General features: G+C 40.2%; 2 protein-coding genes and 1 long non-coding RNA gene across 4 annotated transcripts; 1 reads left to right on the plus strand and 2 right to left on the minus strand.

Moving 5' to 3' along the window:
* Positions 1-53,116: 53,116 nt before the first annotated feature.
* SERBP1 (SERPINE1 mRNA binding protein 1) lies at positions 53,117-73,276 on the plus strand. 2 transcript variants are annotated; one of them, XM_032218971.1, is made up of 10 exons: positions 53,117-53,635; positions 58,363-58,516; positions 58,770-58,913; positions 59,035-59,130; positions 59,541-59,615; positions 63,961-64,138; positions 66,453-66,500; positions 67,763-67,936; positions 68,759-68,797; positions 69,400-73,276. In XM_032218971.1, exons 1-10 carry the CDS (start codon positions 53,245-53,247, stop codon positions 69,454-69,456), a joined length of 1,356 nt encoding a protein of 451 aa, XP_032074862.1. In that variant the 5' UTR covers positions 53,117-53,244; the 3' UTR covers positions 69,457-73,276. The 2 variants fall into 2 exon arrangements, with proteins under 2 accessions (XP_032074862.1, XP_032074863.1); XM_032218972.1 differs by having other exon boundaries at positions 53,118-53,635; positions 59,059-59,130.
* Positions 73,277-81,275: 7,999 nt separating this feature from the next.
* Positions 81,276-101,044, minus strand: IL12RB2 (interleukin 12 receptor subunit beta 2). Its single transcript, XM_032217357.1, has 14 exons — positions 100,218-101,044; positions 98,819-98,933; positions 97,634-97,812; positions 95,688-95,830; positions 93,690-93,828; positions 91,046-91,122; positions 90,101-90,320; positions 89,477-89,677; positions 88,224-88,325; positions 87,744-87,902; positions 86,298-86,432; positions 85,346-85,448; positions 82,297-82,384; positions 81,276-81,916 (listed from the first exon to the last, which is right to left on the minus strand). Exons 1-14 carry the CDS (start codon positions 100,468-100,470, stop codon positions 81,398-81,400), a joined length of 2,433 nt encoding a protein of 810 aa, XP_032073248.1. The 5' UTR covers positions 100,471-101,044; the 3' UTR covers positions 81,276-81,397.
* Positions 101,045-102,657: 1,613 nt separating this feature from the next.
* On the minus strand, positions 102,658-109,023 carry LOC116508711. The gene is made up of 3 exons (XR_004255402.1): positions 108,969-109,023; positions 103,792-104,272; positions 102,658-102,848 (listed from the first exon to the last, which is right to left on the minus strand). It is a non-coding gene; the product is annotated as an uncharacterized LOC116508711 (long non-coding RNA).
* Between the last annotated feature and the right edge of the window lie 5,008 nt (positions 109,024-114,031).

The raw sequence follows: 114,031 nt of genomic DNA on the forward strand, positions 1-114,031 counted from the left end.
AGAAACGTGGCTATCCTATGTGATGGGCAAGGCAGAGTAGACCTTTTGGCTTTTGAAATTTGAAAACCACCAGGTGGCATCAAAACTTTTTCTACATCTTTTTCCTGAAATCTAATAATTGTGCAGATTTGGCATCTGCACCATAAATAAGATACTTGGCATCTCTGACACCAAGTAACTTGGGAAGCCACATGAATGCAATGCAAACCTCAAGCCACATTCACATTTTATCCAAGTATTGTGATGCCTGACTTGTTTTCATAATACACAAGAAAGTCTCCAACTTATGATCCCAGGCACCCTTTTCCATTACAGTCCACATTTATTTATTTCATTTATATGCTGCCCCTGTCATGGAATAAGACAACTCTGGGTGGCTTATAGTTTCCAAACTATTTGTTTGTTTATTCGGTTTTTTTCTTTTAAAATAAATGAATATCAGTTCTTCAGTACTACCTGAGATTATATCGACAGCAAGCAAAAGTCATCAAGGAGGCATTTTTAATTAAGGCTTCCTGCGGCTTGGTGTATAAGATTTATTTATAGTTACATCTGGTCCATGAAAACGAACCCGGAGAGATAATATCATATAACGTCACACACACTATACAGAGCAAGGACTTTAACCCTGCTTTCAGGTGATTCAGAAGATTGATCATAACATTAAGAGTGGTTGATTGGGAAGGAAACAAAAATATCCCCCAATCTACTTGTAATACAATCTAAGCTGCAATCAGTAAGTGATTGTCATGGTACAGAATCAAGCCTGATCATCTCTTCTTCTCCGATGCAAAAATTTCCGCGTTCAAGGGGCTTTAGAGGAGTTGGTTGAGAAACTGGAACCTCTACACGAGAACTGTAACCACTAGAGTGAGAGGCCGAGGAAGCCGCAAAAGGAAAGAGGACAGAAATAATTATAAATCTGCAAACTGTATACATTACACACAGTGTGCATCTATATGGATGTAAGCATTGCCCAGCCTTGTTTTGAAAGCAAACATGTTTTCAAAGCAAACATGTGTATCTCACAGCTGGCCTGGCAGTTTGAGCTCAGGCACTTGTTAATCAGTGCAGCTGCAGGAGGTTCAACCAAGTGTTGCAAAGAACAAGGTGAAGGAATGGCATTCGTGCAAACCAAGCCATTTGAACAATACCCGGTGGAGCAAATGTATTTGCATTGGTTTTGTTTTGAATATAATAGCCTGCTTGATGGTACAGTCTGATAAACAGAGGCAGAGCCTGAAGTGAGCTGAACCTTTTCAAGGTCTGCCTGTATTCCTATTGCAGGGAAAGAATAAAATCGTAATAATTTGGGGGGGGGGGGGGAACCACAGAGATCCCAACTGAAGCATCTGCAATAATGCAACAATTTATCTTCTCCTTGAAAAGTATCCATTGGAGAGGAGGGCTTGAACTTTTCCTAACCTTTAACTGAAATAAGGAAGAAACAGTCTTGGGTGACTTCTGTATGATCCCTTTGGGGCAATTTAAAGCATGCTGTCGTGGATAATCTCTCAATTACTTCAATCACAGAATTTTGTTTCAAGTCCCTTCTTCTCACTGAATCCTTTTTCTTAGGGTAGTGCCCAGAACTGGACAGAGTACAGAGGTGGAGTCAGCAAAGAAAAGAACTTTTACAGGACTAAATCCTGCAGCTGGATTTAAATGCAACCCATCCAGAAAGTTAATACTGGCATGCATACTGGTGCAGAATATTTTTGGACACCATATGGAGGGATTCTTAGGAAAAGCAGATGGCAGACACTGCAGCTCAATGTTTTCTTTGGCAGTGTTCCCATTGGATAAATGAACATTTATTAGGTATTTCTTGGGAACTTTCTCCACTGGCTGAGCACACATAATATGGTCGTAAAAGTCCATGTAAGCCAGGGGTGAAATCCAGCAGGTTCTGACAAGTTCTGGAGAACCGGTAGCGGAAATTTTGAGTAGTACAGAGAACCAGCAAATGCCACGTCTGGCTGGACCCAGAGTGGGAATGGAGATTTTGCAGTATCCTTCCCCTGCCATGGCCACCAAGCCACACCAAAAAAAACAAACGGTAGTAAAAAAAAGTTGAATTTCACCACTGATGTAGGAACGTGTGACCTCCAAGCTTGGGAACTGCTGTATTAATAAAATTGGTATAATTGATTGAGGCAAGACCTTGAAACATCCCACTCAATAATACCTGACTTCATTTTGATGAAGAGCTAATGATAAGACTCTGGCTATAATTTCCAAGCAGGCTAATTGCAATGTCATCCAGCCCACAACTGGCTAATTAGAATGATACAGAACCAGCTGTTGATTTACAGCTGTTAACCTTGAATATTGAGAGATAGACAAGAGAGTTCCTGATAGATATAACACCTCTTTGTGCTAGTTACCGCATGAAGTTTCACTTGCCTTGCCTGTCTTGTGGTTGCAGGAATGAAATGGTGGCTGCAATTGCTTTTAACTCTCACAGTACCCAACTGCAAGGTCTTTGGCTGAGGTTTAAAGCAATGAAGTTCAATGCATCTTGAAAACACCAGGCTAGGAGGGCTGCTGAAGGCACTCATACTTCAGAGGAAACTCAATTAAGCTTACTAGCACAGGGTTGGGCTGTAAAACTGAAATTAACATTGCAATCGCAATAGCACTTAGACTTGTATACTGCTTCATAGTGCTTACAGCCCTCTCTAAGCGGTTTACAAAGTCGGCATGTTGCCCCCAACAATCTGGGTCTTCATTTTACTGATCTCGTAAGGATGGAAGGCTGAGTCAATCTTGAGCCAGTCAGGATCGAACTACTGGCAGTTGGCAGAATTAGCCTGCAATATTGCATTCTAAGCTTTGCGCCATCACGGCTCTTTGCAAAGGATATGTACGCCCCAAGAGGTGGCGTTTATCCCTCTTACAAAGCAGCAGAACTTCAATGCATTGAGCAAGCTGCTTCTTTGGTTCAGGAAAAATGGACGCATCTATGCCATTCAGCTAGTCCTCCTCTTGCAATCACAACAGAGGCCAAAATTTCTATTGCTAAGTTAGACAGTTGTTAATTGAGTTTTGCCCCTTTGATGACCTTTGTTGCCACGGTTGGTAAGGGAATCACTGCAGTTAGGTTAGGAACCTGGTTGTTTAGTGAATCTGGCCTCCCTTGCTTATCAGAAGACTGCAAAAGGTGATCACACGGGACACTGCAACCATCGTAAATAGATGGGAGTTGCCAAGTACCTGAATTTTGATCACAGGATGTTACAACAGCCATACATGTGAAAAATGGTCATAGGTCTCTTTTTGCAGTTCCCTTGGAACTTTGAACCATCACTAAGTGAATGTTTGTAACTCAAGGATAAGCTGTAAGGAATATTAAGCAGCCTTTTTCCTGTAAGGAATACACAACCCCTGATTTTCAGGCAATGTCTAGTAAAAAAAAAAGTCAATTCCCAATGCACAGTAAATATTGCAGCATATCCTGAAAGGAAGCAGCAGCATTTGAATTTTGAGACTTTCAAAAGCCTTGAAAATTGAAAACCTACTATCTGCTGTCCTTCATAGCCTCTAGCTTGATGGGCCTTGAAGCACAAACATTAGCAGGTGTTGTTTGTGCTCCAAAAAAACTTTCCTACCAGCTGATTTTTGTCACTTAGTTCCTGGTCTGACCCCTTTTTCTTACCAGCTAGGAACAAATATTGACCCCAGAAAAGCTTTACTGCTCGGAAAGCCACCTGTTTATGGAACTCCTTTCTTGACGATTTGCATAAAAGAGCAAAGTCTCCGAGGTGAAGTTTTTTGTATGTAGACCGCATCCATCTAATGGTATTTTCTTGAACTTTGCATGTTGTAGAGCAGGGATGTCCAATCCAGAGGTGGTATTCAGCAGGTTCTGACCAGTTCTGGAGAAGCAGTAGCGGAAATTTTGAGTAGTTTGGAGAACCGGTAAATACCACCTCTGACTGGCCCCATCCCCATCTATTCTCTGCCTCCTGAGTCCCAGCTGAGTGGGAGGAAATGGAGATTTTGCAGTAACCTTCCCCTGGAGAGGGGAGGGAATGGGGATTTTGCAGTAACCTTCCCCTAGAGTAGAGAGGGAATGGAGATTTTGCAGTAACCTTCCCCTGGAGAGGGGAGGGAATGGAGATGTTGCAGTAACCTTCCCCTAGAGTAGAGAGGGAATGGAGATTTTGCAGTAACCTTCCCCTGGAGTAGGGAGGGAATGGAGATGTTGCAGTAACCTTCCCCTAGAGTAGAGAGGGAATGGAGAGTTTGCAGTAACCTTCCCCTGGAGAGGGGAGGGAATGGGGATTTTGCAGTAACCTTCCCCTGGAGAGGGGAGGGAATGGGGATTTTGCAGTAACCTTCCCCTGGAGAGGGGAGGGAATGGGGATTTTGCAGTAGCAAAATCCCCTGTAGACCGCCTTCTGCCGATTACTTCCCTAAATCGACCAATTAGATCGCACAGACTGGGCCTCCTCCGAATCCCATCTGCCAGTCAATGCCGACTGGCGACCACACGGAGGAGAGCCTTTTCTGTTGCTGCTCCGACCCTGTGGAACGAGCTCCCCATGGAGATCCGTACCCTCACCACTATCCAGACCTTCCGCGCAGCCCTCAAGATCTGGCTCTCCCAGCAGGCCTGGGGATAGGCTTCCAATTCACCCGCCCGAGTGTTTGATTGTCGAATGAAAGTTGTGTTTTACTATCTTTTCTTTGTTCACATATTGTTTTGTTTTTGACCTTGCACCCCCCCCCCCTGTGGTTGTAAGCCGCCCTGAGTCCCCTCAGGGAAAAGGGCGGCATATAAATCCCAATAAACCTATAAACCTATAAACCTAAACCTTCCCCTAGAGTAAAGAGGGAATGGAGATTTTGCAGTAACCTTCCCCTAGAGTAGAGAGGGAATGGAGATTTTGCAGTAACCTTCCCCTGGAGAGGGGAGGGAATGGGGATTTTGCAGTAACCTTCCCCTGGAGAGGGGAGGGAATGGGGATTTTGCAGTAACCTTCCCCTAGAGTAGAGAGGGAATGGAGATTTTGCAGTAACCTTCCCCTGGGGTAGAGAGAAAATGGGGATTTTGCAGCAACCTTCCCCTGGAGAGGGGAGGGAATGGGGATTTTGCAGTAACCTTCCCCTGGAGAGGGGAGGGAATGGAGATGTTGCAGTAACCTTCCCCTGGAGAGGGGAGGGAATGGGGATTTTGCAGTAACCTTCCCCTAGAGTAGAGAGGGAATGGAGATTTTGCAGTAACCTTCCCCTGGAGAGGGGAGGGAATGGGGATTTTGCAGTAACCTTGCCCTAGAGTAGAGAGGGAATGGAGATTTTGGAGTAACCTTCCCCTGGAGAGGGGAGGGAATGGGGATTTTGCAGTAACCTTCCCCTAGAGTAGAGAGGGAATGGAGATTTTGCAGTAACCTTCCCCTGGGGTAGAGAGGAAATGGGGATTTTGCAGCAACCTTCCCCTGGAGAGGGGAGGGAATGGGGATTTTGCAGTAACCTTCCCCTGGAGAGGGGAGGGAATGGAGATGTTGCAGTAACCTTCCCCTGGAGAGGGGAGGGAATGTGGATTTTGCAGTAACCTTCCCCTAGAGTAGAGAGGGAATGGAGATTTTGCAGTAACCTTCCCCTGGAGAGGGGAGGGAATGGGGATTTTGCAGTAACCTTCCCCTGGAGAGGGGAGAGAATGGGGATTTTGCAGTAACCTTGCCCTAGAGTAGAGAGGGAATGGAGATTTTGCAGTAACCTTCCCCTGGAGAGGGGAGGGAATGGAGATTTTGCAGTAACCTTCCCCTGCCACACCCACCAAGCCACACCATACAATGCCCACCAAGCCACAGCCACAGAACCGGTAGTAAAACATTTTTTAATTCCATTGGTGGTCCAACCTCAGCATTTTAAAAACTTGTGGATTTCAGCTGCCAGAATTCCCCAGTCAATCTTAAAGTTGCCAAGGTTGGTCTCCTGTGCTGCAGAACATAGCACCTTTCCAACTATTGATTATGTTGCATTTTTATTTGGAAAAATGTCAACCCTCCTACACCAAGTACTTATTCAGATTACCTGTCAGAATATATTGAAAGGGTGGAAGAAACCATCCTGCTCCTGCTTATTAAATTATATCCTGTTTGTTAAAACAATGAGAGGGCTTAAAAGGTATTATGAAGTAATTAGCCCGCTCTAATTAAATAACTTTGAATATATATTGCAATGCTGGATTAGCTACACCATAGCTGAGATTACCTTAGGTAACCTCCTGATGTGCTTGTGTGTTTTTGACTTTTGAATAACAACCACCTCTAAGCTTGTTTTACCTTAAGAACTACACGGAAGTCTGAATAACAAGATTTAGGCAAGACTTTATATTATGCAGAGATAATTTTTTTACAAGGGCTTTACTGTTGCAGAAAATGGCTTTTTAATATAGAAGTAAAGGGGGCCCAAGAAGCTGTCCAGCCTGACCCTGTAGGTTTCACACAATGTCCAAATCTCACTTTACGTCCTACTTTATTACAAGCAGTCAGACTACAACTTGTGCATTTCTCCCAACAGCAACATGCAAAAAGTATTACCACAGAAGAAACTTAGGTTTGCTCATGAAGGCAGAGGCATTTTAAAAGGTCTTCTCTGTCTATAAATGTGCATACAGTAGTTTTCAAAAAAGATAATCAGTGGAGTTTGCTATATAGGAAAGCATGCAAAGGTTGCTGAAATCCAGGGCATGGTTGCAAAGCTGGGTGTGTGTGTTCCTTTAATGCTGATTCTCAGAGACTGCCTGGACTAATCCTTGCAGTTTTATTAACAAGGTTTTGCATAAGTGTTTGCTCTTGTCTCCTTCCCAGGGCTGAGAGACAAGGACTGGCCTAAGGCCGTCCAGCTGGCTTTCTGTTTAAGGTGAGATTAGACTTCACAGTCTCCAGGTTTCTAACCTGGCACTTTAATTACTAGACCAAACTGGCTGACTAAAAGTTGACCTCCCTTAGACTATATAGACCAGGGATCACCAAGCTTTCAGATCTCAGGGACCACTAAATTCATAAATTTAAATCCTGCGGACCACTAATATGATCTGCCTAATGACCAGGTGGGTGGGCGTGGCTAGGTGCTCATGTGACTGGGTGGGCGTGGCCAATTTCATGTCACTCACCTCAAGGGGCGCCTCACCAGCCTCTACTCGCCACTCCCCTCCCAGCCACTCCTTGTCTGCCCACCCAGGCTCCTTCGGGCCCCAACAGGAAGCAGTTGTTGGAGCTAAGCAGCCACCATGAGAAAGCGTTGGGAAAACAGATGGCTCAGTTCAAATTGGATTTGATAGAGAAGGAGGCTCAGCAAAAGCACCTCACTGAGGACTATAAGCATAGGCTTTTCAAGCAGAGGGAAGACCTGCGGGAGTGCCAGCACCTGGGGGCTCAGCGGACTAAGATGGTCAGCCAGTTCCAGGCTACGATGCAACTGGAACAAAGCCCTCCAGCTCTTTGCCATCAGCCTTTGCCCAAAGCCCCGCACCAGGAGGCTGAGGCAGACCCAAAGTCAGAATTTCTCCCCCCTTCGACCTGCACTAAAAGACCCTGAAGGGGAGATTCTCTGCAGCAAAACAAACGTTCAATGCATGTATTCAGCCCAAGGGCCGTAGTTTGAGGACCCCTGATTTAGTGCAATATAAAAAATGCAAATATTTTTTCTGCGGACCACCAAAATTTTCTCATTGACCATCAGTGGTTCACAGACCACCAGTTGGTGACTGCTGATACAGACTATAAATTTGATTAGCTATTCTGAGCAACTGGCATCAAATTAATTGCAAGGATTAATAGCCTCTCAAGTTGTTAGCTATTGCAGTAACATTGCACTGATACAGGAGGCGTATTTTGGTTTGGGATACTGGGTGGGCTTTTAGAAATATTTAAAAAAACCTCCCAGTAAATAACCTCTCTTTATGTCTGTACAAATTCCAATCAATCCTGCAACTACTACATATAATTCAATACTTTTCTCCTTCAGCACTGCAGGATTTCTGCCTTTCAGGAATCCTGGGTTCAACATGAATGCTCTCTAATGGTTGGCTAACAGCACAACAGGAAGGGAGCAAGAATTATGATTCCCTTCACAGCAGGGCTTTCCAACCTTGGCAATTTTAAGACTTGGCTGGAGAATTCTGGGAGTTGAAGTCCGCAAGTCTTAAAGTTGCCAAGGTTGGACATCCCTGCTCCGTGGCACGACAAAACCGTGCTCGACTAAAGTGCGCCCGATTAAACCGCATCACTGACATCATCAACAGGGTGACAACAGCGAGCGCGGAGAAAGAAGGGCGCTTTAAATAGCGCTTTGAAAGCAAGCCGATTCAAGTTAAGGTAAGGGTTAGGTTTAGGGTTAGGTTTAGGGTTAGGTTAGGGTTAGGTTAAGGTTTAGGGTTAGGTTTAGGGTTAGGTTAAGGGTTAGGATTAGGTTAAGGGTTAGGATTAGGTTAAGGGTTAGGTTAAGGGTTAGGTTTAGGGTTAAGTTTAGGATTAGGATTAGGATTAGGTTTAGGGGGGTTAGGTTTAGGTTTAGGGGGGTTAGGTTTAGGTTTAGGGGTTAATTTTAGGTTTAGTGTTTACAGCGTGCTTTTTTCTCCGCGCTGTTGTCGTGCTGTGATGATGTCAGCTACGCGGTTTCATCGAGCGCCCTTTAGTCGAACGCGGTTTTGTGGTGGAACCCCCTGCTCTATAGCCTTGCAGGCATCCGGAAGGATGGAGAACCTTCTGGAACAGAATGAGGCTTGGGTGTATGTGTGAGAGAGCTGAAGTAAAAGGGAAAATTGCCAGAAAATCACACACACACACACCTATTCCACCAGCAAGTTTTCTTAACACTTTGACCGTCACCAGATGTCGTGTGATCATATAATGCCAAATTTATCTACCTTCTGACATTATTGATGCAAATGAAAATTTCTCATCATCTTCCTTGTAAAAGGACACAGGGGCATAATATGTGTGTTGAGGAAATAACATGAGACTCCACCTTAGGTCATGCCCTAATGGTTGGCCGCTTAATAGCCAATGCCACACGGCAAGTCTTTAATGCAACACTAGAGCGGAATTATGTAAAATTAATGGGGCAGAAATCAAAGAAAAAAGCACAGCATGAACAACTTTCCCAGGCATAGCCAGATGCAGATGTCACTTAGTTATAGTTTGGTGTGTAAGTGTGAGTGTAGGTGTGTAGGTGTGTGCGCCTATGAACCAGTCTTTTGGAGATTGTCTGGATTAGTCCTTTCAATTTTCATGATAAGGTTTTTCAGAAGAGATTGCCATTACCTCCTTCCTAGGGCTGAGAGAAAGTGACTGGCTCAAGGTCAACCATCTGGCTTTGTGCTTAAGGTGGAACTAGAACTCACCATCTTCTGGTTTGTGGCCTACCTTCACCTTTGCACCAAACTGATTCCCCTATACCACATTATTACAGGTAGTCCTCAACTTATGGCCACAATTGATCCCAAAATTTTTGTTGCTATGTGAGACGTTTATTAAGTGAGTTTCCCCCTTTTTTTACCTTTCTTCCCAAAGTTGTTCAGTGAATCATTGCAGTTGTTAAATTAGTAACACGGTTGTTAAAGTGAATCTGGCTTCCCCATTGACTTTGCTTGTCAGAAGGTCGCAAAAGGTAATCACATGACCCCGGGACACTGCAACCGTCATAAATATGAGTCAGTTGCCAAGTGTCTAAATTTTGAACATGTGACCATGGGGAGGCTGCAATGGTCACGTGTGAAAAACAGTCATCAGTCACTTTTTCAATGATGTTGTAACTTTGAATGGTCACTAAGGGAACTGTTGTAACTTGAGGACTACCTGTATTAGTTATATTCTTTTTTTTGCAGAAAAGTATAACATAGAGGTAGTCCTTGACGTAAGCCATTTAGTGACCATTTGAAGTTAAAATGGAACTGAAAAAAGTAACTGAACTGAAAAAAGTCATAAGTCGAGGAATGGTTCTCGAGGGAAAAACATCTTACCTCATTGTATCCTGATGCTGATTGTGAAAAGAAAATAGTATACAGGCGACAAAGCAAAACTTGTTTAGATGCAAATTTTAGACTTGTTTAGATTTGTTTACAGTAGATAAGACAGTTTACATACAACTTTTAAAAGTTTCTGAATGACAAGAATTCACTGATAGGTAGATTTCTTTCAGTAATACTCTTGCTAAAATGAAAGCTTAGTATCTGATAGGGTGTGCTTTCCTTAAACAAGCTTCTGGTATTATAAAGAATACAGGTAGTCCTCGACTTACAACACTTTGGTGACCATTCAAAGTTACAACATCACTGAAAAATGTGACTTACGACTGTTTTTCACAGTTGCGACCTTTGCAGCAATCCCCATGATCATGTGATCGAAATTCAGAGGCTTGGCCATTGGCTCATAGTTATGACGGTTGCAGCGTCCCAGGGTCATGTGATCCTTTTTGCGACCTTCTGACAAGCAAAATCAGTGGGGAAGCCAGATTCACTTAACAGCCAGGTTACTAACTTCACTGGAAAAAATGATTTACAACTGGTCCTCACACTTATGACCACTGCAATATCCGCAAGGATATTGAATGCTTAGAAGCTGGTATGTATTTGTCACCCTGTGGTCATTGCCATTTATATCTTTCCCAGCTGGCTTCTGACAAGCAAAGTCAATGGGAGAAACTGGATTCGCTTAATGACTGCATGATTCAGTTAATAACCATTACAAAAATTCATACAATTGGGCACGATTCACTTAACAACCAACTTGCTTAACCATGGAAATTCTGGCCCCAAATTACCCTTTTCCCCTGAAAATACGACTTCCCCGGATAATAAGCCCAATCGGGCTTTTGAGCGCATGCACTAAAATAAGCCCTCCCCAAAAATATTGCAACGCAATAGCAGCCATGAGGTAACCAAGCTTGCCGCCTCCTGCACCTCAAAAATAATAAGACCTCCTCAAAAATAAAGCCAAGTTACTAACTTCACTGGAAAAAATGATTTACAACTGGTCCTCACACTTATGACCACTGCAATATCCGCAAGGATATTGAATGCTTAGAAGCTGGTATGTATTTGTCACCCTGTGGTCATTGCCATTTATATCTTTCCCAGCTGGCTTCTGACAAGCAAAGTCAATGGGAGAAACTGGATTCGCTTAATGACTGCATGATTCAGTTAATAACCATTACAAAAATTCATACAATTGGGCACGATTCACTTAACAACCAACTTGCTTAACCATGGAAATTCTGGCCCCAAATTACCCTTTTCCCCTGAAAATAAGACTTCCCCGGATAATAAGCCCAATCGGGCTTTTGAGCGCATGCACTAAAATAAGCCCTCCCCAAAAATATTGCAACGCAATAGCAGCCATGAGGTAACCAAGCTTGCCGCCTCCTGCACCTCAAAAATAATAAGACCTCCTCAAAAATAAAGCCAAGTGCTTATTTCAGGGGTCAAAAGAAAATAAGACCCTGTCTTATTTTTGGAGAAACACGGTAGTTGTAAGTAGGGGACTACTGGCATTCTCTTAAGAATTCTATGTCATTTTGCCACTGTAAATATCAAAAGTACAGCCCAGTGATAAAACATGGTAAATAAATATATAAGTGCAACAACTCAGTTTCTACAAATAAGCAACCTACGAGGCTAAAATACTTTTAAAGATGTAATAAACACCCTGGTGATAGCTGCAGCAGCTTCAGAAATCAAGGTGGTCAAAATTGTCTCTAGTAGAACTGCTAAAAGGACTAAGTCGTAGGCTCCTTTAAAGGAAGCCATGGTGCTAATCCAAATTACATTCATGCTGCCTGATTGATGTGGAGAAGAATCCTTACCCAAAAAAATGGAGGAGGGGAAGAATTACAGGTAAAATGAAAAATTGGCATTCTTTGAAGAGGGAGAAAAAAATCTGATTTGGATTCACTACTGCTCTAGCGCCATCTGGTGGACAAAGTTTTGAACCTTCAAATTTCTGGTGCCTGAGTCTACCATACCATGAGCCATCCTTTTAAGATTTTCTGTCTTCCAAACGTGTCTGCATTAAATTCAATCAAATTCTAGGGCATTATTTGAAGGGATTAAAAATTAAATTGGTTAAAAATAAATTGAAAGACTATTTGATCAAAATTAAATTAGATATTTCAAATTCCCCTTTGGTTTTTAAGTGCGTCTCTTTTGGTTGTTAAACAAAACATCCCTTGTGATTTGATTTCTGCATTCTCCACTAACTTTGCTTGCTGCAAGCTGTGCGGGAAACATGCAAACAGCAACCATAAGTCAGAAGTCAATTTTTTCAGTGCTGTTGTAATATCCAATTGTCACTAAATGAACTGTTGTAAGTCAAGGACTACCTGCATGCTGGGCGGGGGCAGAAAAAAATCTATCCTTTATATTAAGAATGACTGGTGTTTGGGCACCCTTTGTTTTGTAAATGTATGATTTTACTGAGGAATCCTGAAAGAGCAAATTATAATTTCTTTTAGAATGGAACTCTTGGCCTGGTACAATGAATAGTCACGCTTATAAATGTGATCAACAGGGAGCCTGTTAATAGCTATTTTCATAGTCTCTTGCATAGAAAGGAGGCAAGTCTTCCCAGCAGCTGAGTTTGGAGATAAAAAGAAATGCCGAAGGCTCTCAATGAAGTAAAGGAAGTGATGCCTGGTCCTCTTCAGCCTAATTCCTGGGGAACATCTGAGGTTTCTGTTGTTCTCTTTTATTACAATTCATCACCTTAAGGAAGATGTGAACTAGATATCCAAAGAAGCGATTCCTTTATCCAGGACAATGGTAGGAGGGTGCTCGGTTAAGTAGGGCACATCAAAACCACATGCCACAAGCTTGCAGCTATAGGATGCCTGACCGATATTCAAGTTAGGGGACATGAAGATGCCAAATTAATTTAAGGCTTTTAAATAATATGTCAGAGGAGCCCTCTCCAGAAATATTGGATGGGATGGTGAGAAAAACTAAATTTGATTTTATTACAGTGAATACTTTTTTCCCTCCTGTCGCATATTTAAGAATTTTCCTTGATTCTCGCATCAAACATTATAGTTTGACCATTTTTAGACATGCTTAAAAAGGGATGCGGTGGCTCAGGGGCTATGATGCTGAGCTTGTTGATCAGAAAGATCGGCAGTTTGGTGATTTGAATCCCTAGTGCCACTTAATGGAGTGAGCTCCTGTTATTTGTCCCAGCTTCTGCCAACCTAGCAGTTTGAAAGCATGTAAAAATACAAGTAGAAAAAATAGAAACCACCTTTGGTGGGAAGGTAACAGTGTTCCATGTGCCTTCGGCATTTAGCCATGCTGGCCACATGACCACAGAGACGTCTTTGGACAGCGCTGGCTCTTCGGCTTTAAAACAGAGATAAGCACTGCCCCCTAGAGTTGGGAATGACTAGCACATATGTGCAGGGGGAACCTTTACCTTTAGACATGCTTAGAAGGGGAACATACTTTTGGTGACTCCATATGTTTCTTCCAGAAAACAATAGCATGATGTTTTCTCCTAAAGTTAATAGCTATAATCTTTCATAGATGATATGTCTTTCTACAGGGAGTCCTCAGATTATAACAGTTCATTTAGTAACCATTTGAAGTTACAACGGCACAGAAAAAAGTGACTTATGACCATTTTTCACACTTATGACCATTGCAGCAACCCCAAGATCATGTGGTCGAAATTCCTTGGCAACTGACTCATGTTTATGACCTTTGCAATGTCCTGGGATCATGTGAACACTTTTTGTGACTTTCTGACAAGCAAAGTCAACAGGAAAACTAGGTTCACTTAACAACCGTGTTACTAACCTGTTCTGACCCCCCTCCGTCCGGTGAATCACGCCACCACAAGCTTACTGTTAGCCACGCTTTATTCACAGTAATTACTCACAGACAAGACATTGGCAGCAACCCAGACTCCCACAGATAAGAAATACACACAAGAGCTTCTCCAGCTTAGTATAACGGTTGTGTCCTGCAAAAGGTCTCCTCCCAAAGTCTCTTCTTATATACTCGCTTGGGAGGAGCCAAATCACAACCACTTATGAGTCTGTCTTCCTGCCTTGGCTTCTCTGCCCTTCTCTGCCTGGCGTCCGGGACAAACTCCCTTTGCTCTTCCCCACTGTTCCAGTGCCTGACGTCTTCACCACTGCTCCAGTGCCTGATGTCAGGGACAAACTCCCTTTCACTTTCATCACTGCTCCATGCCTCAGGCGCCTCCTGGTGGCCAACCAGCCTCTCTGGTCCCTGCTTGGAGTCTCAACCCTGCCCAGGGACCTCCACATCTTCCAGAGCCGACTCATAGGGTCCCTCGCTATCGGAGTCCATTGGCAGCTCCAACGGCTCCTGCTGGGCCACAACACTAACCTAAACAACTGCAGTGGTTGTTAGTAACTTAGCAACTGCCAAGATTGTAAAATGAGGCAAAACTCACTTAACAAATGTCTCACTTAGCAACGGACATGTTAGCCTCAATTGTGATCATAATTTGAGGACTACTTGTATTTCTCTTTCAATCTTTCTTTTTCAATCCCAACAAGCCGATAGGAACAGTTTGATGGAAGTTCCTGTATATGCCTACCTTTGCTCATTTCAAAATGTTTCTAGATTTGTTTCTTGAAAAAATAACAAATAAATGAATCTTTGGCTGTTGGAAGGAAAATACTCTGCATGTGCACAAGAGCCCTGAGTCCTTTCCCAGGGAATGGGATTCCTTTTCTCCCCCCCCCCCCCGCCTCTCACGTTTACAGCATCCGAATGGGAAAGCAGTTAGCAATACTTCCTAAAGCCTTCACATGAGTTCTAGAGGTCAGTGTTTTGGCAACCGCCTGTCCTTTCAGTAAAAGCAACCTATTTTTACCTGCTAGTGGCTACCCAGCATGCCTTGCTAAATACATAATTTCCACTGCCAAGAACTTGAGCCAACATGAAATCAGCAGAGTGCAATGTTCTGGACAGTTGTCAAGGGAATAATTCTGAAGTCTGACACAATGGATTCTAGCTTTCTCGCCTTCCCAAAGCCATTTCTCTGCTTTTTCCCCACTTATAAACTGGCTGCTATGATTGCTTATCATCGTCATCTCCAACTGAGCAGAACTGCGACAGACAGGATACTGGATGAACTATGGCCTGAAATTGGAAAATTGAAGGTGTGTGTGGGGAGGGTGGGGGGGAGAGATCTGTACGTATAGAAATCAGAAACAGCCTGAAGAACACATCACAAATCACGGATCAAAACCAGTGATGGCTGCACATGTCGTCATGTGCAGAAAGCATATGTGTGTGCCAGCACCAGTGGTGGGTTTCAAAATTTTTTTAGAACCTCTTCTGTAGGTGTGGCCTGCTTTGTGAGAGTGGCTTGCTGACCATGTGACTGGGTGGGAGTGGCATGCCAGCCATGTGACTGGGTGGGTGTGGCCAACTTGTAAAATGTGGTGAAACTCACTTAACAACGCTCTTGCTTAGCAATCAAAATGTTGGCTCAGAAACTCTGGCATTTGAAGCACGCAAGTCTTAAAGTTGTCAAGTTACAATATCTTTGCACCCCTAACCCTTTAGAAAAAAAAACCCAGGGGTGTTCAAACTTGACAACTTTAAGATTTGTGGATTTCAACTCCCAGAATTCCTCCTCCAGTCATGTTGGCTCAGGAACTCTGGCATTGAAGCACGCAAGTCTTAAAGCTGTCAAGTTACAAGACCCTTGCACTCCTAACTGAGCTGGAACCGGTTCTAAACGGCACTGTAGATTTGTGGAACCTCTTCTATAGAAGAGGTTAGAACTGGCAGGAATCCACCCCTGGCCATCACCCATAATGCAATGCACGTATAACACCCCTTCCCACAGCCCTGCGCATGTGTGTGCAACCCCCATGCTTCCCTATCCTTGCACATGAGCGTGCAACCTCCTCCCCCACACTCCCCCACCCTCTGCTCATGCGTGTGTTACTCCCCTGCCCCATTTTTGGCCTAGTAGGCCTCCCTGCAGCCTCCTGAGGCCACAAATGACCCCCTCACCCTCCGTGCATCTCCACATGCCCCCGTGCCCTGCGCATGAGCAGAAGAAATCCCAAAATCAGCTGGCCAGCGGGAGGTGCGCATGCATGCGTGGTGGTGCTCAGCTGGGGCAACGGCTTGTGTGGCTACAGAAATGGCTCTGTGTGTCACTTGTGGCATGCGTGCCATAGGTTTGCCATAAGAGATCTAAACCTTCAAGAACATCTTACAATCAAATGAAAGAGAGGCTTCATATGGATACGGATAATATGCCGGCAGAGGAGGCATGCTGCGGATTCCGTCAGCCCGATTATTTCGGCTGGTGGGGTCCAGGAAAGGGGCCTTCTCTGCTGTTGCTCCTGCCCTCTGGAATACCTTGCCGCCCAATGTGACGGTGACCCCAACCTTCCTATGCTTCTGTAAGGGCCTAAAGACCTAGCTCAAATTTAGTATGAAGTTTAGTTGATTAGATTATTGTGTATAGGCTTGAGTAATAAATCTTCTGAACTGCAACTTAACCTATGGTCAGTGGCGAAATTCAAATTTTTTTTACTACCGGTTCTGTGGGTGTGGCTTGGTGGGCATGGCGTAGCTTAGTGGGTGTGGCAGGGGAAGGATACTGCAAAATCCCCATTCCCACCCCATTCTGGGGCCAGCCAGAGGTGGCGTTTTCCTGTTCTCCGAACTACTCAAAATTTCCGCTACAGGTTCTCCAGAGCCTGCTGGATTTCACCCCTGCCTATGGTGCTGATCCTTTGTGCCTGACATGAAATCCTTATATGAACTTTTTGCTGAAAGAAAGAAAATAATAATGAATTAATGATTGAGAGATTTGGGGATTGAACCTGAGATGAAAAGCTTCGGGGAAAGTATGAGATGACAACTCCCCAATAGAAAGGAGCACAACTTGTACATTTCCTCCCTAATTCCTTTTTTGTTCTTTTCTATCTTCTTGTTTGTTTTGAATATTTTAAAATTCCTAATTAAAAAAGTAAATTGTCAAGCACAGACTTGGAACTGAATCAAACTGATTAAAAAATGAGTTGTGATGCATAGATACAGTACAACCTCTGGTCACAAACACTTCTAACCATGACCAAAAAATTCACTTTTTTTGCCCGCAGCCGATTTCCCCTTCTGTGCCATTTTTTTGTAAGTGCCAAATTTCCAAAATTAGGTTTGGGTCATGACCAAATCAGTTTGCGGAAGAAGTGGTATTTTCCCGGTTCTGACCGGTTCGCCTGAACCAATAGCGGAAATGACAGGTGGCCACCCCCACCTGCCTCGGCTCTATGGCATCCCATTTAGGCCCTTTTTATTAGGCAAAGCGCATGCGTGGACATTGCGTGTGTGAGCGAAGTGAGCATTTGCCAACTGGTAGGGAAGGTAAGTAAATACCACCCCTGGTTTGCGACCAAAGTTATGGAACGAATTATGGTCATAACCAGAGGTTCTATTGTAAATGGATATCATAGGGAGCGGAGGTGGTGCAGTGGGTAAATGCAGCACTGCAGGCTACTTCAGCTGACTGCAATTCTGCAGTTCGGCTGTTCAAATCTCACCGGCTCAGGGTTGACTCGGCCTTCCATCCTTCCGAGGTGGGTAAAATGAGGACCTGGATTGTTGTTGGGGGCAATATGCTGACTCTGTAAACCGCTTAGAGAGGGCTGAAAGCCCTATGAAGCGGTATATAACTCTAACTGCTATTGCTATTGCTATAAAGTTAACATTGATGCAGAATGGATGGTTTACTAAGGTATACGAATTGGTCCTGTTAGAAAGCAGTTACTATCCTGATCCTAATTTTAAAACAAAACGAACCAAAAAAAACCACGGATAAAGGAAATACTATAGTTTGATGCTGGGGTGGGGTGGGGAGAACAGCCATCATCTTTGAAGACTCTGCAGTAGATCCTTCAGGCCATCAGCCACACAAAGCATCCTTGAGAGCTAGAAGAAGGCCTCCCTACTTTTCTATATGCCAGCTGAACAGAGGGTCTAGTTCAGTCTTTCTTCTCTACCATGGCAACGAGAAGCTAGTGTGAATTTTTTTTGGTGGTGGTGGGGAGGTCAGAAAGAGATAAAACGGGTGTGTATGTATATACGTGAGAGAAAAAGTATTGTGTGTTCAATAGATGGACCTGTATAGCAATAGCAATAGCAGTTAGACTTATATACTGCTTCATAGGGCTTTTAGCCCCCTCTAAGCGGTTTACAGAGTCAGCATATTGCCCCCAACAACAATCCGGGTCCTCATTTTACCCACCTCGGAAGGATGGAAGGCTGAGTCAACCCTGAGCCGGTGAGATTTGAACAGCCGAACTGCAGAACTGCAGTCAGCTGAAGTAGCCTGCAGTGCTGCATTTAACCACTGTGCCACCTCGGCTGTTCGGCTGTATGAACAGCTCCCAGTCCCATTTTCTCAGGATCAAGAAAATCTTTGTGTTATGACTTTCCTTTAAGTCTCAATCAGTCTGGGGGGGTCTAAATTCTTAAATAAAAATGATCTTGTAGACGCAGCTGATCGCAGTCCATAAAAGAGAGCAAGTCTTGACTGAAGGAAGGGACGCCTGGTCACATAAGCAAGGAAATGGATGACAAGGCCTGCCGGCTTTGTTCGTGGACTATATTTTACACTGGGAACTTAAAAGCTGATATTGTGTGGCCTGATCTTGAGCAAATTGCTTTGCCTCCTTCCCTTTTTCTAAAAACAAGAATAATAGAGAGTGATTTCACAGAGTGCTGAATGCAAGCCAGCAAAGAAGGAATGGCCCTATCTGAAAATGAAGGTATGAGCTGAAAATCAATGTGTGAAAGAATAAGTTAGTTGTGCTTGAGAGGGAAAATGAATTACTCTAATTACTACAAGTTAAACTTGCATTGTTTTGGTTTATTTTTGGGTTTAGGTTTTTAATTGTATGGCTTCATTGATTTGTACATCGGTCGATACTGATGTAATCACACAGCAAACCTGCAGGTTACTTAGATGAGCAAGAAAACCCTTTTGAATAAAAAATTAGCATTTTTTTTTTAAAAAAAAGACTGGAATGTAGTAAAAGCGCAGGTAGTAAAAATTTAATTAACAGCTACACTGCGGGAGGGAAGGTGGCTTTGTCTCCCAGCAATGCAATTTTTAAAATTTGGTTTGATTTTCATTTTATCATTCTGTTTTTTTTAAAAAATAAAATCTTGATTGTTGTAAACTACCTTGGGTGTTGGAATAAGTAGAAAGGCCAAATGAAAATTGAACAGTAAAGAAACAGGTAAATAAGTACAGGGGTTGGAAGGGCCCAGGACCCTGAAATGTGGGCCCTCCCCAGGCTCCAGAGCAGTGTTTCTCAACCTTGGCGACTTTAAGTCCTGTGGACTTCAACTCCCAGAATCCCCCAGCCAGGGGATTCTGGGAGTTGAAGTCCACAGGACTTAAAGTCGCCAAGGTTGAGAAACACTGCTCCAGAGGCTTTCCTCGAGCTTCTGGAAGGGTGAAAATGTGCTTCGGAGGCCCTCCAGAGGCCCTCCAGAGGTCGGAAACGAGCCCGTTTCTGGAGTTCTGATACTTCTGGTAGGCCCGTTTTTTTGCCCTCCCACAGCCTCCCCATGCACTTACCAGGCACGATAAATGGGCCACATGGAAATTCCTGGGGTGGACAGGGTCAGCCGGTTCTTGTAACTACCGGTTCGGCAAACCAGATTAAAATTAACATCCAGTTCACCTAAACCGGTCCAAACTGGCTGAATCCACCCCTGCCTCAATTGAATTTCATCATTCAGGGATGAATGTTCCCAGTATGATGCTTAAATATGATGCTTAAGCCAGCCCTGTATCTTCTTCATTGTCACCCCATCCCATCCATACATAATGATATGGTTAATGAACCAGAATATTCTAGGTCTTAAGCAGGGGTGGGTTTCAACCGGTTTGCGGCGGTCCCCGTGAACCGGTTGGTCAGCGAACCCGGAAGTAAGTAACTTCCGGGAACGGCGAAGGGCCACCCGCCCACCCACGTTCCTTACCCGGTTTTGACGAGTTCTGCGCTTCCACGCATGCGCAGGACGCATACAGCGCCTGCGCGATCCTCCAGGAGCAGCTGGAGCATCGCACAGATGCTAGTACACATGCGTGCACTGCGCGCGTGCACGAGGACGCCGCCGGCCCCGTTCCAACCGAACTGGTTGGAACGCGGCGAGAAACCCACCCCTGGTCTTAAGCTTGGCTAAAATCAAGATGTCCACAGCATTTTTACCATCTTTTCAGGAAGTTAATCTAAGATCGGGTTCACCATTTAATTTTTTTTCAACATCTGCCAATATGTGTTAAATGCTTCCACCCTCTGAGGAATACTTAGAATTGTTAAGAAAGCCCAAGGCAAATAAATGCAATGGATAAGACTTGTTCTCAACAAATCCATGTTGACTACTGTAATTAATGCTTTGTTTGCAGGATACTACAGTCGGGTTTCTTTCTGATCTGCTCTAGAACCTTGCACTATCTGGACTGCTGTTTCTAGATACTCCTTTTCCTAACTGCTGTCTTCTTGGCTCTTCCCCACTTTCCCACAATTTCTCAAAGATAATCCCTGAAAGCGTAAAGCATGTGGTCCATTTAGACTCATTCAAGGTAAATATACCTTTCCTGTTCATGAATCTTTCAGTCTTGAGTGTCAGTCCTGCCCTTTCATTATTTTCCGCTGGAATGTACATCCTCTTGCTGGAAGTAATAGAGTCAAAATAAAAGTTGGTTAGGTCTTTTTCTTTTTATTCCTAACAACCTTTGCCAACTCCAGCTTATTCTGAATCTAACCACTCATGAATGCAGCATGTTTTGTTGAAGAGGCCACGATGAATGTAGACAGCCATGAACCATGGTTTACAAATTGCAATAAGTGGAGTTTACATAATACATTCATTCATGCTCCCCCCTGTGCATCTTGCTCCCTTCTTGGTCAGTTTTAACAAATTTAAAGTCACTAGAGGTAGTTCTCAACTTACAACAGTTCATTTAGTGAACGTTCAAAGTTACAACTGCACTGAAAAAAGTTTTTTCACACTTAGAACTATTGCAGTATTCCCATGGTCATATTATCAAAATTCAGCCTAGCAACTGGCTCATATTTATGACTTTTGCTGTGTCCCAGGATCATCTGATCACCTTTTACAACCTTCTGACAAGCAAAGTAAATGGGGAAGCCAGATTCACTTAGCAATCTGGTTACTAACTTATCAATTGCAGTGATTCACTTAACAACTGGACCAAGAAAGGTCATAAAATGGGGGAAAACTCAATTAACAAATGTGTCACTTAGCAATAGAAATTTTGGGCTCAATTGTAGTCATAAATCAAGGACTACCTGTATTTTATTGCTTTTATTGGTTTTAATGATTGTAAGCTGCCTAGAGTCGTTTCTGGGAGGAATGAGCGGCATATAAATTGAATAAAGAAATAAACAACAACAATAAAATTACGCAATAACTACCACCATACTGTGGTTTAGAACAATGCATGAACCATGACGCAAATCTAGCCAAGTACCGGTATTACCATGGTAATGCCTAGGCATGCCTAGGGATGACAGGGCAACAGTGCAAATGAGGTCATCATTCTAACCAGGTGGGCTTCAAAAATTGCAGCAATGGATTTGCTGCCCCCTTGCTGAGTGCGTATGGCCATGGTGTGCGTGGCCTAGTTGGTCTCCTGCACCACAGCGGTGGGGGGGGGGCTTTTTCACCCTCCCCAGTCTCTGGAGATTTTGTTCGAGCCTCCAGGAGGGCAAAAACTGCTTCCCCCGGGCTCTGGAGGCCCTGTGGAGGCTCATTCCCCCCCGCCCGAGTGTCTGCACAGGCCCTGCACTTACCTGGCATGATGAACGGGCCACGTGGAGTCTCCTGGGAGGGAGGGGCAGGGCGGGGGATGTGGCCAGCCAGGGATGGCATTTGGGGGTTCGCTGAATTGGGTAGAATCCTAGCTAGAGTATCTCCCGAACCTGTACGAACCCCCAGCAGCCCACCCCTGATTCTAACACCTATGACATTACAATGGCTTCTGTTGGATACATGTGACTGCATACTTTCAGAGATCGAACCAATTTGCTTGAGCTTGAAACATTGTTTGGCTTACTTTTTTTTATATTAAGAACAAAGACAATAAGTAGTTCTTCATGAATGTGATGAATAAGGCACAAGAGTCTTAAAAAAGAATCAAATGTGAGAGAAAATAAAATTAAAAGAACTATCTAGGCAGTTTCGGGGTACTGAATATTTAACCTTAATTATCTGGATTTGAATCCTCAATGTACTCAATTATGTTTGTGATACTGAATTAAGGATGCTGTGTGTTTTTTTCTTTTTGGAAATGGGTGAAAATTTTAATAGCTACAGGACAGATGGGTAACACTGAATTTGGCAACTGCTATTGAATAAATCTTTAACTCTAATCATTGTATAATGTAAATTTATCAACATTTACTGTTGTTTTCAAAAATGAAATGGGAAGAATATAAGTGTTTTTGTTGTTAGTCAATTGTGGAAAAAAATCTGGACAATCTATTCATGCCTACTTGTAACCCGAGGGGTGAGTGGGAGCATATGCAGGCCAGTGGTGGGTTCCGGACGATACAGCCTGGTACGGGTGTACTGGTGGTAGCTGGGAGCAGCGGAAGAGTGGCTCGTTTGGCCCACCCACCCAAACACGTTCCTTATCGCTTTTTGATGCAAACGGGCCAATTGCGCACACAGAGTGTGGCACCTGCACAACCTCTGTTGAGCAGCTGAGTGTCGCTGGGTGGTGGTGTGTGCATGCGTGTGCAGTGCGCAGTGCGCGTGCCTGACGAGGACGCCCGGCCCCATCGCAGTGTACCAGTTGTGATAGGATCCGGAACCCACTACTGATGCAGGCTTTGAATCCTGCCCAATTCATAGTTTAAAATGTGTGAATTCATCTAATTGTAGCTGAATCAGCAAACTATAGTTAACCAAGAAATGACTTGCAATAACCCAATGTGTGAATCCAGTCGCTACCTGAATTTACAAGTCATGCTACCCTAGTCTTCAAAACATGTAACAGGACAATGTGACTACAATAGATTTTTAGACTTTTTCTAAGCTGCAAAATTGTAGGTACAAAAGAAAAGGCTTACTAGCTATTGTTGGGAAGTCCTTCATTCCTTTGGACAGTTAACTGGGCACATCATTTCCCCATTGACCACACCATATCAGGTCCATGGCCAAATACACCCACTCAATTTTAATTCTTCCTTTAATAAATTAATCACATTTAGAATACTCGCTTGCAATTCTCACACATCTGTTGAGCAATGCTGTTTGTATATCCTGGGCAGTGGTGGGTTTCAATTTTTTTTAGAACCTCTTCTGTAAGTGTGGCCTACTTTGTGGGAGTGGCTTGCTAGCCATGTGACTGGGTGGGAGTGGCATGCCAGCCATGTGACTGGGTGGGCGTGGCCAATTTGTAAAATGTGGTGAAACTCACTTACCAACGCTCTTGCTTAGCAACCAAAATGTTGGCTCAGAAACTCTGGTATTTGAAGCACACAAAGCTGTCAAATTACAAGACCCTTGCACCCCTAATCCTGTAGAAAAAAAACCCAGGGGTGTTCAAACTTGACAGCTTTAAGACTTGTGGACTTCAACTCCCAGAATTCCTCCTCTCGCTCTTCATCTTGATGATGTGCGGACGGGCGGGGGGAGGGAGCTAGAACCGGTTCTAAACGGCACTGTAGATTTGTGGAACCTCTTCTATAGAAGAAGTTAGAAGTGGTAGGAACCCACCCCTAATCCTGGGCCTTATTGTAGTAGAGCTTAGCCTGTCCCCTTTTTCCTAATAAGGCAACTTGTGTTTCCTTCTTCCATTGCTGATAAACTAGTCCACAGTGATGGTTTTTGTGAATGAGATGATTCAGTATTTTCTAAACCAACAGGAGATCCACCTCCAGATGATTAGTAAGACCAAGTAAGATCCTAAATAAATCTGAGAGGTAACTCAGAGACCAGAGTAGACCTACTAGGGCTAGGCTGCAAAACACCTGGCAACTATAAAGTACCCTAGTAGGAAAGAGAATTTTCTATCTATCAGAAGGAGAAATTTTCCCAGTTAATACAGAAGAGAGATGTAAATTTAAATAAATAAATGAAATATTACACAGCAGAGTCAGCCATATTTTCTGCTTAGAATACACCACCTTAGTACCAGAAACATGGCTCTAGGGAAATTACATTTAGAACTACTTTCATTCCTTGCCATGAGCCTTAATATAATGATGTAGTTCAGCAGATATATTTTAAATTAAAATGAAAGCATGAGATTCATCGATGGGTCCCACTCTCACAGTCTGACAGACTCAACAGGCCTGTTTGAGCCTATATTCTAAGCTTGTTTTTCTCAGACCAGAAATTGTTGTTTAATTTCATAGGCATTAGGAACTTCAAACCACAAGCTTTTTTTCTTTCAAGACTGAACTTTCTTTCTCAGTTGTGGAAGATTACATATGGTAACAATATATATTTGTATGGTTTGGCTGATTAATTTATAATCCACCTGATTGCTTCAGCAAGTTTAGGAAAAACTTAATTAAGAAAATACATTAATATTTGAAATCTTTCAGAGTTGATCTTCTGATGAAACTTAAAGGCAACTTATTTATTTTATTTATCCTTCACTCCAGTGGTGGGTTTCAGATCCTGGTGCAACCGGTATGGTGCAATGGGGCTGGGCATCCATGACATGCACATGAGCAGCGTGCGCATGCGTACTTACCACCTGCGATGCTCCGCAACACACCCGCTGCTCGGCGGAGCATCACGCAGGCGCTGTACGCTCTGTGCGCGTGCGCAGAAGCCCCAATCGGTTTAAATACAGGTAAGGAGGGCAGGTGGGCGGGCGGGCTCTCCGGAGCACTATACCGGAATGGTATCAGGTGCTCCCAGCAGGCATGACCTGGGGCATACCTATCTAACCCACCACTGTTTCACTCTCTGGGGACCCTACCAAGGCACGAAGGTGAGCGAGGTGGAGGTTAAGCAGGTGGCATGCAGGCAGAGGCCCTGGGGAAGGCCAGAGCCAGGGAATGGCACGTCCCCAGGCCCTGAGTCCAACCCAAGGCAAAGGGTGAGCATGTTTACCTTTGGAGGCGCGGAGGCGAGGTGATTACGTGGTGAAGGGCATGGCGAAGGCAACAAATATAGGGTGGGGCAGGCAGAGCGAGTGGCGAGTGGGCGGGCGTTGACAAACAGATGGGCGGGGGCGGGGCAGCCAGTGGTGGTATTTGCCGGTTCAGCAAACCAGTTAAAATTTCCGCTACTGGTTCGCCTGAACCAGTCCAGACAGGCTGAATACCACCTCTGGTTGTGACATTAAGAACTTTCATTGAGTTTGCTAACTGCTAGTTAGTGTTCACTTACGTGGATAACAATAGACACAGAGAGAAAAAACACATTTACACACCATTCAAGGAAACAAAAAAAAAAGCTAAGAAGAAAACAGTCAGAACATATCATCTCCAGCAACCAATACCCAAATAAGTAGGGATTAACAGCAGTTTAGCAGAAAACAATATCCTGATCAAAGAGGAGAAAACCACACCTCCATCGACACTGGCATGGCAAGCTATCTTATATAAATAGGAAGCATGCCCCACACTAACTCACACTGCTGATGATACCTCGTCAGGAAATGAAATGTCTGCAAGCAAACAAGCAAACTCAGAGAGCACCAAGGACTCCACAGTTCAACCCTGAATGACATATGTTCCCTTCTATTGAGCAACTTCTTCTGAGAGATTGATGACTCTCCCTGTGTTGGTAGCATTCCTGATCATGCTGTTCACCAGTGAAACTCAAAAACATTCAAATCATGCAGTGAATTTTTTCCCTTAGAACACGCCCCAATCTCAATTTAACCCTCTAGGCCAGTGTTTCTCAACCTTGGCAACTTGAAGATGTCTGGACTTCAACTCCCAGAATTCCCCAGCCAGCATTCGCTTTAGTGATGTGGTCACAATATGCGACACGAAAGATTCTTTTCAAGCAGTGTTTTGGAAAACATTTAACCATCAAATCATCTTAGTTGTGCACCTCCATGTTTCACAAGCATATATTTCAGTTGATACAACAATATTCTTGAAGAGTTTTATTTTTGTGGTAGTACTTATGACTGCCATAGACCAAATTGGGTGCATGTGTTGAAACACGACTGCTGCCATTTCAAATTGATAGTTAAGGTCCTTATCTGTACCTCCATCAATAGACATAATGCTACCAAGATACAACCTGGCTATAGACTGTTGTAGGCATATTATCCTGAGCACTTTCGACTTGCATAAACTTTTTCTCAAAATTTATACATAAGCCAATCTTGTAATGGATATTTTTTGCATTTTTGCATTTGCATTGCTATCAACAATAAAGGAACCAGCAGTCAAGGAAAATACCATAGATTAGCACTTGGTATAGCAGCACTAAAAGGCAAAAAACTAGCTTTTTGACATATATCGTGGATCTTGATCTACATTTGACATTTGAAAATACAGTCCAGATTAGAGGTGGTATTCTACCGGCTCGGACCAGATAGTCTGAACCGGTAGCAGAAATTGTGGGTGGGCAGAGCCGGCTCTATGGTGTCCCATTTAGGCCCTTTTTTACCAAAAATGCCTGTGTGGAAGGAGCTGCACATTTGTGAACCGGTAGGGAAGGTATGTGTATACCACCCCTGATCCAGATGTGAGAAATGTGGGAAGGAAGCATTTTATGAATATTTTAATAAGCTGACTGTAATTCTTGCTAGAAGAAACAGACTTCCCATATGGTGCACCTGCTTTGGAATATGAGAAATTTTGCAAAAAATTATAATGATGGAGGTGTACTAGAGGGGGTCCATGAATATTTCTGGGTTCAAGAATATGATCTAAAGAGTGATTAGTGAAGCAGATCTTATAACTATAATTTAGTGTTTTTCAAACTCGGCTACATTAAGAGGTGTGGACTTCAATTCCCAGAATTCCGCAGACAGCATGGGGAATGTGGAACTGACCTCACAACATCAGTCTTAGGAAAAGAACAGTCAAGATGTCAGCAGAGAGGGGACAGAACATGCAATGTAGTCAGGGGTGGGTTCCTGCCAGTTCTAACCTCTTCTATAGAAGAGGTTCCAGAAATCTGCAGTGCCATTTAGAACAGGTTCCAGCTCCCTCCCTCCGCCTGTCCGGACATCATCAAGATGAATAGTGAGAGGAGGAATTCTGGGGGTTGAAGTCCACAAGTCTTAAAGCTGTCAAGTTTGAACACCCTTGGTTTTTTTTTTCCTAAAGGGTTAGGGGTGCAAGGATCTTGTAATTTCTTTTAAATATATTTTATTCATTTTTCACATTCCATTTGCAATCACTTATATACAGGGTATTTACTATAAGAAAAGAAAAAAAGAAAAAGGGAATAAAACGAACAAATAAAAAGGAAACACAACTCATCATTCACAACCCCACCTAACCCTTCCATCCTCCATACACCCCATCTACCCCCTCCAACTTTCCTTTCTCCCTCTAACACTCCCCTCCTACTTCCCTTTCCCCACAAACCTTTCTCCCTTACTCCCCAGACACCCTCCTTACATTCCCCTTACTCCTTCCTTACTCCTCCCTCTTCTTTCCCTCTACCTCCCTCCTTGGTGTATGCCTTTATTCGAGTGTTGTTTGATCTGATAAAAGTAAAATGAACCAAGGGAAAAAAAATAAAATAAAAGAAAGAAAAAACCACCGTATATAAATACATTCTTATTCTTATTAAGACTATTTTAACACCCCCCCACCCCCCCACCCCCACAAATCCCCATCCCCAATCCTCCCGACTTCCCAGGGCCCACACCTGGCACTACCTTCTGTCTAAAATATCTTGTATACATATGGATTAAAAAATAAAAATAATATATCAAAAGAAAGAAAAAGAGAAAAAAAAAGAAGAGAGAAAAAAAAGAGAAAAGAAAAAAGAAGAAAAAAAGAAAAAGAAACCACTCTTTGTGTTGATCTCAGCCCCCCATCTTTATCTATGCTTAAATAGTATAAATCATTCTATCTATATTTTATTCTCGTCTCTTACTTCTTTGCTATTTACCCCAACCTTCTGTAGACTCTCCCGTTCCTCTTCCTAAACCTCATGATCCCTTCCGATAAGATTTAAGCAACGTGGTTCATGCCACATATTCAAATATGACTTTACAGAAGAGTAATCAAACTTTCCCTTCTAGTAAAATTTAAACAGCGTAAGTGATCTTTCTTAACCTCCTTTTCAAACAGTAATTCAAAATAATCTAGCCAAGCTTCCCCTTCTTAGTAAAATTAAGCAGCGTAGATCAAATATTACTTTACACAGAAATCAATTTCTATCTTAAGATAATTCCAACCGACTTTCTCTTCTGATAGGATTTAAATAACGTAGTTCATTCCACATGCATTTTACCCTCATCCCTTACTTGTCTAATATTTACCACTATCAAATTTATACTAGCATTTGTTTAAAATCTAACTCAAAGCAATTTCAACCAACTTTCCCTTCTAATAAAAGTTAAATAGCATGGATCATTCCACATATTCAAACAATACTTTCAGCAAGAGTCAGTTAACCTTCTGTTTTAAAATAGTCCCTTCTAACAAAGTTTAAACAACATAAATCATTCCGCATTCTTTTTACACTTATCTTAAGATAATCCCAACCGGCTTTCTGTTCTAATAAGCCTTAAACAACGTAAATCATTCTACATATATTTTACCCTCATCCCTTGCTTGTCTGATGTTTACCACTATCAAATTTATGCTAACGTTAATTTAAAATCTAGCTCAAAGTAGTTTCACCCAGCTTTCCCTTCTAATAAGAATTAGTCCGCTTCTTCTACCAGAGAGAGGTCTCAAACCCCCATTCAGTCCTCAACTTTGGCGAGTATTTTAAAATGTCTAAATTCTCGATCTCCGTTTTTCTGCTTCTCCGAGGGAGGAAGGGCTACCCCCTCCATCTTGCAACCACATGGCCTGCCGTTTGCCTTCTCCTTCCGCTTGTCTCTCCTCTCTTCCAAGCGAGTCAGGAAGTCCCGCCTTCAGAATCCTGCAATAGAAATCTTGAGCCTCCGAAACAGAGTTAAGACGAAATCTTTGATTCTCAAATGTAACTGTGATGCCGGCAGGGGCCTCCCATCTGTATCGAATCTGTTGACTCCTAAGCTCCTTAGTTAAAAAGGTGTAGTCCCTTCTTGCCTTTAACATCTGGAAAGGTATTTCTTTGAAGACAATCAGGTTCTGGCCATCAACTCGGAGACTGTTATTATAAAACTTTTGCACAATCGCATTTCTAGATTCTTTTGTAGAGAAATGTATAATTATGTCCCTCGGGAGCTGTCGCTGTTCCGCTATCAATGAGTTCTGGCGATAGATTTTCCGAATCTGCCAATCAAAGTTAAGTCCCGGGCTTCCCACCGCATAGCTGAAGGCTTCAGCAAAGGTCTGTTTCAAATTCTCTTGCTCCTTTTCACGGAATCCTCTGACTCTTATTGCAAATGCCTTCCTATTAAAATTTATCATCATGAGCTGTTCTTCATTGTCTCTAATTTTTTGTTGTAAAATTTGAATATTGGTAGTCAAATTAAAATTAGCCTTCTCCAAACTTTCCAATTTGTTCTCTATTTCAGCAGAGTAATCTGACAGGGCAGACACGGCTGCAAACGTATTCGCCTTCATTTGATTAACTTTAGACTTTAAATCATCATATAGTTCCAATACAAATTCCTTAATTTCTTGTTTAAAGGCATTAAACATTTTAAAGAAATATTCCTGTGTTAGAAATTCTCCAGTAGAGGGCATAGGAGACAAAGGCTGTGGTTCCAGTAAAAATTCTTTAAATTCTTTAGACACATTTGTAGCAAGACGCTTCTTTGACCTGGGTGCCATAATAAATAAACAAGTAAGCAGCGCTTTGCTCCCCTCTATTTCCAAAGAAGAAGAGTTTATTTTGTTAAGGAGCGGTCTGCAGGAAGGTAAAACCGGCTAAGTACATCCACTATCAATCATCCACGGAGAGAAATCGCCATTTTGAAGTCCATTTAGACAAAGAAGTCTCTAAGACAAATGGTGCTGGTATTTAAGATAGTAATAAAAGCATAAATCTCACAGGGGTGGGACCCGCCCGTATCAATTCTAGCTTGAGAAAACTTTGTTTTGTCCTGGGGGGGGGGCTAGCCTGTCTGGGGCTGCCAAAAAAAAAAAGGCAGCTGAGAAGAACTGGCTGGAGATAAAAGCTCTGCTCCGGCTGGATCTAATCTCTGTCCACAGCCAAAAAAAAGAAAGAGGCTGTGGCTTACGAATAGACCATCGCCTACAGAGCTACTCCCTGCCCCTTTTTTTGCCAAAAAGGGGTGCTATCTATGATCTTATTTAGATATACAGACCAGATCTCTGAGGAGCTCGGTGGAGCCCTCCTCGGCAACAGGCCACGCCCCCAGGAAGTCTTGAACACCCAAGGATCTTGTAATTTGACAGCTTTAAGACTTGCACACTTCAATGCCAGAGTTCCTGAGCCAACATGACTGGAGGAGGAATTCTGAGAGTTGAAGTCCACAAGTCTTAAAGGTGTCAAGTTTGAACACCCCTGCGTTGTTGTTTTTTTCTAAAGGGTTAGGGGTGCAAAGGTCTTGTAACTTGACAGCTTTAAGACTTGCGTGCTTCAAATGCCAGAGTTTCTGATCCAACATTTTGGTTGTTAAGCAAGAGCGTTGTTAAGTGAGTTTCACCACATTTTACAAGTTGGCCACACCCACCCAGTCACATGGCTGGCAAGCCACTCCCACCCAGTCACATGGCTGGCAAGCCACTCCCACAAAGCAGGCCACACCTACAGGAGAGGTTCTAAAAAAAATTGAAACCCACCACTGAATGTAGTCATAACTCTATCCTGTTGCCCTCTTGTGGTTAATAAGTTATGGGGTGCTGAACAGGCAGCATTGTTGAATTTAAAACTCTCCAAAATAAAAAATCAACGGTGTAAGATTATAAATCCTCTGTTTTCAAAATCTGCTTCTTCTTCCTATTTTCCTATTTAATTCCTATTTTCTGCTTCTTAGTCTATTACCAAGCAGTTTACCAGCTGTTGGCTCTGTTTGAAAATAGCTTGTAGCATGTCACAAAGAATTTGGCTCCTCTTTCGTTAAGGCAGCTCCTTAGGTAAGTTATGATGACCTAGTCAGTGTACAAGTAGCAAGTAAATGCTATTTTCATTCTGTGGCCATAAATAGATCCAGCAATCTTGTTTTTGTAGCTGTTGGAAATGCTGGCTTCACCCAAACACTAAGCAGTGACTAATGCAATAACTTTATTCTAGGGAACCTCAGTGCTTTAGAAATTGACTGAAGGTTCTGAAATTTTTAGCTCCAGCTTGTAAGAAAATTACTTAAGACTTGTTTTCTCTTCATGATGCATAACCAATTTACTAACTGTAGAATAACACTAAATAGGAAGTTCATTACCATTGATTGTATAAGACCTGGCTCTGGTACACATAACAGAAGTGAGGACATGTGAAGATATCACATGGAATTTTAAAAAAAATGATTATGTGTTTGTGCAGATTGTTTATGGTATTGTTAAAAGAAATGTCCTTTTGGGTTCAGCTCCAAGTGGGGAAGAAGACACTGGAGACATGGAGGCTGCTTGGAAAGATGGTTTATTGTTGGACAGGGCCACATGGCTTGAGCCCTGTACAGAAAAGGTGATCACATGTTTCAATGTTATCTTTAAATACATTTTATTTATTTCATTTTCATTTTCATTTTATACAATCACTTATATACTGTGCGTAAAAAAAAAGAGAAAAAAAAACCCAACATGACACTTCATTCCCCCATACACCCTCTCTTCTCCCCCTCCAACTTTCATTTCACCCCTCCAGCATTCCCCTCTTCTACTTCCCTTCCCCCTCAGACATCTCCCCCTCCCTCCATCTCACCCTCCTTACATTCCCTCTCACTCCCTCTTTACTTCTCCCTCCTCTTTCCCTCTTCTCCTCGCTTTGGTGTATCCATACATTTCAGTTTGTTTTTTTAAAAAAAATAAATAAATAAAAGAGAAAAAGAAAAAAAGAAAAAAGAAAAACGAGCCGCAGTATACAAGTGAATTCTTATTGTTCTAAGAATTGAAACTGTAATTCCACCCTCCCCCCTCCCCCCTATAATCCCCCCTCCCTAACCCCCTTACGGCTTCGCAGGTCCCATACCCGGCATAATTCTTTAACAAGCATTTGAGTATAATAAGGCCAACTAACTTTAAAATTAAAAAAATAAAATAAAAGTAAAGCCAAAGAAAAAAAAAGAGAATAGTAAAAAATACAAAATAAAAAAAAAACACACACACACAAAAAGAAAGGAGAAACAAGAAGGGTCAATAAACCCACTACGTTAACACAGCTTCCCATTATCTGTAAATCTTAAACAATGTAGCTCATTCCAAATTTCGGTTATTTTACTACTTGCAGGGTTTCAAACTGTATTAGAGCCAGGTAAGTTGATCAATTAGGATTCCCCAACTAAAAGTCTCATTGCTTTGTCTATCTATTCAGACCTTTAATTTATCTCTTTTTTATCCGAATATCCAAACCTTTCTATAAAACCATTAAACTCAAGTACTTCTTTCATTTTTCATTTCCAACACCTCCCTTTCTATCCTTACCCACCTCCACATGTAAATTTTTTTACCTTCCACCCTGCCTTTATCCATATCCACATATATATTTTATCCGCATCCATTGCTCCTCCCATATTTACTCCACTTTCCTGAAGACTCTCCGACCAATCTTTCTTGACCTTATATTGAAATAGCAACTCAAACAAACATCAGCTTGCATTCTAGCCCCAGGTAATCTAATTAAGCTTTCGCTACCCTTCCCTCTCCCACGCGCCTCCCAACTCCGTTCGTCCCAGACCACAACTCAAAAAGATCGCAATCTCCGCTCTCCTCGCCTAGGAAAATAATTCATGCGCAATTTGAGTTAGAGTTCAGACAAATCTTATATACAATATGTGTCCACAATCAGCAACGCTTCTTTCAGTCTCCATGTCTCATCATCGATATACAACTTTTCCATTTTATCCCAGACGGAAATCATAAAGCTTTAAGAACATCGCTAAGTCTTTATTCTTTAGTCTTCTGCCCTTCCGGAAGAGGAAAGCAACACCCTCCGCCTTGTAGCCACGTGTCTCGCTGTTTGTCTTCTCCTTCTCCTTGTCTCTCTCCAGGTCCGGATGAATCAGGAAGTCCCGCCTTCAGGGTCTCGTAGTAAAATTCTCGGGCTTCACAGACAGAATTAATGCGGTGTTTTTGGTTGCCAAATGTAACTGTAATACCAGCTGGGACTTCCCATTTGTATGGAATCTGAGAATTTCTGAGTTCTTCGGTTAAGAAAGCGTACTCTCTCCTTGTTCTTAATATTTGAGATGGTATCTCTTTAAAAACAATCAAGTCCTGTCCATCAATTCTCAACCTCTTGCTGTAAAGCCTCTGTATTATCTCATTTCTGGATTCCCTTGTGGTAAAGTATATAATTATGTCCCTCGGAAGCTGTCGCTGTTTTGCTACCCACGAATTCTGGCGGTAAATTCTTTGAATCTGCCAATCAAAGTTAAATCCCGGACTTCCCACCAAGCGGCTGAAAGCTTCAAAGAAGATCTGTTTCAAATTCTCCTGTTGGTTTTCACGCAATCCTCTAACTCTTATTGCAAAGGCAGTCTTATTATAATTTATCATGACAAGTTGTTTTTGAGCATTTTCAATTTCCTGTTGTAACGTTTGAATTTTGGATATCAAATTAAGATTAGTTTCTTCCAAAAGTTCCAATTTGTCCTCCGTTTCAGCAATATAATCTGTCATGACTGTCATTACTCCGATCATATCCTTCTTTGCCTGAGCAATTTTAGCATCAAATTGATCATATAAATCCAATATCAGTTGATTAATTTCCTGTCTGAAATCATTAAGCGTTTTGAGAAGAAATTCTTGTGTTAACAAATCTCCCGTGGAGGGTGTAGGAGGCAAGGGTAGCGGCTTCATAGCAGTTTTTGGAAATATGTTATTAAGGAAGCGCTTCTGTTTAGATTTGGGAGCCATTCCAGAGTAAAAATAAAAGACAAGCAATCAAGCGAGCCAAAAATCAAAGTCTCTGCTCCCCTCAGTTAATCTTTTAGCAATTAGTACGGAGAAGCCTTCAGGAGGGTAGGGCTGACTAAGTACGTCACATCAAACACAAAAGCTACGAGATCGCCATCTTGTGACGCAGCTAAAAAAGAAAGGGAGCCTTTTGCGAAATTGAAGCTGGTATTTTAGATAGTAATAGAAGAAATTCCTCAGGAATGGTCCCCGCCCGGATTGACTTTTAAATAGCTTAGCTTTGTCCTGGGGGGGGGGGGGGCAATCTGCCTGGGGCTGCAAAAAAGGCAGCGCGGAAAACTGGCCGGAGTAAAGGCTCAGCTAATGTTGAACCTCTTCTCCATTCACAGCAAAAAAAAGCTATGAATTACAAAGAGATCCTAACGACTGACCTTCTCCCTGCCCCTTTCTGCCAGAAAGGGGAGATATCTATAGATCTTATAAGATATACGAACCAGAATCCTGACAGGAGCTTCGTTGAGCTCCCGACGGCGGCAGGCTCCTCCCCCCGAAGCCACATGTTTCAATGTTGATGGAGAAGAAGAGAGAAGGACTGAGGAAGGGGCTTGCTAGGCTTTTATACCCTGTTTAGTGTCACCTCTCTGTTTCCTGTTCCTGTGTAAGAAATGTATTCTGACTGGTTGCCAGACTCCCATGGTGCCATGCAGGGGGCTACACTCTAGGCTGTGATGAGTTCTCAGTTGCCTTGTGGTCAGTTGAGTAATATCCCTTCCCCCTACAGCTGCAGTGAGGAGAAGTCTTTATTATGTAAAGTGAGCTAGCCTGGCTATCTTAATGGCCCATTAGCTGGGGATGGGCAGAAAACTATAGGCAACTATTCTGTCTTTTAAAACATGTTTCTTTTCACATCCAGAGAAATATTCTGCCTTTTCAATATTTCCTAGGATATTTCATTTTTCTGGGACAGGGCTGGATGATAACTTCCCACAGTATTAAACATTCTTTAAAGTTTTCCAGATGCTTACTTTGCAATGAGCAACAATTACCCTGTATTTACAACTGAAGAACTATGCTGAAGCAATAAAAGGTGTATTCAATAATAAATGAATGTGTGAAAAAAATGTGGGTATGAAAATACACACCACTTATATTTTTAAAACTATCCAATTGTAGCCACTTCAAAATGTATACAAGGGTTTAAACCTAGTACTCCCAAAATGGTTTCTCATCTGAACTCTTGGTTAGTGAGGGTAAACAGAATGTTTTTATAATTGTTGAAAATGCAGTACTTAAATGTTTAAAAGAAACACACATTTGACTAATACAAGAAGGTCTCATACAGTGCTTAGTAGAGGTGGATACATATGGACCAGCAGTGAGAGATAAATGTTTTGATAAAGCTTGATTTCTCTTTCCATCTGTGGCACTAACATAACCATATTTTTAAAAAGTACTGTGTGATATTTCTCATGTTATCACTCTTATTATGAGTACTAGAGCCAGGTCTTATACAATCATTAGCAACGAGCTTGCTAATTAGTGTTATAATACAGTGAATATTACAAGATATTTTAATGTTGTTATGGGCTATGTGACATGTTTTGACCAGCAGATCACATATTTCAAGTGGAATAGGAAACGATAATCCTATGTAGAAAAGAATTGGAGACTTTAAAAAAAAAGAATTAATTATCAAAGATCCGTTAAAAAAAATGATAATGAATAACTAGGGTCATTAAGGAACTTTTCCTGCAAATTACAGGTAGTTCTCAACTTAGGAGTACAATTGAGTCCAAAATGTATGTTGTTAAGTGAATTCTGTCCAGAGTGGGGGGGTATCCTTCAAAAATTGCAGCAAACAGGTGTGCTGTCCCGTTGCTGGGTGGGCGTGGCCTAGTCGGCCTCCTACACCATGGTGGCTTTCCTTGAGCCGCTGGAAGGGCGAAAACATGCCCGTTTCCAGAACCTCCGGTAGGCCCATTTTCCCTCCTCCCCAACCCTCTGCGTGGGCCCTGCACTTACCTGGCATGATGAACGGGATACGTGGAAACTCCTGGGAGAAGCATGGTGGGCAGGAAGGGCAGGGTGGGGTGGGCATGGCCAGCCAGGGGTGGCATTTGGGGGGTTCATCGAACTGGGCAGAAACATAGCTTAGAGGATCACCCAAACCCATGCAAATCTCCAGCAGCCCACCCCTGGTTCTGCCTCATTTTATTACTTTTTTCACCACATTTGTTAAGTAAATCACTGCAGTTCTTAAATTAATAACACGGCTGTTAAGTGAATCTGGTTTCCCCATTGACTTTGTGTCAGGCCTGCAATTATATTCCTTTTAGAATTTTGGCCTGCCACACTTTCTCTTATTTCATTATGCTGTTTCTTTAGTATAGTCGATGGGAGGGGGGAATAGAAGGTGTAGGATTGTGGAATGTATTATTTTCATTCTTTACTAGAAGCCAAGGTCATCCTTTGTCTCAGCACTTTCACACCTGACCGGAAGCAGCTGGGTGGAGACGCCAGCGTGGAAGAAGAAGATTGGACCATGTGATGGATTGTGGGTGTGGGGACAAGATCATGAACTTTTAACTGGGTGGAATTCTGATGTCATTTCCAGTATTGGAATTAACACAGATGTGCCTAAGATGTCTGTCTTATTAAATTGGAACAAAAAGGATAGTTTTGCCTTGGACTCTGATTTAATTCTGCATGATACTTGGAACGTTGACACTTTGCTTATCAGGAGTTTGCAAAAGGAGATCACATGCCTCTGGGACACTGCAACCATCAGAAATGTGAGTAGTTGTCAAGCCACCAGAATGTAAATAACATGACCATGGGGATGCTACAACGGTCATAACTCACTTTTTTCAGTGCCTTTGTAACTTCAAACAATCACTAAATGAATTGTTGTAAGTTGAGGATTTCCTGTACTTGTCATTACTTCAAGACCTTGACTGACCAACTTTCCTTGAGGGAAAAAAAAGGGGGGGGGAATCTGCTTCCACTCAGGACAGGTTTCAACAATGTATTCCGGAGATTGTAGAATTGCTCTAAACAGAGTACAGAATTCATCACTAGCAGAAACGATTTAAATTTTTGCCCACCTTATGAGCCGTGACTTTCTCCCAACGATGCAACAGCTAAAGACTGGCAGTTAATGGCAGGCTTGCCAATGTACCATACGGAAGACTGCACTGCATTTTCCAGCAAGAATGTTCCTGGAAATTCTGCAGAATTGAACAACTTCCTCATTTGCATTTATTTGTTTAATCCTTAGACAATCTAAGTCTTTAGCTAGTTTAATGTAGAGTACAGGGATGGCCTTGAAAAAGGAATTCAATAGCTGTTACCTAAACACCCGAAAGAGAGCAAGAAATGAGGAAAAAAAAAACCTCAAGATTTTCCCACCTTAACTTCCTGGGCGGGACTTACTGATGGTAGCAGCTAAACACAGCTGCTTCCCTATTACCAGTGGCGTTATCTGTTAAGATGATCATCTATCAGACATCTGACAGACACCTTCCTCTTCGGGAAAAGAAGGGAAAGGAAAGAAGTTTTGTCAAGCAAATGCCTTTCTGATCTTTGCAGCTTCTGTGTCTGTGAAGAGAAGGGGGGCCAGCTGAAGGCAGAACTGCTCCGCGCTGGAAAAAGCCTCTAAAAAAGCGCCCTCTATAGGAGGAGGCAGGAGAATGACGTGCCTCATCTAGTCTGACTGTTACAGTTTTATGATCACTTGAGCAGAGTTAAGCAAGAGTTAAAAGCTGAAAAATTCCTGACGTAGGTGAGGCACGTCGTTCTCCTGCCTCCTCCTGTAGAGGGCGTTTTTTAGAGGCTTTTTTAAACAATTAAGCAGAGTCATCCACGGTGACTCTGCCAGTAACTAGCTTAGCCTGACCTCAGCTCTTGCCTTTTTCCTTTTACATTTTTTTCTTTTCATGATGACAGGCAAGAGCAGAGTTGAAATCCGCTCTGAAACATCTGGAAAAGGTACGTGTGGGTTGGAGGGAGGGGAATGAATTCAAACTTCATCCTCAAGTGTAGATCCCTCCCCAAGTGTAGTTTGATTGCAGGCAGAGCCACGTTGCCTTTTCAAACACACACACACACACACACACACACACACACACACACACACACACAGCTGGATAAAACTATATAAGCCCAGCTTCACTGATTACAAGTTTGAAAAGGCAACGTGGCTCCGCCTGCAATCAAAGGCTTGGATCAGCTCCCCTTCGGCTTCTCTGCCTCTTCTCTCACCCCACCTGCAAGCAGGAGGTGAGTGGATGAGTGGGCTTTATTGCATTTCAGGCATTTCCCACCCCGACAGCAGGCTGCATTTGCAATGGTGGAGGGGAATGGAGGGGGGGGTATGGCAGAGGAGCTGCTTTCAAGCCGTTGGAAAATATATTCAATCCAACTTCTGTGTTTGTGTTTGTTTGAGAGAGAGTGAGTGAGGGAGGGAAGGGGGTAGGAGAGATAGTCCAATCCAACTTCTCTATGTGTGTGTGTCTGTTTGAGAGAGGGGGGAGGGAGGGAGAGAGGGAGGAAGGAGGGGGAGGGAGAAGAAAAAGAATGAAGGAAACTTTTTTGCAAGAAGAAAAACAAATGCTGTTGCTTTAAATCGGAACTGAGCATGGCTGTGGAATTCTGGGAGTTGAAGTCCACAAGTCTAAAAAAAATTGAAACCCACCACTGTATCAGTGCCTCACCAGCCATAAACCTCCACGCACGTCACTGCATAAATCCATATCACAGTTGCCAGATACCTGAATTTTGATCACATGGAGGACCATGGAGATGCTCAATGGCTGTAAATGTAAAAATTGGTCATAAGTCACTTTTTTCAGTGTTCTTTCAACTTCAGTCACTAAAAGAATGGTTGCAAGTTAAGGTCCATTGTGCATACGAAGCATGTTTCTTAAATATGAACATATTGAACTGTTTTGTGTTATTTATTAGATAAAAAGGTAGGAACTCTTCAGCAAAGGGAAAAGATTACAAAAGACAGGGGACAAATAAGTAAACACACACATGCACACAGACACCAACATTCTGTAAAGCAACATCCTGTTCAGTAAAGCCACAAATCTCTGAATTTAATTAAAATAGAAAAGCACGGAAATATTGCCATGAATTGCAGATTGTGTATTTTAACTGAGTAAAATTTCCATCCCTCCCCAAATGAGAATGTCAGGCGATCCTAGATGGAAAAAACAAATGGGGAAGAATGCCTTTGAGAAAGGACAGAGATTTTGGTGTTGCAATCCTAATCACGTTGCCATGTTTGGTGGGGAGTGCACATGTCCCAAACCAAAATATTTCATGGGTCTCCCCATTTTCTCTGGATAGATAAAACTGAACTCCTCAAATAGTCCAGAAATATGGGACTGTCACGAATGTAATTACTCCAAAAGGTCAAGTAATCAGATTGTATTTTGGTACTGACAATTGTTTACTTAGGAAACTCACGTTTGTTTAAACATGCTGTTTTCTATAGTTAAACTCTGGTGTGGTGTGGCTTTTGCAATAAACAAGCTTCACCCTCTGGTTGGATTTTGAGAGTCTGTTTTTGTTTCTTACACAAGCAGACCTCCACTTAAAACCAGTCGCTTAGCAAATTCGATGTTATGACCGACACCTCCAAAAGTACTTTCAAAGTTTCCATGGCTGCCCCCTCTTGCGATAAATCATGTGATTTATGTTTTTGTAATATATATAAATATATATGTATGTATGTATGTATGTATGTGTATGTGTATGTGTATGTGTATGTGTATGTGTATGTGTATGTGTATGTGTATGTGTATGTGTATGTGTATGTGTATGTGTATGTGTGTGTATGTATGTATGTATGTATATATATTTAAAATTTTGGCAAAATCTGCCTATAGCAAACAGTGAGTTCATTTAACAACCATGCTTTTTGCTTAATGACTGCTGTGCAAAGGTTGTAAAATTGGGTCAGTACTGGGTAACTGCTTTAGGACCCTCATTATTTATAATCGTAATGCCAGGTTACATTAGGGCTGTAAGTCAAGTACTGCTTGTGATTGAAAGAGATGAGGATGAGAACAGCAGTGCTAAAGCATAGGGGTGTAAAAAAAGGAAAAAATGATCTATATGTGTACCTTGTCATTTTGTACACATTGGATTTTTTTTTTGCTGATATTATCTTCACTGTGTTTTATTTATTAATTATTGACAAGCATTATATAAAGTTTACTTTTCTTCCCACTTAAAAAAAATATAAATTACAACACAATCAATCACAACAGCAACATAAAAGCAGACAGGTGCCTGCTGTTAGACATTTCTTCCTTTTTAATATAGAGTTATTAGTGACTGGAAGCCTTTTGCAGACTTTTTGTGTACATTTAATAAAAAAAAACTTGTGGGTTACAGCTTTGATGATTAGAAAAGATGGATTATAGAATGAAAAATAATGCGATGTAACTTTAGATACAGAGGTTAAAATGGACTTATGTAAAAGAATATTGGAAGCCACTTTTTATATCTTTTTTTCTTTCTTTTCTATTTTTTTTCTTCTTTTCTTACACTTTTTCTTTTGTTTCTTGTTTTTTTCTTTACTTTATATTAGTTCATGTCAGTTTTTCTTATTTAGAAGTTTTCTTTCTTTTGGTGCAAATAAAGTGGCAAATGAACTTTAACTCAGAGCTAACATTCTCCAGACAAACACACTGTGGTGGGTTTCAATCAGTGGTGGGTTCCGGATCCCGTTGCCACCGGTATGGTGCAACAGGGCCCGGTGTCTCCCATATGCACGTGCGCAGCACGCGCATGCATTCTTACCTTTGCAATGCTCCAGCTGCTCAGCGGAGCATTGCACAGATGCCATAAGCTCCATGTGCGTGCGTGGAAGCTCCGAAGAGCTCAAATACAGGTAAGGAGCTCAGGTGGACGGGTGGACCCTCCGAAGAACCATACCAGAACAGTACCTGCTGCGCCTGGCAGGCACCAGTACCCCTGTACCTGGGCGTACCACCTACAACCCACCACTGGTTTCAATTAATTTTACTACCGGTTCACTTGTGCACTTGTATGACACTTCTATGCATACGCAGAAGCGGCCAAGCGGGTGGGCGGAGCTCCCATCGCTGCCACTACCGGTTCACCTGATCCAGGGTGAACCGGCAGAAACTCACCACCGTTGTGAAATACTACACAAATGGTGGTATTAATCCATTACAGGTAGTCCACAGCTTACAACAGTTCATTTAGTAACCGTTCAAAGTTACAACGGCACTGAAAAAACCACATGACCATTTTTCACAGTTACGACCTTTGAAGTATCCCCATGATCATGTGATCAAAATTCAGATGTTTGGCAACTGGTTCATACTTATGATTGTTGCTGTGTCCCAAGGTCATGTGATCACCTTTTGCGACTTTCTGACAAGCAAAGTCAAGAGGGAATCCAGATCGCTTAACAACTTATCAACTGCAATGATTCACTTAAAAACTGTGGTAAGAAGGACATATAATGGAGTAAGACTCACTTAACAAATGTCTCATTTAACAACATAAATTTTGGGGTCAATTGTGGCCATAAGTCAAAGATTACCTGTATAATAGCAATAGCAATTAGACCTCTCTAAGCAATTTACAGAGGCAGCATATTGCCCACAACAGCAGGTTCCTCATTTTTACCAACCTTGGAGGCAAATTGTAGGCAGCCAGCAGTCAGCAGAAGTAGCCTGAAGTACTGCATTCTAACCACTGCACCACCATAGCTCTTACGCTTGTATAACCCACAAATCTGTTAATAACTTCATATTAACTCTAATATGCAAAAGAATTTCCATGCTTCACCATGTTCTGTATCATCTTTTCCAACTGGTAACTTCTAAAGATTTTGAACTACAGCCTATTAAACTTCCTATTATACTTCAGGATAGGTTCAGATTTTTCCTTTGGGAATGCTCCCTTTCATAATATAAACCGGAGTGATAAATACCCATCAGAGGTGTTCTTGATGCTTGTGCTATGATTTTCAGATCGTCATGCTGTAGTCATTTGGAAGTGTGTCTTCCATGCAGCACTAACCCTGGGACATTTTCCTCTCTGATATTGGGAGATATCTACTTATGATGTCTTTTTTAACACTCGTGAAAACCCATTTGTTCATCCAGATCCTCCCTACATCAATGTCACCTACAAATGGGCTCAAATTTACTCCTCCATCCACATTTTTCATACTCATACCGTGAATATGATTTACATCGGATGGCTTAATTTGGTATTATAATATATGTTAATATAGGAAAGCAATACAAAAGCATATTCAATTAAAATGTGGATGCAAAATTTTGAAAAGCCGGAGCAGAAAAAGGGAAGTTGACAGAGAAGGTTGACTTATGGGTTGATGACTACCTGGATATGCACTGATTCTGTGCAAAGGACTGGAATTGGGGCAAGATGCATTTGGCTCTGAGGCTGCTGGTTACCTCTCCATGAATCGAGTGAATACTTGGGGTTATGCTAGTCGCATCTGATCTCAGTCACAAGTAACTCCCTGAGCTCCAAGGCACATTGAAAAACATTTTTAGACAAACAAGTGGATGGACCAGGAAAAGCTAGAAAACAGAGGTCTAAATAGAAGCTGTATTTTTTTTCCTTGCTGCAGCCAATTCCAATAGTAAGGGTTGGATTACCAAGCTGACAATTCTCCCATTTCTTTTTCTGATTTCTTCCTAACCCTGGAAAGGGTTGGATTTAAAAATAAGGCCCTTCTTTGTTTCTTTCATTTTCCCTGCAAATTTCAGATCACATTGCTTGTGGTTGCAAGGCTGGAATGTTTGAGTCCAGTGTTTTCTTTTAATCCAGAAAGTGGCTGAAGCTTCCCAGTAAATTAAATATAATTAGTAGAACTATGTGATGGCAAAGCAAGTTCACTGTGAACTTGCTGAAATGCCAGCTTTGCCCAACATGGGGTGGGGGGAACCATTACAATTGCCATACCAGATTTATATGGTAGAGAGGCTGAAGACTGAAGTCCTCCTTCAGCTACCAGCTTCACAGTCTTGCCCCCCCCCCAAACAAGAGGCAAGGCTTATAAAGGTAGTCCTCGACTTATAACAGTTCATTTAGTGACTGTTCAAAGTTACAACTGCACTAAAAATGTCAATTTTTCGCACTTACAACTGTTGTAGCATCCCCATGGTCACATGATCAAAATTCAACCACCTTTAGTGTTTGATGATTGAATTTTAGTCATTCTTCCAAGTCTCCAGAAATATTAATTATGTGCTGGGATGATACCTGTCTTCTTTAGTGTGAACCATGTTCCTTTCTAATTTTGTGACAGAGGTTTACCAATAAAAGTAATGAACCCCTCCTGAAGGCAATAGAGAATTTCGTATCTTTTGGTTCCCCTCTGGTGGTCATTTAGATTTGTGAAGCTCATATTTAGCTACTAGATAAATATTGAACAACCATAGTTTGATGAGAGTGTAAGAGGTGTTTGGTCGAGTGGTTAAGGCACTAGATTAAATACCAGGAGAACATGAGTTCTATTCCCATCAGCCATGAAAGCCAGCTGGTGACCTTGGGCCAGTCCCTGTCTTTCAGCCCAACCCACTGCATAAGATGGTTGTTGTGGGGAAAATAGAAGGAGGAAGGGTATTTGGCAGAGGTAGAATTCGGCAGTTTCTGACCAGTTCTGGAGAACTGGTAGCAGAAATTTTGAGTAGTTCGGAGAACCAGTAAATACCACCTCTGACTGGTCCCGCCCCCATCTATTCACTGCCTCCCGAGTCACAGCTGATTGGGAGGAAATGGGGATTTTACAGTGTCCTTCTCCTGCCATGCCCACTGTCACACCAAGCCACAGAACTGGTAGTAAAATATTTTGAATCCCACCACTGGTGTTTGGCTATGTTTGCCGCCTTGAGTTATTTGTGAAAAAAATAAACGGTTATGAATAAAAAAATAAAATAAATTGTGAGGGTTTTTAAGGTTTCGTTCTTACACAGTAACCCCTCTATTGCTCAATAGGTTAACATTGATTGAAAATGAAGTTACCGTATATACTCAAGTATAAGCCGAGTTTTTCAGCCCACTTTTTGGGCTGAAAAAAGCTGCCTCGGCTTATACTCGAGTCAGTGAAAAATTTGCCCGAAATGGAGGAGAAAAAGGGGCGGGGCCATGCCGCTGGGTGACGCTCGTGAATGGCCCGGCGCCCCTGTGAGTTTCCCCTCCCTTTGTGTCAGTTTGCCGCGCAGCGCGCACCGCACCATCCCCCCTCCTCACGTTCTAATGTAATGCAGGGCTGTCTTACGATTCCCCTTCCTCCCCCTCCTGCCGCTCTGCAACGATGTCCCACCTCCTCCTTGTTATGGCAAGCAGCCACATAGCGATGTCCCACCTCCTCTGGTACAGTGATCCAATGATAGGAATCACTGTGCCATGTGTCATAGGAGGCGGGACATCGCTTTTTGATTGTAAGCCGCCCTGAGTCCCCTCAGGGAAAAGGGCGGCCTATAAATAAATAAATCTACAAATCTACAAATCCCGCAGCTGCACGGGACATCATTACCGGTAGCTGCTGCATTTCCCACCCTAGGCTTATACTCGAGTCAATAACTTTTCCAGTTTTTTGTGGTAAAATTAGATGCCTCGGCTTATATTCGGGTCGGCCTATACTCGAGTATGTTCTCCTCTTTCTTATAGCTATATTCTAGATGTGCTTACTCAGAGGCTGGTGTTCTTGCATTCCATAAGATCTCACTTTATTCTGAGGGCAGAAAAGCCCTGAAAAATGGAAAGAATTTATCCTGTAGGATATAAATTTGCTCAGCACTAGATAAGGTCGGGGCATTCATGTGGGGCTTCTAAGTCATGCAAATGTATACATTAATGATTTTGCTTTTTTATGTTGCCAGAAATGCCTTCATGCTTTGTGCTTCAGCAGAGTAACATAACTACTTTAAACATCTCTCCAGAAATAATTCCTTTAATGGTGACTCAGTCTCACATTTCCTTTACCCACATGCTTAAAAAATTGCATTGTTCTGCTTTATTATTATTATGGTATGTTTAATGGATAGAAAAAAGATAGATATGTGGTGATACAGTTTAGACTAGTTACAAATAAAGCATAGTGCCTTTGGTAACTTTCTTAAGAAACTCCATGAACAAAGCATTGTGACTCTACAATAAAAACCTTGTCTGGAAGCACCCCAAAACAGATAAAGAGCATGCAAAGCTACTGGAAAAAGAGGTAATTAATGAGAAGAAGGTTAATATGATAGGAAGAGTAGCAAAAATTTTATATAGCTTGTAAACCTGATGGTCCATGCTACGAAAAACTATAATGCAAATTGCTAGCTGTTGTAAAATAAAATTGGCTAAACATCTGCATAAAAGTGGAGAAATTTAGTACTTGAAAATAAAACAGAGAAATAAAACCCAGAAGTGACAGATTTTGCCTTCTACTTTTCTACACTATTACTAAAGAGCAGAGTCTAAATTCCTATTAACGTTAGTATATAGAGTAACATACGGCAATAGGACAATAAACCATCAGTTGTAAATATAACAATACTAATACTTAGTTTGCATAGTAGAAAAACAGAAACATTATCTCATCTAAACTATATTAATAGTGTCACAAAAAGCTATAATGAAATCATATCATTATTTTGTAAGGCTTAATAGAGGAATCTAAGTATTCAGCTAGTGAATTTTCTATATTTAGTTTTTGACAACCATGTAACAACAAAAAAATGTAAGCTTACATGTGAACTAAATTACAGTTAAGAAGCAAAATTTATCAAGTTTTTAAGTTTTAAGTTTTTAAAAAATTTTAAAATATTTTTTAAAAGATACTTGTTCAAAGAGATGGATTAAAACCCAATTAAAATTATACAATAAAAACAAAATTCCTCAATATGGAAGTCCTGTTTAGCAACCATAATTGGGACCACCAACTTTGTCATTAACTGAAATGGTTGCTAAGTGAAACTGTGTGCTTATGATCTTTTCTTTGCTTTATTCTGTGAAGTTCATAAATGTAAGGATTGCTCCAAATATTTTTTGTATCACTGCCATGAACAGTAACTAAATGAGGCAGTTGCTAAATGAAGACGACCTGTTATTTAAGCATGATAGCCAGAGGAAATATTGTTATTACAGTTGATATCCAATAGCTGGGCCATGTTATAAATATTTTTTAGTACAATTTACTTTCATTCTTCTTTTAACTCCCACCATACATACCTAGAGAATGCCCCAATATGAGAACAAATTTGTTGGTAAGCTAATGGAACAATCTATTATAGTGGCAAATCCTTTTCCGTCAGATGACATATTTCTACTTGAACAGTAATAGCTGTATTACGTATCTGCATTAATGGAAAAATACTTGGATTCATTTTCACGTCCCTCCAATTGCACCATGCACCAGTAACCATTTTAATGTGACACGTGCTCACAACATTGTTGTCATCTCATCTCCAGTCCAAAACCAAAGCAGCTTAAAATTGTCTTTAGCTGCTCCGAACTACACTTGTGTTTTCCTTCTTCCTCCAAGAGAATTTTTGCCAGAGAGAGAAACTTGGTTTCTTTGTAGATGATGTAATTCAGGATACATCCAGAAACTTGCATTTCCCCTTTTTCAATGCTTTTCTTTAGGTTGCTATGCACCAGTAGATGTTAAGAAGATCAATTGGCGGTTGTTTTTCCCCATTCATAGATGGGGAAAGGAACAAAACCTGGAAATCCATTAATTGCCTTCTTTCTTTTATCTTTTATCCCAAATGAAAATGGGACACCAATCTCTCTCACCAACCTTGCTATTGAGGCAGAATAGGGCTCAGTAGTGATGGCACCACAATTTAGGACCCAAACTTTTCACAAACTAAGTGAGAACATTTCAGCATGGCTGTGCAGCTCTGCTTCTTGTTAGCCAACACAGTCTAAAGCAAGATCAGAAAACTGATATCCTCTACACATTTTAAATTATCATTTCCAAAATACCTTCTGATTTCTGTGAGGCTTGGACAGATAGAGTTTATAATCAAAAACATTTGAAAGCCCATGATTATCCATCTTTGGGGCACATTATGTCGATTTTTACATATTGTTGTTTTCAGTTTTGCTTGACATCATTTGTCTGTTAGACTCATAAACACAATTTCTCATCTCTCATTCCCTAGATCAGTGATGGGCAACCTTTTTGGCGTGGTGTGTCAAAAATCGGCAAAAAATCGAGCATAACTCGCGTTGTGTGTCACTTCGACAAAAACATAATTTTGCGCAATTTATAGTTTAAACTACAAAAATATATAATTGCAATATAATTGTATTTAATAAACCAAAAACAAATTATTTAACATACCTGCTTAGTAACTTCTTTGTTCATCAGTCACTTTTTTCAATGCCATTGTAACTCTGGTCACTAAATGTTTTCCCCCTCCTCGAGACTCCTCACTTCTTCCTTCATTCCTCTTGCTTATCTACCTTCACCTTATCTGTCTTCTGCTCTTTCCCTCTCTTCCTTCCTTTCTCCTTCCATCCTCTCTTCTTTCCTCACTCACTCCCTTCCTCCTTTTCTCTTCCTTCCTCCTTCCATTCTTTCAGCTTCATTTCTTTTGCCTATCTACCTTCTCTGTCTTTCTGCTCTTTCCATTTCTCTCTTCCTCTTCGCTTCTGTTCCTTCCTCCTTCCCTCCTTCCCTATTTCTTCCTTCTTCCTTCCTTCTGCCTATCTACCTTCACCTTCTCTGTCCTTCTGCTCTTTCCCTGTCTTCCCCTTTCCTCCCTCCCTCCCTTCTTTCCTTTCTAGTTCCATCTTTCTTCTTTCCTCTCTCCCTCCCTTTTTCTTTTTTCCTTCCTTCCTCTTTCCTCTTGCCTATCAACTTCATCCTCTTTGTCTTTCTGCTCTTTCCCTCTCTTCCCCTTTTCTTCCTACCTCCTTCCCTCTTTTCTCCCTCCCTTCTTCTTTTTCTTTTTTTCTTCCATCTTCCTCCTTCTCCTCCCATTCTTTCTCCTTCCATCCATCTTTTCTCCTTCCATCTTCTCCCCCCTCCCTTCTTCTTTTCCTTCCCCCCCTCCCTCCTTCCTTCCTCTCCTTCCCTTTCTCGCACACAGGAAGGGGAGGGGAGGCTTTCTAGTCGCTTTCACAGCATAATTTCTTTATCTAACTTTTAAAAAACAGTGTGCAAATCAAACTTGAGATTTTCGTAACCTGCGAAGCACCAAGTTATTATCTTCTGTTGTTACAAATTCGCAGCTACTTCTTTCCGATAGGGAACTGCATTTCCCAAGATGCCTCAGGTCCTCAAAGCGCTGAACGCGGTTTTGCAATTGACTCCAGCGAGGCCCGGTAGCCGCCGGCTGGGGTGGCTGTCAAGGCGCTGACAGCGGAGCAGACGCGCCGTTTGTTACTGCTTCCAGCAATTGAGACGGACGAGGGAAGCGGCGGTGGCGGACGTCAGCAGCAACTGTAACGACCGCGCAGGCGAGGTGCGGAGGAAGAACGGAAGGTCCCTCCCGCCCGCGACGACGGCTCCAGCCATGGACGAGCAGGCTGGCCCCAGCGTCTTCTTCAACAACAACAACAACGCGCTGCTCTTGCCGCCACCTCCGGGTGGGAAGCAACCACACCTTGCAGACTCGCTTCCCACCGCAGCACAGGGGCCGCACAGGCGTGGTTGCTTCCCATCCGGAGGTGGCGGCAAGAGCAGTGCGTTGTTGTTGTTGGGGCCAGCCTGCTCGTCCATGGCTGGAGCCATCGTCGCGGGCGGGAGGGACCTTCCGTTCTTCCTCCACACCTCGCCCGAGCAGTCGTTACAGTCGCTGCCGACGTCCGCCACCGCCGCTTCTAATTAATATAATTCTCCCTCTCTTTTTCACTCTCTCTCCAGCACACAAACGCAAATGCATAGGGCAGCCCACCTCACACACAGGTAATTCCGGGCGGCTTACAACATTATGATGCACGTCTCCCCATAGGAGAGGAGATGGGGAAGCCGGGGGCCCGGAGATCACCCGGGGGATGCCGAGGATGCCTTACCAATCGAAAGCCGGCGTACCTCGTCATAATGGGGGATGGATTTCTTGCCAGGAAACGCGAGGGTTGGACAACGGCGGAGGCTCGGGTTTGTTTTTTTTCCCGGGAATAAAAGTGAACATAAGACTTCTAAATCCCCAGCAAGAAAAGAAATGCAACTGTAGTGGTCTCTCCCCCCCTTCCTCTAAAGAACAAATGTTATCCTGCCGCAGAAGCGAAGAAATCTCAGATTTCGCCCTTCTGCAACAGCCTCCCTCGGGATCCTGCTCCTCCGCTACAGATGCATCGCGTCCCAACAGCGGAACGTCGGTCACCTTAAGGATGAATCCTGTGCGTGTCACCCCAAATGACTACGCGTGTCAGCACTGGCACGCGTGTCATAGGTTCGCCATCACTGCCCTAGATTGTATTTAGATTAGTGTTTGGCATGCATTTTAAACGAAGCTTGTGCAGAACCGAACTTTTAAGAATTAATCAATTGCAGTTCTAGTTGTTTGACAAAATGCATAAATGTCCTGCTGTGACTTATTTGATATTGTCCCAGACATTTCTGCACATTATGGGCACATCCACACATCTCCGGATTTTTGATTTGAAGATACTGTAGTTGGCTAACTGTTTTTACAAGATGCAGCCTTCTTCTCATCCCCAAAATGTAGCTAAGGCCAGCTTACTTTGGATTTTTCTATACTTAAGGGTTCAGTGCAGTGATAGGATTCAAATAATTTAACAACCGCTTCTCTGCCATAATGATTTCTTCCAACAACCAGTTCACCAAACTGCTCAGAAATTTAACAACTGGTTCTCACAAATTGGTGTAAACTGGCTGAATCCCACCACTGGTTCGGTGGAGTATTCAAAGTCTTCTCAACACAAGCATTTCTATAATTATGGTATGTGGTGTATATGTATACATCTTTATTACAATCAAAGACCAGCAATACATATTACTTTTTACAATATATTAAAAAAGTACTGATATTAAAATATATTTTAAAAGTATTGACATTAAAAGTGGATAATACTGTTCGGGTCACTCCATGATTTATGTGGATGAAAAGCTGATAAGTATGGGAGTAAATACAATGGTCCAGGAATTGTTAGAGATATGTCCAAATAATTGGTGCAAGATGACAACTATAATTCTGTAATCAATTTTTTTTCTTGTGGACATTGCAGCAACACAGAATTTGGCCACTGCATAAGTGGTAGCCGGGTTTGTGTCCTGGAGGAGAAAGCCTACATAAAAATTGTCTGCCCACCCTTGCAATCTCTCTGAATAGCTCACAGTGTAATAGAAACATGTGAGATATCTTCAACTTCTCCTTTACCACATATACAAACCCGTTCTGCTATAGGTGTTCTCTTATACCTGCCCTGGAGGTGTGCTGAAGGAAGAATGTTAAATTTGGCTCTGAAGAAAGTTATTCTTTGTTTTGGGAAGATCAGGTCATTTAGATATCTTGCCAATTCCCACACACCCTGCTTGATTCTGTCCCTACTGTGGAGAGGCAACCTATTTAGTTCTTCTTGGAACTCCATGTCCTTCATTTTATTGATTACTACTTGCTTTGCTTGATCAAAGCCTAGGGACATTAAGAATACTGGTGAGAGCCCATAAGAGCCCAGCTTGTGAACTATTGCCTGTTTCCAGGGGGAGGGGAAGTTGTCAGTCAACATTAGTGGGAACAGTCCCTCTGGAAAGAAATGCATTTTAAGCCAATGAATGATCATCATCTTCCAGGCTCTTACCTGAATTTGAGGCATGCCTATCTCAATTCTTAACTGGTCTTTTGGAGTTCCTTTGGGTGCAGCTAAGATGGCTCGCAGAAATTTTGTTTGAATGGTTTCTGACAAGTCTCTCTTTGCAAAGATTCCTGTTTGTGCCCCATATAGAATTTGCGCCAATGTTTTGGCCTCAAAAAGTTTTAGGCAGCAGGTACTAACTGCCCTCTGCCTGTGTAAAAGATGTGTTTAATTGCATTTGAGGACCTATGGGCTGGTTGCAATGTATGATCCAGGTGTGCCTTCCATGTCCCTTGCGAGTGGAAAACCACCCCAAGGTATCTAAATATTCTAATCTGTTTATGTCCTTCTATTTTCCAGGAGTATTAGTTAGATCTTTTAGCAAAAACTAAAATTTTTGATTTATCAAAGTTAAGGACCAGCTTGTTTTGCCTGCAATAGCCAAGTGTTGCCCTAATTGCTCTCTTCAGTCCTATAGGAGTTTGTGAAATAATAGCATCATCATCAGCGTATAGGAGAATTGGAATTTTGCATTGTGCTAGGTTAGGAAGTTGGAGATCAGGGTTCTGTAAGAGATCGATCAGGGGATTGAGATAGAAGTTAAAGAGAGAGGGGGACAGGATGTACCCCTTTTTGTACCCTTAGTGGGCCGGTTAAAGTCCCTTGGGTATTGCACCTCACTTTCAAGGTGGAATTGGCATACAATTTTTGTTTGAGGAAGAGGAGGCGTTTATCAATAGTAGTGCATTCCCAGAGGGTGTTTTTGGATATTGAATCAAAGGCCTGCTTAAAATCAAGGAAGGCCACAAAAAGAGAGGGATTTTTTTTATATGAGTATTTTTGTAGTAAATGGTGGAGTACCAAAATATGATCCACCATTGATCTTCCTTCTCTAAAACTGGCTTGTTCATCTTTGATTATCCCCCCTAAAATTAGCCAATCCTGGTTTATAGTTTAGGTGTTTGGCATACAGTTTATTAATAATGCTCAGAAGACTAATGGGTATGTGGTGTTTTTGGCAGGATTAGAATTTATAATCTCCCGGTTTCTAATCTGATAGTTTAACCATTACACTAAACTGGCTCTCTAACTAGCCTGTAATGAATACAGACTACAGTACAGCCTGGCAGTTTAAGCAGAACAAATGTATGCTTGCATAGTTTGAGCTGCCTTGCAAAATCAGTGGCTCTGAATTTCTGTGGGAGCTGTTTATCTAATAGAAGGCAACATAGTTGAAAACTGTGATTATTTGTTATTCTCAAATTGTAGTTTAAATGAGATAGAATAAACAATTTTCTTCTATGTTGAGAGGTCCTGTGTATTTTCTAATCCATGTCACTAACTATATTGTGGAACTTCAAAATGGTTGCAGGTCTAAGATCTTCTGGAGACAAGAATGTACTGAAAGAAGATGAGGCACTACAACTGTCCTGTCTGTCAGCGCACAGCATAATTTAATAATATGAAGCTATTAGCTACAGTAGAATCATACACACATTTGCAATTGTATGGCAAACTTGCAGTTTCATTATGCTAGTTTTACACGTCAAAAAACAGAAAAGCCAGTGTACAGAGCTAGAGAAAGGAACATTTTCCTTCTCTACTTGTTCTGTATAAAGTTCATTCTGAAAAATTGGTAATATATGTATTTAGAGCTCTGAGTGCAGAAGATGTCTTGTATACCCATAGCAAAATCATGTGTAATATGATTACACAAGTATATTGTTAAACGAACTGAGCAGAATTCACACCTTAAACTAAAATATAAGTGGCTCGTTTGTGACTGAGGGTTGTAATTTAGATATAGCCATTACGGTTCCTTTTAGGCTCAGAGGGTTGCTCAAACCCATGTAATTGGGTTAATTCAATCAGTCATGCATTAGTGTAAGCCTTGTATTGTTGACCTTTCAAGGTTTTCAGCAAACCGCATCTTTTACTTTGTTTCATTTAAGACAATGCACTTCAAGGGGGAAAGGAGGGAAATGAATCCCATATCTTCTCAAGTGAGGGGGGAGGACTGTTTCGCTGAACACATTCTGAGGGAAGAGATTGCCTTGAGACAGACTTCACCGCCTTATTTCTCTGCTTCGTGATGCCTGCTGGGAATTGTGGTCTTTCTTTTTGCCAAGGACCGGTTTTCCTTACAGGCGGGGAGCTCAGCTTCAGTTCCCAAGGTCCTCTGCGAGGAGCTGGCGGTGTCTAGTTCTGTTTCCCGGATGTCGCTTTCGCCGGAAGAGAAGCGAGTTTCTGTGGGGGCCGGCCATCTTGTGTGGGCAGCAGAGAAGCACGTAGGGGGTGGGCCGGGGCCTGGGCAGCATCGGAGGAGGATCCCACCCAAAGGGGTCCATCATGCCCGGACACCTGCAGGAAGGCTTCGGTTGCGTCGTCACCAACCGCTTTGACCAGCTCTTGGACGACGAATCCGACCCCTTCGAGGTGATCCAGGCGGCCGAGAGCCGCAAGAAAGAGAGCACCGGTGGGGGCGGCGGCGGCCACCAAGGCAGCCGCGGCGGCGGAGGCGGGCAGGCGGCCCAAACCAATTCATCCTCGGGCGGCGGTTCGAGCCAGGTCGGTTCCGGCGGAGGGAGCGGCAGCGCGGCCAAGCAGCTGCGCAGGGAATCTCAGAAGGAGCGCAAGAACCCGTTGCCGCCCTTCGCCTCCTCGACTGGGCCTGGAGGCGCCGGGGACCGGAGAGAGGATGGAGGCGGGCAGCCTGGCTCCGCGCCTCTCAGGAAGGAAGGTGAGTGGCGGGGCCGCTCCTCTCTTCTGCGGGTGGAAGAGGCGGCGGCGGGAGGCGAGTAGGGCTCCCCACAAGGTCAGTGTTTCCCTATCTGGACGGGCGGAGAGAAATCGCCCCCCCGTCAGTAGCGGGTCTCCCCCCTCCAATTCCACCTAGCACGTGGTGCCAGAGCGGGACCCCCTTCCCCTTTTTTCCCGCTTGCTTGGCCCAAATGCAGCCTTCCAGGAGGAGGCGGAGAGCCCTGCCCGTCTCCCTCACGTGGAGGGCATGGCGGGGCTGCCTTGCCTGCTCCGAGCTCCACCCTGTCCTGAATGGCCCGCTTTCTCGTGTTGACCGGGCCGTCGTGGGAAAGTCGAACCGAGCTCGTGAGGCGACCCCTCCTCCACGTTCTCTACTCGCGCTGTGTGTGTGGGGGGGAGGGATGGGGGGGGCGAATGGATGCAGAAACGTTTCCGAAAGGCGGGCGGGCGCCGATCTGAGGCCGGGGGTTTTCTCCTCGCGGGAAGGGTGGGTGGGTGGAATGGCCCCGGCAAGACTTTGCAAAGGTGAGCGTGGAGTGGGGTGTGGGGGAGCTCGAAGGGAGAGGGAAAAACTTCCCAATCTTGGAATGCTTGAGAAAGCGGAGGGCGATTCTGGCCTTTGCAAAGTGTAGCAATCCCACCGGTTTGCCCGCGTAGAAGAAGAAGAATCGGCGGAGGAGGCGGTAGTAGCCCGCCTGGACCACGCGGGGGTTTGGGAGGAACGAAGTTGAGTCCATTTGTACCTGGGCCACGTGCATATCCCGCGTGTTGCTGCTTCGCTTGCCTGCTGCCCGCCTACTTCAGGGCCGAACGAATAGACAAAATGGCACTGTGGAGGTGAAATGACTGACTACCTTGGATTCCGGACTGTTAACTTGTTTTAAAAAAATGTTTTGCCCACGTTGGTGGGTTTTGTTTTTTTTGTTTCCCCCTCCCGTGAAAGCTGATCCAAACTGTTTTGCCTTACTGTATTGATTTGAATGTATCCTAGAATTGGGGCTTATTTTTAAGGTGAAAGGCAGGATCTGTGGACCATTGTTTAAACATTTTGCAACAGTATGTAAATAAAATAAAATGAGCTAAAAGTGTTAAATTCACTGAGCTTTGGACTGAATAAAAAACTTTAAAGGAAATAAAAGGTGCTCTTTGAGGGTATTAATTAAATAGTACTACTTATATGATTTTAGCCTTATTTTCTATTAACTCAAGCAGGAGACTGAAAGCATGGTAATATTTTTAATGGCGCCATGCTACACCATATAATAATGGGAAGAAAATGTATGTAACTTGATTGCTTTAAATCTATCTTGATTACAAAAATGTTTTTGCTTATAGTATATGTTAAATAATCTTAAAGATTATTTGAAAGCTATCAGTCAAGTGTCCTGTGTAATGGAGCACAATTGTGATCAGCAGCCAAACACCAGTGGCACTTGCAGAAGAGAAAGTTAAATTAGTACAGGCAATAGGAGTAGGAGGTGATTATGGGATTAGTAATTGAAATAGATTGTTCTTAAATTTATTTAACAGTTTTGTATATTCGAGAGAAATATTTAAATATTCAAATGGTAAAAATGCTCTTCTTGAATAAGACAGTTATTAAAATATTAAATCAAGATTTGTGATGTTTTAAACTTTAACCCTGGGTATTGATGTAGTTCAATGCTTATAGAAATTCCCAGAAGCAAATTTTGTTGTAGTTCTCTGATAGTATTTGAAATTGGGGGCTATGAAGTAAAGGCTACAAGACAGAGATAGTTACAAAATGCTTCGTTAGCAGCATACCTTTATTGCCATCTACTGACTTGTCGGGAGTTTTGCAGCTGATATTGGATAGCTGTACATTCTATCTACCATGTGAAAATTTTCATGAGTAAGACAATGTCGAAAAGTTAGGTTGATAACTTTTTGCAACAATATGGCAGTTCAACATTAGTACTTTTGTAATTGCCTTGATTCAACCTTGCTTGGAGTTTCTGCTTTGTAATTTGAAGAAATAAAATTACATTTGTAATTTAATCTAGATTTTTATGCAAATTTCGTACACTTATGGAGATGTCTATTTTTGGAGAATTTCAGGTCAGTCTACATAAACTTCTAGAGTGACCTGCTTGAATCATACTTGTTTTTAAGTTTGGATTATGATATGTTTTTTCAAAGCTTTGCCTATTTCCACATATGAGAATCTGATAGAAACACATTTTATGGCAATCCATTTTTATTGACCGTAACTATCGTAAAAGGATTATGTTACAAAAACTGTCTTTATTAGATAAAAGTATACATAATGGGGACAATCCTTGTGCATTTCAGTGAAATATAAATAGCCCCTAAATAATTTCACAAAATATTTGTTTAAAAGTAGTTTTTTTCTTTGTATAAATCTTATAGGCATCTCTTCAAATGGTCGAGAAGGCAAAGGAGAGGCTTAAATGTTAAATTATATGGTAACTTTAATAGAAGAGATGGCAATGGATGAATGTAGGAAAATAAATCTTACTTTTACAATATGTTGTAAATTCCCCTTGATGAATATTGATGTATTTAAGGTTATATACAGATACTTTGCGTATATTTCTGTAGTATGACAATTACAGCATAATTTCTAGGCATTATGGAAAAGAGTACAATATTAATAATACTTGTAATAGAGTAAGTAGCTTCTGCTTAGAAACATCAAATCCAGTCAATGTAACATATGTTCAATAACCTTTTATGGCTTGCTAAAAATTCAATAAGATTGTTCATCAGACAAGCTATTCTAATTGAATCACAGTGTAACTATAATTTAGGCACTTGAAAGAGAGATGTTTATTTATATAAAGTTTATTTCACCTGTGCATTTTTATCCAATGACTGGGATTGTTCTGAACATTATTGAAAAAGATTAGTGTATACCACAGATTTTGAGGTAGCTGTTACATATGATTGGATGTGCATTATGCAGTTATGAATGTCTAATAGCTGTTCTTCATTAAATGTAAAATGTGCTCATTAATACCATCCAATAGAATTTCTTTATTACTGACAGATATGCAATATATATAACACCACTAATAATAGCAAAGTCAAAAATAATTTTGCTTTTATTTTGAACAAGAGTTGCAGCAGTGAAAGTTATTGACTTGCTGGATCCAGACTAAGTTAATTGCATTTTAATCCATCTGAAATAAGACATAAGTTCTGTCTAAAACATGATCAGGAAGTAAAGCAAAAAGGCACCATCGTCCTTCAGAAAGCTAGTATGCCTTGGCAAGGGGAACTAAGAAATGCTTTCCAGTTTCTGTAAATTCAAAGTGACAAGAGAAAAGTAAACTTGACCTGATTAAAAGTGAGGGGAAAGCCAAGGGATGTGTTCCCACATATTGGTGCCCGGATAGGTGTGAAATTCAGTGTCAAGTATTTACTGGCGCCCTTTAATCAGAGGTAATAGTATGTAGCTTCAGGACTTGGCTTGGTATGAAATGCATACTCACCAAATCAAAAGAGAGTCATTGATGAATTGATGATAGCCTGTTGTGGGATTCTGGGACTCTTGGACATTTCTCTTTCAACACATTCTGTTCAGCCTGTGCCTGTGAGTATTAGGTATGGCTAATAGTTTTCATAAGCAATATTTTACTGAGATTCCTTTTTCTCCTTCTAGCAACTTTGAATTGTTTTATATCGTGATATACATGATATATGTGTGTGTGTGTGTACATTGTGGTTTAGCATTCAGCAGAACTTTTGAATCCAATTAATATATGGATAGATTTATAGCCCATATTTTTGCCAATGATAATATTATTTGAAGCCACTATTGTTCTCAAGATGAGGAAGAGCCAACTTTTAATATAAACATTATTTCTATTTCTTTGTTTGAATGAAACTTTGGCACTATTACTTAGCCAATTGGTTTCAAGCAGTGTGGTGGAATTATTGGCACTGGGACAGCTTCCAGGCAGAGGGAATAGAGTATATTGCATGTTGAGACCTAGTACTTTCAGTTGCAGAAGTGTTGCATGTTGGGAGAGGATTACTATAGCAGATTAGTGCATTACTACTGAGATAATTATTTCTAGAAAGTTACATTTCCAGCTTCTTATCACTCTTTAGGCGAACATTACTTTCTGCAATGAACTTGATAAGTATTCAAGTATTGTAAGAAAAATGGTGGCTGTCCCATTTTCTAATTGCAACTGATTCACCATATTCTATAAAGGTTTCTGAAATATAAATTATTCATCAGATTAACTTAATTAAATTTCACTTTTTTCTTAAAGAGAAAATATCCTGGAATGGCTCAAATATTAGACTGATTTTCTATCCCAAAATAAATCTTTTGCAATCTATTCCAATATGCAAGACTGCAGTTAGGGAAACAAATAACTTGATTGTTTCACTAAAGAATATTAGTTGTGAATTTTATTTAATGGAAAGAGGAGAATGAATATTTAATTATTGTTTCAGATGTATATGAACTTAATTTTAGCTTTTCCAGTTTATAGCTTGGAGGATTATAAATACCTGTAGAGCTAGTTTGACCACTGTTCTATAAGATAATAACTGTAAGAACTGCTAGCAAAGGTAGCTATATAATATAGTCTTCTATCAGTAGAAAACTATTGTTTATTACATATTGATAATACCTATGTATGAAAGAATACCAGTTGCTTGGTGGAGATCAGTAAATAATTTACTGATGCAGATTCCCTTCTATTTTAGGGATAAGACGAATTGGCAGAAGGCCTGATCAGCAACAGCCTCAGGGAGAGGGCAAGCCTATTGAGAGGAGGCAGGAGAGACGGCCTCCTCGTGAACGACGATTTGACAAACCTGCTGAAGAAAAGGGTGAAGGAGGAGAATTTTCTGTTGATAAGTAAGGATTGTACATTGTTTGGATGATTGTGCGCTAGGATAATCAACAAATTGACCTGTTGATGAATGTAATCCAAAGTAAGTTAATTAGGAAGCGCAGAATATTTGCTTTTAGAAAAACAGGTTTCTTCATACATTTTAATTAAAATATTGTGAGTCACTTAATTTCAAATAGACTGTGGCAATATTTTTAAAGCGTATTAACAGTTTTATGGGGCTTAATATAGACTCTATTCTATTTTTGTTTACCATAGACCTATTATTGATCGTCCTATGCGTGGCCGTGGTGGTCTTGGAAGAGGTGGTCGTGGTGGAAGAGGACGTGGAATGGGCAGAGGAGATGGCTTTGACTCTAGAGGCAAACGTGAATTTGATAGGCATAGTGGAAGCGACAGATCGTAAGTCTTAAAAACTCAGTAGCTTCTCTTTAAAAATATATTGGATTCTATTATAACATTTTACAAATTTTCCTTTGAATTTCTGTATCCCAGCACTATTGTGTTAACTCAGTTTTGTTAGTTCTCTTTCACATTCACATTTCAGTGGTCTAAAACACGAAGACAAGCGTGGCGGGAGTGGATCACACAACTGGGGAACTGTCAAAGATGAAATGACGTTAGTATTTTGTTTTAAGCTTATATATAGAATAAATATAAATTATGAGTTTATGATGACATGATGAAAATGCAGAAATTATGTTTAATGTTCAGCATCCTCAGCTAGAAAGCAGTAGTCATGATGAAAGGAGCATAAATCTTTTTGAAAACAGAATATTATGCAGTAGAATAATATTGTTTTTCAGTCTTACCATTTTGAGGCTTCTGCCAAATGTGTGTGTCTTAAATTTCATCATATCACCTGTATTTTATTAGAGCATATATTTTTAGAAAGCAAATAAATATATTTGGGAAAAATTGAAACATTGAGAAGGACCTTACAATTTTTCATAAATTTAAACTTTGTGTTGGCAAGTATGTTAGAAGTGCTAATTGGGAAAAAAAAAAATTTTATTTGAAACTCTACAGTGACTTGGATCAATCACATGCAACAGAGGAAACACCAGAAGGAGAGGAACATCCCCCTGCTGACTCGGAAAACAAGTAAATATTAAATTGTTGGGTGTTTTTTTTAATCACTGATACAAAATTAAGTTGGTGATGATGTCATTGTGCTGACATGATGCATTGGAATGCATGAATGACCTTGGGGAAAGAGATGCTGCCTAAAAAATAATCAGACAAGAGAAGGGGGGACAATCCCCCACCCCAAATGGCTTAATAGTCAGAGGAAGAAACTTTGGAACTGTCTGACCTAATTGATCAGATGGTGATTAAAAGTTAAAGATGGCAGTGGGAAGTTTGTACCTTTAGACTTGCAAGATTGTGTGGATATAGCTTTTGATTTTAGTTGATAGAAAGCCAGCATTGAAGATTGCAAATGGTGATCATGTGGATGGTAGGATGCTGTGCAGACCAGTTGCAAGAGCCATAACTGAGGATCACTTTAAAGTTCCCCTCATTCAGCACCATTATAACTACTAAAGGTTATTGAATAAGTAATTATAAAACAGAGACCACCTGTTTTATATACTTATATAGTGCTTTTGACATTTATGTTGAAATAAAAAAAATAGAATCCTCAGTTAGGATACGGATCTATTTCAGGAATGACCATCCCATATGGCAGCAAACAAAACAGAACTCTCCATTTCTAAGTAAGCAGTAAAAAGTTTCCCTAAGCTTCTGGTATTAAAGCACGGATATTACTGTATATTCTGTATATTGCTGTACACGGATATTCTTCATATACATGAAGAATCAAGGAAAAAGAGGTTGAAAATGCATTTCGAAGTGGCTGAAGAGGGAAAAAATAGCAATAGCACTTAGACTTATATACCGCTTCACAGTGCTTTACAGTGCCCACTCTAAGCGGTTTATAGAGTCACGCATATTGCCATCAACAATCTGGGTCCTTTTGTTGCTGGTGGCAACAAAATAATGTTGCCATCAGTCTAAACAGGCTGTTTGTTTGTTTTTGTGTGTGTGTGTGTGTGTACATGCTTATAACTGGTCCTTGTGGTCACATGATCATGATTTGTACACTTGGCAACCAGTTCAGGCTTACGACCATGTGATCACCATTTACAACTAGTTTATCCAGAAAGAAAATGGGGAAGCCAGCAGGGAAGCTGCTAGGTTGCAGGAGTAAATCTTCCCACCTTGGATCTTTTCCCATCCTCTCTGTACTCATCTCCCCAGCCTATATCATGCCTCTCCTGCACCCTCTCCTCTTCTCCCCTGCCCAGCAACAGCCACTTATCCTCTTGCTGGACTGAGATTTTCTTCAGGCTTCCTCATTTATTTTGGTTATGGGAAACTGGCAGGAAACTACTTTGGCTGCTGGTTAACAAGAGGGACCATAGGGTGATTGCTGTTGCTAAATAATGCATTATGCTTTACTATCTCCTCATTTAGTGACAGAAATTTTGATCTTAATTGCTGTAATAAGTCAATACTATCTGTAGTTTTGAATGAAGTCTTCTGAGAAATTAGAAATTAGTATTTTTGAAAAGGCTTGTGAGATTGTATGTAATTGAAGATGCATTTAAAACGTAGCCTAGCTACCATTGTGCATAGTCTTGCTTTTTAGAGCAGTGGTCTCCAACCTTGGCACCTTTAAGTCTGGCAGATTTCAACTCCCAGAATTCCTGAGCCAGCTTTGCTGGCTGGGGAATTCTGGGAGTTGAAGTCCACCAGACTTAAAGCTACCTAGTTTGGAGATCCCTGGTTTAGAGTATCTCTATTATTAATGGAGATGTAAGTACAGATCACAAAATGCTCTACCAAAAGCAATATTAGTGCCTTTTTATTGCTTTAATACATGGAAAAAAACAGAAAGAAGATGCAGAACATATTTACATATATGAAATCATCTGATATTTACATATATCATGAAAACCTGATCACAAAATAGAATAAAAATAGAGTAATGAATCTTTACTACACATTAGTATGGAGATAGTACATCAGAAAGTTAACATGTTTTTGTTCAATACTATAGGTACACTGCCTTTCCAATATTAAAATAATTATCTTGTATGTCCTCCCCCCTCCCCCCCAATAAGTCATGGTGATTGATTCCCACTTTTTGGTATATAATTCAAAATTACATTTTATCTTTAAATTTTTAAGATTAATAAGATTTATAGATACTGAATTAAGATGAAAGTTAAGGTTATTTCCTTTGAGTGCCACCTGTTTTAAACACAGGTTTATGCCCAGCCTTTTAAAACAATAAAGCTTTTTGTTAAATTGGCATCATTGTATAAGAAGCATACATAATCTGCAAAATGCTGCCTTAAATAATATAGGTGTGATAACATACGTATTCCATGATGTTTATTTCATAATCCTTGCAAATAATTTGGGTTATCATACTGATACTATTTAATTGTTTATTTGAAAAAATAGCGTAATATCAAGTCATCCATAGTCTAATTCAGTTTGATTATAATCAGGAATTTATATGCTGTAAAATTGTGAAATAATATGTTTTAATTAACTTTCTTGCCAATTAATAGTTTTGGGCATTCCAAATTGCAATTTCTTAAAATAGTAATCTAGTATTAGATGCTTAGCAACCTTTTACAAAATCAGATTGTGTGGGATAGACAGTTGAAGGTAGTATTGTCTGCAATGAATATGTCAGGTTCACTGTTCGTGTGTCTCTGTGTGTGTACATTTATATATTGTATATATTAAATATCAAGGAATTGGATAACAAATGTTATAATCTGCCAGATTTTGTTATTTAGTGGCTTTTGAGTCTCATAAGTCATGAGGTAGGTACTCTTTGTCAGAATTGTATTTTAGTGTTGGCTTCTGTGAATTCTAGTAAGTGCACACTGTTGCCTTTGTTAAAGTTCCATTTTTTCCAAATATTGGGGTCCTCTCCAATATTGACCAAGTATTAAAGGTTCAGCAATCCAGTGCGCAATCTGGTTTTGCCAAAGTAGCAGACAGCTCTATTTCACAGATATTTCAATCTATTATTGATTGGTTGATGATTGGCCTAGGAAGGTTGATGTTTTTCTCAGCAATTTTAATTTGGTTTTAATTTCTACAATCCAGGGTTTCTATTAACAGTGGAATGGTGCAATTCTGTCATTTCTGATTGCCATTGGTAAAGCAAATAACACATTGCTAAGCAAGGACAACACATGTCACCATTTACGACCAGTCTGCCCATTACTTTGATTGTTGGGAAATGGGAAAGAAGATCACAAATGGCAACCATCTGTTGCTCAGATGCTATAACATTATAATTATGAGCTTGGCACCCAGATTGTGATTACATTGCAGTGTGGATGCCTCAATAGATGGAACTCAGAGGACCAATCATAAGTATTACTAGTTTAGCACCATGACAAGTTTGAATAGTCATTGAATATTAACTGAGGACCACCTGTATTAAGGAACTAACTCTGTGGCTTATATTACTCATAGGCTAAATACTTGGACTGGAGCCTTTTCCTGTTTCATAGGATTAATTGTCTCAGTAATTTAACTGAAAAATAAAATTGTAGCTAAAAAGGCAACTTGAAATTATAATCTTGTATAAAAGTAGTTTAATTCAGTGGGCTAAGTATTGCAATTCAGAATATTCTTTTAAAAAGATCTTAGTGAATCAGAATCATGATATGCCTATCCTGAGTATGGCTTATAGTAGATACAGTGTAATAACTATTTCAGTCAAAAGGCTAGTAATTGCTGTATGATTTAGTGAATACTCTGTTTCAAGGGCATAGAGCAGAAATTAGCGCGTATAAAATGGGAAGAATTTGTTGGGAAAGTGGATAAAATATATTTTTACTTCAAAAAAATAATCATTTCTGGGCTGTAAATGGAAGTTAAGAATTACTTTGGACAGTTATTCAATTTTTATTTTAATAGTATGGAACTTTTCCTAATTTGTAGCTAATGGCCAACACTGTGTTTACCTTTAATGAGTAAATCAGGATGATATATACTAAGCATTACAGTAGAAGAGAAATCTGTAGCTCAGGATTGAACTGTGGAGTTCTTGATACTCTCTAAGCTTGGTTGTTTGCTTGCTTGCAGACATTTCATCACCTGACTAAACTCAATGCACTAGTTGGATAATGAAATGTTTGCAAGCAAAAAACCAAACTCAGACAACACCAAAGTCTCCATAGTATCAACCATTGTTTTTGAACTTGAAAGGTACAGCTGATAATAAAATTGAAATACAATAATAGTAACATTTTATCATCAGAATAAAATTTCGTGGTAAATATATTTAGACTATGTGCTGTTTTAGGTGTTTTTCTAGGGTTTTTTCCCTTGTATTTAGATTTCATTTCTTGGAAAGAGTGTGTTTGTGTGTGTTTGTTTATTAAGTGTTTGACATTCATATTTATCGTAGGGAAAATGAAGTAGAAGAAGTTAAGGAAGAAGGCCCTAAAGAAATGACTCTTGATGAATGGAAAGCTATTCAGAATAAGGATCGCGCAAAAGTCGAATTCAACATCCGTAAACCAAATGAAGGTGCTGATGGACAATGGAAAAAAGGCTTTGTTCTGCACAAGTCAAAGAGTGAGGAGGTACGTACAACTTACTTTATTGTTCATTTATATATATAAGAGTAATTGGTTTACAACAGTGTAACCATGTGTTTATTAAATCAGATTTCAGAAACAAGCAGGTATTTGGTTAACTAAGCATTGCCAATTTTACTTTTAAACACAATTGAAAAATTTAAAAACACAATGAGCAAAATCTTGGATTGTGATATTCCAGTGTTTAGCCTTGTGTTTGGCCCTCAAAGACTTTCTTTTAAAAATCACCTAATATTAGCTTATAATATGGCAGGAAGGGAAAAAAGACTAGAGAATGCAACATTAAATGTAAATGAAATCGGTGTTAACTTTTGTCTCAATTTCACATTTTTGTTTATCAATACCTGTTTTTCCTATGCAGGGTTAAGGGGGGCTTTCAGCCCCTAAAAATTATATTTGCCTGGTGGAGGTGGAGAATACATTCCAGTTTTTTTTAAATTCAGTTGGCTAGTGGGATGTGGGTTATGCATGTAAATCATAACATGCTAGAACAATTTACAGGAAGAGTGTTTTACTGAATAATTATTTAGACATCTAATATTCCATTGTATAAACATTTCCATGAAAAGTAAACTGTAAAATTTAAGACCATTTAACTGCACTCTGCATCTTACTTAACTGTGATAGCTTTCTGTCCAAAGTAATATTGTGAATCTGCTTTGCTTACTTGTCATTTTTATGGAGAGTTACAAGTAGTCCTTGACTTATAGGCATTTGTTTAATCAGCATTCAAAGTTACAGCAGCGTGGGAAAAAAGGACTGATGATTGTTTTTTATACCTATGACCATTGCAGCATCCCCATGATCACATGATCAAAATATGTACTATTGGCAACTGGCATGTATTTTTGATGGTTGCAGTGTTCTGAGTCATGTGATCCTCTTTTACAACCTTCTGATAACCAAAGTCAGTAGAGAAGCCAGATTCATTTAATAACCACATTACTAATTAACAACTGCAGTGATTCACTTAACAACTGTGGTAAGAAATGTAAAATGGGGCAAAACTGACATAAGAATAAATTTGCATAACAAATTTTGAGCTCAATTTTGTCATTAGTTGAGCTCTACCTGTATGTTTATTGGAGATGTTGCTATCAAGCTATTTGTTTTATTTATTTTTCTTTGCTCCTGTTTCTTAGTAGCAAAGTTGATTCTTTGTTTTTTTAAAGACATGAGCTCCATTCTTTTTACTAGGGATAATTTATAGATGAGAGCAATGTGAATTGTGATCTAAAGTTGTATTTTAGAGTTCAGCACTTCCTTTTAACACACCTACCTTGATGTGACTTTTTTTCTCTTAAAAGTGATCTTGATGCTTAAGCTTATGTGTATTAATTTTATTAAACACACTGGCTTGAATCCTAATCCCATAACATCCTCTTTACTTGTTCTGGTTTTGGATTTTTCTCGATGTATGCTTAAAAATAGGTAGTCTTCGACTTACAACCATTCGTTTAGTGACCATTTGAAGTTACAATGACACTGATAAAAGGACTTGTGACCGTTTTTCACAGTTATGACCTTTGCAGGATGCCAATAGCCATGTGATCAAAATTCAGACACTTGGCAACTGACATCTGTTTATAACAGTTGCAATGTTCTGTGGTCATGTGATCCCCTTTTGTGACCTTCCGAAAGTATTGGGAAGCCAGATTCACAAAACAACCATGTCACTGGCTTAATAACTGCAGTGATTCACTTGACGACGATGGCAAGAAAGGTAAAATGGGAAAACTCACTTAACTCTTGCTTAGCAACAGAAATGTTGGGCTTAATTATGGTTGTAAGTTGAGAACTACCTGTATCTTGCATCCTACAGTTTTGCCTGCTTACCATATTTTTGGAGTATAAGACACACACCAAGGTTTTAAGAGGCAAATTTTAAAAAAAAGTTTTTGCACTCTGCAAACCTCCCCAAAATGGCCCATTTTTTGCAAAAAGGAGCCTGTTTCCCCCCCCCCCCAAAAGGCATGAGTGCTGCGGGGGGCAAATTTGAGCAAAAAACAGCCCATTTCTTTTTCCTCATTTCTGCCCTCACCAGTCCCCAGGAGCTCTCTAAAAGCCTCCTACAAGCTATGCACGGCCATTTTGATGAAGGGGTGGGGCTTCGGGAGGCAAAAAATGCTGTATTTGATGTATAAGACGCACCCAGATTTTCAGCCTCTTTTTGAGGCAAAAAGGTGCGTCTTATACTCTGAAAAATACGGTAATTGTAGAATTATGTATACACATATGGGAGTCTCATTATCTTTCTTTTGTTTTTATTCCTTGCCCATTGACATACAACTTACTTCAGACAAAGGGGATGTCAGAAATGCAGGGGAGTCAGCTGGAACCCAATGAGGTACTTATGGTTTATCTTTACCTAATGAATAAGAAACTCTACAAGTTCAAATTTGAAGATATTTTTTTAAAGAAAACCATTGAAAGCTGTTGATGAATTCATTAATACTTTTTTTTGTAACCAGTTTGGTTGCTGACCAAACAGCATTTGCTCCTTTGTGTGCCAGCCTGCTTGCCCACGAGTTCAAGTAATTTTAGTTTCTTATTATTTATCATGACTGTAAATATCCATGGCTGTACTCTGATTGTCTGATTTTTTTTCCTGAAGAAAAGTTTTGAAGGGATTCAGTATTCAGTTGATCTGTGTTCCTTTTTCATTATTAGTGGTATTCACTGTCAGCTGTTAAGGAATAGTACTGTAACATTGTCACACCATCTGCTACTCCTGTTCAAGTAGTTTGTTGTGGCTTATGTAGCTGAAACCATTTCAGCCCAGTGCATATTGGCAGACTTTGTGCAGGTCAGTTCTCCCATTCATAGAATAGTATTCTTCAAGTTCATTTAATGTGGATTTTAACTGACTGTATAATTTTCTTGGTTATGGTTTGCTTGTATATTATGTATCTTTCAGTTGATCTTACTAATTATTCAGTTGCAGTAAGACAAATTACTCTATAAGTAATGACGAGGGAATGGGGCTCTGTGAAGAGCTTTAGGATTACTATTACTGTGCAATAGTAATTGAGGATAACAGTCTCTTATAGTTCTTACAGGAATATGATATAAATCCAATTTATAAATATGGTTTGCAGCAGTTTCATCACAGTGGGCTTGAGTGGGATTTTGTCCAGAAGTATGGACAAGATGGTTTCTGTAAAGTTATCTATTTAAAATATAATGTATACTTGCTATCAGTTGATATTGAGATATGGCATTTTCTTTTAACTATGTTTGATCTATAGAAGATAGGGCAATTTTTAATCAAGTGTTGAGTTTTTTTGTGTTTTTGATTTGCGTTCTTTGTATCTAGATAATTAAATCTTCTTTGCAAATCCAGAGCTTTTAGCTGGAGTCGTGGCATAATGTTTCAGAGAGTATAATAATTCTAGGGTTCCATAACTTCACCTGTTAAAAATGCAGTTTTGACACACATTTGACAATATTCAAATGTTGTTCCTCATTCCATTCTAATATTGATTTGCCTGATTTGCAACCTACTAGTTTAAGTAATATGGATACAGTGCTATATAATTGTCTGTTTTTTGAATGAAAATAAATTTTAAGGCATACCAGTTAAACCTGAATTACTTGATTTCATTATAGGCTCATGCTGAGGACTCTGTAATGGATCACCATTTCCGCAAGCCAGCAAATGATATCACGTCCCAACTGGAGATCAATTTTGGGGATCTTGGTCGTCCTGGGCGTGGTGGTAGAGGTGGAAGAGGCGGTCGTGGGCGTGGGGGAAGGGCTAACCGTGGAAGCAGAACTGACAAGGTAATAACTGATTTTATGCAAATGAAATGTCAACATGGCAAATGTTTTATGGAACTGAGTGGCTTCTAGAAATGGTGCACAACATTGCAAGCCTAGCCTGCACAACTTTATAAAAATAAAGTTATATCTGAAACAGTAAGAAGTTACTTTAGGGAAGATGTTTATGTGATAGTTTTATGGCTGAAATGTCAAATACATTAGCTTTTCCTCAGTTTCACTTAAATGATTGGAATAGGGTGTGAGAACTAGATAACTTCTTAAGTGCTAGAGGAGTTAATCATTTCTTTTCCACTTAAGTTGCAGCCAACTCTCCTTCCCCTTCCTTCCAAATTGTAGCAAGGGGGAGAAGTTAAGCTCTTTTACATGCACTAAAGCTGTTTCACTCAATTTTTGATATTTCCACAATATGTATTACATGAACTCAGAATTACAGATAACTAGTGCTTTCTTTCAAATATAAAGTTTCCTGTTCATGAAATTAATTTCTTAGTTCCATTCTGTTTTGCATACTTTGAAATTTTAAAAAATGTTATCCCAGTTAACAATAAAGTGTCTTAATTCCAAATTTGTATATCCCAAGCAGGAATGCATATTTGATGCATTTTTCTGTTTGTTTCTTCTTGGGTTTGGTTTCCAAATCTGCACCAGAATTTCCTCGAGCTATTCAGAGCAATTTGAGAATTGGGGGATGGCATATGTGCACTGCCTGAAAAAGTGCCAATTGCTCTGATTTCATCAACAAACAATAGTTTAATAGTTTCACTTCAAGATATGTACTAATAGAAGAATGCTCAATAAATATTTTTGCTTGTTCTCTTTTAGTTGGTTAAAGAGTTTGATGTGATCCACACACCCAACCAGGTTAGTGGCTTGATAGTTTTATAACCTGAGTACAATAATGCTAAAGCTAGTGTTCTTCCTAGATTTCCTTCCCTCACGTGTGTCTCTGCTCCTCTGACTTTAGAAATATTTTGCCTAGGATTCTTTTATTAGCCCTTGTGACTAATTTCCACTCAGAGTTGAAGTATGTGTCACTCCACCTTGTAATGTTAAGTGTCAAGGTTTTAGTTAAGTTCTTTTCTGTCTCCTGCCCCTTCACCTTCATTAATGGTCTCTATTACTTTGAGGGTCAAGAAAACGTTTTCTTTATGTATGTCATTCACACTGATAATTTCATACACATTTATAGTACCTTATTTGTTAATCCTTGCAACTTTTCGCGATAGCAAAATGGGTACCGGATAATTTCTCCCATAAAAAGGATATTTTATAGAGCAGACATCATTACTAAAAGGGGACTATATTAATAAGTAGTTGACTTACACAGCAAATATGACCAAGACTAGTACTTGTGTAACTTTACAACTTTATGTTCATTTGTTGTATACAGCTGTCTTAAATAATACGACTAATGAAAGTGCTATATTGATGATCAGAATGACAGACCTCCTTTTTCATTTCAGTCAAGTGCTTCTGCTCCTGATGTTGATGATCCAGAAGCTTTCCCGGCTTTATCCTAAATTGGATGCCCTAAGCCAACCCTGCCTCTTGTTGGGCCCTTCTCTACAAGGCTTGCATGCTTAAGGATCCTAAAAACAACTTAAGATATTAAAACGGGGACTCTCATTCATGCCATTCACACCTGAAGACTGAATTTTACCTGTTTTGAAATGAACTTCTCTTGCTACACAGAAGCAACAATATGGTAGTCAGTTTTGTATTTAGAAATGTAATGGTAGCAGGGATGTTTTCATAATTTTTTTCAGAAATTATGCATTCTTCATGGATACTTTTTTGTATTGCTGCTTGAAAATATGCGTTTCCAAACTTGAAATATAGGTGTGAACAGTGTGTACCAGTTAAAGCTTTCACTTCATTTATTTTATTTTTTAAAAATTAGGGTTAGATGTGCTTTCCCTAAACTACAAACAATTTTAACTCTTGCACACTATTTCTTTTAATACTGCTTAGCAGATGGTTTTCAGTCCACGGTCAGCTGGGATATGTATAAAAATAATATGGAAAATTGTTAGTACTGTGTGGAATACTAACTTCTGGAGTATTTGAGTTTTTAATACTTAAGTCAAACTCGGAAAGTCCATTTTCTTCTATCTTTGGTAGTTTGTGTATTCAAAATCTTTATACAAAATTGATATCAGATACTTGAAAAATAGTCAAAGCACATTGGTTTATATTCTCAATACCTGCTTGTGAATCCAGCAGCTCTGGTTGGATAATTGGCCTAAGCCATTTTTTTAAAAAACAATCCATGTTGCACCTCTCATTCACCCTTTTTCTTCAAGAAAACTAGTTGTCTGTTTGGTAAACTTTGTTTAAACTTGTTAATATTGTTGCTACCAAAAATATTCTGTAGAGTGGAGCAACTTTTTTTCAAGACATGGAAGGTTGGGAACACAGTGGTATCTTATTTCTTAATATAGTTGGTTTAAACTACAGTTGATACTGTGTGGCAGTGCTGTAAATCTACATTAAAATGCATCCCCTTGGGCGCATTTAAACACTGTTCCACTAGCATGCAACCCTGATTCTGAAGAAGAAACCAAAGGGCACTGTATACTTCTTGGGAAAGGATTATTTGACTTGTTTAAATTGGAAAACCAAGACCATGAAAGTGGGACAGCAGTGGTCTGCGTGGGACATAAGCCAAACTTTACCACCCGATTGAAATGTGGATCTTGCTCTATTGCTTCAGCTTTTGGCCTTGCCTAGCTGAGAAGTGAATGTTTTATTTTTGGTGTGAGGAGTGATTGTAAGCTCTCCTTTCCACTGTAGAATTTTCTTAATATTTTAACTTAATCCCTGTGAAAGAGAATGTTACCACTTTCAAAACATGAAAGGACTTGAGCAAATAATAAAAAAGGACTACTTTGCCTTTCTGTCTACAACACTTGTTAGGAGATTAGAACTGAAATATCCATTTATTTCAAGGTTTTGCTGAGTATCTAGTACAATTGGTGGGTTTCTTAAGGAAATGGAAACATTACCCCATTTAAAAAAAATATGGAAGGAGGGCAAAAAGTATTGAACTAAAGCATAAACAGTATTGAGGTAATGCATTATCTGAATGATTTTTGTGAACATTTAGCAAGGGTTACATTACATTGAATCGGATTCTTGATGCGTTTAAATTTCAACTGTGATCAGGAAGTATGGATGGAGAAGCAGATTTTTAAATGAATCCAGTATTTGCCTTCAATGAAGATTTTTAAGCACATATACCCTTCACCCTTCTTCCTACCCCAATTTATTGGTTCTTAGTTTCCCGATTATAATTTTGGAGGTAGTCACATTCCTTAAGAGGTTACATATGTTACTAGGTCCCTTGGTTGTTTCCCATCTAAATGCATCTCATAGCACAGATTATTTTGGAAGATACTGCGTGTTGTCTATCCTTAAAAAAACTATTCCCATTTCCTGCACACATATGCTAATGTCCAAATAACATACTTATTAAATAGTATGTTACTGTTCGTGAATACTCCCTATCTAACTCTTTTTTTGACTTCCAGGCTTTAATTCTGGACAGCCATATATCCCATGCAATGCCAGTTTGGTACTTGACGTGACATCTTCATCTTCTAGTATACTTGTAATATAGAGCAAATTTAGAAATGCTGTTTAAAGATGGCAAATTTGCTGGCTTTTAATAGCTGTGTACTTAATTTGTGTTGAGCTGTGAAAATGCTTTCATTAATATTGGTACATATTAGCAAAGTAAAGGTTTATTTTCATGCTCTTTTACAAAAATGCTATTAAATTGGCATTGTAAATGTTTTCAGTGCCAGGCATCTTGCCTAATTTCTAGCTGAAACCATCTACATGTCTTTTCCAGGGAATGGTCCCCTTGTGGTGGATCCATTAGCAGTTGTGAGCATAGCTTTAGCAAATAACTACTCGCATACTTAATATTAGCTATTAAATGGATTGGGGTTTGTATCTCTTATTCTCTTGCTTGTTTGTGTTGCTATTGCACCTTTTTTTAGAACGAGCCTCCTTTAAAATGTGATACTAATTATGATTGATTTATTAAATGTTTGAGCATGAAAGTTCATCTTGTACCAGACTACCGGCAGAAAAGTTAAAATGAGTAAAATGAGAGAGCACAAGCCCTTGTAAAGTAACCCTAAACATTAAAAAACTATGTCTATGGTGAATATACATTTTGTTGGACAGATACTGCATCTGATTGGATGATTACATTTTGCCCTGAAATTTACATGCCATCCTGTTGACTTAATAAAAAGCAGGACAGGCTTTTGGCTGTCTTGAGTGCTCAAAATTTAGATACATATCCACTTTCGATGAATAATACTAGTTAAATTGCTAACTGCGAAATTACTGGTAAGAAAATTAGGGACTGATAGTGAACTTCCCACCCCTGACAACTTGATTTGAAATGTAATGCTTTTATTTTTGAAGGTGGGATATATGGTGATCTTATATTTTAACAAATGTGAGCTAAAAGTCTTCATCCACATCTGACATAAAGGTAGATTAATTGCTTAAAAAACAATTGCTTTACCCTTCTCTGCAATTTCAGAGGAGGTTTAAAGAGTTATGAATAGCAATGGGGAGCATCAGAGGAAATATCTGAAGATGGGGAGATTGGCTGTGCTTCAGATGCATTGAATATATGAGAGTGCTGATATTAAGTTACTTCATAACTTAATATTTGAAGTGCTTGCCTCAATTTTGCAATTTCTTAATATTTTGTTTATTTGAAGGTTAAATGCTCTGAATGACAAATGAGAAGAGTTTTTTCAAAATATATTTTAGCTCTTTTCTGTACGTAACATGAAAAAAATTAAATAGGCGGGCAGAGTGCAAGTAAACTACTTTTTAAAAAATCGCTTTGGAAGTGGAGGAAAAAAATTGAATCGTAAGGTCCCATTGGGTTGGTGGTGGGGAAATAGGATAGAATGAGTCACGAATTAAATTATTCAGAACATATCCCCTGTAATAGGTTAACAATGTTTGCAAATATTTACAAGGGTCATTATCCCTGTATTTTAGAAATTATTTCTGGACATTCTGTGGCCTTAATCTTGAAAAGCAAATACTAGTGCATGTTTTCTTGTCAGTTAAACAGTGCTGTATATTACAATTGATTGTATGAAGTGCACTTAGTCTTATATACAGATCTGTCCTTCGATAATGTCGTATTTGTTATCTTCCATATTTGAGAGAATGGAACAGCCTGCATTTTATGAAATTTGTAATCTGATCCTATACATACTCCCATTTTAATGAGATTTTAACTGATGCTTAAAAGTGCAGCTGTTTTGAATGGGTAGGTTTGTTACATAGGTTTCAATCCCACATAGAATAAGTCCCAATAAACGAAGAATGCTTTGTCTGTTTCTAATAGATGTAGCAAAACTATAATGAGCTCTGTTCTGTTCATGCAGAAGGTTATTTCAGATTACTGCTCAATTTCAAGTTGGTTTAAAATACCACTCTGCCTCCAACTGATAGAATTAATTTTAATGAAGTTATTTTGCTTTTTTTAATTTTATTTTTATTATTTTTGTTTCTGGTACATTTGTAGAATTGGATGTTATGGATCAATAGTAGTTTAATCACAGATTTATTCCTGTGAATGCCTCATAAAATGCAAAAGATGGTTTCATCCAGCTTGCCCTGGATTCACAAGTTCACAAAGTTTTCCCCCTAAAAACCACAATTTTGATCATCCAAGAAAAATGGCTAATACTTTCAACATTTATATAAATGATCGTCAGATATACAATTGTCTTCTATCCCATTCTGTTTTATTCCATGTATGTGTATGTTGCCCAAACCAGTCGGTCCTGGATCAATTTAGAATTTCATTTCAGCAAGATGTTCTGAAATGACTACCAATTTTGTGTTTTACGAAGAGGATATACTTCGAACAGAATTTCATAGTTACATTGACTAAATGTATCAGTAGAAACAAGCCATATATTTTCTTTAAAATCATATATGCCCATTGCACAAAATACAATTTAAAAAAACCTGGCAACGTTCACTTGTCCTTGGTTAGCCATTAAAAATTATATTCCGTGCATTGGGGTGAAAGCTGCATATTGTCCAGGATATAGTTACCTTAGAATAAATTGGTTCTAAAAACATCTGTGTAGTATCCACATTACAAATATATATTCTGTAGTTAACACAGATGGGCAAGGAACTATCCAAGATAGAGTAAAATTACAATAGAATGAACATTGAGTGACAAACTTGTGTTTTGCAGGATTTAATCTCAAAGTGGACTATGTATAATTGCATGAAATCCTCCAAAAACCTTTTGACTTGCAGCTTTACAACAATAAGCAGTAAAATATATCTCCCACAAATTGTACTGGGAAGAGTTTTACATCTACATATGCAGTACTTTAGAAAACATTTTTACTATATTCCTTGGGGGAACACTTGCCTGTTTCAAAACCTGAATATTGCTTTTACCTTTAGAAAATGAACTAGTATGGGTTCTGGCATTTATATAGAAACAACTGCAAGTTTCCAGCTTATTGAAAAATCCAAAGTATTGTATTGCACAGAATATAACCTGCTTAAAAAGCATACTTCAATTAAGAGGTGTGATTAAAATGTATATACATATGACCGTGGGAAAATCAGCTCCTTTCTTTTGCAATGGACAATTGTAACTTCTGAAACACATTGATAAAAATGGTCAGTATGCTTTGTAGCTTTATGAAATTTTCTACAAATTTCATAAAATTACTAAGTTTTCAAATGTAGAAAATTTTTGCTACATAGGTCTGCTTCCTGATTACTATAAAACTAAAATTATATTGAGATTATACCGAGGGGTGGGTTCTGGCTGCCTCTACTGGTTTGCTCAGAAATGTGCCACACGCTTGATGCGTGCATATGCAGTGCACCAAAAATTGTGCAGAAGGCAAAAACAAGATGGCGCCGCTAAGAACCAGTTTGGGGGCGTGGCAGGCCTGGGTTACTGCCAGTTCCAACGACCCAGGCTGCCAAGTTACCGGTTTGGCCAAACCAGTCCGAACTGGTAGGAACCCACCTTTGATATACCTAAATGAAGTTTTCCCCCCCTTTAAAACCATGTGTGAAAGCAAACTATGTTTTGCAATCAATCAAAGAGCTGGTTTGGTATAATGGTTAAGGCAACAGGGTGGAAACCAGGAGGCTGACTTCTAGTCCTGCCTTAGGCAAAAATTCCCAACTGGGTAACCTTGGGCCAGTTAGTTTCTCTCAGCCCTAGGAAAGGTAATGGCAAACCACTTCTGAAAAACCTTGCCAAGAAAACTGCCCGTACTTGAGTCTCCTGAGAATACAGTTGAAAACAAAGAGATCCTTTCAGTTTGGAAACTCCAGGAGATCTTGAAAGTGCAATAAGTGCATATAACAAGGCAAGTAAAATGAATGAACTTCAGCAGACTCGTGGATCAATTTATGGGCAAAAAGTTTGAAAACATTTGCTATAAAAAGTGGTAAGTAAAGGTGGAGCTGATTGGGCTCTTGGAAGTATCAATATAAGATGCTATGCTGTTTTGCTGAATGGTCAGATATTGGAAGAATAGACCTGAAAATTCTGACAATTTCCACTGGAAAAGCATTCTAGATCCACCAATTTAAATCCTAGGGTTCTGTAAATTATGTCCATGCAGATGGTAACAGCTGACAATCTACAATAGGAAGCCTTGCAGGATTGGACCCATTAGCGCTTCGATAGGAGACATGCAGAAATACTAATGCTGTAGGCTAGATCTGGAAGTTTTAACAAAAGCCAGCAGCGTAACTGCTGCTGCTACTATTGCCAAGAAGATTTCAGGAGTCCTTGAAGTCATCAAGAGTTGGACTCAACTTGGGTTTCATTTTAAAGTTTATAATTAGAACTACATTCAGGACCAGCTGAAGTCCCACCTGTTTTCTGAAGGTAGAGAGTAGCAGTCTGTCAAGAAACATACTAAAGTGTGTGCAGTTAGGTGTGTAGTTCTCTGCCACCACCAAAACTTCAGACTTGTATGAAGCTAAACACAACTCAAGGCAACAAGATAGGGTGAACTGTTGCCTTTCAAATGATGGCGAATGTCTTGTTTAGATTACATTTAGATTTACTCTTAATATTGCATAGGGAATACTTGCATCCTGAAAAAGGATTTGAAACTGCTTTATGCTTTGGTGTAAAGTAATCTAGATCCCTTTTAGTCGGGTTTCAGGCCTGGTTACTCCATGGAAACTGCTTTGGTCGCGCTGACCGATGATCTCTGGCGGGCCAGGGATAGAGGACATTCCTCTATCCTGCTGCTTCTTGACCTCTCAGCGGCCTTCGATACCATCAACCATGGTATCCTTCTGCGACGACTGGGGGAGGTGGGAGTGGGAGGCACTGTGTTACGGTGATTCTCCTCTTACCTCTCAGGTCGCAGTCGGTGTTGGTGGACAGAGGACCCCTAGGCCCCTAAAATACAGGGTGCCACAGGGCTCGGTCCTGTCCCCCGTCCTATTTAACATCCACATGAAGCCGCTGGGTGAGATCATTCGTCAGCACAGGATCAAATATCAATATGCGGACGATACCCAGTTGTATCTGTCCTCCCCGTGCCAACTCAGCGAAGTGGTAGAAGTGATGTGCCAGTGCCTGGAGGCTGTTAGGGTCTGGATGGGAGTAAACAAGCTGGCACTCAATCCCAACAAGACCGAGTGGCTGTTGATGTTGCCCCCCAAGAACGGACCAGATATTCCATCTCTTAGCCTGGAGGGGCGAAACCCTTCGCCCCTCAGGGTCCGCAACTTGGGTGTCCTCCTGGATCCTCAGCTGACATTAGAATACCATCTGTCGGCTGTGACCAGGGGGGCTTTTGCCCAGGTTCACCTGGTGCACCAGTTGCGGCCCTACCTGGACCGGGAGGCACTTCAAATGGTCACTCATGCTCTCGTCACCTCTAGGCTTGATTACTGTAATGCGCTTTACTTGGGGCTGCCCCTGAAGAGTGTTTGGAGACTACAATTGGTCCAGAATGCAGCCGTGCGAGCCATATCGGGTGTACCTAGGTACACCCATGTTACACCTATCCTCCGCGAGCTGCACTGGCTTCCCATCAGTCTCCGAATGCGCTTCAAGGTGCTGGTCGTTACCTTTAAAGCCCTACATGGCTTAGGACCTGGATACCTACGGGACCTCCTCCTGCCACATACCTCCCACTGACCTATAAGATCCCACAGATTGGGCCTCCTTCGGGTACCGTCGACCGGGCAATGCCGGTTGGCGACTTACTTGGGGGAGGTCTTTCTCTGTAGCTGCTCCGGCCCTGTGGAATGATCTCCCTGCAGAGATCTGGACCCTTCCCACTTTAGGCTTTCCGTAAGGCCACTAAAACCTGGCTGTTCCGGCAGGCCTGGGGCTGTTGACCCCAAAATATGGTCCAGCCCCACTTGGAATGGAGTGCATGGTGTGTTTTTAAGTCTATCTTTTCTTTTTTTCTATGCCTGTTGATTTATTTGTATTGTGAGCTGCCCGGAGTCCTATGGGATTGGGCAGCATACAAGTGTTATTAAACTTTGAAAACTTTGAAACTTAACTCTGGGCTTTCATTCCATCAAACTGGTGAAGTTGACATTAATCTATGAAATACGTCATAGTAACACTGTTAGCCTTTATGATGCCACAAACCTGAATGAAAGTTCAGGGGATTCACAGATCATGAGGTCCCTAAGAATTGCCCTAAATCAAACATTAGGATGTGAACTATAATTCCCCCAGTGCCAACTTTTAAATCCTTCCAATGAGATAGATTATTCTAAAACAGTTTCTCAAATCTCATTCTATCAGTGCCAGAAAGAGAATTCACATGTTTTCAATATTGACTAAAATGCAGTATCTCCGCTCCATTTCCTAGCACAAATAAGATGCTTATAAAAATGATTAAACTTTCTAGCAAATGATGTTCCTATTCAAATGAATTCACGAATTGCAATTGAACCTTATATTAGAAATAAGATGTGCTTGGATAATTCACGTATTTTCTTCCAATTGTAAAGGGAAAAATATTTTCAATCCCTCTAATAGTTTCTAAAAAGTGAGTGACATTGATGAACTAGAAGCCAGGCTCCACAGGAACATTGTCTTTTATTTTGGGTGGCTGGGGCCCCCAAAAGCGTGGTTTAAAATTTGGTTTCAGCTTCATCAGTTCGATGGTTGAACAAAAAAAAAAAAATCATAGGCTAAAAAAAGTGGCGTGTCGAGATCTTTTACAGCTCATTCCTCAAGTGTTCGGTATTGGGCTCTTGAACTGATTTAATTTTAGTTTTGGGAAATTGGTCTGTTGTTACTGGTCATACAATGATGCTACTGTGAATTAGTTTTTTCAAAGAAAGCACCAAAGGCATTCAGTTCCACAAAACACATTAAGCCTGTGCTTTAAATAAAGTGAAAAAACACCTTTGTGATATTTTAATGCTCAAATAACCCCTCTTCACCCTCCTGCTCCTCCACCTCAGAAAATATTGGAACATATTTTTTCATAAACAAAATAAGGTGGGAGACTGCATTTTATATCTCCTAAGCTGGAAATATAACAGGGGTATTGTAAGTATGGAAACAAAAATGAATGTTCTCTTTCCAGCTACGTTGATGTATTTTTGTGTATTTTGGTCCGTAATTGGTGTTATACTACATAATATAAGCATTGGAGCATTGCAATTTTGGGGATTCATGCATACAAATAATTTGGGGGTGTTTCAAAGCCTGAGTTTGTTGTGGCAAACAAACTCATGCCCAGATGTGCCCTTAAGGGCTGGTACTTCCTACTATTTACCTGAGTTGGCTGCTTCTTCTGATGACAACATAGGAGTTTCTCACAGGCATTTCAATCCCGTGATTTGCTTGCATTGTCATATGTGAATGCTGATGTAGATGTACATGGCGTGTTGAGTTTCTCTTGTTAACTGGCCACCCAGTTCAATTGATTTAGGGGAAAGATGAGTTTAGATTGGCTTAAAGGCTTATTGAAATCATCCCTCATGTTTCTGTGTGAATGACTGCAGCAGCTTCAGTTCCTGGCCATTTTGCCCCATGTCTGTCTCCCAATCCTATAGAGCAGGGGTCTCCAACCTTGTCAACTTTCAGACTTGTGGACTTCAACTCCCAAAGCTGGCTGAGGAATTCTGGGAGTTGAAGTCCACAAGTCTTAAAGTTGCCAAGTTTGCAGACCCCTGCTACTGTGTATTAAATTTGTCACAGCTCAGGGAAGGCTTCTCACAGAAACTCAGACTTTTCCAATTTCAAGCATTCTGCGTCAGGTGTCACACTCGCCACGTCACATTGCCATCACGTAACATATTGCAATGTTTTTCCTTCACTGAGCTGGGATGGGCGTGGCCTGTGCGTGACACATCTGCCAGTTTGACACCCCTGCTCTACAACCAAGTGCTGTAGCTGATCACAGTGGTTCTCTCAATTCCTATTATTTTGCTAATACAGGTAGTCCTCGACTTACAACCACAATTGAGACCCAATTTTCTGTTCTTAAGCAAGACATTTGTTAAATAGATTTTGCTCATTTTATGACCTCTTACCGCAGTTGTAAAGTGAATCACCACAGTTGATAAGTTAGTCACATGGTTGTTAATTGAATCTGGCTTGCCTGTTGTTTTTGCTTGTCAAGAGGTTGCAAAAAGTGATCACGTGATCTTGGGACCCAGCAATGTCATAAACATAGATCAGTTGCTAAGCATCTAAATTTTGATCACATGATCATGGGGAAGCTACAAAGGTCGTAGGTCACTTTTTCAGTGCCATTGTAGCTTTGAATGGTCACTCAATGAACTGTTGTAAGTCGAGGACTACCTGTACTCTCAAGGTCAGGATTTTTGCTGCTGACGTAGAAGTCTGTGTCCCAGCCTTTTATTACAGAACATGCAACTTGCATCAGTCTTCTAGGAGTTTCAGTCTCAGTGAGCTATGATCTCACCTAATGTTGAGGTGTGTGGATTGGATTCTCTCCTCTCCACTGAAAATACCTGTAATGAGTCAGCCAAATGACATGTTGCACCTGTCAGGGACCTTGTTTTTCAATTGCCATGGCTATGCCTGCTGCCTGTCCTAATTTAGGCACATACCATTTTATTAAGATTGTTAATCGCTATAAACTGATACAAACTAAACTTAAAAGAGAATAAAAGTTTTAAAAAATGCAAGGGAAAAGAGAAAGAAGAAACACAAAAGTAGGCATAAGAAAGGTGTGTGTGTGTGATTTTCAGCCTTCATCACAAACAAACAAATTTAGTGATTCTGGTTACAAACATTTATTCATCCAAAATTCTACCTCTTATCTATAAACAAATCCATGCAACAATAGCTTTTCAGTCCGAGTGTCACCCAAAAAATCCCCAAGGGGATTGTATCTTGTTTTAATGTTAATCAAAAAACCTCAACTTTATATTCTTTTCTTTTTATTTCTAACCATGTTAATCTTTAGTTCATTCAAATATTGTCATAGGATCTGTTTTTCTTCATTTCATCTTTATCCCATCACACAGTTCTTCAAGGCTTTAATAAGCCTCTTACAAATCAAGTAGAGAAACATTATCCAGGTCACTCCCTTGATTTGTACTTCTCTCTTAAATTTTAAGTGAATTTAAGCCAGTTTCTTTGGTAAAGCTAGCAAAACATCATTTTTTAAAAGTAATGTCCTGGTCTATCAGTTATACATCCACTTTGAAACCATCTCTATCTTGTCAGATAAAATTTGTTCTATATCTGTCATGTCTTCAATAACATTGAAAAACATTTGGACAACTATTCATAGAAGCAGAAATAATTACTGAAATTGTCGATATTGTTGCTAGCATTTTCTGAATTCATTTTTCAAAAGCCACCTTTGTATAGTCATTGATATAACAATGAATTTTGCAATATTCTACTTGTAAATCTGTCCTCTGCTTAAAAACTTAATCCCCTCTAGTGTCTAGTTTTTGAAATCATGAAATTGCTTACCTTTCTTTAAGATCGTAAAAATCAAAAACAGAATCTAATTCCCATGAAAGGTTTGGGAGTCCTCTATAGTATCACAAGAATAGCAACAACCCCCCCCCCCCCCCGAGCATAGGTCAGGAATCAGCAACCCGCGGCTGTGGAGCTGCATGTGGCTCTTCCATCCCTCTGCTGCGGCTCCCTTTTGCTTGTTGGCTCCACAATTGATAGGTCTTTTGGTTAGGGCAGGTAGAGAAAAAAAAACGCTGCAGGAGGAGACTCTATGAGGGGTGCGGGTGGGAACCGGACTTCTGGTCAGCAGAGGAAAAAGGATGCCGTACTAGGAGGAGACTATGGTGGGGGAATCGGATGCCTGGTCGGCTCCAGAATTGAATGGGGGGGGGGCTTCCAGTTACAACCTTTGTGGCTCTTTTGAGAGTTTAACTTTGCTGACCCCTAGCATAGGTAGTCTTAATGCTTAAGAGCAACATTCCCTATATCTCTGCTCTTAAAAAAGGGTTCTCTGTGAAAGAATTGCAGTCCATTTTTATAGCATCCAGAGTAAGTTTTCCACCCAAAAAACCTGGATTTCTTCGAAAAGAAGTTATAGGAAAAATAGGCAATGAACTGAGTTCAGATCCAGAGCTGTCTTCCTCAGAAGTCATAATGGCCGGTGTGATGGTAGGCAGGTAATCTACTGTGGCATCCTCGAGTGGATTAACCAAGCACTCAGAAAATACTTGGCTTTCATTTGGATCTTCAGGTATAAGTTTCTTGTACAAAGATGGCAACTGATAGCTACCAGTACTATTTGTTATATTGGTAGTCAAAGAATTGCAGTTGTTTGTTCTCATAGATAGTGCTTCTGTCTTGCATATATTTTTGTATATGTGCCCATCCATAAAAGTGAAGCCCTGTCTTTCAATTAAGGTTTCCTTTATTTGTAGAGTTTCGGGGTCTTTAGATCTGACTGGGTGGCTTAAAAACACTGTAGAGTTGGAACTTGATTCATCCTTAAGGTAGAAATTGAGAGAAAATGTGAGTTTGATAATAATATAATATACCTCTCTTTAAATGCAAGCATTTTTGCACAAATGTCACTTTTATATAACTGCTAGGCACAATTTGACATTCGTAAATCCTTGTATAAAGTGGGTTTTTTCACCACTAATGTTTAACAGATTCTGAGGTTTGTACGAGAATGTCACATCAATAAACTTGACACGTGTTTTTCCTCTGAGAGAAACTACTTTCAAGAAGAGGAAATTTTAGAAAACTGAAGCTAAATTACTTATATTTATTCTTTTTTAACTGCAAATTTAAGGAAGATCTTTTTCTATTCAGAGAGAAAAGTCAATCAACTGGGTTGGAGTTATCAAGTAAGTTGGTCTACCTTTGTAGATGTGAATTCTTTTGCCCATGTAGAGTTGGCTGGATCTGGATACCAACCAAATACCAGAGCAGAAAAGAGAGAGAAAATCCTAGTGAGAAAAAAAATAAAACAATGCGGCCTTTAGTTTTAAGTGATAATGCCACAATTGTGGGATGTGAAAATATCTCTAGAAATTATTAAACTACGCAGAGCTATATGAGAGTCTTCGGGCATGAGTACTATACATATAGTCCTCAACTTACAAACACAATTGAGCCCAACATTGTGTTGTTAAGAGAAATTTGTTAAGTTTGTTTGTTTGTTTTGTTTATTGGATTTATATGCAAAGTGAGTCTTGCCCCCATTTTATGACTTTTCTTACCACATTTGTTAAGTGAATCACTGCAGTTGATAAGTTAGTGGTTGTTAAGTGAATCTGGTCTGTTTTTTGGCTGTTTTCAAGACCATTTTCAGGGCCATTTTCAGGCTGGTTTTGGCCCCCAAAACAGCTGGAAAACAGTCCGGAAAACGAGCAGGGGCAGGGCCAGCCAGTGGTGGGATTTGCCGGTTTGCTGAACTGTGCAGAATCTTAACTACCGGTTCGCCCAAACCGGTGAGAACTGGCAGCAGCCCACCTCTGTATAGGGTCTCCCCTTTGACCTGAAGTTGGATTAAAAGACCTCCAAGATCCCTTCCAAATCTGTTATTCTGTTTGTTCGCCATCTTTTTTTTATAAAAATGCAATAAAGGGGAGTATAAATGAATAAATAAATGAAAGAATCATTACTTTTCTCTCTTTTCCAAAACAGGTTTTAGAAGGTGGTGGCTCTATAAGCATTTGATGGGCACCCTTCTCCACATATCTCAATGTATGTATATTTGCCTAAGCTCTTTCTGGTTGGGTTTTGGGCTCTTAGTGGAGTAGTAGACATACAATAAAGGGGTTGCTAAGATGAAAGGAAGAAGCAACGAAAAAGGCAGATAATATTAGAGCATCCATGTTTAAAACAGGGTCTTTTTGTAGACTGCCCCTTTTGCTTCCAAAAATGAAATATTATACTCATGGAACCCTATCAGGCAGTGACATGCGGTGAGGTTTATGGCTGGTGAGGCGAGCGGGCAAAAGCTGCCCTATGTCTGCCAGCGGGGGGGCGCCCTTCGGGAGAGAGCTTTCCTAAAGCCCCAGCGAAGCACAAAGCCCCAGTGCCAGCCTGGTGGCTCCCTACTGGACTCCCATCTATGAGCCGACGCTGATCCACCCAGCCTTCTCACACCCCCTGGCTGCTGCAGCTGTCCCACGGCATCAATCCACAGCCTCAGGCTGAACCGCTGCCTGCCCGAAGCCCCGGCACGGCTTTCCAAAAGCCCTGGCGAAGCCCCGAAGCTTCTCGCCACCGCCGCACTCCACCGCCTCGCCCCCCCACCTCCTCGGATGAACAATCCTCCGCTTTCTTCAGCTCGGATGGAGCTGGGACACCCAAGCTGCTGGCGGCTGAGTGGCCATGATCCCCCCTCCCCAGCCAGCCAGCCCACCCAGCTCATTCCTCCCCCGGTGCAGCGAACTCCAGCGGGCTGGACGTGGGTGCGAGGGGCCTGGCAAAAGAAAGAAAGCGCCAGCCCGCCAGCAGAGGCAGGTAAAGGACCCGCCTCTGCTGGTGGGCTGCCCCTCTCTTCTCAAACAAGCTGCCCTCCCTGCCTCTCCCTCTTTCCTCTCTTCACAAACAAACTCTCAAATTGAGAGTTTGTTTGAGTGAAGTAAACAAACACACACACACACACACAAATTACTTACAATAAAAAATTACTTACAAATTACAATAATTTTGAATTCCTCTTCCCTCCCTCCGACCCACATACTTTTTCCAGCTGTGTCACAGAGGATTTCAACTCTGCTCTTGTCTGCCATGATGAAAATGTAAAAATGTAAAAAGAAAAAGGCAAGAGCTGCTGAGGTCAGGCTGGGTTAGCTGCTGCCAGAATCTTCAATGGATGACTCTGCTTAACTGTTTAAAAAAAGCCTCTAAAAAAAGTGCCCTCTACAGGAGGAGGCGAGAGAACCACGTGCCTCCTCTACATAAGGAATTTTTCTCCTTTTAACCCTTGCTTACCTCTGTTTAAGTGATCATAAAGATAGACTAAATGAGGCACGTGGTTCTCCCACCTCCTCTTGCAGAGGGCACTTTTTAAAGAGGCTTTTTTAAACAGTTAAGCACTAAGCAGAGTCATCCACTGTGACTCTGGCAGCAACTACCTCAGCCTTTTTCCTTTTACATTTTTTTTTCTTTTCATGATGACAGTGGTGAGGCCTTGCCTCCCCTGACTGCACGTCCCTGCTATCAGGTATCTTGCTGAATGCACATGCATATCTAAAGATAAGGAGCTGAAATTTATGGATGCATTGGAACACAACAAAAGTATAGTTAAAGGTAGAGCACCGAGCGGAATCATTAAGAAGAATGAACGTAGTATAATGATCTGATGTTGTTGATAAAGGCAAAATACAGACTGTGTTTGCTGTGGAGGAATTTAGGTTTTTATGGGTCCACGGGCAGCCATTAATAGCTTCCCTGTTGGTATTAAGCTTTTAAAATTAAATAAAAATCATCCCCCTTAACTTTGCCTTACATGTCTCAACTGATTCTGGATATTTTTTTACAATCAAGAGAGTGATTTCCCCTGTGAATTATCCTATTCAATTTTTTGTGTTGTAATTTTATGTCACTCTATATCTATCAAACACTAATCATCTAAAGCAGGGATGTGAAACCTGATTTCATAGCCGTATCTGTTTGACAAGCCTGATCTAAAGAAAGCCATTTTGGTGTATTGATTAAGGCATCAAACCAGAGACTAGGAGCTTGTGAGTTCTAGTCCTGCCTTAGGTCCAAAATTGCTTGGTGACCTTGGGCCAGACAGTTTCCCTCAGCCTTGGGAAGGAGACAATGAAGACAAAGAAACTTTTGAAAAACCTTGCCAAGAAAACTGAACACACCTGTCCAGGCAGTCTCTGGGAACTAGATATGGTTAAACATTAAAAAAAAAATCATCTAAAAAATTTAGGATAACTTACTTTTGCCGAACAGCTGGTATACAGCAAAAGAAGACTGAAAGTCCAATAATAATAGAAATGGCTACAATTGGGACCCAGTCGGTAGCATCTATAAATCCACCTGCTATATTAAGACAAAAGCACAGGTATTAAAACATTACAATTAAGATTAACCAGAATTTAGAAATCTGATTTCTTTTTGAAGGCATTAATTTATTTAGTCTCTTACAACTTTTTTGGATGAGATCCATGATGCATTACTCTGTAAGACACATATGTTACTACAGGTAGTTTCAACTTACGACTGGTTGCTTAATGACCATTCAAAAGCACAATGGGCTTAGAACAGATGGTTTATAGGCCCATAAAGCACTTTTGGTCATCCTAAAATGCCACACCACATCATCACCCACATGGTCACGTAAACACATTTTGGGTATTTGGTAACTGGCTCGTCTTAAGGGTCAAATTGCATGACCGCAATTTGTGATGTTTTTTGCTGGTTTCTAGTAAAAACAACCCTAGCCATTTGAAAGAATGGGTTCACATTTATGACTATGACATTCAGTTAAAGACTGCTGAAAGAAATGTCAAAATCAGATCTGATCACATGAGTGCCTCAACTTATAGCCATAACAACTGGTCCCAATTGTGGTTATATGTCAAGGACTACCCTGTTTCCCCAAAAATAAGACTTCCCCGGATAATAAGCCCAACTGGGCTTATTATCTGGGGAGGTCTTATTTTGGGGGAAACACAGTACCTGTTTATTAAAGCAACCGCCCTGGATACTTTTCTATATAGTAATCCCAGCCTTCCAATTGGAGAAGATAATTTAATAACTTTTGTAGCTTATTATTTAAAAATAAAACTATTTCACCTAACATTTTGACAGATGATAATCTGCCTAACATGAATTTGTTTGGAAAAAAACACTCAACCGTTACTCATAATGGTGACAAATTATAATTACTTTTTATGTAGATCAGCTCTTCATTCCCTTTCGGGCTTTCTCCAGCATTTGTAGAAGCCGTCATCCAAATAACATAGGAAGCACCAGCCTCTATGTTTTTTATATAAAAGGGTTGTGGAGCTGGTTTAGAGAGCTCTGATTAGAAAAATAAAAAGGTGAAAGAATAATTGTTTCACAGCATAAGCTCTTATCAAATCAAGCTGCATAGCTTTGCCTTTGTGATTTAAAGCAGTTTCCATTTCTTTGGGCACAGAGCAATTCTCAAAGCACTCGGTTTCAAGTATTCGGCCTGGCTAGTCTAGTGAAGAGAAGGACCAGGGGAGACAGGATAGCAGTCTTCCAATATTTAAGGGGCTGCCACAGAAAGGAGGAGGGTCAAGCTATTTTCCAAAGCATCTGAAGGCCAGACAAGGAATAATGGATGGAAACTGACCAAGGAGAGATTCAACCTAGAAATAAGGAGGAACTTTCTGACAGTGAGAACAGTCAATCAATGGAACAGCTCACCCTCAGAAATTATGGGAGCTTCATTACTGGAAGCTTTCAAGAAGAGACTGGACTGCCATTTGTCACAAATGGTGTAGGGCCATGATGGCGAACCTATGGCACACGTGCCCAAAGTGGCAGGTGAAGACATGTCACCCAAAACACGCCGCTTTGCCTGTTTGTCTTCTGTGTTTCTGGCATGCATGTGTGCACAATGACCAGCTGTCCGTGTCCACAGCAGTGCTGAAAACAGTTGTGCACATGCGCACTGGTCAGCTGATTGTTGGGTGTGCATGCGTGCCAGAACCCAGAAAGTTCGGCTTTTCCAGAGTGCGATCCCTTCGCGCACATGGCAGTGCTGAAAATCGGCCTGTGCATGTGTGCGGGCCAGCTGACCATCGGGTGCACATGAGCAGTAGAACCCAGAAGATTGGCTTTTCTGAACGACAGCCCTGACATGCGAGCGTGATGTTTCCGCATGACCTTTTCGGCACCGAGTGCTGAAAAGGTTTGCCATCACTGGTGTAGGGTTTCCTGCTTGGGTTGGAGATTGGACTAGAAGACCTACAAGGTCCCTTCCAACTATGTTAATCTGTTATCTGAATACCTTTAATTTCTGACTGAAAGCTATTGATAGAAGAGAATATTTGTAGCCCAGGGTTGAAATGGTGCCCTATAAGCTTTGGTAGGCTTTCTTGCAGGCGTTGCATTACCCAATTAGGTAACATCATCAGTGCTGGAAGGAACTGGAGTTTGTTCTTTTTTTATACCAGTGGCTTGCCCTGTCATTATTGGTAGGCGTGATCTTGGTTGTTCCTTGACTAGGCTATTGTTTACCGTTAGTTTATTTGTCTAAGTTGCTAATCCTTGACTGAAAGTTGCCCACCCCCTCCTTTTTTTAGTACCCTATGCATTTTGCACTTTAAGAATTAAGGTTATTAATTTTTATAAGGTACCTACCGTGGACATCCAGGGGTGTAGAAAAGAATTGTTTCTGCAAATAAATCTTGTAACTAATGATACACCCCATCCTCTGATCTTCTGGAACTTCTCTCCAGGAGACCAAAATACTGCCACCTTCCACAGTTACATTCACAATCTGAGGTCCCGTTAACGGAGCTACAAAGGAAATCTTTGTGAAAAAGTTGATTATCTCAGATCAGAGTTCCTCAATGTTTCTGGCTTTGCAGGCCAATTGGGGAGGACTTTCCGCGTGAGTGGTCGACAATTGCACACATCCATGCGCAACTCCATTTATGTGAGTGGCGTGCACGTGCACCTCTGTTGCTCACTGAAATAGAGCATGTAAAAATTTGCTTGTGCGCATGTGCACTCGCCGACTGTTTCCATGGCCCGGTTGCAAACCCCTCACAGCCCACAGGTTGGCGACCCCTGTCTTAGATGATCTCAGACCTTAAACCAAACCATCTGTTACTTTACCTTTTGCTGAGATATTTTCTGTGGTCGTAGCTGCTTTTCCTGCTCTGTCCCGATAGAGCGCAAACACACTGATGAGGTAGCATACGTTGGGCTTTAAATTCTCTAGAAATTAGAAAGTGGTCTTTCAGGTGGTAGCTGACTGCAGCACTGCACAATTTTAGGAGGGGAGTGGTTTTATTTTTTTCAACGCGATGTTTGCAAATCAGCTATTTATTGGTATAGACATTGAGTCATCCTAGATTCTAGATTTAGACAATGATATCTAATGGTACTGCTGGAAGCTAATAATTTTTGTTCTTAGTTTGCCCCCCTCCCCAAATCTGGGTGACTTTTAGTTGTGTGAACTTCAATTCCCATAATTTCCCAGTCATTGCTTCTTGGTCCTCTATCCTAAAGGCCACATGTTTCAGGTATGTTTTCTGTCTCTCAGATAAATTTAGGAAAGATTTGGACTTGAGGGATAAAAGGGTATGCAAACTTGCTTCTGCTGGATTGATTATCAATAAGAAAATATTATTTTGTTCATTAGCAAAACTAAAGCTCTTCTTTTTCTGAAGTTTGCAGAACGAAAGTATAAGATCAAATCAGATGCAACATGCGTTCTTGTAAAACTATCAATCTGTAGATTAAAAGCCTTGAGAAAAGACTTTAGGACACGGGTTGTAAAATGCATCATGAAGTATGAAAAACAGTCGTAAGTTACTTCTTTTAACTGCTGTTTTAACTTCAGACAGTCAGTAAATGAACAGTTGTAAATTGAGGATTGCCTGTAATCCATTCTAGCATATAAACTATCACAGGAGTGTCAAATTTAAGGCCTGCGGACCAGATCTGACCCATGGGGTGTTAGATGTGGCCCATGGGGCTGTCCTAGAAACAGTGAAGGATCAGCCCAAGGTCCCTCTGCCAGCAAAAACGGAGCTCGGGGGGATCAAACGTGGCCCTCCCAAAGTCCGTTTTCGCTGGCAGAGGGCTGCAGGAGGATGTTCCCATTCCAGCCCGGGCTACCACACAAGTGATGTCGAGTTGGCCATGCCCACTCGGCCCCCCAAAGTCGAACGCAACCCTGACGCGGCCCTCAATGAAATTGAGTTTGACACCCCTGATCTATTACATTGGGTTGAGGAAGGTTGTACTGACTTGCTGTTTAATGCTGACTTAAATGTGTGAATGTTTAAAAGCAACACTCATTTGTAATTGCTTGTCTGAACTATCTCGTTAGCAAGGTGTGTTTCCTGTGGGATATGGCTTACCTTTTATCACTGTGCAATTAGAAACAGGAATTTTAAACCAGGTCGGGGAGATGTTGTTCCTGTGATAGTCTTGAGGGATCTCTACCCATTCAACTATGTATCCATTGATGAAAGAGGGTGGTGCTGAAGGTGCTTCCCATTCAACAACGATTCTCTCATTCTCCATGGTTGTGGCAGACACCTGGTTAGGTGGTAGCAGTTCTTTGAAGAAGAAGAAGAAACAATAGCTTTATTCAGCTCATCTGGAATGCAACTTCATCAGCCCTGGAGACATTTAAATTAGAAATGGAAGTTACGCTCATAGAGATGTTAGTAAGATGAAATAAGATTTGGAACTCCACAATGGAACTATAAGTAATCAGTGATCTGTAATATTGAACTAAAAAAATTCAGAATTAATAGGTAATGCAAAAGAAAATTAAACTGAATTATCCTTATCTGTTGAGTTGGTACTACTGTACTATGTTATATGATGAAGGAATCTGTTTCATGCATACTATTTAGTATGAATCAAAGCAAAATCCACCCTGGAATTCTTTCTGTGGCTAATAACTGAGGCCAATAACTAATATTCAATTAACTTAATGAGGGTTTAAGTTCTGAAGAAAAAAAAAAGGACCTTACCTGTAATTCCCAATTTTGTGGTTATGTAGACAGATGGGGAGACGCCCCGTGAATTCTTCGAATTAAGTGTTATGTTATAATCTGCCTTAAGGGAGACATGCGAGAAAACAGTGTGGGTGGTCACACTCATGTCTGCAGTTTTTGGTGGCATCTGGTTGAGATTTTGAAATATCACTTGATATTGAAAGTTTTGGCTTATTATTCCTTGTACATTTTTGGACTGTAAAAAAACAAAAACAAACATTTTGCATGTTAGTTTAGTGTCATGCCCCAATACAGGGCAACTGCACCAGAACAGGAAACACATTGGGTCCAAAAATTCACTCTATCATGAAGATGTATCCTTCTCTGTTTGATTTTTCTCCACAGCTGGCCAAAGAGGGCCTAGGGTAGAGAAGGGGGCGGGTCTTCTGTAGCTTTCTGGCAGACGAAGAAGGTACTTTTTGACTCCATCTGTTAAGGCTCCACTTTTGCGCAGGAAAATGCAGCAGTGATGGCTGCATTCTTCCACAACTATATTATGAATTGCAGATACCTCCTTTCCAGTGGTGGATTCAACATTTTTTACTACCAGTTCTGTGGGCATGGCTTGGTGGGCATGGCAGGGGAATGAGACTGTACAATCTCCATTTCCACCCCACTCCTGAGGAAAGGACACTGTAAAATCCCCATTCCCGCCCCACCCCACTAAGCTGCTTGGTAGCTTCGTTCTGTGCAGGGCAACAAAGGAAGACCCAGCCGATCAGCTGGGACTCTGATCAGCTGGGACTCGGGAGACAACAAAAAGATGGGGGCGGGGCCAGTCAGAGGTGCCAGTTCGCCGAACTACTCAAAACCTCTGCTACCAGTTCATCAGAACTGGCCAGAACTGGCTGAATATCACCTCTACTCCTTTCCCCATTTCCTTTTTTAAAATCAGAATAAGATGCATACAAAAAGGTTTACCTTCCAGAAGAGAGTAATGTTCTGCATTTTGGAAGAGGTCTCCTTTAAATACCAGACATCAACAGGTTCAAACGGCACTGAGAACCAAGAAAAATGTCCTTAGAAAGTAATGTTTATATCAATTTGGGAGCAAAGTTTGCCAAGAAAAAAATGGAAGAATGCTATGAATAATTGGCAATCAAGGATTTACTCATTCTAGCAAAAGAAGTAATGATTTACCCTTACCAACTTTGGTAACCAAAGTTACCAAAACTCAGACCACAGATAGAAATTCTTCAAAGTATGATTCAGTGGGTCTTCATCATTTTTAGTATCTTTAAAAGGGGAAGGGCTGAGAGATATCAATATGCCCTGCCACCCGATTCATTTTCTATTTTTTTCCAAATATCTACAGGTAGATCTCAACTTACAACAGTTTGTTTAATAACCATATGAAGTTACAACAGCATCGCAAAGAAGTGATTTATGACCATTTTTCACACGACTGTTGCAGCATCCTCATGGTCATGTGATCAAAATTCAGACGCTTGGCAAGTGATTCATATTTATGGAGGGTTGCAGTGTCCCAGGGTCATTTGATCACCTTTTGCAACCTACTGACAAGCCAGGTCAATGGGGGAGCCAGATTCACTTAATGACTGTATTACTAAATGAACTGCAGTGTTTCACTTAACAACTGTGGTAAAAAGGGCAAAATTCATTTAACAAATGTCTCACTTAGCAACAGAAATTTTGGGCTCAATTGTGGTCATAAGTTGAAGATTACTTATATATTAGTATCCTATCTGCAATAAGGGATACAGATAATCCTCTACGTACAGCCACAATCGAACCCTGAATGTATGTTGCTAAGTGAGACATTTGTTGAGGGAGTTTTGCCCCATTTTACAACATTTCTTGCCATTGTTGTTAAGTGAATCACTGCAGTTGACAGGGTTTGAACAGTCACTAAATGAACTGCTTTAAATTGAGTACTAACTGTAATTGGTCTCAGGTGATCTCAGTCTCAGCTTAGAGAAGGAGCCATGCTGGATGAGATGTTGAAGTTGGAGCCATTCCAAATAAACCATAAGCAGCATATATATATATATATATATATATATATATATATATATATATATGTATATGTATATGTATATGTATATGTATATGTATATGTATATGTATATGTATATGTATATGTATATGTGTATGTATGTATGTATGTATGTATGTATGTATGGTATGTATGTATGTATGTATGTATGTGTATATGTATATGTATATACGTATATGTTGTATTTGTGCTGATAAATAAATAAAGGGAGGCTAGTATAGATCTATTTCAAGCTATTTAGCTCTCATCAGCTAGCCATACCCTTACTGGGATTTGAACCTGGGCTATATTACATACTAAGCAGAGATCATCAGAGATCGTTCTTGCACGAAGCCTGAAGATGACGAATGAGACTTCATCGAAACGTCGCCAAGACACCTCCAATTTTATGCGGGAGAAAACCCGAATAACCAAAGACATACATATGTATGTATGTATGTATGTATGTATGTATGTATGTATGTATGTATGTATATATATATATATGTGTGTGTGTGTGTGTGTGTGTGTGTGTGTGTATATATATATACACACACACACACACACACATATTTATATATACATACACACACACACACACACACACACACACATATATATATATATACACATACATATATATATATATATACATATATATATATATGCATATATATACGTATGTACGTATGTACGTATGTATGTATGTATGTATGTATGTATATATATGTGTGTGTGTGTGTGTGTGTGTGTATATATATATATATACACACACACACACACACACATATTTATATATACATACACACACACACACACACACACACACACACACACACACACATATATATATACACATACATATATATATATATATACATATATATATATATGCATATATATACGTATGTACGTATGTATGTATGTGTGTATGTCTGGACTTATAATATATATATATATGGCACCAACTTCAACATCTCATATATATAAGCAAAGTTCCAACTTAAGCATTATCCTCGCCCCTAAATATGTCATTGAAGCCCAATAGATTACAGAGGCACTCTTAAAATTAATTTAAAAAATGAGTGACCAGCAGGGTTTGTTTGGAAATGTGTCTGCCAATAAACAAAGCTTTAAGATTAATTTTAAGGGGGATAGTGAACACCCACAAATATATTAGAAGTGGTGGAACAAAGTAACCTTCCTTATTTGTCCTAGAAAATGGAATTTGACTGCTATCAATCCCACCATTTTGTGAATGAGCAAATGCCTGTGGCAGCCATTTTCTGAGAGTGCTTTCCTTCCCTCTCTCACTTAGTTTTTTAGGACATTAAAAATATTTTTTTAATTTTTCCCTAAGTTCCTATGACATTACAGCAGTGTTTCTCAACCTTGGCAACTTGAGCATTTGCTGGCTGGGGAATTCTGGGAGTTGAAGTCCGGACATCTTCAAGTTGCTAAGGTTGAGAAACACTGCATTACAGCCTGGCCTTAATTAGTTTATCCATGACTTATTTTTATGTCAGTAATAAAATAAATGTTAGACATGTGGAGTTATTATTTTATTACCTGCTTCTGTTTGAAATGCTGTGCTCCAATCACTCCATAAACCCCTTTCCAGAAGAAGCCTGCAGGAAACTTGGAATTCATATTTTGTCTTGGGCTGTAGGTCATGAAGATCGTACCTTTTAGCGTTGAGATTTTCAAGCTAGTATGAAAAGGAGATGAAAGCCCTCATATACAACTTAATAAAGGTGTTTTTCTTTGGTAATTTCACTGAGAGACAGAAAAGCTCTATTTACACTCAACAGAACCCTGCAACAGTCCTGTAAGTGCTATAACAGTGGTTCCCAAACTTGGCAACTTTAAGACTTGTGGACTTCAACTCCCAGAATTCTCCAGCCAGCAGAGGGTTAGGGTTAGGGTTAGCAGAGCTGGCTGGAGAATTCTGGGAATTGAAGTCCACAAGTCTTAAAGTTGCCAAGTTTGGGAACCACTGTGCTATAAGATGCCTTAGTTGGGCACTGCAAGAGGCTCTTCTAAATTAAAAGCCAGACCTGGCCCAAGCATTCACCTTTGTTCCTAATTACCTGCTGGGACCAAAGCTTCATTGTTTTGTAAACACAAATCTCCATCTTGTTTCTTCTCCATATAGACGTGTGAGGCTGCTTTAAAGTTGTCTGTCACTAATGAACAATTACTAGGTCGGTTAGGACCTCACTGATGGAACAAGGCAGAATTGCAAAACTATTTTTATCATTGGTTGGATTCAGACATTGCACGACTGTATCATGCCATTCTTAACTGTTGTTACCTGAAGATGCCACATTGGTTGCAACACATTATGCCAGCAAAGCGACATGAAAATGTTTGCAGCTTTGCTTGCATTTTGGCTTCCAAGCACCACGCAAGCATTGGGTTTGGCAATGAAGTGAAATCAGCAGTTGGACAGGCCTAATTTTTTTTAAAAAAATTATTCTATGTTTGGATGACTTTGAGGCTAGAGGTGGATGCCTTTTCCCTTGCAGCAGCTTAATGTATCTATTTTTGAGAATAGAATAGAATAGTTGGAAGGGACCTATTCTAGTCCAACCCCCTGCTTAGGCAGGAAACGCTATACCATTTCAGACAAATGATTGTCCAATCACTTCTTAAAAACTTCTAGTGGAGCATTCACAACTTCTGGAGGCAAGTTGTTCCACTGATTAATTGTTCTAACTGTCAGGAAATTTCTCCTTAGTTCTAGGTTGCTTCTTTCCTTGATTCGTTTCCAACCATTGCTTCTTGTCCTGCCTTCAGGTGTTTTGGAGAATAGCTTGACTCCCTCTTCTTTCCTCCCTTAGTGTGTGTGTGTGTGTGTGTGTGTGTGTATGTATGTGTGTGGTGGGGGAGAACCATACCATGTTTTGCCATCAAATTGTGCAAGCATGATCTGGAAAGTTGCTGGAGACCACAATATCAGGACTGAACAAGATTATAACATGCCTGGGAGAGTTGCTCACCTCTGTACTAAGCTCCCTGTTTCTATATCCTGTACTTAGTTTATAGAGCACAAGTGCTCAATGCACAAAGCATGTTAAGCCAAAACTCAATTGTATTACAACTTAGTAAGATATATGCGTTTACTCGTGGTCAGCTGGAGAACTATTTGCTTTCTTTTGGTGCAAAGAAGCATTCTGGATGCCATCTTGCATCTTGTATCCACCAAAAGATTTAGAAAATGTGCAGAAGAGCAGATAGAGATCATGCTACTGATGTTGGTTAGTAGGTATGCATTTGGAAGTATGTGTTAAATTAATGACAGATTATGAATCTGGAATTAAAAATGAGATGGGTGCAGTATTAAAGATATACACTCCCTAGTTGAGTAAGAACAAAAGTATGACTTAATATCCTGCTATAAACCTTGCCTCCGGGGACATGATTTAGATTGGAAAGCACCAGAAAGCACCAACAATCTGCTCCTCTTGCATAATTATAAAGAATAAAATATCCTTACTTTCTCTCTTTATTTGTATTGTCCAAACCCTGTAATAAAGCAATTTCATTTCATTTCAACATTCCTACCGTAATCCAGGAATTACTGTGGATAGGTTGGTATCTCAGTCTAAAGCCCTGTGTTTCTTGCTGATCTTGCCAGAAGATGGTACAATTTTGGGGAACAAAGGCATCGCAGCTTACTGAGAGGTTCACAGGAGGGTGAGGCTTCACTGTGTTGTGATGATCAGTGATGCACCAATGTGAACAAAAACACAACATTATTTTTGGTAATAAAATTATGAGCCATAATATTAACAATACTATAAGAATTCTCAAGACCAGACTGACTAATCCTATATCTTGTTACATGCAGTTATATGTTAGATCAGGGCTGTCAAACTCACAGGCCGCGGGCCAGATGTGTAATGCGCTGGCCATGCCCATGCCTGGTTTAGCGAAGGGGGAAAGTCCTGATATGTCATGTAACACCGTCGTGATGACACAAGTTTGACACCCTTGTGTTAGATGCTTCTGAAAAGACCATAAGTGGGAGACGAGAAAAATACAATCACCTATTTATCACCTTGAAAATTATATTCAGCGATTCACTGTCTATAATCCTAGAAGGGTCACATATTCCCATTGCTTTATATCAGTTTAGTTTAGTTTATTTGGTCTTGTATGCCGCCCACTCCCGAAGGACTCCGGGCGGCTTTACAATAGACAAGGGAAGGGGATAAATAGACAAAACAACACTTTAAAAAACACAACATTCACAAGAGGTAGTCAACCTTTTTATACCTACCGCCCACTTTTGTATCTCTGTTAGTAGTAAAATTTTCTAACCGCCCACCAATTCCATAGTAATGGTGATTTATAAAGTAGGGAAGTAACTTTACTTTATAAAATTTATAAAGCAGAGTTACAGTAAACACCTACTGCCCACTATGAAAGCTGGAACACCCACTAGTGGGCGGTAGGGACCAGGTTGACTACCACTGCTTTATATAATCTATCTATTTCCTTGTTCCAATCATCTCTTCGTTAAACCTTAACTGTTCGAAGTTACAATGGCACTGGGAAAAAATGTGACTTACAACTGGTCCTTCCATTCAATGACCATTGCAGCATCCACACAGACATGTGATCAAAATTAGGGTGCTTGGCAACCGCATGCATTTTACAATGGTTGCAGCATCCTGGGATCATATGATCATCATTTCTGACCTTCCCAGCTGGCTTCTGACAAGCAAAGTCGGGGGGGGGGGATAGCCTGATTCACTTAACAACCAGGTGATTCGCTTAAACAACTAGACTGATTTGCTTAACAACGGGGGCAAAAAAAAGGATTGTAAAATCGGGTGTGACTCACTTAACGTATCTTGCTTAGCAAGAACAGACATCCTTTTTCCAATTGTCATTAAGTCAAGGAGCATCTTTACAATTTCACAAGCAAATCATACACACTTGATATTGTTTGTCTTCAAGAGGCATGCATTTGTAAAGCTGAGTCCAAAAATTCCAAAAGCAGTCAGGTTGGAAAACACACAGAGTTATACTTTCTTATTGTTTAAAGATCAGTGGCAGAAACCTGACTTTTTAGTAGTGTTAGCCCACCCATGGAACTCAAAATAAGACTCATGAGGGCCCCTTCATTTTATCCCAATTAACATTATTATGTAATATAGCTTGGGCTAGAGATAATGAATAAAACAATGTCATACAGAAAGCTCCAAGACCAGGTGAGGAGTCCTCTCTGACTGCAGTCCTATATCACACTGGGTTTCCTGGGGTCTGTATTCTGTATGCAACACTTGCAGGCATTTCTACATCACTTTGGTTTAAACACCATCAAAAGGGCCACCTCCAAAGGCAATTTATCAAGGGTTGCAAAATACTACCAGTATTTAGCAAAGGCAGCAAAAAGACTTTCAATACAAGAGTTGTTTTAGTTGAGCTGACTGACTAATTAGAAATTGAATCTTCCCTCAAAATATTATTTCCAATAATTTATCTGAGTTCCTGATAATTACCAATGTCTATTAATGTGAACTGCATTGGTTCAGATGAATTGCTCCCAAGTTTATTTGTGGCTTTGACCACAACTGTATAAGTAGTTTCAAAGTCCAGCTTTTTCCTGAGATCTACTGTGTTAACTGTAGTGCTAGTTTTTTCTCCCAAGACTGTCCCATTGGAGGTTTCATTTGTTACCCTGCAACAAAAAAGGAAACTGAGATTAACAGTGTGAATGATCTTTTCTCCTCCCCCTCCTTCCCCTTCCCACTTTCCTTCCTTCCTTCTTTTTTCCTTGCCTAGGTTTATTTTACACCTATATAAAATTGTATGACAGTCACATAAATTATATTACCACCTAAATGTTCAGTTCATAAATAAAGACTTGTTTCTTTGTATGTGACTTGAATCTGACACTTTTTATTATAATATAATACACACACACACACACACACACACACCAATTCGAATCAAATAAAAGAATTGGCATTTTTATTATATCAAAGACTCCACCCCAAACCTCTGGTGCATCTAAAAATTATCAATATTCATGTGATATAACCCGAGTCTGTAACAGCCCCCAGAGATATTAAACTAAAGGGCCAAAAGGGGGAAGTGTGTTATCATAAGCCATGATATCTGTCTACGATTGGATACAATTACATTCTGCCAACCATCAAGAAAATCTTCTGAATGGAACAGATGATTAGAAAAGGGAAGAGGAGATAGAGAACTTTTATCCCTGGACTTTCTACTAATATAAAGATAAATTGTGAGAGACAGCCATCGATTTTAAAGCCACAGAGGTTAAAGAGGAAGCAACAATATCAGCTGGATCTGGTTATTGAAGAACATCCAACCTAACTTCCAACCTCAGAACAATTTATTAAGGTGAAGGACCTTATTCCTTTTGTAGAATTAAATAAGGTTCAACTCATCATAGACTATGCCTCAGACTTTACAATATTTTGAATTACCCTAAGAATGGGAGCAAATCCTCAAAAAATGCTTGCAGAGCAAAGGTGGATGTCAGGGTATTTAAGCTCTAATGGTTGGCAACCATGGCCAATATTTTGATCAAAGCTAGCTCAAATTCCACTCATTTCATCCCAGGTGGTGCATAAGAAAATGGAAACAAAGATGAAGTGATAAGGCAGAATTGGCCAGATGTAAACTTAATTATAAGGGAGACAGAACTTACTTACCATAGGGTATAGGTAGTAAACAGATAGGTATAATATCCTTTATCCCAAGAACAAATGGTGGGTCCATATTTTCCATACTGGGCACATGACACATTTTTTGGTTGATCTGGAGCAACTTAAAAAAGAAAAATAGTCAACAGCTGAGATGGGTGGAAATGACGCTTGGTTTGAATCTTTGTTGCTTAGAAACATTATTGTTTAAGAGTCTGTTTGAACATTCTAGTGTTCAGTGAATCCATGCATCAAACCTCCTTGAGGAAAGACCTGTCATGTGTACAGTAATAATACATATATTCCACCAAGGAAGTGAGACATAAGTTATTAAGATTTCATCTTATTTTCCCCATTAATTCAGGAGAGATAATATTGTCAAAAAATAGCTTGGTTTTGTGGTGGTTTTCTTATATGGATCTGATGAGGGCAAGTGGGTTGCTGAACATTGCAACAAAGAGTAGTGGTAAAGGTAAAGGTTCCCCTCACACATATGTGCTAGTCATTCCTGACTCTAGGGGGCAATGCTCATCTCTGTTTCAAAGCTGAAGAGCCAGTGCTGTCCGAAGATGCCTCTGCGGTCAAGTGGCCGGCATGACTAAACGCCGAAGGTGCACGGAATCTCTGTTACCTTCTCACCAAAGGTGGTTCCTATTTTTCTACTTGCATTTTTATGTCCTTTCGAACTGCTAGGTTAGCAGAAGGTGGGACAAGTAAGAGGAGCTCACTCCGTTATGTGGTGCTAGGGATTTGAACTGCCAAACTGCCGACTTTCTGATTGATAAGCTCAGCGTCTTAGCCACCACGTCCCTTAGCCACCACATCCCTTAGCCGCTACGTTCCTTAAACGTAGATATGTAGGTAAACATGGATATGTTCATATGTGACTCTTGTTCTTCTCACTGCAGTCCTCTTTTTGCTAAATAATCCAGCTAAAGTCAAACACTTTATAGCATAAAAGTGGAAAGATGAAAGGCTGTATCTTATTTTCGTAGGCAAAGCCTTGGTGGGAGTTATTAATTTTAAATAGAAAAGAAAATAGGACCGGCAGTGAGATGAACAAGACTTATCAAAAAAAATCAGAGAACGAGATAACAGCACATTTCTCTATTCAAAATTTTGATTAGAATTGATTATAACACATAAGCATTTTTATTAGGTATAACTTGGTCAAAGGCAAGAATTCTTTTTTTTTTGTCCGATGGCCATATTGAGCAAAACACCCATCTCACGAAAGGCAAAATCTGCCTTTCCTCAGTTGCTTCTATTATTCTAATGTTATTTTTCTCCTATTAATTTATCCCACCATTTCATTATGTCTCACTGACTACATAAAACCATAACAGAACAAATTCCCTTCCCATATTCCTCTGTACATAGTTAACAAAAGTTTTAAAAAGCTTCTTACTTCCAACAACAACATAAATTCCGCATATGCGCTGTGGTCTCGGTGCTTTGCAATCGCATTCAAATGTCTGCCTCCCAAAAGTATTCAGTAGAATCTGGGCCCTGATTGAAGAATTCGGAGAGCTGCTGCTACTGATAATAGAGTGGTTGTGTAACAAAACGATGTTACAATGCCTACGGTAGAAGCTCTTGTTTAGCCAGCAGGACAGATCCACTGTTGATTTTAATGACAGCTCCGTGCCATTTGCACTCATGTGTCCCCTGGAAGCCAGGAAAGAAATCAACAAGGAGGACAGTTAAGGTGCAGGATTTTTCATGTTATTATTTTACTCTTTTATGATTATTGTATTTATTGGTTTTCCTTTTGGGAGCCGCCAAGAGTTGAGGCTATGTAAAAAAGGAGCCGTATAAATCTTTTAATAAACAAATATTAACTTCTTGCAACAGAAATAAACTGGGTTTTGGACACCGTGTTTTGCCCTGTGCCAGTAAAAATGCTTGTGTAGAGTCCCCGAATATGGCAAAACAAACAGCCCACAAAAAGGACATCTACAGAAGGAGTAAAAAAGAAAATGGGGAAAAAATCAGAACAACAGCAGAACTCCATAGTCAACCATCTTGGTTTTGTTAACATCACATGGCTTCCATTTAGGGGTGGTATTCAGCCAGTTCAGAGTGGTTCGGGCGAACCGGTAGTTCCGACAATCACCTGAGCGCGAACCAGTTCGCTCCGACGATCAGGTGCCTGCCCCTGCGCTTATACTGACCTATATTTCCTTTGTTTGAAGCCCAGCTGATAGGCACGGCAGAGCGGATTGCCCGCCTCAGCTGTTTTACTCACCGGGGCTGCAGTAGAAGGTACGTTTTTGAGCTGTTTTCAAATGCACTGCGTGCGCACGAAGGATGTATTTCACGTATGCGCAAGCAAAGTGAGCACACGCTCAGTGAACCGGTTACACTGGTTGAATCCCACCACTGCTCCCATTTATGGTCTTGGCTCCCATAAATGCTCACATTTACTCTTATTCTTGATCCTGGAGACTACATTCAAAGTCTATCATTAGTGTAATGTTGTTATATAGTGTTTTCCAGCTGGCGTTCCCCCCCCCCAAAAAAAAAAGTTGGATTCAAGGTCTTTTTAAATGCAGGACCAATTATTCTGATGGCCCCAGTTAAACAGCCCCTCTTATCAAGTATAGTTTAAATTTTGAAATCCCACATAGATACTTTAAGTGCCTCCCTCTGTTTTTAGGGCTACCCATAATGTTGTAAGCTGCAGGCAAAAGGCAGCAGATGGAAGGGAGGTAATATTCTGCTCTTGGTTTCTGTCAATCATTTAAAGGCCCTTGTTGGGCTTTGGTGCCCATTGTGTTAAGTGACCTGTATCGATTGGGGATTATCAGAGTGAAATATATGGCACAAGGAACATCTGATTGAAGGAAGCTGCTCCAAAGTTGAAGCCTTCTCTTTTTTAATCTTCTCAAAACCAAGTACCAATTTTGTCTCTACATTTGTCTCGGCTAGTTAGCCATTAAAACATTATTGGGCAAACCAAGGAATCTTCTACCCTTGCCCTGCTGCCTTCAGATTGCCTAGCCAAGTTTCCAGTATTTACACAGGCAGTGAAAGAAGACAAAAATAGTGAGTTCACTTGCTCATGAGCTGCAACTTCCTGGGTGTTCTCCTCTATAGCTATTGAAGGGAAATCACATGTGCTTCTCTGAAATGGTTGTACAGGTGAATCAGCTACACTGTGAGATAGTGGGCTGCGGTCACTGAGAGAGAGACACATGGAGAGGAGAGGAAGGAAAGGCTCTGCCAAATTCTAATGCTGTCATCTCCACCTACTCTTATCTCTCCTTCCTCCCACTTTTATCTTAGAAATTGATTTGGCGGCAATAGATCATTATATATAGAACTATTAGGGAAAGTTTTTCATGTTAGCAGTTTAGCTTGAATCTGGATTTTCTTGATAGATATTCTCACTGTTGTATGTTGTGTACCAAAAATAGCAGAACCGCCACCATTTCCTTTGCGTGCCACATCATAGCTTTTACATGTCACACAAAGCAGGGTCTGTTGAAGCTCTCCTGTAGAGGGTTTGCTAGAACACCCAATCACTGCCAGAAAGGAGATAGGATGAGCAAAAGAAAAAAAAAGTGTGTTTGTAGGGCCTAGCTTGATTTTTTTACTAGACCCAACTAGAGTAAAAATCATTAGAATGGAACAAAATTTCAACTCTGAAAAAAATGCAAGAAGCTTATTTCTGCAATAGCCCTTTGTCAACAAAAGAGTCCATATTTGCCTCAGTGGATGTCACAACCAACTGTAGAACTATCATAAAAGGAATTCTGCATCATTTCAGCCACCTTAAAAACCCAATGGACAGAAGATATGTATATTTATTTTGGATTTTTTAAAAAATGTTTCTATTATTTCAAAATATTTTTATTGTTTTAACTGTGGCATATTTTTTTAGTTGTAAGCTGCCTGGAGTCATTGATTGAAATGGACAGCTATAGAAACTGAATAAATAAAATAAAATAATTTTTTAAACTATTTTCTTTTCAAGAAAAAAAGATGCTACTCAACCATTTACTCTTGCATTCTTCTGATAGCAAAACGTCTACTCCTAGAATAAAAAAAAACACAAAGATGTTTCATAATAAACAATTTCAAAACCTAAATAATTGTAAAACTAAAGAAATATTGTTTGTACAGATTTCATTACAGGAGGAAATTATGGGATCTGCTGACCTGTTTGGCAGCATTGGCTGCAAAGGAAGCTCAAGCTGAATTTTTCCAAAGTTGAATAAACTGGACTTAGACCTCTCATAGTCAAGAAATGAGGATCCAGATCCTCTTCACATTAACATACCGTATTTTTCAGAGTATAAGATGCACCTTTTTTCCTCAAAAAAGAGGCTGAAAATCTCGATGCATCTTATACAATGAATACAGCATTTTTTTGCCTCCAGAAATCCCACCCCCTTCACCAAAATGGCCATGCATTGCCTTTAAGAGACTTTCAGAGTGCTCCTGGGGGCTGGGGAGGACAGAAATGAGTGAAAAACGGACTGTTTTTGCTCATTTTTGCCCCCTGAAGCACTCTACAAGCCTCCTAAAGGCTATTCATGCCATTAAAAAAAACAGGCCTGTTTTGGCGAAAAACGGGTCGTTTTTGGAGGTCTGCAGAGTGCAAAAACTTTTTTTTAATTTGCCTCTTCAAAATCTTGGTGCGTCTTATAAAATAAGGTAGTTCTTTCTCCAAATTTGCTGTTCAGACTATCTAGTAACTCTACTGCTGATTGTACATTGTCTACATCAAGTCTACATTACTCATTGTTTGCATCCCCAAACTCTAATCTCAGGCAGTTCTCTATTTAAAATAATGAGAACATGGTCAGTACCTCTATAGTTTGGATGAAGCTTTTGTTCACATATCACCCTCCCCACTTGGCAGACGACTTTATGATAGGATAGGAATATTCTTCCTCCCGTGACTCTTCTAGATTATTGCCCTTACTGAAGATACATAGGCTAAAAAAGTCCCAGATTTCCAAAAACACACTCACCTGTTCCCAAGAATACTAAAAAACACATTTTTAAAGGCAACCTTCCTATGTTGAACATCTTGGTATCTTCTGCTGAACTTTTACTCCTGTTTTTTTTAAATTAATAATCAGTACATATAATCAGCAAGTAATCCTTTAAGGAGGAATACACTTTTGTATTTTTGGCACAGGACTGAAAAGTTGGCGTTCACCAGAAACAATCATACTGCATTGGAATGATGAAGTGTGGATATTCTTCTAAAAGCAGATGCTTCTGCCAAGAAACCAAATGGTTTGGATCCACGGTTTGTCTTTTCTTTCAGAGTCTTGCCTTTCCCAAGCTGTATTTTCTTCTCTGCTTCTCTACCCATCTACCCACCCCTCGGTTCAGGAACAATACGTCATGATTTATGTGATTCGTCATGAAACCTATGTCTTTGGTTTCTTTTTCTTTTCAGTGATGAGCAATATTTTCCAAGTTTTGTTTCTGGGTTCATGAAGACTGAAACGAAACAGAGGGGAATTAGAGGAAAAGCCTTATCAGGTTTATTAGATTTACTTTTTAAAAATATGAGGGAAGGAATCGGAAATAGGAGTTGTAACCAGATAGAAAAGTGTTGTTTCTAATATTCAACACTGTGATCAAACTCTAGTGCAGGAGTCACCAACCTTGGCAACTTTAAGACACATGGACTTCAACTATCATGAATTGTTGCTAGTTGCATGCTGGCTGGGGAATTCTGGGAGTTGACGTCCACAAGTCTTAAAGTTGCCAAGTTTGGGCACCCCTGCTCTAGAGCAAAGATGACTCAGCTAGAAAATCTCAGTCCCAAACGGGTGTGATGTGAACCCTATTTTTTTTTAAATCACTGCTGCTCACCAAAGACTGTGTCTCTACCCCAAGAAAGAACTTGTGTATGTCTGCCTAGTTTCTTAATCTTGGAAGGTTTCAATGATTGCCACCAATATGGTTTGTGGAAGCCATCAATAAATCATAGGTGGGGCATGTCTATTTTTTAAATGATTACATGAGGTTCATCTTCAGAAGTTGGAGTGGGAAACCGAGCCAGGTTATAATCTGGTGGCTTGGCTTGGCACATCTGATGTACCTTCTCAGTCACATACAATTTAGATTACTTGTATAAACAAATCATAGATATTGAAGGGGGAAGTTTAATGGGCAAGGATTTACCTTCATTGACAAGACATAAATCTTAAAGGCTCACATTTTGTCATTCTTTCACCACCATACAATGGTTATAAAAAGTCTATACACTCCTGTTAGAATGCCAGGATTTTCTGATGCAATAAATAAACAAATCAGACCAAGATAAATCACTTCAGAATTGTCCCTCCCCCCCACCTTTACTATAACCTCTAAGGTGTACAAGTCAATTGAAAAACAAACTGAAATCTTTTAGGAAGGGGAAAGTAATAGCAATAGCAATAGCAGTTAGACTTATATACCGCTTCATAGAGCTTTCAGCCCTCTCTAAGCAGTTTACAGAGTCAGCATATTGCCCCCAACAACAATCCGGGTCCTCATTTTACCCACCTCGGAAGGATGGAAGGCTGAGTCAACCCTGAGCCGATGAGATTTGAACAGCCGAACTGCAGAACTGCAGTCAGCTGAAGTAGCCTGCAGTGCTGCATTTAACCACTGCGCCACAATAGCAGGCAATAACTCACACTACAGTGAAAATTGGACAACTTTATGGAAGGACCTTTGCTTGGGTACTATCTCCCACATGGAATATGGAAAATTTGGACAGGACTGAGAATAGAGGTGTCACGATGTAAGAAGAACTTGAAGAAATGGACAATATCACAGGAGATGGAAGCTATGAATGTGGGGATTTGCAGAGTTTTGAATATTAATTGATATGCCATAATCTTGATGGATCAAGTACAATGGATGATTTGTTCCTGGTAAATGATAAAGCTATTCAGGTTGCTACTTTCTGGGCCTCCAATGCTATGTAATATCATATAAATATTTTAAATCACTTCTGTGCTGAAAATAAAATGCACATAAATGTTTGTGCAGGAACTATAAACAAGTTAGTCAATGTGGAAAACATGCAGCATAACATTAAAATAAGTACAAGATAGATATCTATATTGCCTAGGTAGTTCATTCCTTTTAAGTGGCAAAGTGTGTTATCCGTGAAACCATTTCCCTTGCCATCTTTTGGAAGGAGCAAGTGACTATCTGATGAATATCTGACTTCCTGAGATAATTTCCCAAGTATGACAAAACAGAACATCAAAAAGCTATTTCAGTTTCTTTATCTGTCAAAAGAATAGACTGGATGAGTGATCAGTTCAGGACATTAAGAAGAAAACTGGTCTCTTTACAAAAATTATTTTCCATGGGGTATAGCAGTTAACAGAGAGGAACTAAACACAGCTACCTATGGCAGCATGCAATGTACACACACACACACACACACACACACACACACACACCACACACCAATGTTGGTGGATTTCTAGTACGCTTATAAGTCAGAACAAACTTAACACGTTAAGCCACAAAGATTCACCTTCGGGCAAGTGAGCACCATTGTTTCTTCTTGAACAATTGTCCAAACCAATACTTTATTTTTGTTATGTAATTGGTTCCATTTATGTTTACACTGTTGGTTTTAGTATTCATAGATTTGTAGATTCTATGATTCTTTCATGTTGTTCCAGTTAATTTGTACTATCTGATCTTCTAGCAGTTGTACAAGGATATTTGGAATTATACTTTCATAGCTTGATGTACTTGCTAAATTTACCAAGGGAAGCAATCCTAAATATATGCTCCCAGGTTCCTTTGTTTTATTAGTTTTCCTGTTTATCATAGAATCATAGGTTTGAAAGGGGACATTTATAATTATCAGCCTGGTGCAGAAATTCAAATTAAAGCATCCCAGATGGATGCTCTCCGGGGTCTGCTTGAATGGAACCAAAGAAGATGAGTCAGTCACCATCTTTCTTGACAACTAAGAGATCCCACTGTCCTTAAATGATGTAGTGCAGTGGTTCCCAAACTTGGCAACTTTAAGACTTGTGGACTTCAACTCCCAGAACTCCAGAGCTGGCTGGAGAATTCTGGGAGTTGAAGTCCACAAGTCTTAAAGTTGCCAAGTTTGGGAACCACTGATGTAGTGTGACAGAAATGTGTTGGAAATATACCTTTTTTGGATGAGGTCTGTCTTATAGTGCTGAAATAAAAAAGTTGGAAAGGACGTGGAGGACGATCAAGTTCAACCTTCCTGCTCAATGCAGAGTCCACTATCCATTATACCAATCTAACAGGTGATTATCCAGCTTGTCTTGAAGACCTTCAGTGAAGGAGAACTGATGATATCATATAAACAGCCTGACTATCAGCTCATATGGTCAGGAAATTCCTCCTGATACCAGTATTTACCTTTGTAATTATAAGTATCCTATTGTAGGAATGGCTTTGAGAGATGGGAGAAATGCTGCCTTGGGAACAATGAAATAAAGGAGGAGAAGGGTGAGCTCACAACTGCAAAATGGGCAGAGAAAGAAACTTAGAAAAGATCTATCCTATCAGGCTGTAAAAAGAGATGGTGGTGGGTGATTTGTACTTTCAGACTTGCAAAATTCTGTTAGTGTAGCCTTACACTAAAATAGAATTAGCTAATTTGATTTGTTTCCCTGATCTACCGGGGAAGGCTGATCACTCCAGATGATTTTAAATCACTTGTCCTAGTCCTCTTGCACAATAGAGAACCAACTGCTCACTCTTCTGTGTGACAGCCTTTCAGAAGTTTGAAACCTACTATTCAATCATCTCTTCCATAGGATAAGTACATATTTAACCATTTTTATACAGTTTGGTTTCCAGACTTCTCATCACGTTGATAGCTATTCTGTGCTTTGTTTTGTCATTAACCTTTTAGAACTGTGATGCCCAAAATTGGAAACAGTATTCCAAACAGTCCCCAACTCCAGAGCAGAGTAGAATTGAACAGTTTCTCCTCATAATCTGGACTCTACATTCCTGTTAACACACCTCAAGACAGCCTTTACCTTTTTAGTAGCTGCATCCCACTGCTAGCTTATATTTAATTTGATACCCAGATTCCTCTCACATGTACTATTGCCAAGATAGGTCTCCCCCATCTTATCCTTGTCCCTTTCAGGTTTCTCCCCACACCCAGATGTGCAACTGTATGTATCCCCTTCATTGGTTCCATCCTATTCATTTCAGTCCTTTTTGCGGAAACCTGGTATCCAGGTATTTTCGAACCTTTTAAAAAAATCTCTTCCAACGTGTCCCTTTCAGCTTTAAATCATCTGAAAATTGATAAGCATCACATCAGATGTCTAACCCAAGCCGCTGATTTAAAAGTACCACTGGTACATCTCTCCAAGCTGAAGCCTAAACATGAACTCTTTGCCTTTGGCGCAACTGTGAGTCCATCTAGCATCGCTTTAGACCCAACTTTTTATATTTTATTATTTCATTTAAAGGAACAAGGTGAAATCAGATGACAAACTTTTTGCTACATACACTAAGTCTATCAAGAAAGGAGTTACTAATAGCAGCATGCCTATCGAAGAGCTTCGGGCCTCTCACAAGTTTTTACTTAAAAATAAGATGGTTTCACCTTTTGCTTCTTTTAATAGAAGGGCAGCTTTTAGTAGCACTTTCTGTAAAATGGTAACAGCTAACAAAGCCTGATTAATATAGAGACAGAGGCTGGGTAATATTTTGCTCCTTAAAAAAGAAACCTTAGAACAGTGTTTCTCAACCTTGGCCACTTGAAGATGTCCAGACTTCAACTCCCAGAATTCCCCAGCCTGGCTGGGGAATTCTGGGAGTGGAAGTCCGGACATCTTCAAGTGGCCAAGGTTGAGAAACTGCCTTAGAACCTTAAAACCTGCCTTAGAAGAGTGTCCATTTCTTTTGTTTTTCCCCTCATTTACTCAGGGGTTCTTCCATCTTTGTTTATTTTTAATGCTACTGCTGTTCGGGCCATACACTCGATCGATCTGATCCCCAGAAATGGAACCGAAGTGAGTAGATGAGATCGCTCTGCTTGCAAAAGATTCCAGGGCAGGATCAGGCAGTTTTACCCGGCGGGGAACCCACCCTCCCGTCTTTCCCAAATCTTCAGCGAATCGGGGAAAATCTCTCCCTTCCCTTCCCTAGTCAGCTCCGTAGGGCAACTTACCCGCAGCAGGGCATTCGCAACAGGCAGCGCGTAGCTCATCACTCCCCCGGCATCTTCTCTGCTGTTTCGTAGAAAAAGAGAGAGAGAGAAAAAGGAAAAAGGGAGGGGAGGGGGGAAACAGCACTCCGCCCGCACCATTCTTATTGCGGACGCCTGAGGAACTAAATTCAGCATTGATTTAATCTGGCCAATGGGCAGGCAATTTAAAACAATGTTTCGGATGGAATTGATACGGCATAGATAAAAGACAAAGTACAAAATATTACTTACATTCACGTGTCCTATTAGAGTGCTAAATGCATGAACTATCCCAGCCATGGTACATTTAAAAATTAAAGAAAAGCCTATTGCATAGAGTACACATCCCCTAGCAGCTTATTATTAAAAAAAGAAGTATCCAAAACTGGTATTTGGATTAAGCAGCCTGCAGTAGATGTTGAGAGGGGAGATGGATCCTGACTGAAACTTCGATTTTTGGAGGCTGAGATTTCCCTGCTGAAAAGATCCCCGATTCCCCATTAGCCCAAGGTTGCTCCAGAGTAGCTGTTCTCAACTTTGCTTCTTCTCTTTCTCCTTCTCTTTCTTTTTCTCCTTCTTCTTTTTCTTTCTCATTTTCTTTCTCCTTCTCCTCCCTGTGTTCCCAAAATTGAAGTGAAGAACCATCACAAACCAAGAAAGGAATTTAGAAAGCAGCAACCAGTTCAAAATTCTCAATTCCTAGCTAGGCATTTCTCTTCTCTTTGCTTTCTTGTTTTCCCCTGAAGACCCATTTACTTTAGGCCAGCTATGAGAACTGTTTGACTGTACTGGCTTGATTGTTTCTCTTCCAATCTCTGACACACAATTCTCTCTCCCTCCTACCCCAGGAGTATTCCCCAGGGGAATGCAGCCCTCAACAAAACGAATCAAAACAGAACCCTACACAAAACAAAAGTTATGGGATAAAATATTTTGGGAGACGGTGGTGCCAGCTGTGCCTTTAGAGCTGGATAGAGCTGGATGCCTGGTTGTTGGTAATGCATGCAGTAGGAGTGGGCAAACAGAAAAGAAGAAGCTGGGTCTCAGGTTGAATAAATGCTACTCTCTACATCCTGTGAAAGGTGGACACTTCCAGCTTCTTCTGTGGGATCATCAGCCCCAGTCAAACGGCTTTGTGAATTTTGGCTTTGTGAATTTGGTGCCACCGTGTTTAATTTAGGTCTATTTACACGTATACATTTCCCAAGTCTCTTCGCACTTAACCCCTGTTTGGTTCATAAAAATAAAGTGGGAATTAAAATCTAACAGCACAGGGATTTTAATGCATGAAGGGTCCCCTAAAACTAGAGTTAAACTTCTACTTTTTAATGCATCCACACAGGGGTTGACAACAATACAATTGTTTTCCTTGGCTTTTTCTATGATGTTTTTCCACTCTGGAACTCTGGCATCCCCTGGGTCTTCATTCAACCACCCTCCACTCATTCCTAGAGACTCTTGGGGAAGCCAGCTACATACTAGGTTACTTTGAGACACTGATATGTGAATATTTTTCATGCACTTCAACATTGGGAAGAGTCTTATACCAGTGCACTCCATCCCATGAGTGAGTAAAGAAACAGTCAAAGCCAAAGGACACTCCAAATTAATATCAGTAATTCCTTTGCTAAAACTGATCAAGATTTAAATTAATCCATAATTATTCCTCAACCAAAGTCTGCCAGATGCCTGTGAAAAGGAAGATTGCAACCAAGGTAATATGAGCGCTTCTTGCTATTTAACCTCAGCAACTCTGTAGGTATCATGATTATTTATTTATATTGGTTAGAGACATCCTAGCTTTCCTCTAGGAGCAAAAGCTGGCATATATAAGCATTTTTTTCTGAGCTGAGAGAAGGACAACCTTAAGGCCACACAGTGATTTTCCTTGGCTGAGGGTGGAGTTGGGGTTAGCTCTCCCTGGATCTTAGTCCAACACTTTAATCCTGACACATTTACTTTTATTCTGTTTTTGCTTCTAGAAAGGACAGAAATACTTAAAAGTGAGTTTCCTGTTTTTGTATTGTTAAGTTTATTTCTCTTATTTTGGTAACAATTGACTAAAATTCTTAATTCTCTTGTTTTGGTAACGTAATACTGACTAAAAATTGTATTTTTCTGCAGATTTTTCTATGCATATTATATATAAAAAAATCTCTAAATACAGTCTTTGCGGTCATCCATAACCAATGCAATGAAATAAGACGTGCTTGGTGCAGAATTTTATTATTTTTTATTGACAGTTTGCTTTGGAAATTTTGAGGGACAACTGATTTTCACTTTGTATATTGGTTAATAATCTGAAACTGGAAATTGTTGCATTCAGGTGCAAACCAAAGAGTTATCCTCACTGATATTATTTGCTCCTAATGAATGTCCTGCTGTCTCTTTTCTATTGATACAGATTTCCTGGACTGGTTAAATGGTATATTTCTTCCTGATAGGTGCTGTTCACCAAGACAAAAATCTATTTAATTTTTTCACCCTTCCCTACCGCACTCTCACCAATTTAGGCAGATAAAGAGGAATGGGAATCCTATTGTGAATGAGTGAATCCTACCTTTATCCTACAGACAAAAGCATCTAGTAATTTCTATTTGAATATAACAATATTTTCCCTTGGAAGATGTCACCATAAAAAAGGTAGTCCTGAACTTACAACAGTTCATTCAGTGACTTTTCAAAGTTATAACAGCACCGAAAAAAATTACTATTTTTCACACTTACCGACAGTTACAGCATTCCCATGATCACATGATCAAAATTTGGGCATTTGGCAACTGGATCATATTTGTGTTGGTTGTTTGTGGTCAGTTTTTGTGATCTTCTGACAAAGACAATGGGAAAACCAGATTCACTTAACAACCATGTTGCTAACTTAACCACTGCAATGATTAACTCAACAACAGTGGCAAGAAAGGTCCTAAAATCGGTCAAAACTCTCTTAACGCAAGTTTCACTTAGCAACATAAATTTTGGCCTCAATTGTGGTTGTATGTATGATGAAAAACAAAGAAACAAACCAATCATATGATTAATTTTAATAGGAAATGGAGAGAATGAAAGAATAAAATTCTGTTTCTTACATTTATAAGAAAATAAGTTTGTTACATGTTATTTTCCTGCTTTTAAAAAGTTCTGAAAACATATAGTCTGTCATTAACCTGTGTAGACAGCCTTATATACAGTATAGAGGGACAGCCTGCTTAAGCCCTGCTATATCTGCTTCCCAGGTTTTGTGGAATGAAGTCACGGCTAAAGATTTCAGCCCGTACTAGTAACCGTAATGGAAATTGTGTGAACGCGTGATTATATAAATAGTTCCACTCCCCTTTCGTTTTCTTTTTCCAACTTTCTCGATCTTTGGTTTTGCACTGCCAATTTCATTTTCGTGAAGAGAGTCACTAATAAGAACTGAACAATCTATTCGCATAAAATATGCTCACACAATGATTTTTTTTGGCTACATCACAATATGTTTATTCGGTATTCTCAGAAGACTGCACTTTCTGTATTGCTTTCCTGTAACATAATTAGTCTGATGCATAACCCTAAGTTTAAAAAAAAAAAGATTTTGGTCCCACCACCCCATTGCTTAAAAAAGCAACCTCTTGTTATAACCCTGTAATCCCTTAATTTACGGATTAGAGTTGAGGTGATTGGATGGAGCTGAGCATTTACTGGCTGGTTGCCTTCCTGATGCCTATGCAGAGTTTGTAGTAGATATTTTCTCTTTGCACCCTAGAAACATCTGCCACTACCTAGGAACTCTCAACCTTCCAAGTGTGAGGGAAGTGTCTTCATCATTATACTACCATGCCTCCCACCATAATAATGCCTAATATCTATCAAAACTTTTTTTATATTTAATAGCCTCACAATGTTTTGCCCTGTTAGAAAATTAGGTGATTTCTAAAGGCCATTGAGATGAACTTATTTTGTATTAGGTTGGTACCATGATTTTCTTCCACTGAATGTTGGTTCCATCCTTTTACTTGGTTTGTTCAGCAGCTCTAAATGTAACTTCTATTGATTTACCTTCTATTTAATTTAATTTGATTTAATATTAGTTCCTGAAAGCATCTTGTTTTTTGTATTTGTTCTTTAGATCTTTAAACAATTGAGGTTGATGAAATCTGCTGCTGATAGTTATGTTGTAGTCAATTTAATTGACAATTAAAACAATTGATCAACTTGATTAATCTAAGTTTAATATTCGAAGATATTTAGAATATTTAGATGGGTCCTAATCCATTAGTTATTTGTATGTCTTGTTCATCTGAGATATAGCACATTAGTCTAGATCAGTGGTTCTCAACTTGTGGATTGGGACCCCTTTGGGGGGGGTCCAATGACCGTTTCACAGGGGTCGCCTAAGACCATCGGAAAACACATATTTTTGATGGTCTTAGGAACTGAGACACCAATTTTATGGTTGTGGGTCACCACAACATGAGGAACTATATTAAAGGATCACGGCATTGGAAAGGTTGAGAACCACTGGTCTAGATGGATAACTGAAATCGTATTGATTTCAATAATTAAATATAATTATAAATGAATATAATCCAATGCCTAATTGTGATACATGGGAACTTTCCAGATCACAGTAATAGGCTGGGCAGAAAATGTTTTATGATCAGCAGTGTTTCATTGAAATACTACCATTATATTTCTTAGATCATTTTTCTACTGCCATTTGATGCTCTTATTTAATTCATGTCAATATAGGATGCCAATAAGATTTAATTCATAAAAATATTTCTCTCATTTTAAACATAAAACTAGTCTATTCAGTACTCTCCCTACCAGGCATCTGGAAGCTTATAGAACAGTAAATTTTAAAATTGCCAAATCTGGATGATCAAGATATAAAATAAAATTATGGATGATTAAAAGGTGAGATAGAGCACTAATTTTTTTGCTGTCATGTCCATTGATTATGTTGATTTGTGCAACCCATATATGACAGGCAATTCTAACAAATTCCAGAGCAGTAGCTATATTAATTTTATACAAGAGAAATGGGGGGGGGGGGGGAAAGC

Source organism: Thamnophis elegans, chromosome 5 (assembly GCF_009769535.1).
Source record: "Thamnophis elegans isolate rThaEle1 chromosome 5, rThaEle1.pri, whole genome shotgun sequence".
Taxonomy (NCBI): Eukaryota; Metazoa; Chordata; class Lepidosauria; order Squamata; family Colubridae; genus Thamnophis; species Thamnophis elegans.

Bases quoted from the DNA above. Each gene is read 5' to 3' on its own strand.
- SERBP1 (XM_032218971.1), top strand. From the start codon at position 53,245: ATGCCCGGACACCTGCAGGAAGGCTTCGGTTGCGTCGTCACCAACCGC. The intron at 59,616-63,960 runs GTAAATATTAAA...TATTTATCGTAG, and splicing joins CCTGCTGACTCGGAAAACAA to GGAAAATGAAGTAGAAGAAG. The intron at 66,501-67,762 runs GTACTTATGGTT...ATTTCATTATAG, and splicing joins GTCAGCTGGAACCCAATGAG to GCTCATGCTGAGGACTCTGT.
- IL12RB2 (XM_032217357.1), bottom strand. From the start codon at position 100,470: ATGAGTGCAAATGGCACGGAGCTGTCATTAAAATCAACAGTGGATCTG. The intron at 91,123-93,689 runs GTAATAAAATAA...CTTGGTTCTCAG, and splicing joins AGCATTTCAAACAGAAGCAG to TGCCGTTTGAACCTGTTGAT. The intron at 87,903-88,223 runs GTAAAGTAACAG...TTTCCTTTGTAG, and splicing joins AGAAAATATCTCAGCAAAAG to CTCCGTTAACGGGACCTCAG.